This window comes from Hyperolius riggenbachi, chromosome 3 (genome assembly GCF_040937935.1).
Source record: "Hyperolius riggenbachi isolate aHypRig1 chromosome 3, aHypRig1.pri, whole genome shotgun sequence".
In the NCBI taxonomy this organism is placed as follows: domain Eukaryota; kingdom Metazoa; phylum Chordata; class Amphibia; order Anura; family Hyperoliidae; genus Hyperolius; species Hyperolius riggenbachi.
This window is the reverse complement of record NC_090648.1, coordinates 224881028-225025206: the sequence shown is the minus strand read 5'-3', so window position 1 is coordinate 225025206 and position 144179 is coordinate 224881028. Positions and strand designations below refer to the sequence as shown.

Sequence of the window (144179 nt, the reverse complement as noted above, 5' to 3'; positions counted from 1 at the left end):
ATCGGTGAAGACACGTGAGTTTTAACAACTATGCCCGCTCTCCCCAGCACTGCAGCCACCTTGCTATCTAACCTGTACTGCGGGGCATCTACCTATATAATCTATACTGCGGGGCATCTACCTATATAATCTATACTGCAGGCACCTATCTAATCTATACTGCAGGCTGGCACCTATCTAATCTATACTGCAGGCTGGCACCTATCTAACCTATACTGCAGGCTGGCACCTATCTAACCTATACTGCAGGCACCTATCTAATCTATACTGCAGGCACCTATCTAAGCTATACTGCAGGCTGGCACCAATCTAACCTATACTGCAGGCTGGCACCTATCTAACCTATACTGCAGGCTGGCAGCTATCTAATCTATACTGCAGGCTGGCACCTATCCAGGGGCGTAACAATAGGCCCTGCAGCGCCTGCGCCCGCGGGGGGGCCCGACCCCCCCCTGGGGCCCGCTCGGGGCCGTTTTTTGGGGGCTGGAGGGGTGGCAGCATGAGGGGAAAGCCTTGCCCACAGTCGGCGGGGAGAGGGGAAGTTCCCCCCTCTCCCTCACCTCGGGGCTCTCTACTCTGCGCCCCCCTCCAGCTAGTGAATGTGTGTGGGCAGCAGCGGCGGCGGGATACATACCTTCTTCCTTGTGTTCCATCACCGCCTTCTCGCTCTAGCGGCTGACGTCACTTCCGGAAGCGGAAGTGACGTCAGCCGCTAGAGCGAGAAGGCGGCGATGGAACACAAGGAAGAAGGTATGTATCCCGCCGCCGCTGCTGCTCGCTGCCCACACACATTCACTAGCTGGAGGGGGGCGCAGAGGGGAGAGCCCCGAGGTGAGGGAGAGGGGGGAACTTCCCCTCTCCCCGCCGACTGTGGGCAAGGCTTTCCCCTCATGCTGCCACCCCTCCAGCCCCCAAAAACCGGCCACGAGCGGGCCCCGGGGGGGGGGGGGGGGGGGGGGAGAGGGGCCCGCTCTGAAATTCTGCAGGGGGATTTTCAGGTGTCTGCTGCCCACATTACGATTTTCAGGTGTCTGCTGCCCACATTACGATTTTCAGGTGTCTGCTGCCCACTTTACGATTTTCTGGTGACTGCTGCCCATATTACGATTTTCTGGTGTCTGCTGCCCACATATTACGATTTTCAGGTGTCTGCTGCCCACATTACGATTTTCAGGTGCCTGCTGCCCACATTACGATTTTCTGGTGACTGCTGCCCATATTACGATTTTCTGGTGTCTGCTGCCCACATTACGATTTTCTGGTGTCTGCTGCCCACATATTACGATTTTCTGGTGTCTGCTGCCCACATTACGATTTTCTGGTGTCTGCTGCCCACATTACGATTTTCTAGTGTCTGCTGCCCACATTGCGATTTTCAGGTGTCTGCTGCCCACATTACGATTTTCAGGTGTCTGCTGCCCACATTACGATTTTCTGGTCACTGCTGCCCACATTACGATTTTCTGGTGTCTGCTGCCCACATTACGATTTTCAGGTGTCTGCTGCCCACATTACGATTTTCTGGTGTCTGCTGCCCACATTACGATTTTCAGGTGTCTGCTGCCCATATTATGATTTTCTGGTGTCTGCTGCCCACATTGCGATTTTCTGGTGTCTGCTGCCCACATTACGATTTTCAGGTGCCTGCTGCCCACATTACGATTTTCAGGTGTCTGCTGCCCACATTACGATTTTCAGGTGTCTGCTGCCCACATTACGATTTTCAGGTGTCTGCTGCCCATATTACGATTTTCTGGTGTCTGCTGCCCACATTACGATTTTCAGGTGCCTGCTGCCCACATTACGATTTTCTGGTGACTGCTGCCCATATTACGATTTTCTGGTGTCTGCTGCCCACATTACGATTTTCTGGTGTCTGCTGCCCACATATTACGATTTTCTGGTGTCTGCTGCCCACATTACGATTTTCTGGTGTCTGCTGCCCACATTACGATTTTCTGGTGTCTGCTGCCCACATTGCGATTTTCAGGTGTCTCCTGCCCACATTACGATTTTCAGGTGTCTGCTGCCCACATTACGATTTTCTGGTCACTGCTGCCCACATTACGATTTTCTGGTGTCTGCTGCCCACATTACGATTTTCAGGTGTCTGCTGCCCACATTACGATTTTCTGGTGTCTGCTGCCCACATTACGATTTTCAGGTGTCTGCTGCCCATATTATGATTTTCTGGTGTCTGCTGCCCACATTGCGATTTTCTGGTGTCTGCTGCCCACATTACGATTTTCAGGTGCCTGCTGCCCACATTACGATTTTCAGGTGTCTGCTGCCCACATTACGATTTTCAAGTGTCTGCTGCCCACATTACGATTTTCAGGTGTCTGCTGCCCATATTACGATTTTCTGGTGTCTGCTGCCCACATTACGATTTTCAGGTGTCTGCTGCCCACATTGCGATTTTCTGGTGTCTGCTGCCCACATTACGATTTTCTGGTGTCTGCTGCCCACATTACGATTTTCTGGTGTATGCTGCCCACATTAGGATTTTCTGGTGACTGCTGCCCACATTGCGATTTTCTGGTGACTGTTGCCCACATTGCGATTTTCTGGTGACTGCTGCCCACATTGCGATTTTCTGGTGACTGCTGCCCACATAAGGATTTTCTGGTGACTGCTGCCCACATTATGATATTCTGGTGACTGACTGCTGCCCACATTGCGATTTTCTGGTGAACTCTGCCCACATTACGATTTTCTGGCCCACATTACGATTTTCTGGTGAACACTGCCCACGTTACGATTGTCTGGTGAATGCTGTCCACGTTACGATTTTCTGGTGAACGCTGCCAAAATTACGATTTTCTGGCCCACATTACGATTTTCTGGTGAACACTGCCCACGTTACGATTGTCTGGTGAATGCTGTCCATGTTACAATTTTCTGGTGAACGCTGCCCACATTACGATTTTCTGGTGAACTCTGCCCACATTACGATTTTCTGTCCCACATTACGATTGTAATGATCGCTGCTGCAGCAGGCATTGCTGGAAGTAGTAGTGCTGCAGCTTAGGTAGTTCTGATCTCTTTTCATGCAAGCTGCATAGCTTTGTCGGCCTTTCCCTGCTGTCAGCTTGTGACTGATTATCATTCACCTGTGTGGGAATCTGCATGTCTGCTCCCATTGGATGACCTCAGTATAAAGATCTGCTTCCTGCAGGGTTTCCTTGGGTTTTCATAGCTTCAGTGTAAGCTAGTCTTGCTGTCGCTTCAGCCCCGATCGTGTTTCTTGTTCTAAAAGATACTTTGCTGGTTTTGCATCATATATTGGTTCATTGCCCATATATATGCATACCAGCACGTTTATTATTTTCCTTGTATTCGTGTTACGTTGATACATCAGTGTCGCTGATGTATACGTACACGAACTGTTTATATCCTGTGTGCAGTTAGTCAGCTTTCCAGCACGTTTTGGTAGTTTGCGCGTATCGTGAGCACCCGTGCTGAGCTAGTATCCTGCTCCTGGTCCTGTTCGTGGATTGCGTTCATCTCTGCGAGGAGATAACGAATCCTTCTGAATCCTGTCCTGTTACCGTTTGTGGATTGCGTTCATCTCTGCGAAGAGATAACGAATCATTCTGAATCCTGTTCTGTTACTGTTTGTGGATTGCGTTCATCTCTGCGAAGAGATAACGAATCCTTCTGAATCCTGTTCTGTTACCGTTTGTGGATTGCGTTCATCTCTGCGAAGAGATAGCGAATCCTTCTGAGTCCTGTTCCCTGTATTACTCCAGTCCTAGTCAGCGTTCCTGCTTATGTCATATATCGGTTCATTGCCGATATATACATATGTTAGTCAGACGTTACAAATAGTTTCATTGATAGCTGTAATTGTAATACGCTAGGAATACATACTTATTGTATATTTGTCTGTGTTACGTTCATCTATCTTGATCCTGCTATTTCCTGACTATCCTGTCCTGTCTTTGTGAGGCACGCCATCGCCGCAACGCATTGGCTGCCTCATTCCAGTCTGTGTTATTGTGGACGCTTGCTGTCACTAAGTAGTGGCTAGTTAAGCAAGCGTTCATTCTGTTTACCTGTCCTGATCTCCTCAGTTCTGGTTTATGCGCTCAGCGCTACTTTGCGCTGAGACGTTATAACGAAAGCATTGTTTGTGGCTGTCAGATCTGCACCGGCTCTGTGCGCCACAATCTCCTATTGGAGTCAGTCCTCCCCTCCACTATACTAGGGATAGCCTGTTTCCTTGTGCTAGTGTGTGCACCTCCTCCACGTCAGCTCATGCGTTGCATGCTGACTGTGGAGAATACACCACCAAGCCTCACAACGATATTCTGGTGAACGCTGCCCACATTACGATTGTCTGATGAATGCTGTCCACGTTACAATTTTCTGGTGACTGGTGCCCACATTACGATTTTCTGGTGAACTCTGCCCACATTATGATTTTCTGGTGAACTCTGCCCACATTATGATTTTCTGGTGAACGCTGCCCACATTACGATTGTCTGGTGAATGCTGTCCACGTTACAATTTTCTGGTGACTGGTGCCCACATTACGATTTTCTGGTGAACTCTGCCCACATTACGATTTTCTGGTGAACTCTGCCCACATTACGATTTTCTGGCCCACATTACGATTGTCTGGTAAAATGCTGCCCACTTTACAATTAATTTACAGTGAAACGCTGCCCCATTACGATTATTTGGCACCTATGGGGGGGGGGGGGCCCATCCAAATATTCGCAGGGGGGCCCAGTGATTTCTAGTTACGCCCCTGCACCTATCTAATCTATACTGCAGGCTGGCACCTATCTAACCTATACTGCAGGCTGGCACCTATCTAATCTATACTGCAGGCTGGCACCTATCTAACCTATACTGCAGGCTGGCACCTATCTAATCTATACTGCAGGCTGGCACCTATCTAATCTATACTGCAGGCTGGCACCTATCTAACCTATACTGCAGGCTGGCACCTATCTAACCTATACTGCAGGCACCTATCTAACCTATACTGCAGGCACTGAGGCACCTATCTAACCTATACTGCAGGCTGGCACCTATCTAACCTATACTGCAGGCACCTATCTAACCTTTACTGCAGGCACCTATCTAATCTATACTGCAGGCTGGCACCTATCTATCTAATCTATACTGCAGGCTGGCACCTATCTATCTAATCTATACTGCAGGCTGGCACCTATCTAACCTATACTGCAGGCTGGCACCTATCTAATCTATACTGCAGGCTGGCACCTATCTAACCTATACTGCAGGCACCTATCTAACATATACTGCAGGCTGGCACCTATCTAACCTATACTGCAGGCACCTATCTAATCTATACTGCAGGCTGGCACCTATCTATCTAATCTATACTGCAAGCTGGCACCTATCTATCTAATCTATACTGCAGGCTGGCACCTATCTAACCTATACTGCAGGCTGGCACCTATCTAATCTATACTGCAGGCTGGCACCTATCTAACCTATACTGCAGGCACCTATCTAACATATACTGCAGGCTGGCACCTATCTAACCTATACTGCAGGCACCTATCTAATCTATACTGCAGGCTGGCACCTATCTAATCTATACTGCAGGCTGGCACCTATCTATCTAATCTATACTGCAGGCTGGCACCTATCTAACCTATACTGCAGGCTGGCACCTAATTAATCTATACTTCAGGCACCTATCTAATCTATACTGCAGGGTACCTAATTACCTATCTAATCTGTACTGCGGGGCACCTACCTGTCTAATCTATACTGCAGGCACCTATCTAATCTATACGGCAGGCACCTATCTAATCTATACTGCGGGGCACCTACCTATCTAACCTATACTGGAGGCACCTACCTATCTAACCTATACAGAGTGTGTGCTTCCACAACGTGTGTATCCACAGCATATGTCTCTAGGCCCCGCATATGACACTCGCCCCAGGCCCCGCGTACTCTAAGGCCACCTCTGACTGAGAGGGAGCCAAAACCCCTTTCCCGGGGGCGCCGGCGGTCCCCAGTCGGGTTCGTCGGCACCAAGAAAAAACGGCGCATGCTGGCTTTACAATAATGGCGCATGCAAATGGGGCACCAGCTGCCGCTATAAGCACGAGTGTTCGGCCTGTGGCGGACTCAACCATACATGGGAAAAGTGCTTCAAAAGAATTAAAACAGCGCAGCGAATGCACGGGCATGAAGGAAAAGGGGAGGTCGCCGGTGAACATCGTAGAGATGCAACCGTGGCTAGGTAAATACCCGAATAGGGAACAAGCAGATCTCTTGATACATGGTTTCACTAATGGCTTTCCTATACCCTCACAAACCTCGTCTCCAACGACACATTGTAAAAATTTAAAATCAGCCCTGGAATTCCCACACATTGTACAGCAAAAATTAGCCAAGGAAGTAAAGTTGGGACGCATGATTGGTCCTTTCCGGACCCCTCCTATCCCCAACCTACACATTTCTCCCCTGGGAGTTGTACCAAAAAGGGAACCCGGTAAATTTTGCATGATTCACCACCTCTCCCACCCAAAGGGGGAGTCGGTGAATGATGGAATAAGCGCCGACCTGGCATCAGTAACTTACACAACTTTTGACCACGCGGCGGGCCTGGTCAGGGACATGGGAAAAGGGGCTCTTATGGCAAAGGTTGACATCGAATCAGCTTTCCGGCTGCTGCCTGTACACCAAGATAGCCTGCATCTCTTGGGCTGCAAATGGGATGGGTCATACTACATAGACTGCTGTCTCCCAATGGGGTGTGCCATATCCTGCGCTTATTTTGAGGCCTTTAGCACATTTCTAGAATAGGTGGTACGAAAGAGGTCCGGCCTAAAAGGTCTGGTGCACTATCTAGACGATTTCTTGTGCGTTGGCCCCGCAGGTTCAGATGACTGTAGAACAGTGCTGGGAACCTTGGTCACTTCCTTTCAGAGTTTCGGAGTACCATTGGCGCCAGAAAAGACAGAAGGCCCCACTGAAATTATAAAGTTCCTGGGCATCGAAATTGATTCAATGGCCATGGAGTGCAGGCTCCCGCAGGACAAGCTGACCGATTTAACCTCCTTGGCGGTATGAAAAATACCGCCAGGAGGGAGCGCAGCAGTTTTAAAAAAATTTTTTTTTTTTAATCATGTAGCGAGCCGAGGGCTCGCTACATGATAGCCGCTGCTGAGCGGCATCCCCCCGCCCGCTTCGATCGCCTTCGGCGATCTCCGATCAGGAAATCCCGTTCATAGAACGGGATTTCCTGGAGGGCTTCCCCCGTCGCCATGGCGACGGGGCGGGATGACGTCACCGACGTCACTGACGTCGGGACGTCATTGGGAGTCCCGGGCCACCCCTCGGCGCTGCCTGCCACTGATTGGCCAGGCAGCGCTGGGGTCTGGAGGGGGGGGGGGGCCCGCGCCGCAGCAGATAGCGGCGATCGGGCAGGGGCCGGCGGCGATCAGAGTGCTGGCGCAGCTAGCAAAGTGCTAGCTGCGTCCAGCAAAGCAAAAATTATGAAAATCGGCCCAGCAGGGCCTGAGCGGCACCCTCCGGCGGCTTACCCCGTGTCACACACGGGGTTACCGCCAAGGAGGTTAAAGAGACACTGAGGCGAAAAAAAATATATGATATAGTGAATTGGTTGTGTACTATGAATAATTATTAGAAGATTAGCAGCAAAGAAAATATTCTCATATTTTTATTTTCAGGTATATAGTGTTTTTTCTAACATTGCATCATCCTATAATATGTGCAGATTACACAACACTCAGCATTCAAAATTAGTCTTTCAGAGCAGTCTGTGAAGTAATGAACTCTCCTCTAGCAGAGGAAAAGTAAACAGTTCAATTACAGTTGAGATAATAAAAGTCAGATAACAGCCCTCCCCATGACTAAGTTAGTCGGAGAGCTTAATAGCTTTTTTGCATAGAGATAACAACTGGAGTTTCTCAACTCTTCCTGTACTGGAAACAATTAGACTGATGTATCTGATCTTAATGTTTTTTTTCTTAGCTGTACTACACATACAAATCATAATATCATCATTTTTTTTTCCGCTTCAGTGTCTCTTTAAGGGGGGAGATCGATAGGGCAATATCTGCAAGAAAATTAACTCTGAGGGCCCTACAATCTTTGTTAGGCAAATTGAATTTTGCGTGTAATGTCATGCCAATGGGCAGGATTTTCTGTAGAAGATTAGCCTTCCTGACAGCTGGGATCTCAAACCCGCAGCACCATATTAGGATAAAGGCGGAGGGAAAGCAGGACCTAAGGGTGTGGAAAAATTTCCTAGATGAGTACAACGGCAGAACGCTGTGGATGGAGAAGCCATTGCCCAGCAATCAAATAGAGCTTTTCACTGACGCCTCAGGCAGTGTCGGGTTCGGAGCATATTTCCAGGGACAATGGAGCCAGGGCAGGTGGCCGCCCACCTGGCGCAGATCGCCTTTCATACGTAACTTAGCCTTATTAGAATTCTTCCCACTAGTGGTCGCGACAGAGATTTGGGGCCCAGCCCTAGCCAACAAATCGGTTATATTCAACACCGACAATATGGCGGTGATGGCCGTAGTGAACAAGTTGACATCCAGCTCAGAGCCAGTGGTCAAGCTGGTCAAGCACTTTGTACTGCGATGCTTAAGACACAATATTAAATTCAGGGGTGTTCACCTACCGGGAACATCTAACGGTATAGCAGGTGCTTTATCTCGTTTTCAGCTGGAACGCTTCCGAGAGCTGGCCCCACACGCAAGTGCCCTACCAGTGCAGGTACCACATCATCTTTGGGACATCATATCACCTTAATGGCAAACTGGGTTAAACATTCATTAGCGGAAACCACGTGGGGGGCCTATTCATGGGTATGGAGACAATGGGGAGGGTTCCAAACTAGATTAGGACCCGGGCACGCGGGATAGAACACAGACAGGGAACGCCTGCTAACATTTTTAGGGGAAATGTTTCAAAAGGGCTGTTCGCCAGCAGTAATAGATAGGAGCATGGCGGCCTTAGCCTTCATGTTTAAGCTATATGGAGGGAGGGATGTGACAAAGGACTTCCTTATACGTCAGGCAATAAAGGGTTATCACAGGCGCCCAAAAACAGCAGATAAAAGACGCCCCATCACCCTCCCGTTACTACGGGGGATTCTGGTCAGCATTGACAAAGTATGCCTAACCGACTATGAAAGACAGTTATTCAAATTGGCTTTTTCCTTAGCGTTCCATGGGGCACTACGCCTGGGCGAATTGGTTAGTAAGCGTAAAGACGACCAGGGGGGATTGCAGGTCACAGATGTTTCACTAAAAAAGGGTACCTTATTCATCCGGATACCAAAGTCAAAGACAGACCAGAGGGGGAGAGGGATTATTTTAGCGCTGAGCGCGGTTCCAAGTTCCCCCGCATGCCCTCTCAGCCTATCTGAGCAGTTCATACAGAGACACACTGCGCGGGGCGGCCCATTGCTCCAGCATGAAGATGGGTCGTCCTTGTCTCGCTACCAATTCATTGCAGTTCTAAAACGATGTCTAACTGAGGTGGGTTGCAAGGCGGGTGACTATGGGTCCCATTCATTTAGGATCGGAGCAGCCACAGAGGGGGCGGCCAGGGGAATGAGCGAGCAGACCCTTTGCAAACTGGGTAGATGGAAGTCGGGCAGGTTCAAGCTATACATACGGCCTCACCTCGTGGAGCACTATTAAAAAATGTGGGTGTGTGTGGGGGGGGGGGGGGGGCTTACAAAGGAGGAATTACCATTTTCCTGTTATGTTATTCAGTTGTTGCCGTTGCAGGTACATCCAAACCCAGATGCAGAGTATGGATATTGGGGCACTCCTACGTGGTGTGGGCAGAGCGAAGGGCAGCACAACGCAACGGGGGGAGGAACTTGAGTTTGGGTACCGAGGACGTGGAGGCGCACTGGTTTGGGTATCCTGGCCTCACCATAGAACGAATGAAACTAAAATTCTTCAGGTTGACGCGTCTATGGGGCCCCCCAGACGTAGTGATACTGCATATAGGGGGGAATGATTTAGGCTGGCTCTCCACGTACCGTTTGATAACAGATATAAAATACTTTATGGTGCGGGTGCGGGAGCTCTTCCCCAGGGTGCTAGTGGTCTGGTCTGAGATGATACCTAGAATGCGTTGGCACCCCCCAGTCCCTTACGCAAAAATTAACAGAGCCCGCTGGAAGGTGAACAAAGCCATTGCTAAGTTCGTGTGCAAGAGAGGTGGGGTGTCCGTCCGACACAAATTACTGGAAAAGGACTCTTCTTTCTTCAGGCACGATGGTGTCCATCTGAATGACATTGGTAATGACGTATTCCTTTTCGGGCTGAGGGAGGCTACGGAAGCTGCCCTCAGCGTATGGCGGGTCATTCGGGGTTGAGGCTTCAACTCCCAGAATGCTGTGGCGGGTCCTTTGCAAGGCCTACTTGGAGGCATAAGTACAACAAGGGCTGAATGAAGTTACCCGCAGAGCTGAGATGTACCATGGCTTGCGGCTACTTGGTGATGCCGGCCTTGTCAGGGGACTCTTCAACGATATGAGTAATGTTGCCGAGATAAGAAGAAAAGGAAGCTGGTTATGTAAAAGAAATTGTTGTTGTTTTAGAAAAATAGTTATTGTATACTAACACTTTTTTAGTATGGAATGTAATCAGAGTATAATGTTTAATAAAAGCTGTGGCCTTGGTATTCCAGGCAATTGTCGCAGGCTCATGTATTCAGGGGAAAGGGGTTACCTATGGGACCTATCCGGGTCAAGAGAGCTCCAGAGCTGGGCAGGGATAAGCGACAGGAGCACATGACCTGGACGGGCGAAAGGTGACCCCAGGCATTTTTGATAGGTTAACTGGGGTCAAGGTGACAAACAAAGGCGGGCAGAAATCTGCTAGCCTTTGTTAATTACAATTGGGAGAACAAAGGGACTTCCTTTCACCTCAGGAGAACAACACCCACCCGCCCTCCCCTTTGGAGTGAGCTGGGATCCTGGGAAAAAATCAGCAGAGAGGTTAATTTAGTCACAGCAGCAGGCGGGTCCTTTGCAAGGCCTACTTGGAGGCATAAGTACAACAAGGACTGAAGGAAGTTACCCGCAGAGCTGAGATGTACCATGGCTTGCGGCTACTTGGTGATGCTGGCCTTGTCAGGGGACTCTTCAACGATATGAGTAATGTTGCCGAGATAAGAAGAAAAGGAAGCTGGTTATGTAAAAGAAATTGTTGTAGTTTTAGAAAAATAGTTATTGTATACTAACACTCTTTTAGTATGGAATGTAATCAGAGGATAATGTTTAATAAAAGCTGTGGCCTTGGTATTCCAGACAATTGTCGCAGCCTCATGTATTCAGGGGAAAGGGGTTACCTATGGGACCTATCCGGGTCATGCGAATGTGATGTGATTTTGCCTGATTGCAAAAGTCCTTCATGCTGCATATTTTCTGCATTCTCTCCTTGTGTTCCTAGCATCCAGTGAAAATCTTTGCAAAATCACATTGTAAAATCATGTGTTTTACACTGCCATTTGCAGTGTAAAAGAGCCCTTAGTCTAGTGGCAAAGTGCTGCAGGGGAAGGAACCACGAGGTTATAGACCTATTGCAGCTGTCCTGTTGATTAGACAGCATGTTTAGAAGGTGAGAGGCTGGTATAGGTGGATGACGGAAAAGTGGAGGGCAGTGCACGCCTAAAAGCCCCTTAGCACGCCTAAAGTCCTTTAAGACGCACAAAGTTTTGCGCTGCGTGTTGCGCGCGAAACGTCACACCGGGTGTGCCTAAAACGTTGCACTGGGTGTGCCCGAAACATTGCACCGGGTGCGCCCGAAACGTTGCACTGTGTGACATTTCGGGCGCAGCCGGTGTGACAGTTTCATTGCACCGGGTGTGACGTTTCACGTGCACGTTGCGCGCCATTAATAAAAGCTTTAGGCGTGCTAACTGCTTAGCACCTTAGTTAGCACGCCCATAGATTTTTTGTGAATTGAGCCCCATGTATTTTGTGCAGGCACATCCCACAAAGTTTGGCTTGTTGTCTGTGGCAGCAGAGACAGGGGTGAGGGTTATTGAAAAATCAGTATATGGTAAAGCAAGGTTTCAGATTTTGGCACTTATTATGTTTCTTGATAACTAAGTAACATTTATTTATAGAGTGTCGTGGACCAGATCATTTACCTTTAATCTGTCTTCTACTATTTGGTTATGAGGGTCTTGATTTACTGTGCCAGAGCATCACACGCAGTGCTGCTTTGGTTTAGCTCCCCCTGCTCCCACTAACCCTGGGTGGGGTGGGATACTATTGTATATAGCAGGAATAGAGTTTTTTTTAGTGTACAGAAACCAGTAATCAAAGATAACTTTTTCTTTTTATATGCAAAAAAGTGCAAAACATGTACTAGACATAATAATTCACCTCTGGTCCCTGGTTGTTCTGCTAACATGTGGCTCCTGTTTATGGCATTCTAGGGGTTGCATTTCCTGGCTTTGTAGTTGACCAGATGTCCTGTACTATTTGTTATCAGCTTTTGCAGTTCAGATGTACACTATGTGCCATATGTAATTCACTTTTTCACCTGAGTTTTCTCCTAGGAGAAAAAATTTAATATTTGATATACAATTACTTTTTAGCATTTTGCAATGGAAAAAAGTATCAATAAGTAGGTATAACGTACTATCACAATTATTTTGAGTATTTATTTGCTTGCTGGTAGTTCAAATGGCATTTTATTGACAAGTATTAAAATATCACCTAGGAGAAAACACAGGTGAAAAAGTAAATTGCATATGGCCCTATGTCTGTAAAGGCCTGAAGAAGGATTTCTACAATCCGAAACAAGTTGACATTGTCGCCTCTAAACCGCTTTCTGTATATGTTACGGCCAGTACCCGAAGTCTGGCCACTTCGGGTTCTGGACGGTCAAAACTAGAAGTCCGGCCAATGTGCAAAACATACTTTTATTGCGGACTTTGGCCGGACGGAACGCGTTGTGGCTAAATGTAGCTGGCCAAGTCCCGAAGTCCCGTTCACCTATCCTCTCCCAGCTGCCACTCTCCCCGCTGCCACAAGTCCTGCTTTCCCCGCTGAACTCTCCCCGCATGTCGCCCTGTCCGCGCTGAGCTCTCCCCGCAAGTCACACTGTCCCCTCTCTGCCAGCAGCCAGGTCCCGTGATCACAAGAGAAACGTGTAAGGAGGATCCGAAACTGCCTTTCATTCTGCCACTCTTGTGCAAGGACCCTGGGCTGCATAAAACCTGCCGGCTGCTTCTCATCCGGGGCTTCATGAGAGAGGTGACACACAGGATCCATGTTGCCGGCTGCTTTCTCCTCCAAGGCTGCAGGTGAAAGAGATGACACAGGACCCAGGGGCGGGGGGCGTGGCTTGCGCATGGCGGAGTGAGGAGGCATCTCAGCGAGGCTCCCGTTTCCCTACAGATTTAAAGCTAGTTAAAGCGTGATTACCAACTGTTTTCACCCACATGGGCTCTTCTAAGAAGAAGAAGAATAAGAAGACCCCTCCTAAAAGAAGTTCCGCGCACATCCTTCGCTTTCTCAGACCCCTAGAGCGGAGACTGGCAGAAGTGGAAGAAAGCAACATGGCGTCACCGCGTGATCAACAAGAAGCTCCGCCAGCTTCAAAGAGACGCATCAACTCACCCGGGCACTCCCCAAGATCTACCCAAGGAGAATCTCATCCTCCCAACCCCCAGGACAAGAGCTTCACGGGACACCAATCCCCTACTCCGGACCACGGAGGAATAGAGGTGGAGGTATTTACTGCTGCGTCACCACACAGACACCAGAAGCAGGCCTTCCTGGGCCCAGTCTCTCCTGCTCACTCATCGAGCTCAGCCCCGGACACCTGCCATCAGACAGCAGTTTTGGCTTCCCCAATTACCTCGGAAGGAGCAGATTCATACCTGGAGGTAGATCTCCATGACTATGTGAGATCCCTCCCGACGAAGCAAGACTTTGAGCGGCACATTATCCGCATGGAGGCAGCTTACAAGAGGGAAATGACAGACTTCAGACAAGAGGTAAGCCACATAGTCTCAAGGGTAGAAGCGGTGGAAAAGCGCCAGGACACATTTGAGGAAAGACTAGATAAACAACAAGAATCTATTGATGATAACTCACATCACATTTCGTCCATCTACCTTAAGATGGACGACATGGAAAATAGACATAGGCGCAACAACATTAGAGTACGGGGCATCCCCGAAGCTACAAAGCCTCCAGACATTATGGCAACGTTAGAAGGCCTATTCAGACAGATCCTAGGAGCGCCGCCCGATTACAAAATTGAAATCGATAGGGCTCATAGAGCTCTGGGCCCACCTAAGGCAGACCCCTCTAAACCTAGAGACATCATTTGCAGGGTACATTTCTATAAGGAGAAAGAAGCCTTTATGAAAGCAGCCCGATCCAAAGGGGACATTGATTTCGATGGCGCTAAAATTCAATTACTAGCTGACTTATCCAGCCTTACCCTCCAGCTCAGGAAAGCAATTAGGCCTCTATTAGAGGCGCTGCGCAATAAAGACATTCTCTATAGATGGGGATATCCATTTTCTCTAAATGTCCAGCATGAAGGCAAATCCTTCACATTTAGTTCTCCAGAAGATCTCCCTAAAATCCGATCTCTGTTTGATCTGACACTTATTAAAATCACTGAGTGGCCTTTATATCAACCTTCTGCCTCTCGGCCTTCAAGAGTCCACTGGGAACCGGTAACAAGAAGAAACGACAATAGAAGGTCACGACAAGAAGCTGATTAGGTTACTAGGCGATATCTTATGAAAAGCCTTGCTTAGAGTTATACCTGTTCTTCTCTCTTTCCACAAACTTGATCCACTTCAAGTGATTCCAGAAGACCCCTCATGCCTAGGAACACCCATAATCGTGTATTCTTGAACGGAAGATTGCACATCACGCGTTCTATCTCTCAGCGCAAGATTGGACTCCATTTCTACCTGTGAAGCGCAAGATTGCACATCAGATAAGCAACCCTTGTTCACTATTGATATTATGCTAACTGCAAATGCTTATTGATTTTCCCAATGCAGGTTCCTACTTCCTCTCTAGCCCTCAGAGGGCGCACCATCACCTCCCTTTTGCTGTCAGAGGAGAGGCGTCACTCTCTACTGCTTTAAGGGACCTGCTTAATAATTATTATACATGCCATACACATGTCTTTTCCACTATACAAATATGACAATGGTCTAGCTCAAATTTTTACAGGCTTTGTTAAGCATATCAGAATATCAGTCATGCCTCTGCCTGACTTAATTTAGTATTGCCGAGGGATACTGGGGAGGGCTAGAATCCTAGGCTATACAAAGGGGGGAGATAAATATGTAAGTTTTGTCATATTTCTACTCGAGTTTACGTTCCTTGTTTATGTTCATGTTATAGGTTGAATAAGCCCACATAAGGGAAAGTGTTCTAACACTAATTATACAGAAGGACAGGCTTGTTGCAACCAGGTATCCTTCCTTTACCTGAGCCCTATACTTATACTAATACTGGTAAAAGCTCCACAGATATATACATGTAGGGATGGACCACATCCCATGCGTCTCCACCCCTCGTTGATCAGAGCCACATTGAGAAGCGAAATGTATTTCGCTCCCTTGGTGGCAGAACAGACTACTGATCACCGACAAGGAGATAGGTGGATAGGTACGTTGATACCAAGTTCTTTACTGTTTTTATGGTTTATGTTATTATTATTTGTGTTTTCTTCTTTATCATTACTTCTCTTAAGCCCTTTGCTTCCAGCACGAATGACAGTCATGCACAGTAAAATCGCTAACTTAAAACATGCACATGTTATCCTGATATACATCATGGCTGATGGCTGACCTTACAATAACATCCTATAATGCCAACGGATTAAATGTCCCCCAGAAAAGATCACAGATTCTTTATCACTTCCATAAACAGAGGACCTCTGTCTTAGCATTGCAAGAGACTCATTTTCGTGCAGACTCTATACCTACTATGAAATCTAGATGGTTTAATAGATGGTTCCATAGTTCCAACCCAGATGGCAAATCCAAGGGGGTATCTATTGGCCTACATAAAAGCCTTAATGCTACATTGGTAGATGAACTTAAAGATACACATGGGAGATTCCTGTTTGTCAATCTACAAATAGGACTAAAGGTATATACGATTGGAAACATATACCTACCTAATCAAAACCAGACTCAGACACTATCATCCTATCTCAATAAATTACTCAACTTTGCTAAAGGCCACATTATCCTACGTGGGGACTTTAACTTTTGTATTATACCGTCCAAAGATTCCTCCTCTGGCAAAACCTCGGTCTCCATGGCCTCTCTCTCACGCATTCGCCTTAAACTCCAGTCAGCATCCTTAGTAGATTCTTGGAGGCAGGGCCGGGCCGAGGCATAGGCTGGAGAGGCTCAAGCCTCAGGGCGCAGTGTAGGAGGGGGCGCACAAATCATTACGCTGTCATTCCTAATTGTGTATGAAGCAGAAAGAAATAAGAAAAGGGGATACATAGCAGTGACTGCAAGCCAGATAACTAGATATTAAGGTGTTGGGGAGGTTGTGGGCCCTGTGGCCCTCTTAGTCTAACAGCAATCAGTGAGTGACAGCTGGGGTGGGAGGGGTGGAGGGGCGCACTTTGGTGTCTCAGCCTTGGGTGCTGGAGGACCTTGTCCCTGCTCTGCTTGGAGGGTAATGGAATCCAATTATACATTTTACTCTCACCTTCATAAATCCCATAGCCGCATAGACTACATTTTCCTATCTCAACCTTTACTAGATAGAGGACTTAAAACAACCATAGGTAATAGAATTTGGTCTGATCACGCCCCAGTTACTTGCTCCCTCTCATTAGACAAATTCCCCTATACAAACACATCCTGGAGATTAAACGATAATTTACTCAAAGATCCCTCTAGCTTCCAAGACTTAAAGCAAACCATAGACAATTTTATAATAAACCATGAACAGGACGAAACGGCACCCCCTATTAAATGGGAGATTCTCAAATGTGTACTTCGAGGGGTCCTAATATCTCATGGGACTAGATTAAAGAGAGAGAGAGGGACACAAATATCTCAACTGATAACTAAAATCTCTGAATTAGAAAACACCCTCAAACAAAAAACCCTCCCAGAAGTAGAACTGGAACTCTCGAATACACGACACAGACTACTATCTATACTAGACGAGAAATCCCTTTCTGATAGAACAAGACTTAGAGGAATTATCTATGAAAAAGGAGGAAAATGTGGCAGACTACTAGCTAGATATCTGAATCCGAGAATCCCTGCAGCATCTATCTCTTCAATTACTAAGCACGATGGATCTAAACTATTTAGAACGTCAGAAATAGCTGATGCCTTTAAGTCTTACTACCAGTCTCTATATACTGTAATATAAAAGGGAAATATGACGATATGCAGATCCCCACCCTAAGAAACAAAATTAAAGAATACTTAGAGACAAATAAAATCCCTCAGATATCCCAAACCACAATGGAGGAGCTAGACCAAGAATTTTCTTCTCACGAGCTTTTAACTAGCATTAAAGCCACCAAAACAGGAAAAAGCCCAGGCCCCGATGGTTTCACAGGGTCGTTTTATAAAAAATTAGGCTCTTACCTGATTCCTGTGATGCTACCAGCTTTTAACTCAATTTCCTCTGACTCATTCTTTACCCCCCAGGCACTTACCGCACACATCAAAATAATCCCAAAACCTGATAAAGACAATACACTCTGTGCTAACTACCGACCGATCTCTCTCATCAATCTGGACTTAAAGTTATATTCTAAGATGCTGGCTGAGAGACTAAAACCAATCTTGCCTGACATTATACATAATGACCAGACCGGGTTCGTGATCAAGAGAGAGGCCAGAGACAACACCTTAAAAACAGTGTCAATTATTCATAAAGCAAAGAAAATGAATTTGCCTTTGTGTGTGGTGTCGGTGGACGCGGAGAAGGCATTCGACAGGTTTCACTGGCTATTTTTGGAGGGCGCTCTTGCCCAGCTAGGCCTTGGACCTAAATTCATCTCCATAGTAATGGCCCTCTACAATAAACCTTCCGCTCGGGTTAAGGTTAATGGGGCCCTGTCGGATGCCTTCCCCGTCCGCAATGGAACCAGGCAGGGATGCCCCCTATCCCCATTATTATATGTCATCTGCATGGAACATCTGGCAGTAGCACTTCGTAATAACCACTCTATCCAAGGGTTCCAGTGGAGGGGCACCCATTCCAAATTAGCTCTCTTTGCAGACGATCTTCTGCTTTACATCTCTAATCCACGTATTGCATTCCCTAATATGATGTGGGAAATGGCAGAATATGGACATATGAGTAACTTTAAAATTAACCTATCTAAGACAGAGGTTCTCAATATCTCTATCCCAATGGATGTGGTACAGGAACTTTCCACTTCATTTCCATTTCGTTGGCAGAGGGACAAAATAAAATACTTAGGGGTTTACATATCCAACGACCTATCAAATCTCTTTAGCCTAAACTTTCCACCCCTGATCTCAAAAATTCTCAATGATTTAGTTAGGTGGAGCAACCTGTTCCTCTCTTGGTCAAGCAGAATATGTGTGGTTAAGATGGACATTATGCCCAAATTATTATATGTGATGCAGGCCTTGCCCATTTGCCTTTCCAATCCCTTTCTTAAAAAGATACATACCTCCTTCCTGCAATTCATCTAAAATAAAAAAACCACACAGAATTAACCATAAGCTATTAAACAGGACCCAGGGGCTACAGGTGACACATTCACAAAACTTCTCATAAATGAATTATCGCCTAATTGATAAAAAATACTCTTTCAGCACATTTACAAGCAAAAAAAATCACTCAAAGTAAGTTGTTCCTGATTAACTTCATGTCAATATTACTTTAAAATGTACCATAGATAAGGTGAAAACAGAGAAAAGCAAGTGAAAAAGCTTTGTGAATGTTCTGAAATTTCTGCATTTTGGACTTTGGCCAACTGACTTTGGCCATTTCGCAAACTGGCCGACCAATGTCAGAAATTCCCAGCATTTTGGACTTTGTCCGACGTCAAATCGGCCAGTTCTAGAAATGTCCCACTTTGGCCGATTTCTGGTTTTGGCCATAACATACATTCAATGATTATTCAATCTTTTCGGAGAATTTTTATGCCCATTACATGTTTTGCAATTTTTGCATATAAAAAGAAAACGTTAACTTTGGTTGCTAGTTTCTGGACAATAAACTCTTTTTCTACTATATATCCTTGTATTTATTAGTGTTCTCAATTTTTGGTGCAGTGGTATACCATTAAGGATATACACTCAATGTTCCCTTCCAATTATCGCAGTTAGGAGGATACAGTGTTGGGATGGTGATGTGCAGAGACCCACTGAGTACTAGGGTCTAACCCTTTTCCTAAACACTGGGTCAAGCTGGATTTACAAAGTAGAGGGTATGCCATCCCATCATTTCAAGGTACCAATTCCCCAACTGTTAAGAGGCCTGTGAGTTTGTATTGGTTAAAGAGTGACCCCATGCTTGCTAGCTTCACCTTCCTTGTCACCCATTCTGCATAGTGAAGTAAAAAGTTAATAAAGTTTTGAGAGGGAGTTACATTTTTTTCTATAAAAATAAAAAATAAAGAAAATACATTACTATAGTATTTATTAGTGTTTGACTGATATTTTATAAAAAATGTTATCAGAAAATAAAAAAGCATTGACGGCTGTTAGGCGGTGTGCATTTTGGTACTTGCCTGGAGCATAAGGCTGTGAATACTGTAAGAATGGTGTATGCTGGGTTGCCTTAACATACCTATTACACGTAAGATATAGACAATTAAATATTTTTTTCATAACTGTTAAATCTCTTGTGAAAAATGTAATGGAACATACGGTATGTGCATTTGGACATATGGAACATATATAATGGAAATAGTATTAGGCTACACTAATCAAAATGATTTAGAATAAAGGGCATACAACATCTACCCAAATAGTATCGTTATGCACACAAATGGTACCCATGATGTAAAATCTTTATTAAATTTGTATTAAATTGTAATGTGAATTAAATCCAGAACATCAGTCTCCAAACAAGAATGTGATCCACTTAGCTACAACACTTCTTGTTTTTATAATAAACATGTTATTGTGAATATACTTTATAACATACTTTGGATTATGTTGAAAGACCAGATATTTTCAACTGCAGGAATAATCTTCAATTCTAGCAGCACTGTCCTAGACTCATTTCCTGTGTAAGTTACACGTCATTTTCTAGTAAAGCGTTTTCATTAATTACATTATGTGCAATTTCCTCTTTCAGAATATTTCCTCTTTCAAACTTATCCATATAGCAGTGTTATTAAACAAATCACTTACACGACTAACCAATAGGAATAAAAGTGACATGAAATGTTCTCTTTCGCTTGAAATCCTTAGCATTTCCAGTTCCAGGTAAATTGTCTTATGTTAAGGGGATACTTAAGCCATGAATAAAAAATCAGATGTACTTACCTGGGGCTTCTACCAGCTTCCTGCAGCCGTCCCGTGCCCTCGCAGTCACTCGTGGATCCTCTGGTCCTTCACTGACAGCTAGTTTCGTTTTTGCTGAGAGGCCTGGCCACATGCAGCCTTCTTTGCATACTTGTCCGCAATAGCAGGACGCTATTGCGGGTAGGAACGCGAAGAAGACTACGCGTGGCCAAGCCTGTCAGCTAAAACTAAACTAGCCAGCGGCGGGGGACCGGAGGATCCATGAGTGACTTCGACGGCACGGGACGGCTGCAGGGGGCTGGTAGAAGCCCCAGGTAAGTACATCTGATTTTTTATTCATGGCTTAAGTATCCCTTTAAGTTGTATGCTGTTCTAACCCTCCTGCTCCTCCACTGGTAACTGTTCTTCTTGCCATCTATGTCACACTCTTTTTCTTGCAGTTACAATTGGAGGGGGTGATTTATACACCATGAGACTGCACATTGTGATCACTTGACTGAGTGTAGCAGCCCAGCAGTAGGCGAGCAGCAGTGGAAGCTAAGGGTGTGAGCCACTGTATTTTTGTTATAGTTAATAGGAAAATATTACACATGCATCCATGATTCCCTTAACATCGCAGACGAGAGCCAGCCAGTGCCATGGTTTCTGATCTCACAACACTGTTCACATGAGTGGGCCAATATGAATGTCCTGTTGTTAAATTCATATGTACAGCAGACATCTGAATTGTGGTGGCATGTAATGCGTATAAACAAAAAAAAACCCACACATACCTGGGGCTTCCTCCAGCCTGATCGCTCCCACCGATCCTCTTCTGACTCCCCATTTGCCTGCAATTGGCCCCGGAAAGTACTCTGGTCCGGGGGCCAACTGTGCATGCATGACCTGACCGTGCGTTCACGTTTCCGGGAGTGTTCTGCACCTGTGCAGTACTACTGTGCAGGCACAGACTATTCCTGGCAACGGGAGCGAGATGGGGACTGCGTCTGGCCTGACTGCACCTGCCCCGACTGGTCCTGACTTGAGAACTTTCCAGGGCCAGTTGTGGGAAACAGCGAGTCAGAAGAGGACGGCGTGGGAGCGATCAGGCCAGAGAGGGCTGGAGGAAACCCCAGGTTTGTGTTTTTTTGTTGTGGCCCCATCTCAGGTACACTTAAAGGTAGACGAAAACAATAAAACAAGACAGAAAAAATAAGGTTTACAGAATATTCAAAGTAAAAGAAAGAAGTATGCACTATGCAGTATATTGTAAATAAAAAGATAACCATGGCATATTCAAAGTAAAAGGCAGACAAAGTTATCCAAAATGTCAGCCAATAATTTATTAGGGATGTATCTCTGCATAAATACAATTAAAAACAAATCGGCAGAGCGGTGGACAATGCAAGCCAGAAAGTGGCAATCACAATCAGTCCACATAAGAATAATAATGTAATTGGGTAAGATGGATAAGAAATATCAGTATGACAGACCTCAGATAGCAGACCCTACTATTCACATGTCAATTGGGCTGCAGCACTGTCTGCATATGAGGAAATGAGCATAATACCATACCATTTTTATTATGGTATGTATGGATGAAAAACAGAAAATATTTTTTATGTATCTTTTTTTAAAGAATTTTTTATAATATAACATGTATTTCAAACAAACATATTTTTTTACTTAACACTAGATTATAACTAGGTATAGGATCAAAATATTATTATTTAAAGGGGACTTCAACATTCCACTACAAGTCCTCCCCAGGGCCTAGTTAGTTACTCCCACCTTTTCCTTGGCACCAAGGAGAGAATAGGCCCTTGTCCTTAACACTGGTCAATTGTGCTTTTTTAGAATACCTTCTAATGTTATGGACCACGGCATTGCTCAGAAGGTGGAATACCGGTTCTAGGGATTAATAAGCCTTGGGAGGCAGAGCTCAATGATTTTTATGATTTTAATAAAACGTAAACATTTTTAAAATATTAAAAACAAAAACTGTAAAGTGTACCCATTGTGAAATTCTTTTTTGATATACACTTATCTCAGTGTTCTAGAGAATCTTCAGCCCCCTACAGGCTACTTCATTAGTACTGGCTCCCATCTGTCTTTCCACTGTATGCCTTATTCCTGCCTGTGGCCAATAGGAGCAGGTCTCACGCACATTACACATGGTACACCCCTCTGTATCCTGCTCCTGAATGGCTGTGCACAACATTCATGGACTAGAGCATCCTGGGGATGCACAGTTCGTACAAATAGGAACTGTGCAAGCCCAGCCCAGGATACTCCCAGCTGTGCTTCAGCGAGTAAAGAGGGTGCACGACTGGAGTTCCAAACCCCAAAAATTCAACTGCTGAACAGAGAGATTGCTGGATGAAAGAAGTAGCCTGACAGGGTCTGAAGAGTCTCTGGAAGAGATTTGCATACTGTGGTGTGAATCGCGAACCCATTGCCACGCCCATCTGCTGTAAATAGAGGTCCTGTCCAAAAGAGAAATAATTATGAGTGCCCTGAAGGGTGACTTCAAAACGTCAAATGATCGATTAATAGCAGAAACAAAATTTATAAATTTCTATGCAGAACGGTTTGAATAAGGACAACAACTTTTTGTATTGGTATGGGGCTGATGATATTTGAACTTTCTCAGCCATTCTAGCTGAACTTGTGAACTATGAATTTACGATACCTCTGGGTCAATCCTAATCCCAGGTCTGTGAGCATCGAGTAAACAAGGATCCTTATCTTACCTAACAACCTCTAACCCCATTGAGATGGTCTGTTTGAATTAAGGCATCTTAATGACATGTATTTATGCTTGAAATAAGATCTGTTTTCCCTATTGATGTTGCATGTATAAAGCTGTCTGTACCATCAGCTTGCAAACTAACAGGATACAAGCCAGACCAAGGCTGCTAGGCCGAAAGCTTGCTTATTTTTATTCATTTTTAGTTAGCCAATAAATGGTATCATCCTGATTTAAAACTTCTTATCTATAGGAAATTTTTTCATTTTACTTTTTGGCCACTAGATGGCACTATCCTGTGTTACCAGGAAGTGTTTGGTCACTGTTTTACTTCACTTTTTACTTTCATTTTTATGAATAAACATTGGCTTCTGCTTGAAGTGATGATCATTAACACACAAGCCCTTTGATTGGCTCATGGAACACATGTTCCTGTTCATTAATCACCATGAATAAGTCCCCCATGAATGAGCAGCAGGAGCGTGCATGCAGGAGGCGCATGTACATCCTGTTTTAGCTAGTGTGGCGAAAACTGGATGCGTATATATGCCCAGTTTATTTATGTTAACTGATTAAACATGATGGCATGGGTATGCAACTCTCACAGGGCCTAAAGTACACACTCAAAAACCAGGGTTTGTGGAAAATGATGTAATAATAAAGTAAGCCTGCTTCAATAGCTTACAATGAGGCATTTTGTGCCCAACACCATATTAAGTGAGTCTGCACTGATGCACGGGAAGATCATATCACCTGTATACATTTGGAAACCTTAACAGACAATGAAGAAATCTGATTATTGCATGAGTTACTCTAATTTTAGCAACTACTTATGCCTCAGTGAGTGCATAGAAGATGCAAAAAATGCATTAAGTGTGTGGTGAATTTTATAATAAGGTTAATGATTTGTAATGTTTAGGATAACAAAAGAACTGTAAATAATATATTGGCAGCACGCAGCAGTCTGGCCAGTTAGACTGTGGTGAGATTAAATTGTGCAGAATTGTAAAGAAAGATCTTTAAAATTGTGCATACGGTAATTGTATTAAATCAACCATGTTGTTAGAAACCTACCCACAAGCTTTTAATACTTAAAACTCCAGAGAGACAGAAAGAAACTCAAGAAGAAGGAAACAATTACTGCAATATCAATATCTTTAACACTTATAGGCAATATATGTAAAATACTGTCATTTTTAAATGTAGCACTTAATATACTGCACCTTCGCTAATGTATATGCCGGGCAGTTTGCTTGACTGCACTTCTACGTTAAATCATGATCCCATCTCAGAAACAGGAAACTACTGCTTTCATTGTGGTTACACTGAAATTTTATAAACCTATTCAGGTTAGAAATGTTTTTTAATAGATCTTGGACTTGTCCACAATCTGCTATATCCAGTCGGTCTTGTCCTAATTGTTGTTTGAAGTGTTTACACAAGCCCATGTGGTGTAGATTTACTAGTTACTTAGAGGGCAGTGGAGAACACTGTAGAAAACAAATGATCCAGTAAACCTGAACTGGACTAGGGAGCTCTCGGGGCCCAAGAAGTGATTATGGGGTCCAGGGGGAACAGGGAGAGGTATGGAAAATGCACAGAGGTATATGAATCTCACATAAACATACCTCTGTGCTTACTTTAGGTAGCTTTGTTTTAGGCCAGGTATCCTTTAAGTCTTTCCAACCCTGTCCTCAAGTACCACCAACAATACATGTTTTTTTAAAAAAAACGCAAACATTCACAGGTGAAGTAATTAGTGTCTCAGCAGAGCTGATTAACTACCTGTGTGGATTTCCACAATATATACTGCTGGTGGGCCTTGATGACTGGGTTGGGAAGACCTGCTTTAAGTTGTTCTTTATTGTGTTATGGAAGGTGGAAGTAGGTATATTGACGATGCTCACTGTTTCACTTCATTTAGGGATGGCCTTCTATTCAAGAAGACATGAAAAAAGATTGATACCAAAATCTCTAGGAAATTAGTTATAAACATTTGTCAGACCAGCTGGGTAGAAGCCAGTTGGGTCATCTACTGTTACTATTTCAGGAAGTCTACTAAAAAGGTATATTACATATTTAAGACATACTTTTAAAATCTGGATTAACGGTTTATCCTTTTGTCCCAAATGGGAAAAAGGTCTTCATATTGCAGTGGGAGACACAATGGCAAAAAATATTATTCTTCTGTTTCCTCTGAGTAAAATAAATTAAATATAAAATACTATTTCAATAGTATATGACTCCCTATCATATAGAGAAACATTTCCCAAACATGTAGTCTGTTCTTCAGATGTGGAACCATATTAAAGCACAATGAAACTCTATATATAATGATTTAAAAAACATTTACTTGACATCCTCACAATAAGCATACTGTACCTGTATCACCCTTTCCTGTGTCAAAGGCCTGGCACCATAGTAAATATTTTATTTTCTTTATATTCATCCTGCGTGAGCGTCCATCTTAAGAAAGGACTGTAAGGCCACAGTGTGACCTCACTTCTGCCCTTCCTTCAGCAAAGTACTGGAATGTATTCTGTATATTCTAGTAAAGAAAAATGTTAGACACTTTCCAAGCTCAAAAAAATCGCAATTGCAGAAAAATAACAATTGCAGAAAAATCGTATAAAAATTTCTAATTGTCTTACATGTTACCTATAAGAGATCAGTCCTGCAGCACCTCATAAATGCAGCAAAAATGGTCATCATAGTTACATAGTTATTTGGGTTGAAAAAAGACATACGTCCATCGAGTTCAACTAGACTGTGACATTTTTAGAGGTCTCCTTCTCTAGTACACTGGTTTGAGGATTTCATTTCATTAGAGAAATGGAGGAGCTTACATTAGTGTCATAACTCAAATTCATGAGACCCTTCAGCTAAACTTTGACTTTCTCCCCTTTTACCCCAAAGTCTGGTAGCCCACCTGCCACACCCCATAACAGGCATGGCCACCATGATCCGCCACCCAAAACAAGTGTGGCCACAACAACAGCTGACCTTAACGATGGACTCCTGTATTGGCAGGACGCAGTGTGAGTAGTTGGAAGTGTAAGTAGTGCAGTCCAATGAGTTTAAGTCTACCGTAGACTGTGGATAACAGTCAGCTGAGTGTATGCTTTCGGTTGCCTGCATGTCTGTGGTTGAATGAGGAGAGCTCTGTTAAAAAACGTGTTGGTTTTAATATAGGATTTTGCTGGGATATGTGTTGTGAGATGTCACGTGCTAAATAAAGTTTTTCTATTTTGCTAAAATCATAGATATGACGCCGGGCGACGCCCAGTCGGCCAAAAGGCGATTGCGGTCAGTTAGCGACGCAGATCGTTAAACCAAGATTGGATGTGTATTATCCCTCTGCCTAGGAACAGCTGGGGGATTTGTCTTGGCTGAGTGAAAGCCTGGGGGGAGGTGTTAATTAGCTTGGACATATTCCCTGTGGAAGGCAGAATAACCTGGAGGCATTAACTCCCCTTTCTGTTCTGGGAACCAGGTGACACCTAGATGTTAATTAGCCAGCAAAGAGCCCACTCTGCCTTTTGGGAAAAGACAGGATGAGCTCACAGCAGGGGGCTATTCAAAAACCTGCTTTGCCCTAGACTGGCCGGAGCCATATAGGCAGAATAAGAAAGCATGGAGTTTAGGATTTTGAGCATGTTTAAGCAATACCGTTCAGGTGAGAAATGTGAAAGTTATATCATTCTGCTGGTCCGGATCTTGTGAGTATTTTGATATTAAATTTGGGCCACTGGCATAACCAGAACTCTGGGAATTCCACCGGTTTTTAACCGGGCATGCAAACATGCCCAAGTTTGATATCATATTAATCGGTAGGTTCTGGGGATCGAGAATATGTAATTATTATTTGTGTGCCGGCCGCGCAGGTCTGTCTAGAGAAGTGTCAGAGTTAGGAGGGCTTGTGGAGGCCCCTGCCCTAGATGTGATTACCATAGTCCGGCCTGGGGGCCGACTCTGGAAGCCCGCCCCTGAACTCAGCTCCATTAAAAGTGAATGAGCTGCCCGGGCAAATTATTCCTCCATTTTCCATCTTCATGAACACACGGCCACCGTGAGGAACAAGTGGTGGCCATCTTGCCGGAACTGAACAAAGGACATCCTCCATGTTGTGTGGATTTTAAATCTTGCTGAACTTTGAGTTCATCTCTGGAACAAAGAACTTTGCGAACTTGGAACCGTTTTGCTTGGACTTGATGATTTTCCCACAAAATGACATATTTCCACAAACCCTAAGTATTTTCTCCCTTTTGTTTTTCATACTGGCTATTACTGTTTTAATAATTGTTGATTTTAATAATTGTCTGTATATATTAATTATTTATATTGCTTTCAATAAACCGACGCTATCGTCAGTTGTTGTTCTAGCTACCCTACTATTCAGCACGCACACAACTGAACCAGACCTCTGAAGAGACGTTACTATTGTTTGTTGTTGGCTAGACAGAATACAGCGTGTTTTAACCGTTTTTATTCGCAGGACCAGTCAGTCAGTAAATCGGGTCCACTGGCCCATACCAGTGGTGGTGGCAGATACCCTGGAATCGTGTGTAGGTTGGAATTACCCATATCTCACAGGCTCCCTTCTGGTTTGTCTGTGGGTTGTCCCAACGGTTCCTGCGCATTGACTGCGACCAGAGTTCGCACGATCCGTGCGCTGGCACCGTTTGGGAGGCCATTTGCGGTCTGACCACCAGGGCTCCTGTGACAATAGAGCAGCAGATATTTTGTGTAAATAGATTTTTACTTTTGCATTAGACAACCAGGCTTTCCCTTATATCGCTTAATTGGGCTGAGGTTGATTGAGCAATAAAGTAGAATGTTCATTGGAACTGAATTGAAGCGTAAGTAGTTGGGCCTCCACATGGCCCTGAACCACCAGTGATAGCATGAACAGCTCCCCTTATGGTTAAGTCACTGACTTCCACACAAACAAATAAAAAACTTTATTTATGCCTACTCATACTTTTTAAAAATGTTCTTGTGCAAAAATAATTATCCTAAAAACAAACCCAAAAATGTATAGGGTTCCCCTTTTTATACTACTTAGCCTCTGTAACAGAAAACATACAGCCTTTCAATAAATAAAACACAAACATAATTAACTGTTTTGAAAAAATCGTACAGTCTTCAGAATTACCAACCAAGTTGAAATCCAGTGCCAAATTACACATTTGTTTTCTTACCCTAACCCTGGTAACCAGGATACGGATATGGAGGCTGATATATGTATTTTCTTTTGACAATGCAAATTGCCTGGCTGTCCTGCTGATTATCGGCCCCTATTATTTTTTGCCATAGATATTGAACAAGCATGCCATTTAGGTGTTTCTGACTGAAGTCTGACTGGATTAGCCACATGCCTAAAAGATCAGGACTGCGAGGCAGCTGTTATTGTTTAAAATGAAATAAATATGGCAGCCTTCATATCCCTCTCAGTTCAGGTGTCCTTTAAGACTACTGACAAGAATGATAAAGAACAAATCATTATATTTTAGCAGAGTACTTTTTATAGTATTTTCATCTCTCATATTCACTGATTAAAAAAAGTCTTGTTCTCCTTTAACCACTTGCCGACCGCACGCTTATACCGTGCGTCGGCAAAGTGGCAGCTGCAGGACCAGCGACGCAGTACTGCGTCGCCAGCTGCAGGCTGATTAATTAGGAAGCAGCCGCTCGCGCGAGCGGCTGCTTCCTGTCAAATCACGGCGGGGGGCTCCGTGAATAGCCTGCGGGCCGCCGATGGCGGCTCGCAGGCTAAATGTAAACACAAGCGGAAGTAATCCGCTTTGTTTACATTGTACGGCGCTGCTGCTGTAAGGCAGATCGGCGATCCCCGGCCAATCAGCGGCCGGGGATCGCCTCCATGTGACAGGGGACGTCCTGTCACTGGCTGCACAGGACGGATAGCGTCCTGTGCAGCCCGGATCACCGGGAGGGAGAGGTAGGAGAGGGAGGGGGGTGAATGTCGCCGCGGAGGGGGGCTTTGAGGTGCCCCCCCCCGCAACTAGCCTGCACGCAGGAGCGATCAGACCCCCCCTGCACATCATCCCCATAGGGGGGAAAAAAGGGGGGCGATCTGATCGCTCTGCGTGCCCTCTGATCTGTGCTGGGGGCTGTAGAGCCCACCCAGCACAGATCCCTTCAAACAGCGCTGGTCCTTAAGGGGGGGTAAAGGGGGGGTCCTCAAGTGGTTAAAGGACACTTGAACTGAGAGGGATATGGAGGCTGCTATATTTATTTCCTTTTTCCATATCCCTCTCAGTTCAAGTGTCCTTTAACCACTTTAGGTTCCTGGACATGAGTCTGACATCCAAACGAGCTACTCTAAAAGGTTCCTGGATGTGAGACTCACTACAGCACTAAATGCTGCCGTCGTGATCATGTTTTTTAATTAAAGTGACAGTGTCACATTAAAAAATAAAGTTTTTTTTTTTTTTTGGTGTGTGAAGTGTTTACCCTGTCAGACTAATTAACCCCTTGTGTCACCTATACTTGGCCTTAAAGTAAACCAGAGACCTGGAAACTAAAGATTTGATACTTACCCAGGGCTTTCTCTCGCCCATAAACATCCTTGACATCCTCCCGCGATCTGCTGTTCAGCTGCGATCAGTCCTGGTAACATGCTCACTCACGTCAGTCCGGGTGTACTGCACATGCACGGGAGGTCCGTGCATGCACAGAAGACCCAGACTGGACCTGACTGAGCCTGTCACCGTGGCTGATCGTGGCTGAACGGCAAACCGCGGGAGGACAGTGTGAGACTCAGACGTGTTTATGGGGTAGGAGGAAGCCCCAGGTAAGTATCAAATCTTTTGTTTCAGAGGTCTCTGGTATACTTTAAGGATTTATGGACACCTGTAATGGCTGCGGCCCATAGTGATCAGATGCGATCACTAGGGAGACAGCTCGGGGACCCAACACTGCATAGATGCATTGAAATGTTGTTGCCTAGCAATGCATTTATACAGTACTGGGGTCCCCAAACTGTGCGGCGTGCGCCCTAGTGATTGCATACAATCTCTGCAGATGCACAGGCTGTAGGTAATAATACATGCCCACCAATGATGAAACATGGCATATATAGTATAGTTTTAACCAGGACGAGCTAAGTAATTTATTTTGAGGTGTTTTAAAACTGTGACACTCGTCATGCAAAAATTAGGAAGGGTGAAACATGAAAAATGTGTTATTTTTGTGTTTTACACCTAATTTTCCTTGATAAAATGCCTGTGAAATTAAATAAATACTTGGAAAAAATATTACCCAAAGAAAGCCTAGATTGTCCTGAAAAAAAAAAAACAATACGGTAGGTGTATCACTTTGATGGCATAGGTAATTAAAAGTTATTGCTGTATAAATAGTGACACAGGTGAAAAGCCAAATTTGTCAGAAACCTTAAAGGGAACCTGAAGTGAGAAGTACATGGAGGCTGCCATATGCATTTAAACAATACTAGTTGCCTGGCAGCCCTGCTGATCTATTTGGCTGCAGTAGTGACTGAATAACACCATAAACTATCATGCAGCTAATCTTGTAAGATCTGACAATAATGTTAGAAACACCTGATCTGCATATTTGCATAGCTTTTTAAGGGTCTATGGGTAAAGGTACTAGAGGCAGAGGATCAGCAGGATAGCCAGGCAACTGGTACTGCTTAAAACAAAATAAATATGGCAGCCACTGTATCCCTCTCACTCCAGGTGTCCTTTAACCTCCTTGCCGGTTATCCCGAGCTGAGCTCAGGGTAACCTGCGCAGGAGGATTGCCCAGGCCCCGCTGGGCCGATTTTCACAATTTTTTTTATTGCACGCAGCTAGCACTTTGCTAGCTGCGTGCATAACTCGATCGCCGCCGATTCGCCGCTACCCGCCGCGCCCCCCCCCCCCCGACCCTTTGCGCAGCTTGGCCAATCAGTGCCAGGCAGTGCTGAGGGGTGGATCGGGACTTCCTCTGACGTCCCGACGTCTATGACGTCATCCCGCCCCGTCGCCATGGCGACGGGGGAAGTCATGCAGGAAACCCGTTCTGAACGGGATTTCCTGCTTGCGCAGATCGCCGGAGGCGATCGGAGTGGGTGGGGGGATGCCGCTGCTCTGCGGCTATCATGTAGCTAGCGCTAGGCTAGCTACATGATTTAAAAAAAAAATAAAGTGCTGCGCGGCCCCTTGCCGCAATAATTGGAACAGCAAGGGGGTTAAGGAGTAAAAACCCCAGAACCTGAAGTGGTTAAGGAACACACTGAGGAGGTATAAAGTAATAGATAAAAACAAATGATTCGGTCCCTTTAAATATTTTTATTTTATTATTGTCGTATTTAAAAATGATAAATGAGTAACATCTGTATCAGTTCATACTGCTATGTGAGGTCACAGCCTGCTGTGAAGAGTACTGAGTTCATGTCTACTGTAACACTTGCTTCTCCAGCCCATTAGACCTCATGAACAAAATGCAAAAGTCTTCTATTTTACTATAATGCACTTTTTTGCACTTACATTATGCAAAAAAATGTGATTCTGAAATTATGTTATTGAGATTATCATAGTTTATTATTAAAAAAAAGTTGATAGTGGCTAAGTGCATAGCATGTTCCGACATTCTAAAATAAACTGTAAGGAAATCAGTTTCAAAATCTTTCTATAAATGTATCTAAAAAATCTGTTTTCCTTTGGGCTTCAGAGAAGATACAAATTAGGAAGCATTGTCATTATTACAGTAATGTTCTGTAGCTTTCTTTCCCTAATGAGTTCCAGATGGAATGTGGTTTTGTAGTAGTGGCTGCATGAAAAGTCCAACCGTTCCCGAAACACAAACAATGATAAATATCCAAAGAAAGAGTCTATCCACCACCATGGCAACATACTTCCAGTCTTCAATTATCTGAAGAAAGCAAAGAAATGTATGTTAATATTAACAATCACAGTGCATCGTTTCATAAATATATCATTGCTCATTATAGATTCTATCTTCAGCAGGAAAAACGTGATCCTTTCTATATTTCTCCCATTACTATATATTAATAAGATAGTAATCGGCTTCAGGGTTTTTTTTCCAGCTTAAAGGGATACTGTAGGGGGTCGGGGGAAAATGAGCTGAACTTACCCGGGGCTTCTAATGGTCCCCCGCAGACATCCTGTGCCCGCGCAGCCGCTCACCGATGCTCCGGCCCCGCCTCCGGTTCACTTCTGGAATTTCTGACTTTAAAGTCAGAAAACCACTGTGCCTGCGTTGCTGTGTCCTCGATCCCGCTGATGATGTCATCAAGAGCGCACAGCGCAGGCCCAGTATGGTCTGTGTCTGCGCAGTACACTCCCTGTGACATCAGCGGGAGCAAGGACACGGCAACGCAGGCGCAGTGGTTTTCTGACTTTAAAGTCAGAAATTCCAGAAGTGAACTGGAGGCGGGGCCGGAGCATTGGGGAGTGGCTGCGCCAACACAGGATGTCTGCGGGGGACCATTAGAAGCCCCGGGTAAGTTCAGCTCATTTTCCCCCGACCCCCCTACAGTATCCCTTTAAGGGCTAGTTCACAGTGCTCACTTGCGTTGCTGAATAATTCTGCATGTCAGCTCACTGCCCATACAGTTCTATGGGCCTGATCACAGTGCTGCACTGTAACTGATAGCTTTATTCTAACTTGCTGCATGCAGGCTTTTTATTAAAGTCTATCTCCAGTCTCCATTCCAGTTCACACTCATAACACATTATAACGTGTGCGTTATGCAACTGACCACTGTGAACCTAGCCTAAAGAATGCAACTTTATAGCTATGTATTAACTTAATAACCTATAACCTGTTGTTGGCCATTTTAACTGCATATATAAAATCTAAAGGTCTAGTTTACACAAGCAAATGGTTCTTCTGAGTTTTCTCACAGATGTTTTTAGACTTTATCATTTAAATACCTGCGGAGGATCCAGTGGTTTTCCTCTCCTGAGGTAAGTTGGGAAATTACAATTTTCTAATACACTCCTGGGAATTTTTTGAAAATCTGATCTTTTTTTCATAGTGTGGTGATCTTTTTACAGGAGTTTTCCCCCATTTTGTGGCACTTAGTATGTTGTATGTATGCTACCTCCCCACTTCATTGGTACCCAATGTGCACCAGATATTCCTGGTTTTTTTTCCTCAGTTTTTTTTTTTCTAATACTCAAAATTAGATTTTAATAAATGTAACAAATAAGTATTTACTATTTGTTTAGAGTCCCACCTACTGCTCTGTTTCTATAGTTTTGTAAGAAATACCTTATTCCGTTGCAAGGTGCTAAAGGCAAGATGAGGTCAATATAGGGAAACAAACAGAGTCTAGTCACTACTCCTCACACAAATGTACAAGGACTCTATCCTTGCAGGGATCTGGACACGATCTCTCTGGTGACAGCACAGGGCTGTGGCTGTACAGACACATCACCAGCCTCTTGGTTAGCAACATTTTCTGCTGCTATGCAGGGGGAAGGAGGGCTGACACAACAGTGCACAATGGAGGAGGTGGAATGAGTAGAAGAACAGTGCAGTATAGTATAGTTGGGATTTCTTCCTTTTAATTAGCAAAAAAAACCCTCTTAATCCTTTTCTGGAGTCATCCACTTGACCCACCAAAATACTTTTTATATATAGAAAGGACCATAAAGAGTTTATGCAGAGTCTTTATAGGACAAAATTATCAAAAATACTTTATTGACACAAATTCATAAAAAATCCAGGAATTCTCTCAATAAAAGGGCTCCTTATGCGTATATAAAGTCTTCCAAAACAGGAATATAACAACTTAGTGCATACAGAACAGGCAACGACACGCTCGTTTCGGGGACAAAGCCCTTCGTCAGGCCCAATGCACAAAGCACTATCTATTAATCCTGAGAAGAGTGTATGACAGGAGCATCACGGAATAAAGAGAACATCTGAGGCAACCAGATGTATATAACACGATCCTGAAGGCTGGTAGGAAGTCAGCTGCTAGATCAGGAGCACTCCTGATCTAGCAGCTGACTTCCTACCAGCCTTCAGGATCGTGTTATATACATCTGGTTGCCTCAGATGTTCTCTTTATTCCGTGATGCTCCTGTCATACACTCTTCTCAGGATTAATAGATAGTGCTTTGTGCATTGGGCCTGACAAAGGGCTTTGTGCCCGAAACGAGCGTGTCGTTGCCTTTTCTGTATTGCACTAAGTTGTTATATTCCTGTTTTGGAAGACTTTATATACGCATAAGGAGCCCTTTTATTGAGAGTATTCCTGGATTTTTTATGAATTTGTGTCAATAATGTATTTTTGATAATTTTGTCCTATAAAGACTCTGCATGAACTCTTTATGGTCCTTTCTATATATAAAAAGTAGAAGAACAGTGCACTCGGGCCGATTGTTAGCTGGGGAGCACCAGGGGCTTATGTGTTTATTGCTAGATTCTAGGATGCCACCGCAACAATTGGCTGTCACTGCCCAAAAACCATCTAGCTTATTTATAAAGCATAAGTCGCTGAGTCCGGGACTCTGGGTTCCTGGTTCGAATTCCAGCCAGGGCACTATCTGCAAGGAGTTTGTATGTTCTCCCATTGTCTGTGTGGGTTTCCTCTGGACCCTCCGGTTTCCTCACACATCCCCAAAACATACAGATAAGTTAATTGGCTTCCTCCTAAATTGGCCCTAGACTACAATACATACACGATACATACATAGACATATGACTATGGTAGGGATTAGATTGTGAGCTCCTCTGAGGGACAGTTTAATGACAATAAAGACAAATAGCACGCCTTCTCAAAGTTAACACGCCTTATCAGAGTAGCATAGCGAGCGCTACGAACCCGCAGGGGCTCAGTGCAGGACGAGTGGAGCTCTCGTCATTGCCATAAGTTCGTAGCGCTCGCTATGCTACTCTGATAATTTGCTATAGGCAGCACTGAAGGCACACTGGCTCACCCACTAATCCTGGTGTTTCCTTCCCCTTTGTTTCCTCCCCACTACCCTCTAGATTGTAAGCTCGCAAGGGCAGGGACCTCCTCCTAGTGTTTCTCATACTGCTGTAATTTTAACATATGCATATGTACCAACTACATATCAACTATGTATGTATCTGTATTTATTCTATTCAATGTCATGACTGTACAGTGTCTTGTATTTCTTATGTATATTTGTTCCCCATTATTTGTTTGTACTATGTACAGCGCTACGGAAGATGTTGGCGCTATATAAATAAAAAATAATAATAATAATAAAAATAATAATCTGATAAGGCATGTTAACTTTGATAAGGCGTGTTATCTCTGATAAGGCCTGCTATTTGTCTTAGGGTATCAAGCCCATTATACTCTGTACAGCACTGCGGAAGATGTCGGCGCTATATAAATAATAATTTACTGCAACAGAAAAGTAACAATCTCTTCTGTTTACCAATTGCTAACCAAACATAATAAATACATTAATATACATAAAACACCACTGTATACATTCCAGTTAATAAATTATGCGTGCTAACATTTAAGGAAGGTAACATTTCTAATCTCATTACTGTATTTATATTTCTCAGTTTTGAAGAAGACTGGGAATTATCTAATAAGAATTTTACCAAAGACATTTGCTAAACCATTTAAGGGCTTGCTCACTGTTTAACGGTAATGGCCTCCTTATGCAAAGTAAATAAAAAACTTGGCATCAACTGCTGAAGCAATTTACAATGCCTCACTGGATACAGAATATATGTGTGCATATAGGCAAAAACATAGGCCAATAAAATGAATGTCAGTGCCTCACAGGGAGTAATAACAGTAGCATCTGCTTGACAGAGCAGGTGAAGGAATTTTATGTTTCCATGTGAGTCAGTTTACATGTATGCATTTTCACTTAAGGTTTTTGACAATGCAAAACTGTAAGCATTTTTTTGTGCGTTGTGGACCCAATACATACTAACGCTCATTAAAATGCAGAACAACTGAATGAGAAAATGCAGAACAGCTGATTAGTTAAAATGTCAGTGTAAACCTGGCCTAAAGCCTCATACACAGATATGAGGCATGTCACCCATCAAGAATAGGTACCCAATCCTTCGGATGACATGGCTGGGCTGAGGCTGATAGAGGCATTGTTAGCCTGCAGGCTAGCAACATGTTTTGTTCCCATGTTGGGAGGTGGAGCGGCGCAGATGTGACTAAATGGGGTAAGTGGGTGGTGGGAGGTGGAGCGGCGCAGATGTGACTAAATGGGGTAAGTGGGTGGATCACTGGCTGAGCAGCCAACATGCTGTATTCTCAGCCGAGTCAGTCATTATTGAATACCTCAGCTGAGTTTCTCCTAGCATGTGTACAGGGCTTTCCTAAGCTGGTTTGCTCAGTAAATCAAGTAAAGGTAACTATAGCAGTGTACAGTTGATTGACTATATGGATTTGAAGGTGTGTGTGCAATAGCTGGGGCACTGTCTTTTCAATCTCTTGGATTCAGCATTGCCCATCTAAGAAGGGAGTATGCATCACAAATCCTCATACTCAAAATATGCTGGGTGTAGTTATAGTTTACAGTGCAGCCTTAGGGGTTGATGTACACACACTGGATTCTGGACAGAGGGGGTTGCTATCGGCCACCTTGGCTGAGTTTTATTTTATGTATGTACAGGGCTTTAGGTAAGGCACGCTCATTGAAATGCACAAGCTGAAATGTACAGTGTTTTAAGGCACTTTAATAATACATCACAGGAGCTTATAGCCACGCCACAGATGTCCTGGCACCCTACACTTCGTGCTCCATGAACCTGCAAACCCCGGTCGAACCTCACCGCAAGTGTTCTGGCTGTCCCAACTGTCAGTCTTCTCCCTTACTTTCCTTGTCCCTTGCCCGTCATAGGTAGCTGCAGGTGCTCCTTACTATTAGGTAGCCAGAAGTACCCTCAGTATTAAGAAGCTAGAGGTGCCCCCATGTATTACGTAGCTAGAGGTGTCCCCAATTGACGGAAGATCTGGTCAGTGGAATGCCGATAGCTGGGTGAGTAACCTCTCATTTATACTCAGCTCAGGACTCTGCATAGGTAAGGTAGGAGGGAGGCACTTGAGGAGGGGGGTGAGCTGCCTTTCTATCAACAGGCACCTGTAGGCACATGCCTACAGTGCCTTATGGTAAATCCGGCCCTGGGCATAACAAAGCATATACACAAAACAAAACTGAAAAAAAGCTTAATTTCTGAAACCAGTGGTCTTACACTTTGGTCGTCATCATCACTTTTCATGTGGTCCGCTATAAAGCTTACACCCTCCATAGCTTCTTGAACTTGTGGAGAGAACTTTTTGGAGTGTCTATATCGGACGTCTTGGTTCCTAGTATGTTCTGGCTGGTCGTTAAGTCTCTGATCGCATGTTTTTGCACTTGCAGCATTTACAAAATAGCTAGAGTTCCTACACGAGTCCAGCTGCATGTTCCTCCGGCAACTTCGTGTTTTCTGACTGGATGGGTTTTGTTCTGGTCGCCTCATAAAAAGGAAAATGGGGAGTTTTTCCAAGAAACAGTTTTTTACCCAAGGTGGCATTGAGTGTGTACTAGGGGATCTGTGGTGGACATTAAGGACACACACACTAGTGACAATAGAAAATGTCACCAGCACCATAGTGAACATCAGGTACTTCCCAATAAGTGGCACATCAAGAGAAGTTGGTGGGACAATCTTGGAGATTAAAAGCAGAAATACAGTCAAGGCTAATAAAACCGATATACACAAGGTCATCTTCTGTCCACAGTCAGACGGAAGGTAAAATACCAGGATGGCCAGTGAAGTAATAAGAATGCAAGGTATGATCAAATTAATTGTATAGAAAAGAGGCTTTCTTTTGATGATGAAGTCATACGTTATATCAACATATTTTGGGTCAAGTGGATTGACAGTTTTCCTTGCTGGCAGCTGTATGATATCCCATTCACCACTATGTGTGAAATCATCCATACTGGCTGAATCATCTCTGAAATCCAGGTCAATTTCTGTGTAATCATAAGTCCAGGAACGAAACTTCAGCGTGCAGTTCTGTTGGTCAAAGGGAAAATGCTTGACTTCTATCTTACATGCACTCTTGTAAATGGCTGGAGGGAGCCAGGCGATGCTGCCGTTGTTCTGTACAATTGCGTTGGTGAACAGGGAGACCTCATACGTTCCGTCAGCACTGGTAAAACAAACAGCACTTTTCAGAGAAAAAGGACACAAAACACGGCATATACAATTTCAAGGCGAACTAGAGCACAAATTCAAATCAACAGAATATGGACAGAAATGCTGCAAATATGATAAAAGACTGCAGTCACTGTCATTAGTTTAAAAGGGTCATTTGGAGTATAGGAGGCCATAATGAGGCACTATATAGCAAGAGATATAGGCGTTGATTCACTATATCAAATAGCATTCCTTATCAGAGTTATCACACCCTATCAGTGTTAACACACCTTATCAGAGTTAATATGCCTTATCAGAGTAGCATGGGGTGCGCTACGAACGTATGCCTGATAACTGGCAATGACAAGAGCTCCACTCGTCCTGCCCTGAGCACCTGCATGTCCAATCACTTTAAAGGACATTATCCCCACACTTTGATTAGTCCAATAGGCTGCCTGTCAAGTTTCCTGTCAAGTGACAGGCAGCCTATTGGGCCAATCAAAGTGCGGGGATCATTTCCTTTAAAGTGATTGGACCTGCAGGGGCTCATGGCAGGATAAGTGGAGCTCTCGTCATTGCCAATTAGCGGGCATAAGTTTGTAGCGCTCGCTATGCTACTCTGATAAGGCATGTTAACTCTGATAAGGCAACTTAACTCTGATAAGGCATGCCATTTGTCTTAGTGAATCAAGCCCATAATGTGTAACCTTTCTATATCCAACAATCAGTGCTCCATTTGTGAGGTGCTATGTGTTCTGCTCTATAGTCTACATGAGAATCATCATTCAGTATTTACAAGCCGAAGCCAAATCACTAAACAAAATGTGTCAAGCCCCCTATGTTGGGTAAAAGATTTACATTTGTCCCTTAATCTGTTACTCTATTATCATATAAGCAGTGATGAGCAAAATGTTTTCATAACCTACAAATCTTACAACGGAAGGGAATTAAATTCAGGCTATATATCTAGCTGTGACGTAAAGCCCTAGCTCAGCCTTCCATTTTTTAATGCTAGTGTATTTGTATTAATTAGCATTGCACATCTTTATATTATGCAGTAATTTGGGATCACAGTGCAATTTTACTGGACAGAAAGCTTTCCGGACTCCTTCCCCATCCCATCATCATCCACATCAGGCAGACAGGGAAAAGCTGGGACACAATCCAGTATTTCACTTGACCTAGCCCATCTCCTCACTGTGCTAGTTAGAGCATAACTATGTGTGGCTTGCACTGTCACTCTGTAGGGTCTCATAATGATAAGAGTCTGCTTTGGCTGCAGTGCTGACCACAAAGAGTTCATCTCTTAGCCACTGAGGCCTAGTGCACACCAGAGCGGTTCGGCAGCGTTTTGCGATCCGCTTGCGGCTGCGGATACGCTTGGGTAATGTATTTCAATGGGCTGGTGCACACCAGAGCGGGAGGCGTTTTGCAGAAACGCATACTCCCGGGCTGCTGCAGATTTTAGATTGCGGAGGCGTTTTTGCCTCTTTGTAAAGTATATGAAAAACGCAAACCGCTCTGAAAAACGCTAGATTAGAGCGGTTTGCCAGGCGTTTTTGTTACAGAAGCTGTTCAGTAACAGCTTTACTGTAACAATATATGTAATCTGCTGTACCAAAAACCGCAGCACAAAACCGCAAAACGCTAGCAAAACGCTTCAAAATAAGAAGAAAAAACGCAGCTAAAAACACTAGCATTTTGCGGATCTGCTTGCGGTTTTTGGTGTGCACCAGGCCAGAGTGAGGAGCCTCTCTATGAGAGCTAGGAAACAGGCTCTCTGCTGCCAGCTTCAAGATTGCTGGAATGATTTTTGGGTCAAAAAGTGGCATAGTGAATGAGGGCTTTAACTAACTAGTTACATGCTAATTATTCACAAGTTACTGGTTTATATAAGCTTTATTTCTTTGTTTAACTGTCTTAGAGTAATTTGCATATTTGCATGTTAGGAGAATGGTTTGCTATTTTTAATCACGCTATAAAAGAAAGCATGATGGGGAGATATTTCAATACCATAAAAATAATATAAGCAAAAGGCAGATATTACCAATGAGAGGCAAATAATAAACACAGATCTGAATAACTACTGACAGATATCAATGACATGCAGATATTACTGGTGATAGATATCATCAAGGGACAGATTTAACTAAAAAGTGTATTCTCCAGAGATTGCACCAAAAAGAGGTACCCTTATAATACCCATGTCCCACAAATAGCATAATTAGGTAGCATGCCCACCAAATAACTCAGTTAACATCTCCCAATTAGCATAAATAGGCAGGAATACCCTCTAAGTAACATAAGTAAGTAGATGCAAAAATAGCATCATTAGGCAGCTATTTCACACAGTCAAAGTAACAAGGCAAATATATATTATATATATAGCAAACGTATTCGGCCCCCTTGATGTTTTTTGATGTTTTCCACATTTTGTCATATTACTGCCACAAACATGAATCAATTTTATTGGAATTCCATATGAAAGACCAACACAAAGTGGTGTACACATGAGAAGTGGAAAGAAAATCATACATGATTCCAAACATTTTTTACAAATAAATAACTGCAAAGTGGTGTGTGCATAATTATTCGGCCCCCTTTGATCTGAGTGCAGTCAGTTGCCTATAGATATTGCCTGATGAGTGCTAATGACTAAATAGAGTGCACCTGTGTGTAATCTCATGTCAGTACAAATACAGCTGCTCTGTGAAGGCCTCAGAGGTTGTCTAAGAGAATATTGGGAGCAACAACACCATGAAGTTCAAAGAACACACCAGACAGGTCAGGGATCAAGTTATTGAGAAATTTAAAGCAGGCTTAGGCTACAAAAAGATTTCCAAAGCCATGAACATCCCACGGAGCACTGTTCAAGCGATCATTCAAAAATGGAAGGAGTATGGCACAACTATAAACCTACCAAGACAAGGCCATCCACCTAAACTCATAGGCCGAACAAGGAGAGCGCTGATCAGAAATGCAGTCAAGAGGTCCATGATGACTCTGGACAAGCTGCAGAGATCTACAGCTCAGGTGGGAGACTCTGTCCATAGGACAACTCTTAGTCATGCACTGTACAAAGTTGGCCTTTATGGGAGAGTGGCAAGAAGAGAGGCATGGTTAACAGAAAGCATAAGAAATCCCGTTTGCAGTTTGCCACAAGCCATGTGGTGGACACAGCGACCATGTGGAAGAAAGTGCTCTGGTCAGATGAGACCAAAATTGAACTTTTTGGCCAAAATGCAAAACGCTATGTGTGGCGGAAAACTAACACTGCACATCACTCTGAACACACCATCCCCACTGTCAAATATGGTGGTGGCAGCATCATGCTCTGGGGGTGCTTCTCTTCAGCAGGGACAGGGAAGCTGGTCAGAGTTGATGGGAAGATGGATGGAGCCAAATACAGGGCAAAGTTGGAAGAAAACCTCTTGGAGACTGCAAAAGACTTGAGACTGGGGCGGAGGTTCACCTTCCAGCAGGACAATGACCCTAAACATAAAGCCAGGGCAACAATGGAATGGTTTAAAACAAAACATATCCATGTGCTAGAATGGCCCAGTCAAAGTCCAGATCTAAATCCAATCGAGAATCTGTGGCAAGATCTGAAAACTGCTGTTCACAAACGCTGTCCATCTAATCTGACTGAGCTGGAGCTGTTTTACAAAGAAGAATGGGCAAGGATTTCAGTCTCTAGATGTGCAAAGCTGGTAGAGACATACCCTAAAAGACTGGCAGCTGTAATTGCAGCAAAAGGTGGTTCTACAAAGTATTGACCCAGGGGGGCGAATAATTACGCACACCCCACTTTGCAGTTATTTATTTGTAAAAAATGTTTGGAATCATGTATGATTTTCGATCCACTTCTCAGGTGTGCACCACTTTGTATTGGTCTTTCACATGGAATTCCAATAAAATTGATGCATGTTTGTAGCAGTAATGTGACAAAATGTGGAAAACTTCAAGGGGGCCGAATACTTTTGCAACCCACTGTATATATATATTTATTAGTAAAGACAGTTATTGGGAAGAGATCATCTGGAAAACTATAAGCATACAACCAAAAGGAATTGAGGCTGGGTTGTGTCAGGTGGTAGGGCATTGTGGGGCTTTTGCATCTACATGATTATAAGTCAATCTTTGTTCCAATGCAGATCAGGTGGTAAAGTCATGTTGTGGCCCATACCAGGAAGAGCAGGAGGGGAATACAAAGTGATAGATCACTACAGTGTCATTTTTCAAAAGCAGGCAGGTAAGGTACAGTAAAGAAGTCAAATTACTAACTGAACCTCAGAGTGAGACTACCATAATTCGCATTAGTTGTAGCATGGCCTTCTATGAGCTCTGATATGAAACCTATAGATCATCTACTATCTAAAGAGTAAGTTGGAGAAATTCCCTAACACATCTCTGAATGCAGGGCACGATTGCTGTACTGCAAAGTTGCATTGTTCCAAGCATTTTATTATATCTTTGAAATTCGTCACAAATGCATTACAAATGGTGATTTTACAGAGTCCATTTCAACTACCTTGATATCTACCCTTTCTGTAAATTGTATTTAAGAGTACATTCTATTAAAGTTGGAGTGTGGTTAATAGTGGTGGTCTATAGTGTAGTGTGAGAGTTGCAAACTGAATTCTGTTCAAATTTGTTAGCCTAATAATTTATTACGCAATGAGCTAACATTTGTTTATGTAATATTTAAACAAGTATTCTGAATGCTAATTATAATGTTACTTTCAGGCAGAAAAAAAGGTCAAAAATATATCAATTACTTATTATAGAGCACAATGTCAGGAAGCCAAATCTGTTTTGATGGAATCCGAAGTTTCCTTATACCATCATATTCTGCTGGGTCCCAGGTCAGTCGATAGTCCGCCCATTCCTACAAACGAGACAAATATCACTGATAAAGTCTAGTATATCACATGGTCCATGTCGTAGTCTGCATCATCATATGTCATATCCATTCATATCCATATCCAATGTGATATACCATATATGTTACATATGATAATACTTAAATCAAAATTGACGGTGGCCTAGCAAACACTGACTTAACTTGAGGCTATGTTCACAGTGAGGCGTGGCATATCCAGCAAAAGCAGGATTGCAACATGATGGAAAAGTTCCCTTGCACATTATATGTGTGGTGTGATGCATACAGTGAAGTATATAGTACATACTCTACAAAGTATGCTTCACTACAATGGCTAATATGGTACTGCAATGCATGCACCGTGGTATGCTCACATGACGTGGTGCATGCTAACAGGCCGATGTGAAAAAACAATTATAATATAATTGCATCATGTTAGCAATGTGATTATATTGTCCGACCCAAGGCACTGCACTGCACCATTGTGAATGTAGCCTTACAGTTCATTAATTCCCATATTAAAATCAGATGCTAACAGAAATTCTGGTTTCATAATATGAATAGCCTAGATCATTGGCGTCGCTAGGGCATTTGATCTGGGGCACCGGCCTGGAACCTGTTGCCATGGTGCCCCGGATCGATTTAGTGGCAGGAGGGGGCACTGGGTGGAGCGGGCAGTTACAAACTCACCTCCGATTGCCGCAGACACAGCCTCCAACTCCTTCCGACTTCCTCCTCCGGTGTCTGTCGCCTTGGTTACAGCGCCCCCTGTGATGACGCACAAGGGGCACAGTAACCAAGGCGAGGGACGCCGGAGGAGGAAGTCGGAAAGAGCTGGAGGCTGTGTCTGCGGCAAATACTGGGGGAAGCTGCCTATCTAATCTATACTAGGGGAAGCTGCCCATCTAATCTATACTGGGGGAAGCTGCCTATCTAATCTATACTGGGGGAAGCTGCCTATCTAAGCTATACTGGGGGAAGCGGCCTATCTAAGCTATACTGGGGGAAGCTGCCTATCTAAGCTATACTGGGGGAAGCTGCCTATCTAATCTATACTAGGGGAAGCTGCCTATCTAATCTATAGTGGGAGAAGCTACCTATCTAATCTATACAGGGGGAAGCTATCTATCTAACCTATAGTGGGGGAACCTACCTATCTAACCTACGCTGGGGGCAGCTTTCTATCTAACCTACGCAGGGGGAAGCTACCTATCTAATCTACACTGGGGGAAGCTACCTATCTAACCTACGCTGGGGGAAGCTACCCATCTAACCTACGCTGTGGGAAGCTACCTATCTAACCTATACCAGCCAGCCTAAGACAAGACAGAAGCCAGGTGAGGGGCTTATACCGTATATGTGAAATGCTGCATATTGAATATGTTTAAGTTACGCCACTGCTATGTTCATGCACATTTGGCCCCACCTTTGACCACGCCCACTTTACACGGCATAACCACGCCCATTTTTCACAGCGGTACGCGCACACTCATTCCCTCTTGTTGCCCAGGGGTGCCCTGGATCTCACAGGAACCTAGAAATGCCCCTGGCCTAGATTTCTGTGAACACTTGTCATGAGCTAGAGTAGAATCAGCCCTCTCCCAGCATATCACATCGAGGACAACACAGAAAGCACAGACTTGCATTGGTTGTTTATGGGATGAGATTTTTGTAACCATTTTTTAATTATGCTATGAACACTGAAACTTTAAAATCAAACAAATTCAAACCCTGTAAATAAGGAAGAGCCATCTACACTATTATTACAACTGAAACAAGAAATGCACAAATTTCAAGTAGTTCTAAAACAGTTCCTCATCACATGTAAAAGTTCCTATACAGAATCCTTCCTCCTCTCCGTTGTGCCCCAGTCCACAAAACATAATGGCCTCAATTCTGGTAGCTATGTGAGGTAAATATTTTTTGTAGGTAAAATACCTCATGCAGTATTTACCCTTTTTTTTAGCAATTCTGAAACATTTTTCAGCATTTCCGAATATGTGGTAAAACATGCGGTAAAATGTGCGGTAAATGAATAAAGTGCGGCAAAATGTGCAGTATTTCAGTGGTAAGCATTCAGTAAATAAATAATAGTAGTCTTTAATTGTCTTCCATAAGTTAGGATAGTTTTTGGAAGATGTTTTTTTTTTTTTTTTTTGGGAGGAGGGGAAGGAGTATTTCATTATGTAGCAAACTATGAAACGTATATTTATAGGCATCCCCTGTAAAAAAAAATAAAAATATTTCTACTATTCTTTTCTATTACACAGCCTGAATAGGAACTCCACTAAAACAGCAATGGGAACTCCACTAAAAACTGTAAAATGCATACAGATTAACTTTACCTCCAGGTACAGGCAGGTCATAAACTGATGGGTAAATTATGTGCTAACATGCCTCCAAGAGAATAGCTATTTTCAGTAAAATGAATGCAAATTACCTCACGAATTACCTCATAATTTACTGCATGAGGTAAACATGACTAAAACCCACCACAATTGCTAAATATCATTACCTCATGAGATAAATTACCGTACATGAGGCAATTTGTTTGAAAACCCTACCAGAATTGAGACTGTGTTTCTCCAGTCTTCTAACCCCACCTGCCCCACCCTCCCACACACAGACAGACACACACACATACATGAACACACCAGCTACCTCAACCCCCCCCCCCCCACTCAAAGACATACACACACATACATGCACACACTAGACACTCCAACCACCAACCCTCATGCACAGACAGAAACACATGTACATTTATACACCAGCCCCCCCCCCCCTCAAGAAAATGCACAGACACAAATATATAGACACCTGCCCCCCCCCCACCCCCCCACCTCCACTGCTGGCACTGCCTCCAAGTCATATGCTGTGTTGTTAAGGCTTTACATTCTACATCACAAAGATACCGGTACATTAAAGGATAAATCTATGTAAAACAGCACACCTGTAATTCTAATGTTATATTGAATCAATTTACAGCAGAAGGTGTCCCTGTCTGTTCAAGCAGATACCAATAGAGGTAAACAAAATAACTAATTTAGCAAATCCAGAAAAATAGGTCACTGAATTAAAAATGTAAATGTTAACATTAGCTAAAAATAAATATTAATTTATATTAAAAAATGCACTGAACTTGCCTGATTAAGCCATACATTTGTTGTCATGATTTGCTCTCGTTCATTCTACAATAAAAAAGGGAAAACAATATAATTAGCATTCATTTTAGTACTATCTGACACTATTATGGTAATTACACGGTGCTCACAGTATTGGAAGATCCAGTAATGTACAATAGTTATTAGTGTTAATGTGCTAAACAGTGGGCTGAAGAACATTTTGCATATCTAAAATGACCATAAAGTAATCACTGGGAAAAAGCTGGTCACAGGATCAATTTTCATCGATTTAATGTATCTGACTGGATGAAAAATCTAGGCAGCAGATCGATGGCCCATAAAGTTGCATTGGATCTAATGGTCCAATAATGCATTTTTCAATAGATTTCAGAATGAAATCTATTGGAAATCTGTTCCTAGTGTGTGGCACACATCAGATAGATTCCTGTCAGATTCAACTGGACAGGCATCTGACAGAAATCAATCTGATGGTCGAATCTGCAGCAAATCTGTAAGTGTATGGCCACCTTTACCTGAACAACATTACAGATTGAATGACATCAAAATGGTTGCACCCAGAAATACTGCCCCATAACTGTTGTACCACTTTTGACAATATAATGGCTACCAACCTTTAAGATTTAAAATCCCAATAAATTGGGACATACAACCATCATCTCCATCACCACTCCAGGCATACGATAGCTGGAATGCCTTTTGCCCAATATTTAACCATTTGTATAGTCCTTGGGCCATATGCAATTCACCTTTTCTCCCGAGGTTTCTCCTAATACATAATTATTTATCTTTGATTTAAAATAACTTTTTAGCACTCTGCAATGGAGAAAGTACCGAAAAGTAAGTAAAAAAGTACTAACAAAATTATTTTGAGTACTTGTTTGCTTATTGGTGGTTTATTTACAAGTTGTGAAAATATCACCTAGGAGAAAGCTTAGGTGTAAATTAGTAAAAAAAAGTGGATTGCATTATGGCCCCTTGTAAGAGAAATAGCTAGCTAAAAAATATCAGCGTTATTTAGCTTCTAAACAACATGTAGCCAGAGACAGAGAACACATCTTGTGGTCAAATGCAATAATGACTGTAATGGACACAAAATCAAATAGACCTCATAATTGCATTTCAAAGCACGTCATTATTTTTATGAAGTGCACATTTCCAGACTACCATGTAAATCTCTGCATTATACTAACAGTGTGCTCTCCGCTCTCTTGCTATTACCGGCAGTGGGAACAGTGGTTAATATTGCAGCAGCTACATTATAACGCTTTTTGCAAATAATAGGGACAAAAGATTGTAATATGTATTTGTAAGAATTTAAATGAAGGGGTGTGCTGCGATAAATCAATCCGATATGGCCTTCTTATGGCTCTTTTCCAGTAGGAAATGTGATCGCAATCGCGTTTCAATTTCCACCATGCGATTGCGATTGAGCTACTATACACAGTATAGTAAAGCTCAATCGCATCCAAAATGCGGTAGGACGACGATTGCGTTTTGACCAAAATCGCATCGCAATCGGATCGCAGTAATAGAAATTGCTGCTGCAGTTTCCATTAGTTTAATGTACCTTGTGATTTGCGATCAGAATCAAATCGCAAATCGCAGGGTAGTGGAAAAAGGCCCTATTTGTCCTTCTGATGTGTGTGGATATTATGTATGTCATATTCCAAACTCATATTGTGTCATTGGTAACCTAATTTGTACAGCTTTTCAGCACACCAATCCCTGTTTGTGTGAAAAAAGTAATTTACAGAAGAATTACTGAGGATGTCTAGTTTTACATTACAGATATAAGATATACAGTCTCAGCAGAAATTAGTAAAGCGCCAAACCTGAAGTGAAAATATAACTGTAACAGAATTAATTGCATGTGTTTAACTAATGGAAAACATAGAACAGTCTCATATTTTATTTTCAGTTCAGGCTTCATTTTTAAAGTGAACCTGAACTAAGAAAAAATATTTAAAATAAACACATGATGTCCCTGCAAATGAATATTACATACTGTACTTACCTCGCTGTCAATTCCTCTTTGAAGCTTACTATTTCTTCTAACAATGATACCTTCCAGTTCTGACAAATCTTGTCAGACTTTTCTCTCAGGAAGCTGAAAGCCTCACTATATCAGTTGCTGTCAGTTATAACAGAAAGGACAACTGATGTGCAAGGTAATGTCAATGTTTCCCTATGGCTCAAGCAATATTACTGGTTAATGGGCTCCTGACCCGGAAGCTAATATGGGGTCATCGCCAAAAAGAGGACCGAGAATAACATTGATCACAGTGGTTAAACAGGATGTGGGAGAGAAGAAAGAGATTGGTGAGCAGACTAGGGGGAGTAAGTATGACGTGTGTATGTTTATTCTGACTTTCATTTTTAAGCTCCGGTTTGCTTTAAGATTGTATTCTAAACAGCAGCCCTGACAAATCTGCTTTGTTGAGCAGCAAAACAACCAGTAGTAATGACTCTTTAAACGTTTTAGTTTTACATAGAGAGTTGGTGAATCCTGTAAATAAGCCTAGTTTCAGCTGTCCTGCCTCTGTGATTATTGATGCCTCCATGACTATTGAGCACAACAGAGGGTTAGTGTGAGAAATAGGTTAGTGAATAGTGAGGCTGAAAGTTGGATATCAGTAACATAACTGATATTCTATTGTCAATCATTTTACATTTTCTCCGGCACCATAATTACTAGAGCGCATTTAAAGTGGACCTGAACTCTTGCACAGGACAGAAAGAAAACAGAGAGAAACATACTGTATGTATTTAGAGCGTTTAGCCTGTCTAATGCCCCCTCATCTGTGACTAATCACCACTGTGATTTGATCTCTCAGCTGTGTCAGCTGGCTGTCTTGGCAGAGCAGCTAATTTGTAAACAAAGGATGTTAACCCTATGTCTGTCATGAAAGCAGGAAGTAGATACGATTTGTATCAGCTGTAGCAAAGAAATTTTTTACTTTAAAGGTTATTATGCTGTTGCTTATTTTTTTAGAGCAGAGAGGAAGTTCTGAGTTCAGGTCCAAGTTACATTGATCCCTCCAGACAAATCACTATCTAGACACTTTCTATTTCTGGCCAGAACTATCAGGAATAAATGCTTCAGCTAGCAAATATTCAGGTACACATATTTAGTCTATAATGATAATGATAACACAACTGAAATGATAAGGTAATTTTAAACATTAATGGCATGAGTACAAAATATGTTAATAACAAACTTTGAATGGTATTCACAAACTTTGTGGTTTGATGATGTTTCAGTCACAACGTAAACATGTTTTTGTTTTTTTTAGATTGATATACATTTACGTTGTGACCAGGGCCGGATTTACCATAAGAAAAAGATCGCGCAAACTGGCAGGGAATGATCGCGCATGCGTTCCCTGCCAAACTGCAGCTCCAGGACTTGACGCCAATTGGCGTTAGGCGGTCATGGGGCTGCTGCGGTCACGTCTATCGGCGTGACATGGTCGTTAGGTAGTTAAAGGAAACCTAAACTGAGAGGGAAATGAATATTTCCTTCTAAACAATACCAGTTGCCTGGCAGTCCTGCTAATCTCTTTTGCTGCAGTAGTGGCTGAATCACACATCTGAAACAAGCATGCAGCTAATCCAGTTTGACTTCAGTCAGAGCACCTGATCTGCATGCTTGTTCAGGGGCTGTGGCTGAAAGTATTAGAGACACAGGATCAGCAGGAGAGTCAGGCAACTGGTATTGTTTTAAGAGGAAAAATCTGTATCCTTCTCAGTTTAGGTTCCCTTTAAGAATTTGTATGCCATTACCAAATGATTCCTGTCACTTCCACAGCAATGAATGTAACAGTCAATGATAATAGACAGAGAACAGCAGAACACAAACCATGATGGTAAACAGATACAGTCTGTAACAGAGAGGAGCTTTTACTAGAAGCCAGCCTAACCAGGTTAACCCACAATCACATTATAATATCAGATCACGCCTCCCACATAACATAATAATAATGCTTTTCAAGGACACAAGTCCTGCAAAAACAAGAGATCACAGGCAGAGGTACATGGATTTAAATACCCAACCCCTTAGCTTCTCAATACAGGTATCCACTTAAGGGAGTACAGCACCTATAATGAGCTCGGGGGTACTTAAACATTTTGCATTCAATTCAATATACCGTAGTAAGATTTGAGATATAGTAAATAATATGTAAAAATGTGTATTCTTATTTATGTAAAAGTATAAGGGAAGGTTTAGAAAGCATTTATGAAAGTTCTCCTAACAAACATAAATGTGTCAGGGGGGTACTCCAGATAATGTTACCCAGTGTGGGATCTACTTGGAAAAACATTGTTATTCATAAAGGAATACATGCTGTAGTAATGATGGGCGCCACTGTACTAAACAACAAAATCCCTTATATGTCTCATATTCTTATTTTAACTTTTAGAAGTATAAACTGATCTTTGAAATTTGCATTGCAGCCATTTCAGTGATCTGGTTCAGTCAGATTGCCACAAACATTAATTTGTTTAGATTTTTTTCAATAGTCCTGTATTATGTTACCGGGAATGTTTGCTCAGCCTGATAAAAGTGTTTGCATTTATTTATTTCGCCATGTCACATATCAGTTCAGGTAATGCAACTTTATAAATAAGTCTTTAAAATGTACCCGAGGTGATGTGATATGATGAGATAAATATGTGTATGTTGAGTGCATAACATGTTAATAACCAGGCTGTTTTTCTACCTGAAAGTGTTAATTTTCAGGCATGCAAATGACAGCTTCTGTCTTGTTGGTACCTTGTCGAGAATATAGTAAACCTCACTGATAAGCAAATTACAGCCATAAAAGTGTTCCTGGCAGAATACAACTTCTGAGGGTAGGGGAGAGATAGAAAAAGCTCAATCGTTCATGTATTTTAACTCTAGAATAATCAATAGACTGCAATTGAGCAGAGACAATAAAACATTCAATCTACTTTGTAAATGTTTAAATATAAAATAAATCCATGGAATATCTACAAAAACAAAACAAAACACATTTTTAGGCGTAGGGGGACAGATACAATTGTTTATCTCATCAGTTTATTTTCACCCAGGGTTCACTTTAAGTCTGTATATAACCCTGTGGCATAGTCCTTTGCTGAAAGATAGGATTTGACCATGTTAGCCATCTCTACACCCGTCTCTCACTGACTGTGCTGAGATAACACACTGAAAGACCTTATTGCATTGGGTCATATGTTAAAGTGTTACTATATTTAGAGGTTCTCCTTGGCTTCAACTGCTTCATACTGTACATGCAATTACTGCTGCCTGGCAGATATTGGGAATCAATCCCTCTGGCAATAGTTCCGGTCCCAATGCTGTACAGACGCATCACTAACATCCGGGCTAGCAACATGTTCATGTTCTAAGAAAGGAGGGGGGGGGGGGAGGGGGATGACAAGCAGTACACGATGGAGAGGGAAGGGTAATCTAGAGGTAATCTAGTGTGTACGGACCTTAAAGCGGAATATAACCCTGCATTTCAACTTTGCTCTAAAACATTATTTACAGCATATTATATGCAACTATGCAACCAGCATTTTTTTTTTTACTAGACCAGCATTGGAAGGGTTACACACACAGCTTTAAAGTTTCTGGAGAGAACTGCACCCCGCAGCCGAAGTTTAGATAGATACATTCTGTTTACTTAAATGTAACAATTGTGAAATGTGACTGACTCTCTCTGACTGTGCAGGAGTTGGAGGACAGCCAAAGAGTGTGTAACATTCCTCACTTGTTACATTATGTTTACTGAAATGTATCTATTTGCGTCTGCATTTCTATCCATGGAACTTTAAAGCTCTGTGTGTAACCCTTCCGATGCTGCTCTAGTAAAAAAAAATGCTGGTTGCATATATTATGCTGTAAATAATGTTTTAGAGCAAAGTTGAAATGCAGGGTTATATTCCGCTTTAAGTTCTATGAACAAACTCTTGTTTTCATAGAAAGTGCCTTAAAAGGTTAATAGTTTTAGTTTCATTTTCTCCTGCACTGAGCTGTGTGGGCCTGAGCCATAGAACCAGGCTCTTCAGGCTGCTATTTTCTTATTCTGTGTGAAAGCTACAACAAGTGAAACTGGCCTTACATTACTTTTGGGTCAACGGCAAATTAGATAATTGTATAGTTAATTAGTAGTTGGAAGACAGGTTTTTATTTGTATGTTATGATAGACTGTTGTTCCGCTTAAATACAGTTGGAGCCTTTTATACTTCAAATCGCAAGCGCACACAAGAGAAAGCAATCGGTTTCCCTCTGTACTTTGGACTGCAATATTTGGTTAGATTGTGGTGAAATTGAGAATTCCCATTCAATTGCACTGAATAACAATCTCACAGAAAACACAGCTGGATGGGCATTGGCGATTCAACGAGAATTGCATCACATTGCAATGCAAAAATGTGAAAAGGGAGCAATGTGATTTACTGACAAAGCAAGACTCCTTGGGATCAGCAAATCGCCAGAGCTGGGACAAGGTCCTTCAGCACCCAAGGCTGAGACATCAAAGTGCGCCCCTCCATCCCTCCCACTCCAGCCGTCACATACTGATTGATATTAGAATAAGTATCGCCCCATGGCCGCCAACCTCCCCCCCCCCCCCCCCAACACCTTAATCGCTAGTTATCTGGCTTGCAGTCACTGCCATTTATCCCCTTTTTGTATTTCTCTCTGCTTCAAACACAATAGGAGAATGATAGCTGAGTGAGTTGTGCGCCCCCTCCTACACTGCGCCCTGAGGCTGGAGCCTCTCTCACCTCTGCCTCGGTCCGGCAAATCGTATACGTTTTAAAAATGAGATGAAAGCAGGGGCAATGGAAAAAGAACTCAAATCTTACCATACTACTTATCCAGAACAGAATGAAACCCATTTACATGAAAAAACATGTAAATTACTTTTAGTGGTTCTTTGTAATGCATCTTACCACACTAATTAATTGAGCCAGAGACAATTGGAGACGAATAGCAACCAGCTGCGTACTGTTGTAAGCAGGACGGATGAGATTATTGTATCTGTGTTTATCCAAAAGCGTGTTCATTAGTCTTTCTTCTGAATCTGCTGCTCTGCTATCTAGACAACAACAAAAAACATACCACAAACATGAAATCAGTCATTATAGCAGTCAGAAAATAAAAGCAAAAGCAGGCTCTTGCCGGCACATTTTACACATCATTATTTATTTTCAATTAATATTTTAACAAGTACCAGCAAAGAAACCAACAAACCAGAACAGGCATATTTACCAGTTGCTGAAGTAAACTGAAACAGCCAAAATGCCAAATCTAGCTACCATATTACAGCTGTACACTGGCACCCACCAAACTCTGAACTGCCTGTGAACATATTACAGCTGTACACTGGCACCCACCAAACTCTGAACTGGCTGTGAACATATTACAGCTGTACACTGGCACCCACCAAACTCTGAACTGGCTGTGAACATATTACAGCTGTACACTGGCACCCACCAAACTCTGAACTGCCTGTGAACATATTACAGCTGTACACTGGCACCCACCAAACTCTGAACTGCCTGTGAACATATTACAGCTGTACACTGGCACCCACCAAACTCTGAACTGGCTGTGAACATATTACAGCTGTACACTGGCACCCACCAAACTCTGAACTGCCTGTGAACATATTACAGCTGTACACTGGCACCCACCAAACTCTGAACTGCCTGTGAACATATTACAGCTGTACACTGGCACCCACCAAACTCTGAACTGGCTGTGAACATATTACAGCTGTACACTGGCAACCACCAAACTCTGAACTGGCTGTGAACATATTACAGCTGTACACTGGCACCCACCAAACTCTGAACTGGCTGTGAACATATTACAGCTGTACACTGGCACCCACCAAACTCTGAACTGGCTGTGAACATATTACAGCTGTACACTGGCACCCACCAAACTCTGAACTGCCTGTGAACATATTACAGCTGTACACTGGCACCCACCAAACTCTGAACTGGCTGTGAACATATTACAGCTGTACACTGGCACCCACCAAACTCTGAACTGGCTGTGAACATATTACAGCTGTACACTGGCACCCACCAAACTCTGAACTGGCTGTGAACATATTACAGCTGTACACTGGCACCCACCAAACTCTGAACTGGCTGTGAACATATTACAGCTGTACACTGGCACCCACCAAACTCTGAACTGGCTGTGAACATATTACAGCTGTACACTGGCACCCACCAAACTCTGAACTGGCTGTGAACATATTACAGCTGTACACTGGCACCCACCAAACTCTGAACTGGCTGGGAATAACGGTGTGTACAAACCTTCATTACGTTAGTATCAATCTTGGTCCTGCAGACGACACTGCATGGTCCAAGTGCTTAACCCTTCTTGCTGGTTAATTGCGACTATTTTCTCACTGAATATTCCATTGGTGAGTTTCAATTTTCGGATTTGTTCACTTATACTCGGAGTCGGCGGGCCGCCTTGCGTACCTTTGCAGCATTCCTGCTGGTGCAGGAAGCTATTGCAGACGTTAACACGTACATTTTGTAAAAGTTTAAAATGTACGCGTTAATGTCTGCGATAGCTTCCTGCACCAGCGAGAATGCGTGCAAAGGTACGCGTGGTGGCCCTCTGACTCAGAGTCGGCAAAACCGAAACTAGCTAGCATTGGGGGAGCGGAGGAGCCATGAGTGACTGCGAGGGCACAGGATGGCTGCAGAAAAAAACTTCACAGGACCTCAGTGAAAGAGCCAGCTGAGGGCCCATCTAAGAAGAGCTCCACAAAGTCTAACAGGAACAGCAGTACCATTGGATCTAACTTTCAAAATGCTTCTAGCAGGAAAATGGTAAAAGCACCCATTTTGGCCCATTTAAGCTCATCTAAGTCGATTAGCAAAAGTGCAGAACCATCTAAGCAAGAGCCTCTGCATTAAAACCCACCAAGAGTTACTCCAAAAGGATCCTGTCCTGAAAGAAAAGCTTTAAAAGGCTGGAAGCGGCCATCTGCTCCTCAAAAACATGCTGAACAGCACAGAAAAGAAGAATAACCTCAAGGCTTAGTAGGACCTTCTCCTATAGTGTCAGCAAAGATAGAAGATGTGTGTAGAAAGGCACTATTGGATACTGGTGCACAAATCATGATCCTGTTCAGAGACTTATGTCAGAAATATTTAAAGCAGCATACAAAAGTCCTTGAGTGGGCACACCTCTAGTCGCTGGGTGCTTGATATGGTGGCATAGGCAGTGTCACCTCAGTAGATCAACAACCAAACAATATCAGCACACCAATCCTTTTCAGATTAAATAGCACGCTTTATTGTGCTTCCATTGTACAATCTGTACAAATTGACAATTGTTTCGGGGGCCACACAGGATCCCCCTTTATCAAGGGGCATTTGCCCCTTTTGAAGTAAGAAGACTTGCAGATCTGGGGTCTGAGTGACACTGAGTTTCCCTATGATGGCTATGCCTCACTGAAGCTAGAATTCCCCAGCTCTGTTGTGGGGTCAACAGAAGTTTTTGAAACTTGTGCTGCTGTGTGTCCAAGGCTGAAAGAAAAAGGTGTGGCTTCTATTATAGTGGCAACCAACACTGACCTTATCAGGAGAATGTTGAAGCCTCAGCTAACTCAAGAACATCCAATGCTACCTCCACTTCTAAGACCAGTATTTTGCGGCCTTCAGAAGGAAAAGGACAGCAAGAGAGAGGAAATCTTGTCTGTTGGCAAAATGAAATATTCCAATGATACTGTGACTGTGGGAGGTGGCCTGATGTCTCCTGAATGGGTAGCCAGAGTTTAAAAAGATGTGTGCGGCATGCGTCTTGCGAGATGCGATGCCGGCACAGCTGCCCGCCTCTCGCAGCCGAATCCCTCTAGCCACGCTATGCGCGGCTATGGGATTCAGACAGTCACGCACAGAATTATGCTGCAGGGCCTCAGATTTTTCCTCGCCATGAATTTGGATGCCTTACATAGACTTCTATAGGCTGCTAAAATCGGCCCAGAATTGCAGCAATGGAAACCTAACCCAAGTCTTCAGCTTCAGAGCAATGCAACACATAAGTATGAAAGTACTCTCAATGGCAAAACAGATGTGAGGAGTAATAGTGTTAGTGTGTGTATACTTTTACATATACTCATAATATATGTAGTATATTGTAATATATAATATAATATATGTAATATAATGTGCAATATTGTGTATAACTAATTTTAGCAACACTGTGCAAACACAGAACTGCCTGTTACTTCTCACATTCAGGTGTCCACTTATTTGTAATTTTGTTTTTTACACAACATATCCAAAACCAGCCTTTAATGGCAGTAACTAATGGCAGGAATGTTCAGACAGAAGAAGGTATGTTGTGATAGAGGTAAATAGACCCCACATTCATGCTTTTATAGACACTGTAGTCTAACATACCACTAGAGGTCAGCATTGTGATGAATATGTTATACCTACTTAATTTAACTGTCATAATGTGCATGTTGACTAAGTGTATGAATCTTGCTTCCCTTACATTTTCTGTTAAAGGTAATTTATTACAGATCATTGCTAACACTGCAACCAAACATTGTATGAACAAAAAAAAAATACAGTTTGTCTGCAGAACTGCAGCAACCATGAAACAGTGATTCTTAAAGGCAACCTTAGTGACAGAAAAGTTTTCTGGTAGTCATTTTGACATCTAGAATGCCTACGCAGATCAGGTGTTCTGTCTTCATTGGCTGCATGCTTGTTCCATGCTTGTTCCAAGGATCCTTCCCACCAAGACAGCAAGGGAAGGCATAGCAAAATGCAATTTTTTTTCTGAGAAATTGGTATTGTTTAAAATGAAATAAATATGGCAGCCTCCATATTCTGCTCACTTCATTTGTCCTTCAATACTTAGGAGAATTTTATTCTGTTATATGCAGCAACGTGAAGCTGGTCTCCATCACTATAACTTAGTGGAACCTTTTCCACTAGTGCAGCCATTGGCCAACTTAAAGCCCAAGTCCAATTTATTTTCTTTTTCTTTACCTCTTCCTCCTGACATCTTACCTAACACAAGTCAAACCTAAATCTCCTTCATTCTCACCAAAACAGTGGCATAACCCCCATCTTAGCAGACTGTGCTTCTACTTCTCATAGAAGTCGAGCTTCATGTGTCTGGACCCCCCCCCCCCCCCCCCTCCCCACAGGCCAGACCTTCTTTCTGTAGGGGATGATGGGAGCAGGACTGATTAACAGGCTTGCCCCGCTGCCTTCCGCAAACCCCCATTGACATTCCACAATTCTCATGTTTCACATCCCACATCACCTAGTGTCAGAGCTCTCTCCCCCTAACCCCCCCCCCTCCACACACACACACACACACACACACACACACCCCGCCACCACCACCAACACTATAGTACAGGATAGGAGGCAAGTAGCTCATGTAACCAGCCCTTCCCTAGATAACAGTGGAAGAATCGGTAATTGTTACCATGCTCAAACACGGAAGACAGCATGGATGAGGTTGGACGACACCACCTGGCTTCATCATTGGATCTTTCCCATGTATGTGGGAGATGTATGTGGGAGTGAGATGCATCTAGAGATTGAGGAACAGCACCGCCAGGAGATGGACAAAAAGTAAGAACCACCTGCCTTACCGTGCGCAATACAAAATTGTTCATGTGTAAATTGCCACCTCTCTTGTAGGGCTGGTGCACACCAAAACCCGCTAGCAGATCCGCAAAATGCTAGCAGATTTTTAAACGCTTTTTTTTATTTTTATGAGGCGTTTTGCTAGCGTTTTGCGGATTGCTGCTGCGGTTTTCAGTATAGTAGATTTCATATATTGTTACAGTAAAGCTGTTACTGAACAGCTTCTGTAACAAAAACGCCTGCAAAACCGCTCTGAAGTGCCGTTTTTCAGAGCGGTTTGCGTTTTTCCTATACTTAACATTGAGGCAGAAACGCATCCGCAATCCAAAAAATGCCTCACCCAGGCATTTTTCGTTTCTGCAAAACGCCTGCCGCTCTGGTGTGCACCACCCCATTGAGATACATTGACCAAGCAGATCCGCAGCCGCAAGCGGATCTGAAAACGCCCAAAAAGCCGCTCGGTGTGCACCAGCCCGTAAGGAGAAGCAGAACTCACAGATTGGTGACTCCAAGACATTGGTGACTCCTGACATTCCAAGCACAAGGCTGTTCTTTTCTGCTTCTGTGGCTATAGGCAGGATCTAATGCTGACCCATCTGTTCTAGAGTAAAAAGAAATCTGCAGTGTTGAGCTATTCTATTTAAAGTGTAACTGCAGCTGCATTTATCATCTAATGAAATTGGTTGTAGTTGATTTCTGATCAATAATGCAATATATTTGAATTACTGGTCTCTGCCTCATCTTAAGATACCAATAGAACAGTACCATACCTCCCAGTATTCAGTGATAAGACAGAGGAACATTGTAAAGGTAAAAAAAAATATTTAAAATGGAACTGAACATACATTTATTAGAATTTCAGAATTGGGTATGTTATAAAATGCATATAAAATGTTCCTCTCTTCTAGGCACCACTGTTGTGAAATACCACAAATCAATCCCTTGGAAGTAAAGCATTGATTTATTTACTGTACAGGAGACATTCACCAAATCATAGCAAGTGTCTGAACTAGGAAAGCTTGAACCAGATGGATATACACATTGGAATAAATTACAGATTATAATTATTCCTCCTACTGTGACCATTGATTGGTCCTAATATGTGAGTAATCCAACTTATTGGATGATACAAAAAGCACAAATGAATACATGAATACTTATGAATATTTAAGTAGATAAGCACATTAGACATTCATTGGCTGAAAGATATGCTGTTGGACAATAGATCTATGTATCCCAAGGTTATAGCTAGTGGGATACACTGCATTGTCTTATTGTCTTATCTGCAACGATAGCAACCCAAAATCCCACAGCTGCACATTCCAATCCCATGAAGCTGTGAGAAAGTGGGTTTTCTTGCTGAGAATGAATAAAGGAAATGTACAGCATGGCTATCAGGCGGCCATTTTGTTATAATACACAATTTTACTTCACCACTACCTCCTATATTCTGCCACGGCCACAGCAGGAGTGGCTGTCCATCCCTGTGGAGGGGCGCAGAAAATTAAGAGTGATAACAGTCAGGTCCCTTAACCTCCTGCCGACCGCGTCACGCCGACGGGCGTGGCCGCGGCGGCAGCCCCAGGACCACCTAACGCCGATTGGCGTAAAGTCCTGGGGCCAGCTAATGCAGGAGATCACGCGCAGGCTGCCCGCGCATCTCCTGCTCGGGGGGCGGAGCTCCGCCCCGCCTTCAGTCTCCGAGTGGCTATTGCCGCTCGGGAGACTGTTAGACGGCGTGATTGCCGTCTATTTACATTGTACAGCGCTGCGATCAGCAGCAGCGCTGTACTGGGGACAGCTGTGTGACACGGCTGTCCCCCTGGGACACTGGAGAGCGATCGTCTCTCATAGGCAGAAGCCTATGACAGCCGATCGCCATAATTGGCTGGCTGTGGGGAGGGAGGGAGGGAGGGAGGGAGGGAAGATAGTTAAAGAAACAGACTTTTTTTAATTAAAAACACAAACAATAATATTTGTACACAAAAAAATAAACATGGGGAGCGATCAGACCCCACCAACAGAGAGCTCTGTTGGTGGGGAGAAATGGGGGGGGGGAAATCACTTGTGTGCTGTGTTGTGCGGCCCTGCAGCTTAGCCTTTAAGCTGCAGTGGCCTATTTTACTAGAAATGTCCTGGTCACTAGGGGGGTTTAGCACTGCGGTCCTCAAGAGGTTAACATCCACAGGGTCTTGGGCACTTGCCTGCTTTGCCTGTGGCCGATCCAGCATTGACCCTGTGTACCTCGATGTAAGACAAACTTATTGACTACCTGAGCTGTAAATTTTGGTAGCATGGATCAATTTTTTAAGGAATAATGCCTGCCAATTACATACCAGACCATTTATCTTCCTTAAAGTGAACCTTCAGACTAAAAATCGACTCAGCAGCACTGAAAAGACTTTGTGTTTCCTTAACAGTTTCACAGCATCAGAACTTTGTTTCTCTTATACAAGCCTCATTTTTAGCTGCACAGAAGAAAACTGCCCGGGCTTTTTTCCTCTGATGCTGTGCAAAGCATGATGGGATTTCTGATTTTGTTGTTCTCGTTCTGTTGTTTTTGTGCAATTTTTTTTTTTCATTTTGAATTTGACATTTGAAGCTTAGTGTGTGCAGCTGGGAGGGGTTATAGGACACAGGACAGTTGGAACTGTGTCTCCTGCTCCTTGTCACCTCCTTTCAACCAAAAAGATGGCTGCCCCCATGACAAAGATGGCAGCCCCCATGAATCACAAACATTTGCCTGTTCTTTTAAAACAGGGTGGGTAAGAGATTATATTACCTATCTTTTCTAATTAACATAACTAATGTAACTTGATGACAGTATGTTTGTTTAGGCTGAAGTTCCCCTTTAAAGAGAACCTGAACTGAAAATAAAAAGTCAAAATAAACGTACACAGGTCATACTTACCTCCTGTGTAATCTACTCCTCAATCTCTTTCTTCTCTCCTGCGTCCTGTTTGTCCACTGTGATCAATGGAATCCTCTGTCCTCCATTTTAAAAATGGCCGTTACCCCATAACAGCTTCCTGGTCAGCACACTGTTAAACTGTAATATCACCCACTTGAGCCATAGGGAAACATGGACATTACCTTGCACATTCAGTTGTAAATGACAGCAGCTGATATATAACTGACAGCAACTGGTATATTTCAGTTCTGACAAAATATTGTCAGAACTGGAAGGTATCACTGTAAGAAGAAAATGGTGAGCTTCTGAGAGGAACTGACAGTGAGGTTAGTATGCAATATTCATTTGCAGCTACATCATGTGTTTATTTTAAAATTATTTTACTCACTTCAGGTTCCCTTTAAAGGACAACTATCAAAGTTAACTAAAATTCTAAATGCCACAGTAATTACTAGCAAATAGCAATATAAAGGCATTTTTCATCTTTTCATGTTTTATATGAAGAAAATGACATTTACAGAGAACAGTTCTTACTGTGGGCATTACTATAGAGGACTGTGCCCTGCACATCCAGCATGCAGATAAAATCTTCACTGGCTCTAATACTGTGACTAGATATAATCATTAGCTACAGATCTGTCTGTTTGTTCTTTTCTCTTTCTCTCTCACTCTCTCTCTCTGCCTTGCAGTGCATGGTAAACAGTTTACAGCCGGGTTACAGTTTAGCTCTGCCTCCCCCTCCCTGATGCCGACACACAATTATTACAAAACAGCTGGTAAACAAATCCTTTTTTTTCCCACAGGCTGTGCTGAGAGACCTCTGAAAAGCATTTTAGTGTTGTTGGGTAAACGCTCTATAGGTATGTGAGGTTTACAGAAGAACCGTTTCTTTGATAGTTGTTCTTTAAATAGGTCCTACCTGCCTTATATGACATCCATGAATTATGTCTATCTGACCAGGGCCAATGTTCCTCCTCCATCTAGCCAGGTTATTTCCTGGCAAAAAGGCCTCATGCCAGCAGCTCAGAAATTAGATTTTGTGGACTGTGGTGGCATACTACAGCAAGAGAGCTTCACACAGTAAGGTAGTTCTATTCCAGATTGACTTTAGTAATATAGAGCAAAATTGAAATAACTGTGAAGTAAATGTGGACAAAATAAACTGATCATATATTGATCAACTTCATAAACAGGGTTTACTTTTAGTGAAAGCTGTAGACTTACAGTAACAGTCACATGACTGTGGCATAGAGAACAGACTGGCAGGCCCTTCCTCCACAGACTACAGAGAGTCTGCTTTCCAAACCACACCTCCCCTGAAATGAAATGCACAACACTTACCTCTATTCAACTCTACAGAAGGTAGCAGGTATAGTTGTCAGCAGCTCACTGTAACGTTAGTAATGAGCGCAAATTTTGCAAAACCGTAATTTTGCATCGTAAGTCACAATTACATTGCAAAATCGTAATGTGAAATTTTGGGAAGTATCGTTAATAATTTTGCATGTAAACGTAATCAGGAATCGTAATTTTGCAATTTCACATATATTACGAATAATTTATTTTTTGAAAAACTTGATTTTAAAAAGGTGAAGAAAACATGGTTTTTAAACTGTAATTTTTCTGAGTTTAAAAGACATGTTTCCTTTGCATTTTAAAATCTATTTACTCAAAAACTACAAGGTGTTTTTGTGAAATTATTTTTTTGACTTATTCCTACAATTCACATACCTAGTGACGATAGCATGCATGGGGCTGTGCTATAAATACCTAAAGTCAGCACAAAATTATGTGAAAATTACGCTACGTGGATTACACAAAATCAATTGAACATCAAATTTACGCTAAATTTCACATAATCATAATAAGCAGATTACGCTCATCACTAGGTGCGATCAAAGTAATTTCACGCGGGATAGTGGAGGTAATTGGGGGTATGGTCAGTACCTGGCTGTAGCTAGTGCTGACAAGGGAATTTGGTTGCTGGAGTTTGAATATTACAGGTGAACTCCATTGGAACTGCAACAGTGACTATGGTTAGTGTTAGGATTGAGTGGAGGGAGGTTAGTGTTATGCATGGCTCTGTATTTGGCAAAGCATTCCCCTCTTCCCAAAAGCTCTTGTCCAATCCAAAGGTAAATATTTATGGTAATTAAGAACATTAACCCCCCTCGGCGTTCAGGTTTTCCTGGATTTCTGCGCAAAAAGTAAGCCAATTAATTTTCATAACCTTTTTTCCTGTAGCCAGCTATAGGTGTAACTTACCAAAATGTGTCAATCAAGGGTCTAGTGTACATTTTGAGTATAATGAAAGCTTGAAAACACAAAATCAAATCAAAACTAAAATTGAAAAGTACTCCCAAAAATCTCTGATCATTTACATTTGCGAGCGGCAGCTGCTCTATCTGCACTAATACAAATGTAAAGGTTGCAGAACATCTAGCGATGATGGGAAGATTTGACCAAGAGACAAATCTCTCTAATCAAATCTGATTAGAGAAAGGTCTGTCAGCTGTCCATACACCGCAGGCCGTTTCCATAACGATTTTGGCATGAAATCTCTTGGGAATTGGCTGCGTCTGCTGCCTTGCCACTGCCCCCTAGTGTATAAATGTACCCCCGTGTGTGCATTTATACATTAACTGTCCTGTGTCACCCACCACGTTGTGCCCTTCTGTTCTCTGAATTCCCTGCAGGTTATTGTATTCAATACAAAAAAATAAATAGATTAGTTTGCAGCCAGATGTTGATGACACTGCATAACCCTGGCATCATCAACACTGGTCGCCGGGGGACATGTCACTATCGGAGGAACAATGCAATGGATCAGCACGCCAATGGTGAGTATAAGTGTCCCCAGTATAGGTAGCCAAGTATAGGTGTCCCCAGTATAATTTAGCCAGCTATAGGTGCTCCAGTATAGGTAAGCCAGCTATAGGTGGCCCAGTACAGATTAGCCAGCTATAGGTGTCCCAGTAAAGGTTAGCCAGCTATAGGTGCCCCCAGTTTAGGTAGCCAAGTATATGTGCACCCAATATAAGTAGCCAGGTATAGGTGCCACAGTAAAGGTAGCCATGTATGGGTGCTCCAGTATAGGTAGCTAAGTATAGGTAACCAGGCATATGTGCCACCAATAAAAGTATCCAGGTATAGGTCCCCCAGTATAGGTAGCCAGGTATATGTGCCACAGTAAAGGTAGCCATGTATAGGTGCTTCAGTATAGGCAGCTAAGTATAGGGGCCACCAATAAAGGTATTTAGGTATAGCCCCCACCCCCGTATAGGTAGCTAGGTATATGTGCCACCAATGTAGGTAGCCAGATATAGGTTAGCAGGGTATAGGTGTCCCCAGCCTAAGTTAGCAATCTATAGCTGTCCCTGCTAAAGGTATCTATCTATAGATACTATGGTACAGGTTCCCCCCAGGCCCTGAACCACCCCGCTGCAGAAATCCCCAGCGCAATTACTCACTAAGCCTCTCACCCACGGCGATCGCAGCTGCTCCAATCGCTGCATCCCCACCGTACACAGCCCAGGTCTTCACTGTATGAGCATTAGGAGCTGGCGTCATGAGGTCATCAACGTCATGACACTAGACGCTCCGTACAGAGAAGATCGGGGCTGTGTGCGGCGGGGATGCAACAATTGGAGCTGCTGCGATCGCCGCAGGTGAGCGGCTTGGTGAGTAATTGCGCTGGGGATTTCTGCAGGGGGGTTCAGGGCCTGGGGGGAACCTGTACCATAGTATCTATAGATAGATACCTTTAGCAGGGGTAGTTATAGATTGCTAACTTAGGCTGGGGGGAGAAAAAGCTACAGAAATTCTCATTAGTGGCATGCCCAACACTGTGTCGGGCATATAGCTTTTAGCTTTTTTTTTCCTTGCCCGACAAAGTGTCAGGGATACTGGTAAAGAGGCTAAAGGACTATTTTCCTTGTTGTTTTTTTATTTCATTTTAACTCTTTGTGGAAATTGGTAAGGGGTTTATTAGTATCCCTATAATTATTTCACCTGGGGAGGGGGCAGGCATCCAGGTGGGACCCCGAGATCCCAACATGACCCCCCCAGGGCATACACCCCCAAATCCTCCTGCGCACTGAAGGTGGGGAAGAGCCTCTTGACCATGGATTGGAAAAGGGATCTAGAGGGGAGGGGGAGGCTTTGCTGCACCTCTCTTCCAGAGTTCCCCCATACCATGGACCATTTGGGTTGATATAGATCAGGCTGTGGAGCCCCACGTGGCCCACACTCTGCATTCTGGCGATCCCAGCCTGCATGAGTGACAAGGGGTTAAAGCGGCTTTGGAGGGGGAACACCATTAACAAAAAAAAACTGTTGATAGTCCAAACAATAGGTATAGTTTCCAGGGATCCTCATACAGCAATATTGTGGTTGTACATCGATCCCTTGCAAAAGCATTGCCGAATTCCACCGGGTTTCCAGGTGGTCGTTACACACTGTATATTAACCATCTGGATACCCCGGCATTAAATTCACCGCTCTTTGTTTTGATATACCGTATTTTTCAGAATATAAGACGCACTTTTTCTTCCCCAAAAATGAGGGGGAAAAGTGGGTGCGTCTTATATTACAAAGATGCGGTAAATGTGGCCCCGGAATATACTTACCGGATCCTGTTGCCGCGATCCTCTCCTCCTCTTCTGGCTCTCTTCATCCCAGGACGTCTTGTCATGCATTGTGAACGTCTTCAGAGCCCCAGCTGGACGCGCTCCTCTTCACTGCAGTCTTCGTATAGACTGCTGCCTTTTGGTATACATGTGCTGCCGCCGCCATCCTTGCTAGTTACAGCGTCCTTCCTAGACGTCCTCCCTAGTTACAGCGTCCTCCCCGACGTCCTCCCTAGTTACAGCGTCCTCCCCTGACGTCCTTCCTAGTTACAGTGCCTCTGACGTCACGCGCACATGTGCGCCGCAGATCAACCAGCAGAGGGCACTGTAACTAGGGAGGACGTCGGGGAAGGACGCTGTAACTATCGAGGACGTCAGGGAAGGACGCTGTAACTAGGGAGGGCGTCGGGTGAGTACGCCGTAACTAGGAAAGATGGCGGCGGCAGCACATGTATATCGCAAGGCTGCAGTCTATACTAAGACTGCAGCGAAGAGGACCGCTGGCAGCTGGGGCTCTGAAGACGTTCACAATGCATGACAAGACGTCCTGGGATGAAGAGAGGAGACTGCAGCTGAAGAGGAGCGCCGCAGCTTGGACCCTGAAGACTTGCATCCTGAATGACGAGCGCCCTCTGATGAAGAAAGCCAGATGGGTGAGCAGAGGATCGTGGCGACAGGATCAGGTGAGATGTTTCATCAGGGTTTAGCTAGTGTAGTGTATTTGGTGGTGGCAGAAGGGGTTGGTTAGTGTAGTGTAGTGTAGTGTAGTGTAGTCAGTGGCGTTCCTACCGTCAAGCGGCAGGGGCGGCCCGCACCGGGTGTCTTGATGCTTAGGGGGTGACACCGGGAGTCCTGTGTTGCCGCCCCTGCCGCTGCAGTCAGTGCACATGTTGTGCAAATTTGGGATTTTACACCCCCCCCGTGGCCGTCCCCGCTGACAACCTATGTGTGTCGTCCCCCCCCCCCGGGGCCTTCCCCGGTGACAGGCAGGACTCAGGAGCAGCCCAGCTTCAGACCTCCGACCAGCCGGCGACCAGTATGCGGGCGCTAGGACCCAGCGGACACCGCACTGATATGCGGAAGTGACATCACTTCCGCATATACGGCTTGGTGTTCACTGAGTTCGGTGCGCCCGCATACTGGTCGCCGGCTGATACTGAGGTCTGAAGCTGGGCTGCTCCTGCCTGTCACCGGGGAAGGCCTGTGAGGTGAGGTGAGGTGAGGGGGGGGGGGGGTAGGTTGTCAGCGGGGACGGCCACGGGGGGTGTAAAATCCCAAATTTGCACAATGAGTGAAGGGCACCTGTCACTATCTAACCTGGGGGGGATCCCTATTACTATCTAACCTAGGGGGTCCCTGTCACTAACTGGGGGTCGCTGTCACTATCTTACCTGGGGCAGTGGGGGGTCCCTGTCACTATCTAACCTGGGGTGTCCCTGTCACTATCTAACCTGGGGTGTCCCTGTCACTATCTAACCTGGGGTGTCCCTGTCACTATCTAACCTGGGGGGTCCCTGTCACTATCTAACCTGGGGGGTCCCTGTCACTAACCTGGGTGTCGCTGTCACTATCTAACCTGGGGGGGTCCCTGTCACTATCTAACCTGGGGGGGTCCCTGTCACTATCTAACCTGGGGGGGTCCCAGTCACTAACTAACCTGGGGGTCGCTGTCACTATCTAACCTGGGGGTCGCTGTCACTATCTAACCTGGGGGTCGCTGTCACTATCTAACCTGGGGGGGTCCCTGTCACTATCTAACTGGGGGTCGCAGTCACTAACTAACCTGGGGGTCGCTGTCACTATCTAACCTGGGGGGTCCCTGTCACTATCTAACTGGGGGTCGCTGTCACTAACTAACCTGGGGGTCGCTGTCACTATCTAACCTGGGGGGTCGCTGTCACTATCTAACCTGGGGGGTCGCTGTCACTATCTAACCTGGGGGGTCGCTGTCACTATCTAACCTGGGGGGTCCCTGTCACTATCTAACCTGGGGGGTCGCTGTCACTATCTAACCTGGGGGGTCGCTGTCACTATCTAACCTGGGGGGTCCCTGTCACTATCTAAACGGGGGTCGCTGTCACTAACCTGGGGGTCGCTGTCACTAACCTGGGGGGTCCCTGTCACTGCCTAACCTGGGGGGTCCCTGTCACTGCCTAACCTGGGGGGTCCCTGTCACTGCCTAACCTGGGGTTTCCTGTCACTATCTAACCTGGGGGTCGCTGTCACTATCTAACCTGGGGGTCACTGTCACTATCTAACCTGGGGGTCACTGTCACTATCTAACCTGGGGGTCACTGTCACTATCTAACCTGGGGGGGTCGCTGTCTAACCTGGGGGGGTCGCTGTCTAACCTGGGGGGGTCGCTGTCTAACCTGGGGGGGTCGCTGTCTAACCTGGGGGGGGGGTCGCTGTCTAACCTGGGGGGGGGTCGCTGTCTAACCTGGGGGGTCGCTGTCGCTATCTAAACTGGGGGTCCCTGTCACTATCTAGAATTCAAATATACCAGCACTCCAGCTTTCTCAAAGAATCACGCTCTTTTATTGATATTGGTAACCACACACGCCTTGAGAAAGGGGGACCCTGCGAGGCCCCGAAACAATTGTCGGTCATTTCTGTGGATATGTTAGCTCAATAAAAGAGCGTGATTCTTTGAGAACGCTGGAGTGCTGGTATATTTGAATTCTGGACTTATACTTTGGTGGTTTGCCTATACCACAATACCAAGCACCCTACCTAAGATGGTGTGCCCAGTCACAACTTTTCCTGTTCCTGTCACTATCTAAACTGGGGGTTCATGTCACTACACAAACTGGGGGGCACCAGTCACTAGCTGAACTGGGGGGCACCAGTCACTAGCTAAACTGGGGGGCACCTGTCACTAGCTGAACTGGGGGGCACCTGTCACTACCTAAACTGGGGGGCACCTGTCACTACCTAAACTGGGGGGTACCTGTCACTACCTAAACTGGGGGGTACCTGTCACTAACTGAACTGGGGGGCTCCAGTCACTAATTGAGCTGGGGGGCTCCTGTAACTACTTAAACTGGGGGGCTCCTGGCACTACCTAAACTGTGGGGCACCTCTCACTACCTAAACTATCTATGCCAGCCAGCCCAACATAACCACCAGCCAACCAGCCCAGAATCACTGGCAAAAAGGCCACAGCATCACCACCAGTCAGGCCAGCATTTACTTCAACCAGCCAGTCCAGCCACAGCATCACCGCCAGCCAGCCCAGCCACAGCATCACCGCCAGTCAGGCCACAGCATCACTGCCAGGCCTTTCAGCTCACACATCATCGCCAATCCAGACAAAAATAGTATTGCCAGCCAGGCACAGCAGCCAGTAGAGGAGAATTCAGAAGCCAGGTGAGAGGTGTCTACCATATTAATGGGGCATTTTGCCTATTATTTGAAATGCTGTCTATTTATGTGCCTCATGACTGCTGAATTTGTCTTGTTGGTGGCCTCATGGTTACTGGATTTGTCTTTTTGGGGGCCTCATGATTTGTTGTGGGCCTCAAGATTGCTGAATTTGTCTTGCTGGGGGCCTCATGATTGCTGAATTTGTCTTGTTGGGGGACTCATAATTTATTGGGGGCCTCATGATTGCTGAATTTGACTTGTTGGGGGCCTCAAGATTGCTGAATTTGTCTTGTTGGGGGCCTCATGATTTGTTGGGGGCCTCAAGATTGCTGAATTTGTCTTGTTGGGGGCCTCATGATTGCTAACTGCGAGACTATGGGAAAAGCGGAATCAACCTCATATGAGACAATAGCATTGAGGCCTGGAACCCACTGAAAACCGCAAACGCAAAACGCAACCGCTAGCGTTTTGTCTGAGCGGTTTGCAAGCGGATTCATGCGCGTTTTTGGTCGTGTTTTGCAACATTGTATTTTTTTCCCCAGCGGGTGCCTAGCGTTTTGCGTTTTGCGTTTTTATCCTGATTGGTCCTGTGAATTATTTTTCATTTTGTTACAGTGTGCTGAACCGCAAAACGCTAGCAAAACCGCTCAGTTTAGGTTTTGCTGAGCGTTTCCGCTAGCGGTTCAATACTTTACATTGAAGCGCTAACGCTCCCAAAATGCTGCATGTCCTGCGTTTGCGTTTCTGAGAAACGCAAACGCTCCTGTGGAAGTTACCCCATCCATTAACATTAGCCCAGCGTTTTGGCAAACTGCTAGCGTATCGCAGTGCTGCCAAAACGCTGCCAAAAGCGCTCCTGTGGGTTCCAGCCCTAAAGGAGTTATCCGGGCAGTTTTAATAAAATTAACCGGGGGCTTCCTCCAGCCCCAAGCTCCCAGGACCTCCCTCGCCGCATCTCTGCTCTCAGCCGTTCGCCGGAGCTCCGACCCGGTCCCCGGCGATGATGTCAGAGCGACCTGGAGGTTGCTCTGTACTGCGCCTGCGCGATCGGCGCTGTCAATCACCGCCACGTGGGCCGGAGCGGACTGCGCAGGTGGTAGTAGTTCTTAGCCTCCGGCGAACGGCTGAGAGCAGAGATGCGGCGAGGGAGGTCCTGGGAGCTTGGGGCGTTCATTTTATTAAAACTGCCCGGATAACTCCTTTAAACCTACTTTTTTTTTTTTTTTTTTTTTAGCTTTTTAAAACAGAAAATAAAACTGGGGGGGGTTTTAAAAAAAAAAAAAAAATACATTTTTCAGGAGTAGGATGGATGAAATTGTTTATCTTCACAGTTTATTTTCAACTTGGATTTTCCATAATGTTCATGTATGAGTTAAAATGTTTGTATTTAGTTTAAATTGCTGTTGGCACTTTGCGATAGATAAGTGACTTTTCGCCACCACTGTCCTAATCTAATGTCCCACCATTCCTAAGTTCATGTAAACTAGTCTCCACCCGTGACCACACCCACATTTTGGTCTATGACCACACACATTTTTTGCGCAACGTAGCCCCAATTACGGGGGGGGGGGCAGGGCTGTGGAGTCTGAGTCGAAGAGTCGGAGTCTGGGCAATTTTGGGCACCTGGAGTTGGAGTTGGAGTCGGAGTCGTTGATTTCATAAACTGAGGAGTCGGGTGATTTTGGTACAAAATCCACAGCCCTGTTAAGTATTAAGACTAAGGAGTCGGAGTTGAAGCTATTTTGGGTACCCGGAGTCGGAGTTGGAGTCGTGGTTTCATAAACTGAGGAGTCGGAAGATTTTTGTACCGACTCCACAGCCCGGGGGGGGGGGGGGGGGGGGGTGACTGTGGATAACCAGCACCGGGTGCCAAATACCCTAGGTACGCCACTGAGTGTAGTGTAGTGTAGTGTAGTAGGTGGTTACAGCAGGAGGGGTTAGTTAGTGAAGTGTAGTGTAGTGGGGGCAGCAGGGGTAAGTGAAGTGAAGTGTAGTGTGATGTAGATGGGCAGTGTAGCTTAGGTCAGTGTGGTGTAGATGGGCAGTGTAGTTTAGGGAGAAAAGGTCCATAAGACGCCCCTGCACCATAGACGCACCTAGGATTCGTTTTTTTTTTCCTCTGATTTTTGCCCCCTAAACCTAGGTGCGTCTTATATGCCGGAGCGTCTTATATTCCGAAAAATACGGGTATGTAAATTTACACTACCGATGGGTTGATATATTATATGTCATTTAACTAAATTTAATGGATGTAACTTGAAAATCAATTTTCTCCAAAACAACAATGTCTCTTTGAAAGATTCCCTTGTCCCCACTGTTCTCCTTAACATACCCTGCAAATGTGGTGATTTTAGCATATATGGGGGGCTTTGCTATTAAAGTCGGCGGCCATTGGCATCAATGTTGAAGGCAACACAAACTTTTGGGAATAATTGCTCTCTAATATATGAATGGCGAATGAACGTTTGTTCACCACAAACTGTCCACCACTAAACAGCACTAAATGGGGTAGCAGAAGGCAGAGCTGCTACTGCTGTTATCAGCAGCCTCCAGATCCCCATTACCTACTCAAGGGTGACTACAGATGCATTTTCCACATTACCAGTCAAAATAAATAATGTGAGACATATTGCCAATCTAAGCAGGGCCGACCGGGGATAAAATGATTGGATGCATAGAGGAGCTGCACAGAGGCATAGCCTGTTTCAATTCAGCCATGCATAGCACAAGATTTCAGGTTGCACAATTTCATCAGGTGCGTGTGTGTGTGTGTGTGGGGGGGGGGGGGTGCAAAGCTTGTAGAGTTGCATAAAATACTTAGCTCCCCTCTTTGCCCCCTCCCCAGGGGCGTAGCAATAAGGGTTGCAGAGGTAGCGACCGCATCGGGGCCCTTGGGTCATAGGGGCCCTGAGGAGGCCCTCCCTCAAGCAAAATATTAGCTCTCTATTGGTCCTGTGCTGGTAATAATCACTTGTATCGGTGCTTTAAATAGTAGTAATCATTAACAAACTGCTCCCCATCCCCTACTTGCACCTCTGACACTGTAGTTGTCCTTGGCAGGTTTTGGTGCACCATATTAATTGTTATATATAGAGTGCTTGGGGGGTCCCATGTAAAACTTGCACCGGGGCCCATAGCTCCTTAGCTACACCACTGCCCCTCCCCCTCCCCTTCATCCATGTGCTATTCACTGGCAGCTGCCTGGGACACATGGACTACAGCGTGCATGACCCCCGTGACATCACGGACAGATGTCACTCGCAAGGGGAAAATATGGCGGCCACGCTGAGCATCCTTACAGTGCTACACCCGGGTACGTATGTCCCCCCTTGCTCCTCATAGCTACACCTCTGCAAACATATGGCCTTTGAGGACTGGATTTGGACATGCCTGATTTACACCCTTCCAAATACTATCTATCGCTAACCTTACTTCTCTGTATCCCTACCTGTCCTGCTATCATGCTGATACTTTCAGGCTTGCTGTAATATGAAAATACACGTTGTGCTCCCAAAAGTAACAGTGCTCCCAAAAATGAAAAGATTCTAAATCAATTAGTGCAGATTTTTAATGCTACATAAGGGCATTTCGTCCATAATTATAATTTCAGCGTTATAGCCCTGGGTCCGACTATTCACAATTACTATTTGTAGTTGTGCCTACTGTTACACACACACACACACACACACACACACACACACACACACACACACACACACACACACACACACACACACACACACACACACACACACACACACACACACACACTAAAGATAATGTAACTATAATCCATGGAAAACTGAAAGCAAATACAGAAGCTGGCATGAGTGTGCTACTGTAGCAATCTGAAACAATACAATACAATAGTAAAAAAACATCTTTACTTAACCTCTAACAGGACAGCCATCCACATAAATATAAAGGCCAGTGTGGATTTTTTTTTTTTTTTTTTTTACAATTAATAGATCGGTTTAATTAAATCATTGCAGGATGTGGAGCGTTCCTAATTGTATTTACATATTCACAAGAGCACAATGCTAATTTTCCTGGCATAATTTTAGGAAGGTATTGGACTGAAATGACCTTCTTAACTATACAGCACAGCACAAAACAATCCCTGCAATGCACTTTTCTGCTTCAGTGAACTTCAGCCAGTCTCTTATTCCCAGTTATGTGGCAATACTATTCTCTCTCGAATTATGAACGTGGATGCTTTTAACACGATCATATGTCTTTAGTGCTGCCATGATAACAAAACAATAGATACACTAATAGTAAGACATCATATACAAGTACTAGAGAGAAAAAGCCCTCTATGCATTTGGAGATACTGTGTGTATCTACTCGTATTGCAGACTGCTGCACAAAGTTTAATCCTCCTCATACCGTACATAGCGCTGGCAGGATGGTCCTCAGCAGAAAGACTTGAGCTTTATCCCTCTGCATTGATGTAATATAGGAGAAATTACTCACAGTCACACAGGAGGAGAGCGGAGAGCAGCAGAAGTCGGCTCACATTCCCCATGGTATGTGCAGCTGCTGGAGCGTCCTGTAGTCTGGCTGTGGGCTGGGTGGCCGTGTGATGATCAGGCTGCTGGAGGAGGGAGGGCAGGAAGAGGACAGGTCAGGTACCACCAGGGCAGGCAGGTGGACAGTCAGGGATGCAGGCAGCGCCGAGGATCATACAGCAGATGCTAAAGTTTGCTTAGTGCGGGAATGGAGCACACAGGAGCAGGGAGGGGAGAGCTGACTGGAGGAGGAATGTCAGCCACGTGCAGGTAAGTTGTTTCTTACAAGAAAGTTGTGGCTTAGTGGCTACTTGTGAGGCAGATAGGATAGGAAGACTTGTGGGGCAGATGGGATGAAGTGGACGAGCAGCAATGTGGAGAAGCGATGAAGCAGGAAAGAGAAGCAGCACAAGTTGGAGGAACACAAGAGGGCTATGCAGTAATAACTCTCTTTATATTCTATAGGTATATGGTCAAACAATAGTGCATACAGTGTGTGTGGCCATAATGGTCTATTGGGACAGCAGAGCAATTTAGCACTATATTTTAATGGTCTGGAGGCTGCACGGTCCTCCATGTCTGCTGCACATTATTAGCTGTAAAACATGTAATGGTAAAAGGCAGGCTGCCTGTGAGCAATCTTATCAAGGTTTAATAGTGCATAGCTACCAGCATTTAAAAAAGCATTTTCTTGGACTCATTACTGGTGGGTTGGATAACATATGAACAAGTATAGAGTGTTCTCTTTATGCTAATGGAATACATCCACATAATGAACATATAAATTGTGTTGATAGATAGATACACACATACTGATAGACATACAGACAGACACATACTTATATGGTATGGTTTATGGAGGGTTCTATTAGCGTGCAAGCAGTAGAACACTCACAACAGGGATTAACCTTGCCATGCTATTACTGTGCCAGGTTTTCATTTGTAGTCCTTGGCTCCTTGGCCCCTGTAAAATGAAGGTTGTAAGAATACTTTATGTTTGCGTTTATAATGCTGAGCTGAACACTAGTCTTATCTGAACTCCAGAGGAATCCTCTCTGTTGCCAGGTACTGTCCACATGACATGATCCTCCTAGACCCATGTGCAGATCACTAATATTTGGGCTCAGGGGGGTCGGTTACAATGGTACCATGGTCCTCCTCTAGAATTACCTCCTCACATTCACGTTTACAAGATTTTGCAGGTGTTTCACCCCTCCTCTGGAATGCCCTCCCCCATCACATCTGTCACTCGCCAACCTTTGTTACCTTTAAATTAAATGCTCTCTAAAAACTCATTTGTTCCGACAAGCATATGTGCTACCTTAGGCCACTTCCCTTTGTCCTAAGACCAAATTGCACTCCTACTATGTATCCTAAATCACACTGCCTCTATATATTTGTTGTATACTACCCCTCCTCTTGTCCCCCCCCCCCCCCCCTTCACATTCCCTTTAGATTGTAAGCCCTCAAGAGCAGGGCTCTCTCCCCCTTTTGTGTCTTGAAAATTATTATACATTTTATTTATCATGTTACTTTTATCACTGTCATTACCAATTCTGTATTCTGTATTTTGTATCATTTTTGTATTTTGTCACTATGTTTCTTGTGTATGTACACCATTGTCTGTATTATGTACCCCATGTTCGTTTCTTACTTTGTACAGCGTCACAGAATATGGCCCGGTGCACACCAAACCCCGCTAGCAGATCCGCAAAATGCTAGCAGATTTTGAAACGCTTTTTCTTATTTTTCTATGGCGTTTTGCTAGCGTTTTGCGGATTGCTGCAGCGGATTTCAGTATAGTAGATTTCATATATTGTTACAGTAAAGCTGTTACTGAACAGCTTCTGTAACAAAAACGCTGGCAAAACCGCTCTGAACAGGCGTTTTTCAGAGCGGTTTGCGTTTTTCCTATACTTAACATTGAGGCAGAAACGCATCCACAATCCAAAAAATGCCTCACCCCGGCATTTTTCGTTTCTGCAAAACGCCTCCTGCTCTGGTGTGCACCACCCCATTGAGATACATTGACCAAGCGGATCCGCAGCCGCAAGCGGCTGCAGAAACGCTGAAAAAGCCGCTCGGTGTGCACCAGCCCTATGTTGGTGCTTTATAAATCAATAATAATAATACCAGCATGTGACATCACATCATACCACATTCGCATCTAAAAAATAGGATGTGGTGTGTAAAATGTAAAAACAAAACATATATAAATATACTGTATATACCCTGTATTTAACTGAAAACAGTATAAAGATAACATAAATTGTGTTGAAGCTGAGTAAGTTCATTCCTATTTTAAATTTAATGCCAGCAACAAAAAAAGTTGGGACAGGAGGAACTGAGCAGAGCAATCTCTGTCATTTTGAAAGTGAAATATTGCCCCATTTTTGTCTTATGTGGGATTTCACTTTTTCAACAGTTCAGGTGAAGCAGATAATATTTGCGTTAGTAAATTTGAGTGTGGCTATATCATATATTCATTTACCAGTTGCAGATTATCGTAGGCGCTGGCTGCTAAATTTGGCTTGATGCTATATCGATAATCACTGATTACATTAACAGTAATGATTGCAGTGGTTTTAGTGTCAGGTGTACATAGGGTGGGGGTTAGTGTTAGGCATAGCTAGGAGGGAGGTTAGTATTAGACATAGGTAGTAGTAAGATTAGTGTTACGTGTAGGTAGGGGAGAGGTTAGTGTTAGGGGTAGGTAGGGGGAGGTTACTGTTAGACGTAGGTGGGGGGAGGTTAGTGTTAGGCATAGGTAGGAGGGAGGTTAGTATTAGGCGTAGGTAGTGGTGAGATTAGTGTTACGTGTAGGTAGGGGAGAGGTTAGTGTTAGGGGTAGGTACGGGGAGGTTACTGTTAGACGTAGGTGGGGGGAGGTTAGTGTTAGGCATAGGTAGGAGGGAGGTTAGTATTAGGCGTAGGTAGTGGTGAGATTAGTGTTACGTGTAGGTAGGGGAGAGGTTAGTGTTAGGGGTAGGTACGGGGAGGTTACTGTTATACGTAGGTGGGGGGAGGTTAGTGTTAGGCATAGGTAGGAGGGAGGTTAGTATTAGGCGTAGGTAGGGGGGAGGCTAGTGTTATGCATAGCTTGGAGGGAGGTTAGTATTAGACATAGGTAGTGGTGAGATTAGTGTTACGTGTAGGTAGGGGAGAGGTTAGTGTTAGGGGAAGGTAGCGGGAGGTTACTGTTAGACGTGGGTGGGGGGAGGTTAGTGTTAGGCATAGGTAGGAGGGAGGTTAGTATTAGGCGTAGGTAGGGGGGAGGCTAGTGTTAAGTGTAGAAAGGGGAGAAGTTAGTGTTAGGCATAAGTAGGGGGAGGGTAGCATTGGGCATAGATGCAGGGAAGGTTAGAGTAAGAATAAGAAAATAAACGACGATAGTAAAATATAAGTAATACTACTGATGTTCTACTATGCATAGCAGAAGACAGTAGAATATCAGTAAAATTACCCATATTCTACTGTTGGTAATATTTCATGCCCATTATATTATTATATTATATTATCATGCCCATAATATTTCATGCACATCACAGAGTTTTTAAAGACATGCCAGTTCATGGTTTCTTCCATATCATGTTTAGTTTAATAGGGCCTAACATAGTAAAGCTAACTCTTTTACCACAGAGCTGTGCTGTAATGTATACAGAATTTAGTTTGCCAGCATATACTGCTTCAAAACCTTTGTATACTGTTCTGCACTAATAGTGCACCCCCACAACATTATGGATGCTGGCTTTTGAATTGTGCACTGATAACAAGCTGGATGGTCCCGGAGAGCATGGTTTCCTTGATTTCCCAGAAGGAATTCAAAATTTGATTTGTCAGAACACAAGACAGTTCTCCTCTTTGACTCAGTGCTTCTTAAAGCACAACTGCAGCAGGAGGTATGTGAAGGCTGCCATATGTGAAGGCTGCCATATGTGTTTCCTTTTAAACAATTCCAGTTGCCTGACGGCTTTGCTGATCTATTTGGCTGCAGTAGCAGAAACATGAAATTATATCATCATGCATATCCAGGATCACCAGGATAGACAGGCAACTGGCATTGCTTAAAAGGAAATAAATATGGCAACCTCCCTGTACCTCTTGTTACAGATGTCCTTTAAAGTAAACCTGTGAGTTTATTTTGGAGCACAAACAGATACTTACCTCAGCAGGGGGAAGCCTCTGGAGGCTTCCCCCATCTTCCTCCACCAAGCTGTTCAAGAGCAGGGACCCTAGCCCTAGTGAGTCCGTGTTACTTCGCATGTGCAAGCCATCAACAAGCAGCTTTTTGGGGGTCCCAGCATGGAATGGGCTAGTGAAAGGAGGAAGGGGAAGCCTCTGGAGGGCACTTTTTTCCCTACAGGTACACTTTAAATTAACTTAGATTCAGAGAAGGCAGTAGTATTCCTGGGTCATATTTACACATGTTTTTTGTTTGCATGATAGAGCTTTAACATGGCTTTGTGGATGAATTAACAAACTGTGTATTACAAACAGTGGATTTAAAAAGTGTTTCTGAGCTCATGCAGTGATTTCCCTTATAAAATCTTGCTGTTTTTAATGCAGCGCCGTCTGTGGGCTTGAAGGTCATGACCATCCAATACTGGCTTTTGGCCTTTTCCCTTGCATACAGAGATTTCTTTGGTTATTCGGCTTCTTTGAAACTATTAATGATATTATGTACTTTAGATCAGTGTTTCTCTTTAGGTAAATTATGGCACCATCACATTTTGTCACCCCCACCCCACATATAGCTGTATTAGGGTAGCCTTTGTCCCTTCCCATTAGAAGCAGCATTTGTTCTCACCCAGCCCTCGGATAGCAGCATTGGGTGACCTTTGACTCCTCCCCCCATAGCAGTGTTAGGGTAGCCTTTGTCTTCCCCATCACTGTATACAGCAAGCAGCAGTACGGTAGCCTTTTCCAACCCCCCCTTCCCAGCAGGGTAGTCTTTGTCACTCATAGTCCTTACTTAACGTATCCTTTTCCTCTCCCAGGTAGCGAGAGACACCTCTGTGGGGAGCCGCAGGGCAATATACCAATACAAATATACAGCTATATGTAGATATAGGAAGTATTTCGAATGTTGAAACTTGGATAATTACTGTAAAAGTGGGTATCCTGAATAATGTACTGCATTCTGCTATATGTCACTGCAGTGCCTCTTTAAGTTACTCTCTGACTGAGCCTGACTAAGACTAGTGCCCTAGGCAGAGTAAGGGATTTAGGCCATTCTTACCTTCTAATTTATCTATTGACAAGGTGATCAGGCATGCTGAAAAATCTTCAGTGCATTATACTGCCACAGAAACAGTTTTGGCTTCTATATGTGAAAGATCACCCCCTTCCCCCATATCAAAAATAAGCAGACTGTGTGTGTCCTTCCAGAAACCAGAATTAAGCGGGCCATTTTCCAGGTGTCACAAGCTGCAAAGCAGCATCACTACGCTTGTGGCAGCCACGCTTAGATGTGACACAAGGTTGTTTTTTTACCACGCTGACATGTGCGTGGTTGCGAATGCTGACATTTGGCTACCATAAATTACAGCTGAAAGCTGCTAGGTGGTCGGAGATCAAGGCTGAACTGCATGGCAAGCAGACATTTCAGTTGTCCATGTGAAACAGGCCTTACCGCCTTCAGTAACAACAATCTGTATCAGCAGCAGCAGATCAAATGAGTATGTATGTCACAGATGTGGCACCTACTGTATGTAGCTGCAAGCTCTGCAAGAGCAACACTAATTCAGAACGGTGACCTCTAGCTTCAGAAGTCCTGACACCATTATGATAATTCCTTATCACAGCAATTATGTTTGTAATAATTAGAAAAAAAAAAACTTAAAAAAAGATGCTTCCTTTCAATGAGACTGTGCTCTTTCCGAGACTCATGCATCAGGAGAGTGCAGTCTTACACCACCCACGTGTATCATATCTAGACTGATTCTCATCTGTGTCTTTCCAAGTCTAAATAGGAATCTAGGTCACTCCCAGTAGTGCTGCCCAAAGATCACTGAACGTGTAATGCTCATGCAGGGAAGGTTCACACGGCCTGAATTTCTTGGTATCGGACGTCATCATTTGCACATGCTAGTATAGGGCATAATTGGCTTTAAAGTGAACCTGGGTCCAAATGATGAGAAGTAAATCAAACCCATGAGAACATTATACAGGTTTCTTGTGACTTAGGGCCCTTTTCCACTGTAAAACGCAAAACAAGCGTGATGCAATTTTTTAAAAGAGTTTTCACTTGTGATTCAGGAATCAGCAGGTTTAGCACAAGCAAAATCATTATCAGAATCCGGCAAGTATGTGATTGCATTTCTAACAAAATCGAAATGCCTTAATGGAAATGGTATTACGCTATTCCTATTTTACAATGCCTACTTATGCAATTGGCAAATCACATGTGTTTTGCTATTCTGATTGGATCGCTGCTGGTGGATAAGGGCCCTTATAAGGGATTTTTTTGTCCTCTTTTGGGACAAAATCCCCTTCCCTAATTCCTCTTCTTATGTCTTCCTTTTTGGCCTAATGTTTACATCTGTTTAAAGATATGTACTTAATAGTGTTGGGTATAATGACTCGTAATGTATGAGTAATCGTAATTATGAGCTATAATTACACACTACTCCATTGTGGTTGAAGTTCGTAATACCTGCAATTACAAATTATGTCTACGAGTGCACTTGCAATTTCACTCATAATTAGGGGTATGAGTCATAATTACGATTACGAGTACATTACAGGGCATTTAAATAAAAAAATTTGGACTAATCAGAATGTCCATAGCAACCAATAGGAATGAGCTGAGCTCCGCGCCTTAGGGGAGAGCTTCCCTATATAAGGAAGGCGCCATTTTGGATTAACTCCTTACTGTGTAGAGAGGCTGTGTTGGAGAGAGCAGTGCTGTGTATTTGCAATTTACTATTGATTTGTGCTAATTTGAGACTAATTGTACCTGCAGTCATTAGCTAGTTGCTAACTTTTGGCAGCTGAGTCTACTGTTTTCCTCCTTATGCCTCCTACTGTAAATGTTTGTGTGCCATGTGCTTGCCCCCTCCCCCCTCCTAACTGTCTCCTGAGGGAACAGGAAGCCCTGTTTCCTTCAGGCAATGAGCATTGTGAGTTTACACACCTCTGTTTATGTCTTATTAAAGAGGAACTTTACCAAAAGATAGTAGTGGGGAGAAAAAATAAATCAATACATTGCAAAAAGGGACGTTAAAAATATAAGGTAGATCAAGAAATTATTGATACTCACCATGTCATTTGTTGATGTTTTTTGATCTACTGTGAGTCTGCAGGTTATCATATTTATTATTGGCAGATATGGAAAACAACAGACAGCACCAACTGCCATTATCTATAAACATACCCATTAACGATGCTAAAAGGTTGTGTTTTTTTATATATTCATATGCAAGAAGGGAGATACTTCTTGCCATGGCCTTGACATCATGTGCGAGGAGTTTGCCTACAATATCAGCTAATCAGCTATACAGATATCCCTGATTATCTATTTGAGAAAAGTTAAAGATTTCTTGTGGGAAAGAGGGTATCAACTACTGTTTGGGATGAATGAAGTTCAATCCTCGGCCTCAAGTTTCTCTTTAAATCTATACATGCATTTAACTTTTAAAAACATCTTCCAAGCAGGTTTGCTTTAAGGATAAGCAATTGTTAAGGTGCCCATACACCCATCGATTTCCCCATTCGATTTTGACAATAAAATTGATTGAAAGTGAAGCTCAGAGAGGATGGAAAATGTAGGTCGATTGGGGTCGGGGTGAGAACATTGCTAAATCGATGGTCCATAGCGTTGCACTGCGTCAGACAGTGCAAAGTTGCAGTTCGATTAATTTTCAATAAATTCCCCACTGATTTCTATTGGAAATTGATGTGCAGTATGTGGTAGGAATCAATTCCTTCGAAATCGTTTATTTTCAGAAAATAATGGATTGTTTCAGAACATTTGGCGCAAATCTATTACTGTATGGCCAGCTTAAAGGGACACTGGAAAGTAGGGTCCGCACCAATGTCTCCACAATCGATAAATCGATAAATTTATTCAGGACATATCCAGATACAAAAGGAAAAGCACTTGACTGTCTTGACGTATTGGACCTGGCTGCCTGTGTTCCTGCACTGTCTCGCATGGTACAGTGAAGCGGTATCCCCTGCTTGTCTTTTTAAAGGGACACTGTTGGGGGGTCGGGGGAAAAATGAGTTGAACTTACCCGGGGCTTCTAATGGTCCCCCGCAGACATCCTGTGCCCGTGCAGCCACTCACCGATGCTCCGGCCCCGCCTCCGGTTCATTTCTGGAATTTCAGACTTTAAAGTCTGAAAACCACTGCGCCTGCGTTGCCGTGTCCTCGATCCCGCTGATGTCACCAGGAGCATACTGCGCAGGCCCAGGGGGGCGGGGCCGTAGCATCGGTGAGTGGCTGCGCGGGTACAGGATGTCTGCGGGGGACCGTTAGAAGCCCTGGGTAAGTTCAACTCATTTTCCCCTGACCCCCCTACAGTATCCCTTCAAGGCTGTTCATTCAACAGTATGGGCAGTGGAGGAGCTAAGGAGCTATGGGCCACAGGGCAAGTTTTACATTCCGCCCCCCTTCCAAGCACTCTTTACATAACAATTGATACAGTGCACCAAAACCTGCAAAGGACAACCACAGTGTCAGAGGTGCAAGAGGGGGACAGTTTATTAGTGATCACTACTATTTAATAGAGTTGTCTCGAACCTCCGACTTTAGGTTCGCAAACCTCGAACACGAACATGCAAAAAAAGTTTGCGAACCAGCGAACTTTGCGAACCGCCATAGACTTCAATGGGCAGGCAAACTTTCAAAACTACAAACACTAATTATGGCCACAAAAGTGATGGAAAAGATGTTTCAAGGGGTCTAACACCTGGAGGGGGGCATGGCGGAGTGGGATACATATATAAAACTGTGTGCTATTACACAGGTGCAGTGAAAGGTATGCAGTGACTGGTATTACAAATGTGCAGCTGTCACACACACAGGTACAGTGAACAGGTATGCAGTGACTGCTATATAAAACTGCGTGCTGTCACACAGGTGCAGTGAAAGGTATGCACGGCATAGACTGGTATTACAAATGTGCAGCTGTCACACACACAGGTACAGTGAACAGGTATGCAGTGACTGCTATATAAAACTGCGTGCTGTCACACAGGTGTAGTGAAAGGTATGCACAGCACGGACTGGTATTACAAATGTGCAGCTGTCACACACACAGGTGCAGTGAAAAGGTAGGCACTGAATGTGCTGGGCCTGGCACAGTATAGCAATTAGCAAGGGCCAGCTGCGACAGACAGGGCTGTATATGCAAGTCAGTGGGCCACACAAAAAAAACAAAAACACATCACAAGAACATTAGCTCTCAAAAGAGCTGTTTTGGGGTGCTTTTTTAGCAATAAGTATTTTGCAAGGAGTAAGCTAACAAGCCTAACAAGAGCCTAACTAAGCTTTCCCTATGTCTCTGCAGCAACCTCTCCCTTCTCTCACTACTACAGCAGCAGACAGAGTGAGCAAGCTAACAAGCCTAACAAGAGCCTAACTAAGCTTTCCCTATGTCTCTGCAGCAATCTCTCCCTTCTCTCACTACTACAGCAGCAGACAGAGTGAGATCATGGCCGACGCTGCTGCCTTATATGGGGGGGGGGGGGCTCCAGGAGCCTGATTGGCTGCCATGTGTCTGCTGACGGTGATGTAGAGGGTCAAAGTTTAGCCAAATGATGTAGTATTGGGGCGGGTCGAACTTGCCATAAAGTTCGTGTTTTGACACGAACGTGAACCATCGATGTTCGCGCGAATACGTTCACGGCCGAACCGTTCGGGACAACTCTACTATTTAACCACTGCGGTTACAGACGGTATGTATACCTCCCGCAAGTCCTGCCCAGGGACGTAGATACTCGTCTATTGGGGCGAATGGCTGTCACGCAATCTGGTGCTTGCTCCCGCGCGTGTTCTCACCCGCCCATTAGTGGAGAGATCAATTAATGGGAGTTCCCATTCATTGATCTAAGTCCCAGTGTCAGTCATCACTGGCATCAATGAGATGCCTGCGGTCATTGTAACTAACACAGTAACACATATACGCGTTAGTTATAGCACACGGAAGAAAATGTGTGGGGACATCTTGTGGGCAAATAGTAAAATCACACCTATATACATTTAGTTTAGTAAAAAGACCTACACATACATTTAAAATTAACCGCTTACCTCCCACACTCTCCCATAGTTACCCTAATAAAACTATTAGGGTATATTACTGTTAATTTTGGAAATATGGGCTTGTAATTAGAGATGTTACGAACGGTTCCTGAACCGTTCGCCGGCGAACATCTCAAAATCTGTGGGCCTTCTACTACTTCCGGGTCGCAATGACCCGGAGTGGTACGCCTGCACTGCCCGGCGGAGCGCGTCCTAGATCGCACTCCTGTTGCCGGGCAATTTCTGCGCATGTACGTCATGAGTGACGTCACGCACATGCGCAGAAAGTGCCCAGCAACAGGAGCGCGATCTAGGACGCGCTTCGCCGGGCAGCACAGGCGTACTACTCCGGGTCATTGCGGCCCGGAAGTAGTAGAAGGCCCAGAGAGATTCGCCCGGCCAACGGTTCGGGCCATCTCTACTTGTAATTAGTGATGGACACAAAACTGAAAAAAAAAAAAAACACCTTTATTTCCAAATAAAATATTGGTACTTGGAAACTATTTTAAATCTTGCAATAACCGGGACAAATGTGCAAATAAAATGTGTGGGTTTTTATTACGGTAGCATGTATTATTTTAAAACTATAAAGGCCGAAAACTGAGAAATAATGAATTTTTTTCTATTTTTTTTCTTATATTTCCAGTTAAAATGCATATAAAATAAAATAATTCTTAGCAAAATGTACCACCCAAAGAAAGCCTAATTGGTGGCAAAAAAAAACAAGATATAGATAATTTCATTGTGATAAGTAGTAATAAAGTTATAGGCGAATTAATGGAAGGAGTGTTGAAAGATGAAAATTACTGTGGTACAGAAGGGGAAAAAACCCTTAGTAGTGTAGTGGTTAAAGCATCTATAGGCATGATTATTACCAGCACAGGACCAATAGAGAGCTAATACAGGCATTGAGGGAGGTCCCCTCTGGTCCAAGGGCCCCGATGCAGTCGCAATCCCTGCTTCTCCTATTGCTACACCACTGAGTATGGGTATTCAGGGCTGTTGTAAGTTCCAGAGATTGCTAGGACTACATCAGATAAGATACAAAGCAGTAGCAAAGTCTGATTTAACAATGAGTACAGTATATGCAAGAGATGTCAGAAGTACTTTACCACTGTATGTACTACACTTTCTGGCATCAGTTAATATTTATAGTCTTTAAAACGGGAAAAGATTTCACACTGGGAATTAAGTGCTACAAAAAGCCAGCATGAGTTCTAAATCACATTATGCCTTCAAACGTTACCAATTTTGCTATTTTCATTTTATATTAAACAAATGTGACCTACAATGTGACTCGGATTATTTGATGTGAACCTCCAATTATGATCTACACATTTTCCTAGTTTTCTTAAATAAAGGAGAAGGGTTCGATAAGCCCTGTAGAGGAATGCACTAGCATCTAACAAGTTATAATATAAAATATAGTTAGTGGACAAATCATGTCACATTAATTATCCATCCAAACTTCACTGTACGTCTGTGCTCAGGCTAAGTGTATTCCTTTATTGACAGTGAATCTGGGACACTCATGTCTCTCTTACGTCTCCTATACTAAAGGAGAGTCTCATTCATCCGGAACAGGTGGGGATTGCCTGATGTGTATTCTTGCCGGTTGCTTGAGAAGTGAAGCAGCCTTGGTTGAATATAACACTAACCTTGCCCCCCACCCCCCCACCCCGGATAAAAGGCAGAGTGGGTGTGCAGCACAATCACTTACTAATCGTCCCAACGCCAGTCTTCTTCACCCCTGTAGCTCCCAGTGGCTTTGTGTCGTCTTCCGTGCGCGTCTACGACGCATCACGTGACCCAACACGGGTCAGGTGATACACCGGGGAGACGTACCGGATGCTGCAAAGCCGCTGGAAGCTGCAGCAGTGAAGAAATGAAGACCAATGAATCACCTGGTTGATTTGTAAGTCACTTCCGTTGCACACTACTCTTCAAAGTGCTATAGGAATGCCCCCATTCTCTTTCACCAGAGGATGCTAGTTAGTTGAGACTGCCGGATGCCTGAGTTCTGGTTAACCGGGAGTCTAATGTATTGGAGAAGGAGAGACGTGAAGTTGTGGCAAATCTAGCAGTGGGTTATGCTCATCCTATACAATAAAACCTAACTGTCCCTGCGTCATCCGCTTTCCCTGTCTGTGTGTCCGTGTTTTTTTGTACTGCGCATGTGGGCAGTACAGTCAACCGTTGGGACAGGAGGACGGGCCAGGGACAGGAGGACGGGCCAGGGAACAAGGCGGACAGGCGGGTGTGCGCACGCACTGACTGGCGGTGGAGGAGCGTGAAGAGACCTAGAGCACATTTTTAAACGGGCTTAGGTCAACCTAGTAGTGTATAAAAGCTGTAAATAAGTCTGTTGACCATAGTGACCAGTAAACCCACAGCTGTCATAGCTGCTCTTTGAACATACATTGTGTGTATAGCAGGGGCGTAATTAGAGGGGAGCAGTCCTTGCGACCACACTGGGGCCCAAAGCTGTAAGGGGGCCACAATTACTGCTTAACTTGCTCTGATAAAAGGGTCTATCCTTTTTATCATATGTTTTTGTAACTACACTTGTTATGGATGTGAAGATTATGATACTTGTTTTAGGACCCTTGTAAGATGGGCTCCGAGGCTGTGAGTTTCACAAGGGGTAGTAGGCAAGGAAAGGGCGTGAATATTGCGGGGCCCCATTAAAGTTTCGCTGGGGGGCCCCATGATTTGTAATGACGCCTCTGGTGTATACTCTGGTTTGTTGTAATACAGTTTACTGCCTGATACAGACATTTCTTTTTGGATGCCCCAAGTTGGTGAAGCATAAAACCCTGCAAAGATACACTTTTGCTGATTGAAAAAATAATTCATGATCATTTTAGGTGACAGTGTGCAGGTCTTGTTTAGCCAAGATGCATGTACTTTCCTGTGAAGAGGGGAGGAGGAGAAACAGGGCCAGATTTATCAAAGCATTACTGTTTTTTTCTCTCAAACAGTTCTATCCAGCAGGGGGAACAGTTCTGCATACTAATAAGAAAATTCTTAAATTCTACTTAAAAGCGGCAGTTTAGAGTGAATTTCTAGAACTGCACTACAGCCAAGAAAAGTGCAAATCCATTCCTAAACTGCTGTAGATTAACCTCTTGCCGACCGCGTCACGCCGATAGGCATGGCCGCGGCGGCAGCCCCAGGACCGCCTAACGCCGATTGGTGTAAAGTCCTGGGGCTCTGTTTTGCAGGAGATCGCGCGCAGGCTGCGCGCGCATCTCCTGCTTGGGGGGCGGAGCTCCACCCCACCTTCAGTCTCAGAGCGGCTATTGCTGCTCGGAAACTGTTAGACGGCGTAATCGCCGTCTATTTACATGGTGCAGCACTGCGATCAGCAGCATCGCTGCACTGGGGACAGCCGTGTGACACGGCTGTCCCCCTGGGGGAAAAGAGAGCGATCGGCTTTCATAGGGTGAAGCCTTTGAGAGCTGATCGCCATGATTGGCTGGCTGGGGGGAGGGAGGGAGGGAGGGAATGGGTTTAAAGAAACATTTTTTTTTTTTTTTAAAACACAAACAAAAATATTTATAAAAAAAAAATAAACATGGGGGGAGCGATCAGACCCCACCAACAGAGAGCTCTGTTGGTGGGGAGAAAAGGGGGGGGGATCACTTGTGTGCTGTGTTGTGCGGCCCTGCAGCTTGGCCTTAAAGCTGCATTGGCCTTTCTTTCTAAAAATGGCCTGGTCACTAGGGGGGTTTAGCCCTGCAGTCCTCAAGAGGTTAAAAAGTGCTTAATAGCACTTCTACAGATTGTGCAGTGTAGACTAGACATGATTTGTGAAGTGCTCCTCCTCACTGCTGAATCCCTCAGAGCCTGCTGGTATTATTACAGCAGATGTATTGGTTACCTCAGCAACAGCAATTTCCCTCACACACTACACTGTCTGAGACACCTTCCTAACGCCTCCTATTTTAGAACAGTTTAAGAAGGAAACTGCACTATCTACTGATTTCTTAAGATGTATGAGACAGTTCTGCACGGATTTCTAAAAACCTACCAATATTTTGTCTTGGACACTCTTGTGAAGCTACCCCACAGAATGCTTCCTGCACTTTGGGGGCAATACAACTGGTCGAATAAATTCCACCATAACCAATTGTTTGTCACCATTGGTGTGAGGGGCATGTCTACAGAGTACACAGATGGCGAACCAGAACCAAAAGGATTTTTATAAAAGACTAAATATATTTTAGAGCAGCAAAGGTATAGTCAGCACAGCTGTTATAGTAAGGGTCTTTTAGGTTCATTTTAGTAAAAATTGTAAATGCATAAAGCATTACTTTAGCATGGCGTTTTAAAGAGAATGGGGAAAGGGTTTTTTCTAGTTTCTTACAAAAATCCTGGATGCTCTGTAAAAGTTTCTAGTTTTTTAACTGCTCTTTTTTCTTTTCTTTTTTTTAGAGAAACCACATAGGACTGTATGATCTAGTAATAATTTATGACTTGAATCTCATGCCTGAGCTGAGTCATCTATCTTCTTCTACTGTAAATTATGATGGATTTAGAAAATACTGGAAGGGTCCCTTACAATGTAAATATAAAAGCTGTCCATCTTTGATAGGTGGGAAGACACAAACTAATGGGCATTTATGGACAGTGCCTTAAATATGTTAACCCTCCTGGCGGTCTATTAGAAACCGCCAGGGGGCAGCGCAGTAGCTTCTTTAAAAATTGTTTTTTGTTAAATCATGTAGCGAGCCTATGGCGTCGTCGACGTCGTGACGTCAAATGGAGTCCCGATCCACCCCTCAGCACTGCCTGGCACTGATTGGCCAGGCAGCGCACGGGGTCTGGGGGAGGGGGGGGGCGGCGATCGCCTGCTAATCGGCGGGCAGCGGCGGCGATCGGAATGCACATGCAGCTAGCAAAGTTCTAGCTGCGTGTTGCAAAAAAAAAATTATGCGAATCGGCCCAGCAGGGCCTGAGAAATCCTCCTGCACGGCATAGCTCGGGCTTACCGCCAGGAAGGTTAACAGGCCCATAATGAATGACAGCAATAAGTAGATCAAAGGGGATCTCCAGTAGGTAATTCAAGATACAAAATAAATTTTTCTGCAGATGACATTTTACTTATTTTAGGAAAACCTCCCAGGAATCTACATAAAGAAATTGTATTATTTGATTAAATAATGAGATATAAATCAAGTGAAGGTAAGTTGGAAGCCGGTCCTCCCAACTTACCTCCAAATAAAGAAAAACTATTAAAAAGAAACCCCTCTTCACTGGGAGTCTGTGAGGTTCAAACTCTTGAGAATATACTTGAGAATGTACATTTCTCCCAGATTATGATTTACCGTACTATAAATTACTTTTTTTCCTGTGTTGCAGTCACTTACAGTAGGTAGTGATAATCTGACAAATCTGACAGGTTTTGGACTAGCCCATCTCCTCTGTTATTTCTTTTTTTTTCTTTTTTACAAAAGCACTTACAGAACAGCAGTTGCTCAGGAACTTTACTAGGAACTTTCCCTATATATTTTACACCATGAATTACGTAAATCAAAAAATCATTTAAAGTGACACTGAAACAAAAAACAATTATGATATAATGAATTGGTTGTGTAGTATGGATGATTAATAGTACATTATTAGCAAAGAAAATAGTCTCATATTTTTATTTTCAGTTATATAGTTTTTTTCTTATAACATTGCATCATTCTCTAATACTTGCAATGTACACACTACACTCAGCATTCTAAATGATTTCACAGAGCAGGCTAGTGAACTTTTGAACTGTCCTCTGCAGAAAAAACTAAATACTGTACAGTGAAAGACACTTGAGATAATAAGCTTCAGAAGACAGAGCTCTCTGCAACTTTGAAAGTTCTGGAGCTCAGATAAGCTCGTTTGCATAGATAACAACAGGAGTTTCTTAACTCTTCCTGTACTGGAAACAATATTAGACTAATATCTATGCAGCTAATGGTTTATTTCTTAGATTTATTACACATACAAATCATTGTATCATATGTTTATTTTCACTTCAGATTCCCTTTAAACACCTTTCCCTTTTGACACCCAACCTTTGGCATAAGGCCTTGTTCAGACTATGCGCGCTGCCAAAATGCTCACGGCAGCGGGCATAGTCTGAACAAGTGTGCGACACGCAAGAACGGTAGAAGGGCATAGACAGCCCTGTCACAGACCGCTAGGCTGGTCTGCGGATGGGGTAAATCGATCAGCGTCAGAAATCCTCTTACACGGTCATTTGTTCATCACGAAGGGTAACCCGCATTCGCAATTTGATGAACTGACTCGCGAAGGGAGCGTTCTGATACCAACCGAATCACTCCACACACATACAATTCAAAGATCTGCCACCAAGCGAGTTACACAGCCCGCTACTGTAATTATACTAGGATTTGGAGAACGCTCTATTAACCCTTAGCAGTATGCAAGAATCTGGGTCAGATCGTTATATCTGGGCCGGGTTCCCGCATACGGGTTATAAATGTATACTTCTATTAAACACAGGGTAGCGAGTTCAGGAGAATAGGTACGATTGTGTATGTTCAGCAACAGGTCATAACCGCTAAACGATTTTTAAACGTTTAATAACACAAATGCATTACATACAGTTATATACACCTATTAACATATAAAACACAGAGCTTAAAAATAAAAAGGAATAAAATCAGAAAGTTCTTACTTAGTTAGCTGAGCAGTCCATTTGAAGGATGAAGAAAATAGTCCAGTTTAAAGTAGGCATTCAGGTTAAAGTCTTTGTACACAACATGCGCCCGGTTCTCCTTGAGCACATGTCTAGACCTTCCTGGTAGATGGAAATTGAAGAACTGGGAGGAGTTCCTTGCAAACGCTTTTTACTGACCAGAGTTTTGGGGCGGTCACTACCTGGAAAGTAGGTGTGTTTGAGGCAGGGTTACCTCCTGGCAGGCAAGTTACCACCCACAGACTTGGAGCAAGGAATGTACCAATTATTAATAATTTGTGTAATTCCGCCCCAGATGGGTGCAACGCAAATCCGAGACCATATTCATAAGCAGCACGCGACTCTGTATTAAATGAGTCTATACACGCCTAGTCTGTCGAATTTGCTCTACGCAGGCTGGATCAAGTGGATTCTCTATTGTTTCCTGATAGCTAGAGAATGATAATTCATGTGAATTATAGACCTGTTTCCTAGGTATCAGGAAATGTAATTTTGGTCTTGCTGTGCCAAACCTATTTTGAATTATTAATAAGTTAACGTTCCCTTTGTGTGAAGCTATACGCTTGGAGGGAAATTTTGAATCTCAACCAGTTTGAGCTGGGTTTCCTTTTGGGGAAAGATGAGCTATGTACCAAATGGCTTCTCGGCAGGGGAGCTAGCCACGTGTGAATTCTTTCCTGACCTGAACAGGATGTGGGGGAGGGCTGTCCTCTCTCAGTAAGAGAGAGGGAAATTGACATCTATTGTGCATTTACCCAAGACTGACAGGAACTGTGCACGACATGCGAAAGTCGATGGCGCTAGTGCACGAGTTTTCCGTAATGTTCGTCACATCTCCCCCCTACCAGCCGGACGCACAGAGTGGGTCTGCATGACCCGCTCTACGCGCCGCTTAGCTACTGAACGGGTTCTCGACTTCTTATCTGACTGCCCTTTAGACAACTCACCAGAAGCATAAGGCCTCATGGTCCGGTGTGTCCCAGTGTCCGCTTTGCGGACGGTGCGATGCACACCAACAGGCTTACCTCTAAAGGCCTGGCTGGGTTTGCGTAGCGCTTCCTGTAAGGGAGAGAGTCGTTGGCTGACATCCGGGTCACTTCCTGACTCTCGGGTGTCAGCCTGCGAATCTGGAAGCAGCGTGGCATACCCCTGCTCTAACTGACTACACCTTGGCACAACATTTTGGTCAGCACAACCTAGGTGGACATTAGAGCACATTTTAAAAAACGAATCAGCCTTTACCGGGGTGGCGAGGCTTGCCCCTTCTCCAGGAAGGATAGAGGGTGGACCTCTGGGCAGTTTTGCACTGGGTTGCTTCTGCAAGGGGAAAACATGCAAGGGTGAGACAGGGAAGGTGCGGCCTGTCTCCACCAGCTGTTTGTTAACAGCAGGCAATGGTGGAGCACTCTGGCTGTCATAGCAGGAGGGGAGGTCTAGGCCCCCTGCTGCCTGCTCTGACACCTGGCCTGCTTCCACTGCCAAGCACGGATATGACCTAGGCAACACAAGACTGTTACCTCTTAGGTTAGAGGCAATCACACTTAAACATAAATCATTTTTAGTAATAGGAGATTCAGCATGAAATCTATTAGCAACATCTGGTACAACATTAACATCACAGTTACGTTCATTTTTCACATCATGTACACAGGTATCTGGAACAACAGTGACAGGTCTAGAATCAGACAAACCGTGATTAGACAGCTGTCCATTAGAAGCAGGTACCGCTTCCTGGCCTCCTTTCCTAGGAGGGCTAGGTACCATTACCCTTGCTGCCTCCCTCTGTCCCACCCCAAGCTTGTACAGTACCTGAGTGGGTCCAGACTGGCAATCCGGGGTGTTGATCACAGGTTCATAAAAGGATCGTAGGGTGCCAAGATCGGTGCCCAACAGCACAGGCATTGGGATGTCATCTGTCACCCCCACAACTTTTGACTGGCGGCCCCTTCCCCAATCGAGAACAACACGAGCTTTGGCGATGCGTGCGTGTGCGCCACCAACTCCCAAAAGTGTGACACGCTCATTAGGCAGGAAATTCTCCCTGGCTACAAGATGAGAGCGAACCAAGGTAAGCTCTGCGCCTGTGTCACGGAAACCAACAGCGATCTGGTCGTTAACTTCCACGACTTGATGATTTCCGGAAAGTCGAGGATTTGCTGCTCCCATGACGAGGTAAGCATGTGCAGTAGAGGATGCGCTAGCCACTTCTGCGCTAGGCTCTGGAGACGGCGTCCTCACCTCGGGGCAGGCAGACTTGAGGTGTCCTCGCTGTCCACAGTGGTAACACTTCGGAACATATGTGGCATCAGGCGGATGAGTAGCAGGCACAGCATCCGGCCTCTGTGGCTGTGGGACCCGATTCCCACAGTTAGCAGGGGGAGGAGAGCTGGGTTGCATAGGTCTCCCCCCTCTCCAGCTCTGGGCTGGAGGTTTGCGGCTGTCCGGCACACGGGTGGCCACAAAAGTGTCTGCAAGTTCTGCGGCAGCTTTGGCGGATTCAGGCTTCCGCTCCAAGACAAACTGCCGGACATCTGGAGTGCAGCAGTTCAGCAACTGCTCCTGCACGATGAGGTCCTCCAGACCTTGGTGAGAGTCTTTTTTGAGGCCCCGTGACCACTGCCTGAACACAGTCAGCAGGCGACTCTCCAGGTCGGTGTAAGAGTCGGTGTGGCCTTTCTGCAGGGAGCGAAACTTTTTGCGATAGACCTCTGGGGTCAACTGGTATTTGGCGATAATTGCAGCTTTTATCGCCTCATAGTCATTGTCTTTCTCAGCGGGTAAGTCCACAAACGCCTCAAGCGCTTTGTCCCGCAAGTTGGGTGTCAGATATCTCGCCCACTGCTCCTGGGGCAGATGATGCTGACGACAAGTCTTTTCAAAGGAGTGTAAATAAGTGTCCGGGTCGGTTCCCTTCTCCATTTCTGGGAATTTAAACTTTGGAGTCCCAAACGGGCCTGCTGTGGGCCGGGGTTCCGGAGCACTTTGCGAGGGATTTTGGCCTTGCCCTCGCAGTTTGGCCATTTCCAGGTCGTGTCGGCGGGCGGATTCTCTCTCTGCCGCCTCCTTCTCAGCAAGCCACCGGCGTTCAGAGGCTTCCCGTTCCGCCTGGCGTTCTGAGGCTTCCCGTTCCGCCTGGCGTTCTGAACGGTCAGCGTCTCGTTCTGCTCTGTCAGCGTTTTCTCTGACAATCTGCATGTACAGCTCAGGATTTGTCTCCAACAGCCTTTGTAATCCAGGTTGCATTCCAGCATCAGGAACACAGAACAGGTTGGCATGGGCGGGCTCCTGCCGGCCACCATGCTCCTCAGCAGTTACAGCGACCGGTTCAGATGCGGTACCGTTTTCCTCTGGGTCTGGAAGTGGGTTGCTTTGCTCCAACCGCTCACTTTCCTCTGCCCCAGTTACAGCACCGTCTGAACCAGGAGTGTGCTCTCCCAGCATCTGCTCCGGCTGGGTATTCAGTCGCAACAAGTCCTCGATCAATTGCGATTTCTTTTTTCTATAAGTCACAATGCCTTTTTCCTCACACAAGTTTACTAGGTCTGCCACTGACATTTTCTTGTATCTTGCTGCAGCCATTTTTGCCAAATAAAAGATAGGATAGGAAAAGAGATTGGGGGGGGGGAACTCTGTGCTACACGTTTAGTCTATATAAATGGTAATGCACCGGTTATTGACCACAGATTTTTGATCTGTTCTGGCAGGTTAATCAAATAACGTTGCCGTTGATGTTCTGAACATACACAAATCCCAAAAAGCTGCCAAACAATGTCACAGACCGCTAGGCCGGTCTGCGGATGGGGTAAATCGATCAGCGTCAGAAATCCTCTTACACGGTCATTTGTTCATCACGAAGGGTAACCCGCATTCGCAATTTGATTAACTGACTCGCGAAGGGAGCGTTCTGATACCAACCGAATCACTCCACACACATACAATTCAAAGATCTGCCACCAAGCGAGTTACACAGCCCGCTACTGTAATTATACTAGGATTTGGAGAACGCTCTATTAACCCTTAGCAGTATGCAAGAATCTGGGTCAGATCGTTATATCTGGGCCGGGTTCCCGCATACGGGTTATAAATGTATACTTCTATTAAACACAGGGTAGCGAGTTCAGGAGAATAGGTACGATTGTGTATGTTCAGCAACAGGTCATAACCGCTAAACGATTTTTAAACGTTTAATAACACAAATGCATTACATACAGTTATATACACCTATTAACATATAAAACACAGAGCTTAAAAATAAAAAGGAATAAAATCAGAAAGTTCTTACTTAGTTAGCTGAGCAGTCCATTTGAAGGATGAAGAAAATAGTCCAGTTTAAAGTAGGCATTCAGGTTAAAGTCTTTGTACACAACATGCGCCCGGTTCTCCTTGAGCACATGTCTAGACCTTCCTGGTAGATGGAAATTGAAGAACTGGGAGGAGTTCCTTGCAAACGCTTTTTACTGACCAGAGTTTTGGGGCGGTCACTACCTGGAAAGTAGGTGTGTTTGAGGCAGGGTTACCTCCTGGCAGGCAAGTTACCACCCACAGACTTGGAGCAAGGAATGTACCAATTATTAATAATTTGTGTAATTCCGCCCCAGATGGGTGCAACGCAAATCCGAGACCATATTCATAAGCAGCACGCGACTCTGTATTAAATGAGTCTATACACGCCTAGTCTGTCGAATTTGCTCTACGCAGGCTGGATCAAGTGGATTCTCTATTGTTTCCTGATAGCTAGAGAATGATAATTCATGTGAATTATAGACCTGTTTCCTAGGTATCAGGAAATGTAATTTTGGTCTTGCTGTGCCAAACCTATTTTGAATTATTAATAAGTTAACGTTCCCTTTGTGTGAAGCTATACGCTTGGAGGGAAATTTTGAATCTCAACCAGTTTGAGCTGGGTTTCCTTTTGGGGAAAGATGAGCTATGTACCAAATGGCTTCTCGGCAGGGGAGCTAGCCACGTGTGAATTCTTTCCTGACCTGAACAGGATGTGGGGGAGGGCTGTCCTCTCTCAGTAAGAGAGAGGGAAATTGACATCTATTGTGCATTTACCCAAGACTGACAGGAACTGTGCACGACATGCGAAAGTCGATGGCGCTAGCGCACGACTTTTCCGTAATGTTCGTCACAAGCCCTTCTACCGTTCCCATCATATGCGCTGCACAACAGCGCGATTGCGCTATCGTGCTGCTGCATGCATTTTTGGGAATCTCAGCACAGATCCCTTTCACTGTAGTGAATGTGATCTGTAGCGCAGATGGCATGCGATTGTACGCGTTGCGTTCCGATCAAACAGCCATCTGCACTGAATGATCTGAACGAGCCCTTAGGCCTGCTGAGATGAGCGTATTTTCTGGGCACTATATTATATAGCAAATGAAAGAGTAACACATCCCTTAACATATTGTATAGGCTTTAGCAGCATGTGTTGCACACCTACCTGTTATTTTTTTTTCTTTACGTTCAAATTGACTGTTTTGCTCCCTTGTATCTTGATTTAACTGGAAGTCTAACATAAATTTGGGCGCCAGGTATTTCAGATTATTTTTGCAATATTTTTAATATTAGTAATATTACAATTATGCTACTATTATATATTACAGATGGTAGAATATTGGTAATTTTACCAATTCTCTACTATCGCCTTCTATAACTTTACTCTCACACTAACCCTATGCTATATACACTTTACACTTACCCCTTACCTACTCCTAACACTAACCTCCTCCTACCTACGCCTAACACTAACCTCCCCCTACCTACACCTAACACTAACTTACCCCTACCTACGCCTAACACTATCCTCCCCCTACCTACTCCTAGCACTAACCTCTCCTAAATATGCCTAACACTAACCTCCCCCCTACCTACGCCTAACACTCAACTCCCCCTACCTATGCCTAAAACTATCCTCCCCTACCTACGCCTAACACTAACCTCCCCCTACCTACACCTAACACTAACTTACCCCTACCTATGCCTAAAACTATCCTCCCCCTACCTACTCCTAGCACTAACCTCTCCTAAATATGCCTAACACTAACCTCCCCCCTACCTACGCCTAACACTCAACTCCCCCTACCTATGCCTAAAACTATCCTCCCCTACCTACGCCTAACACTAACCTCCCCCTACCTACACCTAACACTAACTTACCCCTACCTATGCCTAAAACTATCCTCCCCCTATCTACTCCTAACACTAACCTCTCCTACCTATGCCTAACACTAACCTCCCCCCTACCTACGCCTAACGCTCTACTCCCCCTACTTATGCCTAAAACTATCCTCCCCTACCTACGCCTAACACTAATCTCCCCCTACCTACTCCTAACACTAACCTCTCCTACTTACATCTTACCCTAACCTCCTCCTACCTGTGCCTAACACTAACCTCCCCCTACCTATGCCTAACACTAACCTCCCCCTACCTACACCTAACACTAACTTACCCCTACCTACACCTAACACTAACCTCTCCTACCTAAGCCTAACACTGAACCCCATGCCACCCAATCACTTGCCCCTGTGTTGCCCCCACCAATACTTGGAAGCACCACCTCTATTGCTGCTGCTTTTTGGAGTTGTAGACAAAATTTGTGCAAATTCCACTGCTTTTTAAAAGCACTGCCATTATCTCCATGGCTATTTAGAGTTAAAATTGTCCACTCTGCATCAATTTAGCTGCAATTTACAAACATACAGAGAAGAGGATCAGCACACATGTAATCACTGAAGTAGACTGGAGTACCCAAGTCCTGCTGTACATAAGTACCTTTCAGACAGCCAGTATCAATGTCGAGAAGTGGGTCAGCACCTCCTAGGTTGAAATGTATTCAAGCTCTTTAATAAAACATAGCTCTTTATTTAGTTCCCTTAAAATAAGGTTAAAAGGACAAGTAGGGCTGTTGTACAGTGACAGCCCTGATGTTTCAGGTAATAACAAACTTAGGAGCCCCTATCCTTATGCGGCGGTATTATTATGCTGCCAGAGTAGCACAGTTTCTAAAGTGGCTTCTTCTAGAGATGTGGTTCGTTGGGTGGACCTAAAGGCGGAGTTGATTTACCCCTTCTCTATTTAGAATTAATTGTGGACCAGTCGCCCAGCTATCCAGATCCCACCTGCAACCCACACCATACATGAGACTTTATGTACCTGGAAGTCCCTTCTTAAAAATTCTCTAGTTTAAGCTTACGATTGGGTAGAGAATCTCTTTTTTACAATCTGGTGTTTTCCCCTGGATGCAAGGCATCTTTCTGGGTATCTTGGCTATCCTCTGGGGTCAGATATGTACGAGATCTACTATCAGATGGCAAATTTCTCTCATGGCCTGAGATTAGAGATAAATATAACTCCCTGCCAGAGAAATTTTTAAATTATCTTCAATTCAGGGGTTTTGTTTTTCAGTCTGTAAAGAGTCCATTATCTGGTGTTATTGCTCAGAGAGGGATTGAATTCTCCTCGGGCTCTCTTAGATCAGGTCTGATTGCCATTATTTAATCATTAATGTGGTATCAGCAATTACCAGATGTTATCCCTCCCATGTTGAAATGGCAAGACATGCTATCAGATACACTTGACCCAGAGTATTAGCAAGATATTTTTGATGGAATGGTCAGAGCCTCCATTAATTGTATTATCAAAGAAATACCCTATAAGATTTGATTGGTTAGAACACCCAGGCAGTTGTTTAAATGGGGACTGCTTGCTAATGATATATGGTATGTTTTCAGCTTTGTTCAGCCCCGACTGACCAGATGCACTCATGGTGGTCCTGTCCAGTAGTCTCAGATTTCTGGAATATATGTTTTGATATAAAATCTGAAGTTTTACAGGTCACAGTGGTTAAGGACCTGTGGGTCACTTTAATCTTTTACTGCCTGCAGTAGTTCACAGAATATTTTTGTCTCCCAGGTCTGTAACGCCACCATGGCCCTTTTGACCTATCATTGGAAATCTCCACCCCCTCCCCATGCCTTTGTATTAAGAAAAATACATTTTATTGATATGATGGAAAAACTCACATTTTCCTTAAACTGTGACACTAGGAGGTTTCATGATGTATGAGACACTTGGTCTGCCTGGGCCTCGGTCAACCTGTAATTTGTAAAGGATCTGTCTCCCATGGCTCTCCAGAAACAAATTATGTTAGCACCTCTGTTTTAGTAGGAAGAAGATGGAGGCTGTGCCTGCGTCGATCGAAAGGTGAGTTTTTAACTACATTATGCCAGCCGCTCCGCCCAGCGTCCCGCCTCCTTACTCGGTGCACCTTCCTATCTAACCTATACTGGGGGAAGCTACCTATCTAACCTATACTGGTGGCACCTACCTATCTAACCTATACTGGGGGCATCTATCTATCTAACCTATACTAGGGGCATCTATCTAACCTATACTGGGGGCAGCTATCTATCTATCTAACCTATACTGAGGGGTACCTACCTATCTATCCTATACTAGGGGCATCTATCTATCTAAACCTATACTGGGGACATCTATCTATCTAACCTATACTGGGGACATCTATCTATATAACCTATACTGAGGTGTACCTACCTATCTAACCTATACTGGGGGCATCTATCTATCTAACCTATACTGGGGGCACCTACCTATCCAACCTACCCTGGAGTCACCTACCTATCTGACCTATACTGGGGGCATCTTTCTATCTAACCCCTACTGGGGGCATCTATCTATCTAACCTATACTGGGGGCACCTACCTATCTAACCTACACTGGAGTCACCTACCTATCTAACCTATACTGGGGGAACCTACCTATCTCACCTACACTGGAGTCACCTACCTATCTAACCTATACTGGGGGAACCTACCTATCTAACCTACACTGGAGTCACCTACCTATCTAACCTACACTGGGGGAACCTAGCTATCTAACCTACACTGGAGGCACCTACCTATGTGGGAACCTACCTATCTAACCTACACTAGCGGTACCTACCTATCTAACCTATACTGGGGGAACATACCTATCTAACCTATACTGGGTCCATCTATCTATCTATCTATCTATCTATCTATCTATCTATCTAACCTATACTGGGGGGAACCTAACTATGTAACCTATACTGGATGCACCTACCTATCTAACCTATACTGGAGGCACCTACCTATCTAACCTATACTGGGGCACCTACCTATCTAACCTATACTGGGGCACCTTCCTATCTAACCTATACTGGAGGCACCTACCTATCTAACCTATACTGGGGGAACCAACCTATCTAACCTATATTGGAGGCACCTACCTATCTTTCCTATACTGGGGGCACCTACCTATCTAGAGCCAAGCAAAGCCCCAGGGCCCCAGCCCAGCAAAGCACAGCCCCCAGCAAAGCAAACCCCCCAGCCTAGCAAAGCCTCCTGGTCCCAGCCCAGCAAAGCATACAGCAAGCAAAGCCTAGTAAAGCCCCCAGCCCAGCAAAGCCCCCCAAAATGACCCCAGCAAATTGCCCAGCAAAGCCCCCAGCAAATCACCTAGCAAAGCCAGGCCGGCTCAACATCACCGCCAGCCAAGCTGGCACAGCATCACTGTCAGGCAGGCCGGCACAGCACACAGGCCAGCCAGCCAAAGACAAGACGGAAGTCAGGTGAGGGGCTTATTTATGTAAGATACTGCCTATTGAATATAGTTACGCCACTGCTATGTTCATGTACATTTGGCCCCACCTATGACCATGCCCACACCTATGACCATGCCCACTTTCTGCGGCATGACCACGCCCATTTTTTGCCAGGACACACTCATTCCCTCTTGGTGCCCAGGGGTGTCCTGGATCTCCCAGGAACCTAGAAACACCCCTGGGTGGCGATTGCACCAATCTCAAAATATGTTACATTCAGTGGCGTAGCAATAGAGGGTGCAGAGGTAGCAACTGCATCAGGGCCCTTGGGCCGGAAGGGGCCCCAAGGAGCCCTCTCTCAAGCACAATATTAGCTCTCTGTTGGTCCTGTACTGACAATAATCATTTCTATAGATGCTTGAAATAGTAGTAATCATTAACAAACTGTTTCCCATCCCCTTCTTGCACATCTGACACTGTGGAAATCCTTGGCAGGTTTTGGTGCGCCATATCAATTGCTATTTATATAGCACTTGGGGGGCCCCATGTAAAACTTGCACCAGGGCCTATAGCTCCTTAGCTACGCCACTGGTTACATTTATTTTCACGTTCTCCTCTTAGATCATCCAGTAATTTATTTTTATAATTTTTGCAGATGTTGCAATCTCCTGTGGTCATGGTAGATTCTAAGAAGAAATGTTAGCCAGACATAAATCCTGTGTGCAAGTTATGCTAAGGCCAACCATTATTTGAGTTGGTTTAAAGTGTACCCGAGGCGGTTTTTTCTATAAAATAAAGGGACACAGAGGCATGTTCCCATCTATAGGACATGGCTCCGTGTGCCCTCCGAACCCCTGAGAGCCCCCTTGTGCTGCACTATGATCTGAATACTTATTGCGGTGGGTACAAATGTAGAAAATAAAAAAAGGAAACTGTTTATTGTTAAAAAAAAAGAAAAGAAAACTGACCCACCTTCATCTATCTGCAACCTTTATTTACTTTGTTTTAAGGTTTAAAGTGACCATAATAAGAGGGAGGTCAAGAATAAGGGATTTTGTAGAAGGATGGCGGGGCTGTTTTTAGGCACAAGCTGTCCAGGCAAAGGCTTGGGGAGTCCTGTAGTGTCGATGGTGTCAAAGGTGTGACATTGCACCTTCTGTTTCACCATCCCCAGAACAGAAGTTAGTTTAGTTAACTAAGGAATGCAGTCCATAACAGTATACTTACTTACAGCTTTCTGCTCTCCTCTGCATGGAAGGAGTGAGCAAACCTGCTGCTTTCTTTGAGTCTGCCCCTGTCATGTGATGGCGCCATCCAATATGGTGCTGTATGTCAAATGTCCCCTTTGAGCCTGCATGTAAGATACAGTATTTAGAAAATTCATCATATGTAGGCATCTCGGACCAGAAGAGGAACCAGCAGTGTCGCACTGGGGGGTGCCAAAGCTGAGGAAATCCACTTGCTGGCCAAGCAGCAATAATCATGTATTGCTGCTCACTGTGAAGACTTGCTATATGTTGCTATTAGGAGTGATAACACATGGTTTCTGCTACTTGGCCAGCAGGTGGATTTCCTTTGCTTTTCCACCTTCCAATCCGATATTGGAAACTAGCACTGTCTACACTCAACTGTCACATTAGACTGCTGTGCTGAAGATGAGTTGGCAGTTAATGGGACCAGACTGGTAGTACTCACTCTCATTGGAGGAGTGCAGGTGAACCATCTGCTACCTTCTGCTGTGTGCTTTTACCTACATCCAAGCACTGTTCTGCACAATGCGATACTGTCCCCTTCTGCATACTGTCCTCTCTGCCCTAATCCCCACTGCATCCACACTATTAAATTATACAAATGTATATTAAAAACATGTGCTGTTGTTGATTGATTTAGGATAGTGTTGCAAACTCAGCTTCCAATTTTTGGTCAGGGGAACACCAATCATTTACCTAACTGTGTAAACTTTTCATGGGGTATGACCAGCTAAGAATCCTTGAATTACCTTTCTGCTAAACATACATTCATACTGTGTGTGTAGTATTGCGTTATAGCTTGTTTTATCATTTTAAATGGGGACATTCTCATACAAATGCTGTACTGCAGTATGTCATAGGAACACAATAAGTGCTGTCACAGATGATTGCACTGTTTTAGCAGCCCTTTCTCTGTGTGCATGAAGTGGTGGTAGCTTAGGTGTGTGTGTGTCGGGGGGGGGGGGGGGGGGAGGAAGAGAGAGGGTGGCAGGAGGGTAACACAGGTCTGTTTAAGGGTTCATTAAAAACATCCAAAATTCTTGAAATATGAATGACTGAAAAAACAAACAAGTGTAGTGTGTGATGTTAAATCCATGAAACCTTGATTGCTTATTTTCCTTTACCTTCATGTGTTTTCTGTGCTGGGCCCTGTCCACACTTGACTTGATCTTTTAAATACTAATGGAGTTCCAAGGAACCATGACTATAATTGGTTCAATAGGCTAAAAGCCTCTCCCATGATTTGCTATGATGAAAGGTCATCCAAAGGGCATGACCTTAAGTGGGCTTATTTACTCAGTATAGTAAATATCAGTATATCTTGTATACATCAATAAGTCTGCATTACTGGGAGCAGAGGATGTGTATGGTAGGTCTGTTGACAAACAGAAATTAGAAGAGGCGTTTTGTGGAGTGAATGACCTGCTCTCTGCTAATGATATACGTGTCATTAACTGAAAACTGCAATTTCTGGAAAAAGAAGGTTAATTATTTTGCTGTGTCTAAATTGCGGTTTCTGCTCTTGTAGCACAGCATTACTGGTCTTGCCATGCACAAGCACCTTATGTTAAAGAGGAACTATAGCGAAAAGGGGAAAAAATAAATCAATACATTACTAAGTGAGAAGTTAAAAAATAGAAGAGAGATCAAGAAATGATTGATATTCACCATGTAATTTGTTCAAATTGTTTGATCCACAATCAGCTTGCATGTAATCATCTTTACTACTGGCAGACATGAAAAAAAACAGACAGCACTAACTGCCATTATCTATAACCACACCCCCTAACAATGCGATAGGCTCAAGGGTTTTTCTTTTATAGATATACAATGCTTGGCAGTTGGAAACGGCTGTTATTTCCCACAATGCAACAAGGCTTACAGACAGGAAACTGTCAGAACCTAGGTCCTGAGATCACACTGTAGGAGGGGTTTCAGCCATACAGACCCCCCTGATGATCTATTCCAGAAACGGTAAAGATTTCTCTTGGGTAAGGGTGCATAAGCTACTCATAGGGATGAAGTTCAATCCTTGGTTACAGTTCCTCTTTAAATATAAGAGAATTACCATTTCTGGTAATAGCTGTTCTACTCTGCAGGCTCTGATACCAAATAAACGATTACATTATTACCAGCATCACAATCAAGGAATCCACTCTAGGGTTCTCATCATGAAGGATAAAAATCGTAACCCACACATGAGACATCTGCTCAATAAATGCACAACTGCTACAAAGCTTTAAAAAATGTAGGGCTTTGAAAGCTCACTATTTCAGTCTGAGTTAGCCAGTAAATGTTATTACCTATACTCCAAAGTGCTTGATTTAACTAATGGTGTATATGTTACAGTACAACATTGCCACTGTCATGTATTCACCTGTCTTCTGTGCTGACGGTGTTTATTTATTATTATATATTTATCATTGGTACGTACCCCCCTCTGTCCCTTTACCTTCCTAACTATTATTTGCTGCAAGGCGAGAACGCTAACCACTACTCCACCATGCTGCCCATGTTCCTGGCACGACTCACAATCAAGCACTTGCTTGTGATGACGATGCTAGAGGTGAGTGCTCTGGCTGTAGCAGGGGGCGCGCATGCTTTTTCATGCATCCTTTATACGGCCTCAGGCACTGGCGAACGTAGGTCAGCTGACATTTGGTGCTTGAGTGCTGTGATTGGTGGATTAAAGGGATACTTAAGTCAAAAATAAAAAATGATTTTTACTCACCTGGGGCATCCCTCAGCCCCCTGAAGCTGTATGGTGCCCTTGCAGCTTCGTTCCGATCCTCCTGTCCCCGCCGGCGGCTACTTCCGAGTTCGGCGACAGCCGCTGACAGGCTGGGAGCGCGAGTGATTCTCCGCGTTCCCAGCCGCTATATCACCCTCTATGCTGCTATATCGTATAACATATACGTTATAGCAGCATAGAAGGTGATATAGCGGCTAGGAACGCGGAGAATCACTCGTGCTCCCAACCTGTCGGCAGCTGTCGCCGAACTCGAAGGTAGCCGCCGGTTGGGACAGGAGGATCGGAGCGAGGCTATGAGGGCACCATACAGCTTCAGGGGACTGAGGGATGCCCTAGGTGAGTAAAAATCATTTTTTATTTTTGACTTAAGTATCCCTTTAAGTGTGTGGCCGGCCACTAATTTGTAAGCACATGGTATTTAAACTTGTCATACCATCTGGTTATTGCCCGTGTTAGCGTTTGCTTCTGTTACTCGCTGGGTGTGCGCTTTTGCTTGCTGTGAATTACCTGTTATTGACCTCTTGCTTGGACCTGTTTACCCTCTGGATTGCTGCCTGAGCTTACCTCTGCTTGGAACCTGACTAACCCTTGGATTACCACCTGGACTCTGCCTGTTTTGACTACTCTGTGGATTTCTGCCTGGACCGACCCTTCCCTGACTGACCGTTCTTATGCCTACCCCTTGTCTGTGGCGAACCATAAGTAACTCATGTATATGACCCTGGCTAATCTGATCAAGTTATTGGTTGCATGTATTGATCTTTGAGATTGGTGGTACTCTGGTGTTTCCGGCCACAACCTCTATACCTTGCATGTTAAAATCCTGCAGGGCAACTGTAGTCGGGTAGACATTAGCTGTCTCCTGTTCACACAGGGGAATAGAGGTTGAAGGAAGGCTGGAGATACCCCAGTCCTTACAGCCACCATCTACAGTAGATGTAGCCTCCTCTGGACCTGCACTTGAAAAAATTACGGCTTGCAAAGTACCCTTAGGCACCTTCCCCGCTTCAGCGCATTGGAAAACAGAAGTGCCAACGCAATGCACAGCACTTCCATCCCGCCACGGTTTTCAGCTAAGTAATTGGGATTCCATTCATTTAATAAATAGAAATCACAATGCGGTTGCGTATTTTTGTTGGTAGCTGTGTGTTGCGATTCTGTGGTGAATCTCAAAGCATGCATACGGACATCAGACAGTGCAGTCTATGCACTTCTGATGTCCCCACAGATCGCATTGCATTGGAGTTCAGAAAACGTGACTAAAATCCCTGGTATGTGGGTAGGGGCCTTAAGGTGTCCATCAATTATACCATTTTGATTGTACAATCTTACCAGATCTATTCAGTAGAAGGGTAAACTAACTGAATATACTTTGAATGGATACTTTAGGTAGTCCTTCATGTTACATAGGAGTGGTGAGGTCGTACAATGAAGATATTATCATTGATGGCCAGCTTTAGGTAAACTGCTCACATTTTGTCCACTTCCATGCCCTGTAGGAAATGATCTAGGTTTATAAAAGATAATCATTTCTATAAGATGATTTGACCTCTGTAGGCCAGGTTCATGTTATGAATATGTAAGTACAAATTGGTTTATTTATGTCATGAGTTATACTGTCAGTGCTGATATGATCTCAGTACATTTTCAGGTAAATATGTTTCCTATTGGCAGGACCATGTAATGAAATCTCACAGAAGCACTACCAGAAGAAAACCCCACTTAATCTAATGAAGATCCAATCAGTGCTCCTAAGTATTAGATTTATCCGAGCACAGACCACATGGTATCTCTGAAAGCCATGCTATAAAACAGACCTTTTAAAGCTCACAGAGGCAGAACTCATTATTGGAAGTTAGCTATCTCTAAGGGACTCAGTAAAACCTGACGGAGACTAAAGTATACTATACACATACTTGTGTCCGGGCTGTTTCTAGACTTTTTGTCACCCCAGGCAAGAAATGCCTATTCCCACCACAAAACAAAAAAACACAGACCCTATAAAACACATCCTATATGATATAAACCATGTGCCATATGCTGCCGCCATGCACCTCAAATAAAAACAACAGATATATAGTAATTCACACTACAAGTTGCAACATCATATCCCACAGAACAATTTCAGGCATCATGTCCTTCACATTGCAGGATCAGATCATCAAGCAAGACAGTCTTCAAGTTCACTTCAGATTACTTTTTCACAAACATTATAAGATATGCAAATATGTTACTGCATGTTAGGATAGATGTGGAGTGGAGTGGGTATATTATGACATTGGAACGCTGATATGGTGAAATAGTACAATAGTACTAGTTCATAACCCCTTCTGGAGATAAGTACAGTGTGTTGGTAGTATAAGTGAGACAAGATAAGACAATTAGAATGGCGGAAGGAAGGGTAGTAGAGGCTCAGAATTGATGACATGGATGAGTGGATGGATATGAACAGAATAGAGGCTTAGTGGATAGCACTATTGTATATAGTGCACATTTGAATGCATTTTTCCTAAGCAGAAAAAAACTGCATGCAGAGAAGCACTGCGTGCAGTTTCTCTATCAATTACTTCTGTGATAAACTGGTTGTTTTCACATATACAGACACACATGATCGGCAGAAAACGCGTACAGAAACGCACCTAGAAAATGGACAGCCACTGTTCTTCCACTGAATCTGTCCTCCTCCGATAGAGCAGTTGTCATTCAAGCTCCTCCAGCATCACTAAAGTACATAACACTTGGGAGGGAGTGGAGAGGTTGGGGGCAGGCCAGTTGTAAACAAGACCTTCTGAGTAGGGATAGTCAACAAATCCCAACTCTCAATAATTCCTTATCAGTGGCTGTGCAGATGCAGTCATTAGAACAACTGTGAAGAGAGCAGAAAGCTTTTTCTCTCTGGACCCTTACCACTATCTCACAGGACAGGGAAAATATGTTTTCCCTGTATTGACAGTAATTTACTGTGCCTTTTCCCCACACTGCGCTCCAGGCCACCACCTGGTTGTCTGTGGGTTTAAACAGAGCTGTACATACTGTGATTTCTAAAACCTTAACTGCATTAACTGCAGTGTTCTAGCTGAATATAAACTGAGGGCAGGTACTAGTCCTAGATTAAATGGGTTGTGCCAGGTAAAATCCACACTTTTTCATTGTGATTTTGTCAGACAGTAAAATCTCTGCAGAATTTAAAGGAAACCAGAGACCAGATCATATAAAAGTTTTATACATACCTGGGGCTTCCTTTAGCCCCATCCACACGGATCACTCCCACGCCGCCATCCTCAAACTTCTCCAGCTCCGGGTCCCATAATTTCAGCCAGTCGGGCCAGTCTGATGCAAGAGAAGTGCACTCTCTACGTATTTCTCTTAACTGGAGAAGGCTGAAGACAGCGGCGTGGGAGCGATCTGTGCGGATGGGGCTGGAGGAAGGCCCAGGTGTGTATAAATCTTGTATATAATCTAGCCTCTGGTACACTTTAAGGCTAGCTTCTAGATCTTCGTAATTCAACTTCAAAGAGTAATAGGAATAAGTTCACAATGGTCTTGATTCACAAAGCGGTGCTAACCTACTTAGCACGTCTAAAGTCTTAAGGCGCGCTAACCAGGGTGCTAAGTAGGTTAGCACCGGTTTTCTCAATCAGATCGCGTGCTAAGTACCGTGCACAAAGTTTTGCGTGCGCAAAGTCCTATGCACGCGCTAAGTCCCATAGGCTTTAATGGGCACTTCGCGCGGTGCGCTCTGCGCTCTGTGCAGTGCGCGCGTTAAGTTTTGCGCACGTAAAGTTTTACGTGCAAAAAGCTCGTTTAGACGTGCTAAGGGGGTTTTCACAGGCGTGCTAACAGTTAGCACCGCTTTGTGAATCAAGCCCAATGTGTTCAAAATTATAAACACTGAAAAGTCTGATTTGAATTTTAGAGGGCAGATTTGTGGTGTGCCTCTCGTTGATGTATATGGAGAATGATGCCAGCAACCCCTTCCTCCTGGCCAAATGTCAGTCTGCGCTAATTGGAAAATCAGTGCATTTTTATGCCCCAATTTAGCTTTGACCAATCAGCACATTTGTTTACATCCCTAGTGGTCAATCAGACAAATGAATGGGATTCCTAGGTATAAACTGTAGCTTATTATTCAATTACTCTTGCCAACTTTGAGCCAGAAGATGGGCAGCTGCTATCATTTTTATAGCAGCAACTTAGCTAGTGCCAAGATATTTGGTCATTGTGGTGTATCAGAGACCCCTTTAGACAAGCAGTTTGAAACCTAAAGTTTTATACTTTATTTTGTTTTCACAATCCAGCCCTTATACATTGATTCTGAAGAATCCCACCCCCCATCCACACCAGTCATTGGCCTCAATTCACTAAGATCATGCTGGAGATAATAAGGCAAGAGAAAACTTACCTCCACACAGTGAGAGAGTTATCTTATCTCTTCATTCCTTAAGTCACCTCCTCTGTAGTTAATTTACCTCCTCTGTAGTTATTTTCACCCACAGTTAATAAACAGCCTGTCTTTAACTCTGGAGTTATTTTAAGGATTGAAGAGTTAACTTAAAGACAGAAGAGTTAACTTCAGGTTTGCCAGAGGTAAAATTTTTCCTGAATACGACATGCCTCATCACCATGGTGACCACTCTAGAAACGTTATTAAAGACAGGAGATAAGCTTAGTGAATTGAGGCCAATATGTGGTATATACAGTACATGGGAAAATGCTTGTCTTAAAGGATACCACAACTGAAATGTGACATAATGAGATAGACATGTGTATGTACAGTGCCTAGCACACAGATAACTATGCTGTGTTCCTTTTTTTCTTTTTCTGCCTGAAAGAGTTAAATATCAGGTATGTAAGTGGCTGACTCAGTCCTGACTCAGACAGGAAGTGACTACAGTGTGACCCTCACTGATAAGAAATTCCAACTATAAACCACTTTCCTAGCTGAAAATGGCTTCTGAGAGCAAGAAAGAGGTAAAAAAGGGAAATTTCTTATCAGTGAGGGTCACACTGTAGTCACTTCCTGTCTGAGTCAGGACTGAGTCAGCCACTTACATACCTGATATTTAACGCTTTCAGGCAGAGAAAGAAAAAAAGGAACACAGCATAGTTATCTGTGTGCTAGGCACTGTACATACACATGTCTATCTCATTATGTCACATTTCAGTTGTGGTATCCTTTAACCACTTCCCGACCGCCGTATATACAATTGGCGGCCGGGAAGTGGACGCCGCAAGGACCGCCGTATTGACAAAATGCAGCGGTCCTTGTATGGGCATGGGCGGAGCGATCGCGTCATCCGTGACGCGATCCTCCGCCTCCGCCTGGCGCCGCTCACCCGCCGCAACATCCCGCCGGCCATACGGAAGCGCCGGCGGGATGTTAACCCGACGATCGGCGCATACAAAGTGTATAATACACTTTGTAATGTTTACAAAGTGTATTATACAGGCTGCCTCCTGCCCTGGTGGTCCCAATGTCCGAGGGACCACCAGGGCAGGCTGCAGCCACCCTAGTCTGCACCAAGCACACTGATTTCCCCCCCCCCCTGCCCCAGATCGCCCACAGCACCCATCAGACCCCCCCCTGCCCACCCCCCAGACCCCTGTTTGCACCCAATCACCCCCCTAATCACCCATCAATCACTCCCTGTCACTATCTGTCAACGCTATTTTTTTTTATTCCCCCCCCCCTGCCCCCCGCTCCCTCCTGATCACCCCCACCCCTCAGATTCTCCCCAGACCCCCCCCCCCCCAGACCCCCCCATGTACTGTATGCATCTATCCCCCCTGATCACCTGTCAATCACCTGTCCATCACCTGTCAATCACCCGTCAATCACCCGTCAATCACCCCCTGTCACTGCCACCCATCAATCAGCCCCTAACCTGCCCCTTGCGGGCAATCTGATCACCCCCCCACACCAATAGATCGCCCGCAGATCCGACATCAGATCACCTCCCAAATCCATTGTTTACATCTATTCTCTCCTCTAAACACCCACTAATTACCCATCAATCACCCATCAATCACCCCCTATCACCACCTGTCACTTTTACCTATCAGATCAGACCCTAATCTGCCCCTTGCCGGCACCCAATCACCCGCCCACACGCTCAGATTGCCCTCTGACCCCCCCTTATCAATTCACCAGTGCATTAATTACATCTGTTCTTCCCTGTAATAACCCACTGATCACCTGTCAATCACCTGCCAATCACCTATCACCCATCAATCACCCCCTGTCACCCCCTGTCACTGCCACCCATCAATCAGCCCCTAACCTGCCCCTTGCGGGCAATCTGATCACCCACCCACACCATTAGATCGCCCGCAAACCCGCCGTCAGATTACCTCCCAAATGTATTGTTTACATCTGTTATCTTCTCTAAACACCCACTAATTACCCATCAATCACCCATCAATCACCCCCTATCACCAACCGTCACTGTTACCTATCAGATCAGACCCTAATCTGCCCCTTGCGGGCACCCAATCACCCGCCCACACGCTCAGATTGCCCTCAGACCCCCCCCCCCTTATCAATTTGCCAGTGCATTAATTACATCTGGCCTTCCCTGTAATAACCCACTGATCACCTGTCAATCACCTGCCAATCACCTATCACCCATCAATCACCCCCTGTCACTGCCACCCAACAATCAGCCCCTAACCTGCCCCTTGCGGGCAAACTGATCACCCACCCACACCAATAGATCGCCCGCAGATCCGACATCAGATCACCACCCAAGCGCAGTGTTTCCATCTATTCTCTCCTCTAAACACCCAGTAATTACCCATCAATCACCCATCAATCACCCCCTATCACCACCTGTCACTGTTACCCATCAGATCAGACCCTAATCTGCCCCTTGCGGGCACCCAATCGCCCGCCTACACGCTCAGATTGCCCTCAGACCCCCCCTTATCAATTCGCCAGTGCAATATTTACATCTGTTCTCCCCTGTAATAACCCACTGATTACCTGTCAATCACCTATCAATCACCCATCAATCACCCCCTGTCACTGCCGCCCATCAATCACCCGCTGTCACTGCCACCCATCAATCAGCCCCTAACCTGCCCCTTGCGGGCAATCTGATCACCCACCCACACCAATAGATCGCCCGCAGATCCGACGTCCGATCACCTCCCAAGTGCAGTGTTTACATCTGTTCTCTACCCTAAACACCCACTAATTACCCATCAATAACCCCCTGTCACTGCTACCTATCAGATTAGACCCCTATCTGCCCCTAGGGCACTCAATCACCCGCCCACACCCTCAGAATGCCCTCAGACCCCAGCCCTGATCACCTCGCCAGTGCATTGCTTGCATCTATTCCCCCCTCTAATCACACCTTGAGACACCCATCAATCACCTCCTGTCACCCCCTAGCACACCTACCCATCAGATCAGGCCCCAATTTGCCCCGTGTGGGCTCCTGATCACTCGGCCAAACCCTCAGATCCCCCTCAGACCCCCTTCCGATCACCTCCCCAGTGCATTGATTGCATCTATTTTCCCCTCTAACCACCCCCTGAGACACCCATCAATCACCTCCTGTCACCCCCCTAGCACTCCTATCCATCAGATCAGGCCCAATACAACCTGTCATCTAAAAGGCCACCCTGCTTATGACCGGTTCCACAAAATTCGCCCCCTCATAGACCACCTGTCATCAAAATTTGCAGATGCTTATACCCCTGAACAGTCATTTTGAGACATTTGGTTTCCAGACTACTCACGGTTTTGGGCCTGTAAAATGCCAGGGCGGTATAGGAACCCCACAAGTGACCCCATTTTAGAAAAAAAGACAGCCCAAGGTATTCTGTTAGGTGTATGACGAGTTCATAGAAGATTTTATTTTTTGTCAAAAGTTAGCGGAAATTGATTTTTATTGGGTTTTTTTTCACAAAGTGTCATTTTTCACTAACTTGTGACAAAAAATAAAATCTTCTATGAACTCGCCATACACCTAACGGAATACCTTGGGGTGTCTTCTTTCTAAAATGGGGTCACTTGTGGGGTTCCTATACTGCCCTTGCATTTTAGGGGCCCTAAACCGCGAGGAGTAGTCTAGAAAACAAATGCCTCAAAATGACCTGTGAATAGGACGTTGGGCCCCTTAGCGCACCTAGGCTGCAAAAAAGTGTCACACATGTGGTACCGCCGTACTCAGGAAAAGTAGTATAATGTGTTTTGGGGTGTATTTTTACACATACCCATGCTGGGTGGGAGAAATTTCTATGTAAATGGACAATTGTGTGTAAAAAAAATCAAACAATTGTCATTTACAGAGATATTTCTCCCACTTAGCATGGGTATGTGTAAAAATACACCCCAAAACGCATTATACTACTTCTCCTGAGTACGGCGGTACCACATGTGTGGCACTTTTTTTTACACCCTAAGTACGCTAAGGGGCCCAAAGTCCAATGAGTACCTTTAGGATTTCGCAGGTCATTTTGCGACATTTGGTTTCAAGACTACTCCTCACGGTTTAGGGCCCCTAAAATGCCAGGGCAGTATAGGAACCCCACAAATGACCCCATTCTAGAAAGAAGACACCCAAAGGTATTCCGTACGGAGTATGGTGAGTTCATAGAAGATTTTATTTTTTGTCACAAGTTAGCGGAAAATGACACTTTGTGAAAAAAAACAATTAAAATCAATTTCCGCTAACTTGTGACAAAAAAATAAAAACTTCTATGAACTCACCATACTCCTAACGGAATACCTTGGGGTGTCTTCTTTCTAAAATGGGTTCCTATACTGCCCTGGCATTTTAGGGGCCCTAAACCGTGAGGAGTAGTCTTGAAACAAAAATGACCTGTGAAATCCTAAAGGTACTCATTGGACTTTGGGCCCCTTAGTGCAGTTAGGGTGCAAAAAAGTGCCACACATGTGGTATCGCCGTACTCGGGAGAAGTAGTATAATGTGTTTTGGGGTGTATTTTTACACATACCCATGCTGGGTGGGAGAAATATTTCTGTAAATGACAATCTTTTGATTTTTTTTACACACAATTGTCCATTTACAGAGGTATTTCTCCCCCCCCAGCATGGGTATGTGTAAAAATACACCCCAAAACACATTGTACTACTTCTCCCGAGTATGGCGATACCACATGTGTGGCACTTTTTTGCACCCTAACTGCGCTAAAGGGCCCAAAGTCCAATGAGTACCTTTAGGATTTCACAGGTCATTTTGAGAAATTTCGTTTCAAGACTACTCCTCACGGTTTAGGGCCCCTAAAATGCCAGGGCAGTATAGGAACCCCACAAATGACCCCATTTTAGAAAGAAGACACCCCAAGGTATTCCGTTAGTAGTATGGCGAGTTTATAGAAGATTTTATTTCTTGTCACAAGTTAGCGGAAATTGATTTTAATTGTGTTTTTTCACAAAGTGTCATTTTCCGCTAACTTTTGACAAAAAATAAAATCTTCTATGAACTTACCATACTCCTAACGGAATACCTTGGGGTGTCTTCTTTCTAAAATGGGGTCATTTGTGGGGTTCCTATACTGCCCTGGCATTTTAGGGGCCCTAAACCGTGAGGAGTAGTCTTGAAACGAAATTTCTCAAAATGACCTGTGAAATCCTAAAGGTACTCATTGGACTTTGGGCCCTTTAGCGCAGTTAGGGTGCAAAAAAGTGCCACACATGTGGTATCGCCGTACTCAGGAGAAGTAGTATAATGTGTTTTGTGGTGTATTTTTACACATACCCATGCTGAGTGGGAGAAAGATCTCTGTAAATGGACAATTGTGTGTAAAAAAAATTAACAAATTGTCATTTACAGAGATATTTCTCCCACCCAGCATGGGTATGTGTAAAAATACACCCCAAAGCACATTATACTACTTCTCTTGAATACGGCAATACCACATGTGTGGCACTTTTTTGCAGCCTAACTGCGCTAAGGGGTCCAAAGTCCAATGAGCACCTTTAGGCTTTACAGGGGTGCTTACAATTTAGCACCCCCCAAAATGTCAGGACAGTAAACACACCCCACAAATGACCCCATTTTGGAAAGTAGACCCTTCAAGGTATTCAGAGAGGGGCATGGTGAGTCCGTGGCAGATTTCATTTTTTTTTTGTCGCAAGTTAGAAGAAATGGAAACTTTTTTTTTTTTTTTCCTCACAAAGTGTCATTTTCCGCTTACTTGTGACAAAAAATAATATCTTCTATGAACTCACTATGCCTCTCAGTGAATACTTTGGGATGTCTTCTTTCCAAAATGGGGTAATTTGGGGGGTATTTATACTATCCTGGAATTCTAGCCCCTCATGAAACATGACAGGGGGTCAGAAAAGTCATAGATGCTTGAAAATGAGAAAATTCACTTTTTGCACCATAGTTTGTAAACGCTATAACTTTTACCCAAACCAATAAATATACACTGAATGGGGTTTTTTTTTAATCAAAAACATGTTTGTCCACATTTTTCGCGCTGCATGTATACAGAAATTTTACTTTATTTGAAAAATGTCAGCACAGAAAGTTAAAAAAATCATTTTTTTGCCAAAATTCATGTCTTTTTTTAAGAATATAATAAAAAGTAAAAATCGCAGGAGCAATCAAATAGCACCAAAAGAAAGCTTTATTAGTGACAAGAAAAGGAGCCAAAATTCATTTAGGTGGTAGGTTGTATGAGCGAGCAATAAACTGTGAAAGCTGCAGTGGTCTGAATGGAAAAAAGTGGCCGGTCCTTAAGGGGTAGAAAGCCCTAGGTCCTCAAGTGGTTAAGATCCCATGTAATGGTAATAAAGTTCTCGCTTATTTTTGCCACATATCAGATAGATTCCATATCAACAATCAGCTCTTGATGCTTGATAATGTAAGTGTAATGATTGTGGAACTTTCTCCGTGATCAGCGCACAACGCTTGCGCTGACACGACGGAAACCCTCCACAAGCGTATATTTGAGGACACCCAGGCTAGGTGCTATGCACCCGCAGAGGGCAATTCCCTCTGGCAGATGGCGCTGTGGAGTGCAGGCGAACACAGTCGCTGCACAGCCACAGATGCCAGACGGGAATTGTACAGATCCAGGACAAGGTACGATCAGGCAGGGCTGGATAGCCCACAAGAAACAGAGCAAAGGGACAGAACCAATGTGTGTCCACCAAACTAGTCGCCACCCAGCGATGGTGAACACACAACGGCGGAAACGAAGTGGGAATGCAATCGCAAGAATGGCGATTGCCGACAGAGACACAAGACTGAGCAAAACAGGGCACGAGGGTAGCAAAGGCACAGCAAATAATACAATGAGGAGATACGGAAAATAACAAATGCTAGCTAACCGCGAACACCGCACTCATTTGCAACAGTGCACGCAGTTATGCGCGGTCTCCACGTGATAAGCACAATAGAGACAAGCACGCCTAACTAACCATTAACAGACAAACATGAAACAGAGGACGCGAGCGCTTGCTTAACGGTTACCTCACCGAGCCTCCAGCAAGCGTAGCAGACAAGACAGACACACGAAAACAGGGACAAGCGAGAGATAGGATCCACAGTACTAGCGAAAAGTGGCTAGCGCGATCCCAGGAGACAGAACAGAAGGATCCACAGCGCTAGCGAAAAGTGGCTAGCGCGATCCCAGGAGACAGAACAGAAGGATCCACAGCGCTAGCAAAAAGTGGCTAGCGCGATCCAAAGAGACAGATCAGAAGAGATAGCTGGTAGCAACCGCTGCACCAGCTATACTCCAAGAACAGAGATCAGAACCATTTCCTGTCGACCGCCGTTGGGACAGGACAATGGCAACAGAACAAACAAACAGATAATACAACCTGACTGGGCTAGAAGGGGAGCCTAAAGCAACCCCCAGGAATTAACTATACTAGATAGCAATGGCTGACACTCCAGCAGTGTCCATCAGGAACAGACCATGGAAGGGAAATGACCAGCAAAGCCTTCTGGGAAACATAAAGCTCTTATAGTGCCAGTCATCAAAGAAGGCAGGTAGGGGATTTGCATAACAAATGTATGCAAATTCCCCAGCAAGAGAACAGACCAGAAACTTGAAATGGAAAGACAGGTCTCTGTTCCAGAGACCTGCAGCCCACAGACTAGAGGAATGGACAAACAGCTGTCTGCCTGTGCAGCCAGCTGAGCGGATCATCACAGTAAGTTGTAACTACAATACATCGGAGGCCTTCATTTTCAGGGGTTCATTAATGAACTACATAACTCCTTATATAATGCCTGCTATACTCATTTTGTAATTACTACTTTTATTTCTAATACCATCTAGATTTGAAAGGACTAAATCATGGAGTCCAGAATGAAAACTCAGGGATAATCCCATATATCAAGGTATCCTTATTTTGGTAAACAAGATCATAGTTAAAGTGAACCTCCAGACTAAAAATCTACTCAGCAGCACTGAAAAGGTTTTGTGTTTCTTTAACAGTTTCACAGCATTAGAACCTTGTTTTTCTTACATAAGCCTTATTTTTAGCTGCACAAAAGCTTAGCTCCGCCCCATCAAAGAAAACTGCCTGGGCATTTTTCCCCTAATGATGTGCAAAGCATGATGGGATTTCCTATGTTGTTATTCACATTGCCTAGCAACTGGGAGGGGTGATTAGCTCACAGGACAGTTGGAACTGTGTCTCATGCTCCCTGTCACCTCCTTTCAACCTAAAACATGTCTGCCCTCATGAAATCAAACATTTGCCTGTTATTTTAAAACAGGGTGGGTAAGAGATTATATTACCTAACTATTTTAACCAACATAACTAATGTAACTTAATGACAGTATGTTTGTTTAGGCTGAAGGTCCTCTTTAAACTCTATAAAAAATCCAAAAAACACACTTTTGCCAATACAAATTACTTATTATGCCACAGATATATATGTAAATTCCCCTAATCCCAAGGTATTGGAAAAACCAAAAGGTACTTTCTCCAACTAGGGCGTGTGTGTGTGTGTGTATATATATATATATATATATATATATATATATAGGTTTTACAACTCATAATTTGAAGAAATTGTCTCAAATTTGTGCAGGTATCAATTTAATTATGCAAAGCCAAGCTAGAAAGATTCAACATATTTTGTGAACCACAGAGTTGTTCACTTCTTCAGGAGAAAATCCTGGCTAAGGAGTTCTTGGATGTAATCTTGGATGTAGGACCAGAATAGAGGTCACATGAGTACCACATACATTCCAGGGGAAACTGCAGACAGAAGAAAAAAAAAGGGGGGGGGGGGACAATTGAAAATATACGTTAATAGGGGATGTATGAATGGTAAGAAAATAAAAAAAAGAGGGGGCAAGGGGGATAAGATATTGTATATACATACATTCTTAATTAGATGTTTGGTTAACAAGTGCATGCGAGTAAAAGCCAGTGCTGAAAGTGTAAAGTGCATGTTACTTTTCATAGCATGAGTGCTGAAAGTGTAAAGTGCATGTTACTTTTCATAGCATGAAAATTGCTATGGTAACATATTGCTGATACACACATGGTTCGCTACAACAATGCTCACATGTGAACATGCCCATACAATTGTATGAGCAGTGAGTTCACGTGCAGCAACACAGCATGCAGAAAAACACCATGCAGCAACCTATATAGTGTAAACATATGCTTTCTGACTCTATCTTTTATTTTCTCCTCTCGTTCTACCCATATTCAGTGCTATTTTCTACTTCTTGTGCTTAATCTTCCCACTCTGTACTCTTGTAGTCTTGGATACATTGTTTGCTCTTTGTTCTGGCTTATTGCAAGAGCTGCTTCATTGAAATCTATGGTGTGTGCTATGCAGAGTCAACACAGAACCGCTATGGGATGCTTAGAATGCATACTACAGTGACTCATTGCATCAAAGGATTAGAGTAAAAAAAGGGGTTAACAAAGCCTCCTATTTCAGCTTACTCAGCCCTAATGGTTAAGGTATTTTAACTCTTTTTAATTACCGCTAGTGATATACAGGGCATTGATGTTAGTGATAACACAGCACACGTTACATTTTACAAATATATACATACAGTATATATATATATATATATATATATATATATATATATATATATATATATACAATGGTCTCGTTTACCATTTGTCAGTACAGCATTAAAGTAATCACATTTGCTGTCACATCGTCACGTCGCTGAGTGCTTTATGTAAGAATAAAAAAGACAAAAGCCATTTCATTTGCATTTCTATTTATTTTGCCATCTGCTTCCACGAAGGATGCTGAACATATCTACACTACACTGACTCAGGATGGGCAGTTTTATGCCTGTAAAATACGATGCATTCTAAGGGATGATATAAGAGGTGTTATGTGTGATTACTAGAGCATGCTGAATGCATTTCACTGCAGGACCAGAGTCCAGGAATAAAGACAAAAGGACTGGCTGAAAGTGACTGACACACAGGAATTTAACTCATACATTTATGAGAACTTCTTAATGATTGCTTCCTTATTGTTGTCAACTCAAACGCAGTTTCAACCTTTTTCAAAGAAGCTAAGAGATTCTCTGCATTTTAGCCATCACTGGACACCTTTCACTGCTTTGTCATGGTTACCGAGTCATTTCTTCAGTTCTGCTAAGGTTGAGGCCTTGTTCACAGTGGTGCGTTACGGTGTGGTGTAACAGACGCTCTGTTATGCGGCTTACTGCATTGCAGTGCGTGGCCTATGTGATGTTCACAGTGCGGCAGGTGAGTTGCGGTATAACGGGTTGCGGTACAGTAACGCACTGCATGCATTGCGTTACTGGTAAATGCGCACAGTAACAGTAGGGGTGAAGCATACTTTTCATTGACTGTATGCTTCACTGTACCTGATGCAACATGGCTGTAATGTGCGGTGCTACTGTTTTGTTCCGCTACTACTACTACCTTTTCTGGTAACCGCCTGTCACAAAGACAGTAAGTTAATCATTTCTAGCAATAAACACCCATCAGATGTTTTAACTGCTGTTTTCCCTGTCCAGAACTACAAAAATAAGATTGATAAGACAGTCACTTGAAGTTTGACTTTTAAGTATAGTAAATTAAAACCATAGCAATGAATATACAGTATACAGTTTACAGTATAGTATATGGGAGACAATACAGCTTTCAACCTTTCAGTGTGCACTGTATAAGAAAATATAATAATATAGACTCATAATGATAGTATAGCTGATATAGTAAAGTCAGTGTCTTGACTCCAGTCCAGGATAGGGATAGTAATATTTTAACTTTGCAAACCAGGATTCCAACAACAAAGATCCATCCCTTGAGCTGAGATTTAATGTTTTTTTGTATTAGTTGTAAAAATCCTTTAAAGTGACACTGAAGCAAAAAAAAAAAAATATGATCCAATGATAGAGCATTAGTAGCAATGAAAAGAGTCTCATATTTTTATTTTCAGTTATATAGCTGTTTTTCTTTAACATTGCATCATTCTCTAATATTTGCAGTTTACAAACTACACTCTGTATTTGAAATTCCTGGCAGAAACAGCTTAAACAAACAAGAAACAGTAAGAGACAGGCCGAGATAAGTGCTTCAGAAAATAGCATTGCTCTCTGACTAAATTAGTCGGGGAGCTCAGAGAAGCTCTTTTGCATAGATAAAAACTGAAGTTTCTTAACTCTTCCTGTACTGGAATGAGACTCATATCTATGCTACTAATGTTCTATTTCTTAGCTGTACTACACATACAAATCATTATATCATAAGTGTATTTCCACTTCAGATTCTCTTTCATCTCTGACATTGCACAACAACTCTGAGCCAAACAAATCACTGATAGCTGTACAGTGTAAAGGAGATGCTCTGATGTGTGATGAAGTGCCGTCTCATGTCAGCCTAAGGCTTGGTTGACACCAATGTCCTTACAGTGTAGTATTCATGTGCTGTAAAATCATTCTGCAGCTTCTCTTCACAAGAATTTCTTACTGACTTAAAATAGCACTCTTTCTTGTCACAGGAAATGTGCCATGTCGTCTGAATCATGGTTGGCCAAGCACAGTGCGGACATGATTGTTTTTCCTATGACAGCAACTATGAGAACAATTTTATTTTGCTGATTCCTAGTTTGATTTCCATGGATACAATATTTTACTTTCCCTGTTTCCCCTTACACCATGTTTAGTCCCCTCTTCCCTTTGATTCTCTTTCACTTTTCCTTTGATTTATATGTATATATACTATTATTTATGGTATTTATATATCATAATCCAAAGTTAAGAGAAAAATAAGACAAAGATGTGTTATCCTTTTTATCCTTTCTCTATAGCATTTTACAGAGGATTCTGCATCCTTAATACAGCTTCCCAAGGACATTTGGAAAAGCATCAAGGCAAAAAGGGAAAGCATCTTCCTGGTCTTATGAAAAGCTCACAAGCAGAACAATCCTGAATTAACATATTGAAGATGTCTAACCTTAGCACCAACTCTTCTGCTGGATCTCCATAAATAAAGAACCATTCTCACTTTATGCCTTCCTTAAAGAGGAGCTGTCAACTATACTATCTAAAAAAAAAACAACAACACATAAAGAGTGGTGTTTAAGTTTTGATTGCCTGGTTAGCATCTTTATTAGTTGTTTACCAAATAAAAATAAAGAATTGATTTTTGATTTTATGCCTGACAGTTACGCTTCAACAAGCTTATCTCCTTCATGTGGCCTAAACAACATCCAGCATTATTTAAAGTGAATGTTTACCATTTTGAAAATAAAAAAGTCAGATACTCACCTAAGGAGAGGGAAGGCTCGGTCCTAATGAGCCTTCCCTCAGTGTGACAATCCAGCCCCGCGATCCCGTTGAGAACTGTTCCCGTTAGCGTACGCAGGAAGTACGGGCGCAGACGGACAACGAGACCGATTGCAGGATCGGCAGAGGGAAGAAGAAAGAAAAGGCGACAGAGCGTGCCAATCCTGTCTAATCTGCTCCTGTTAGCATACGCAGGAAGTACGGTGAACAGACTGACAAAGATTGGTCGCGCAGCTGCCGACAATATGTAATGGGACAAACATCCACCAATCCCGTATTACTAGGCCACTGTTGCCATGCAGGTCTCATGCACTAGAGACTGCTGGAGGCAAATTCACTGTGTGCGTAGTAAACGGTTAAGATCGGTTAAAGGTGCCCATACATGTAAAATTCTGATTGTAAATACAATCTGTAAACTAAAAATATCGATTTCGCGCTGGAAATCGGGTAAATACACTGCCACCACTCTTCCAGTTCAGGGAGGAAAGAGACTCCCGCAGTCACAATACGGTAGCCAGCCCAATCACGTTCAACACGCTCCAGTCACCGTTCGGGGGAATAGTCACTTCCGACGGTTTAAAGACTGTGAGCAATGTGACGTTAAAGAAAGGTTACTGGGTCCCTATATGATGCAATCTCGAACTGTGTTTACAATCGAGAAACGAAAGTTATCGATTTCACACAGGAAATCTGGTACTAGCTACTCCTAGAAGTAAGAAACGGTTATTTACAACCTAGCCAGCAAATCAACAATTTATAAGCAAATCATAAAACAATGCGGTAGTATGACTGACTCTTCAGAGGGCAGATTCGTTATAGCAGCAATCAGATGACCAGAAAAGGCACAAGACTGAACGATAAAATCGTTAGTTTATTTCTAAACTACATACACACAGCTTATTTTAGAACAGATTGATTTGACAGAGGGGAGAGAGGAAAAGAAACAGAATGTCCAATTATATACAGTTCAAATACCGTTATTAGTAGTCCATGCGGCAATCGCAAGTCTTTGGCGAAAGTCCCAAAATGGCGGTTGCCATGCGGCCAACAGGCCTTTGTTAGAAATAGTTCCAAGATGGAGGTTTTAGCCCGTGTCCTTGCGGGCTGCCAGGATGTTACTAGGCTTCAGATGGAAGGTAAAGGACTCAGAGCTTTCTGGGCTCTCTGTGGTTATAGCCCCCACTCCAGCAAGGAGGGGTTAGGGGCATGGATCACACACCTCTTTGCAGCAGGAGGTCTCTGCCCCTCTCATAGAAACAAGAATTTACCTGAATCATGATAAGTGTGCTCATCTGCAAACCGTACAAGTTATGTTAAATCTAATAACATTTTTAGGTTTGTCAGAATTGATCAAGAACGTTGATACCAAACTTGGGGGGTTTAGAGTGAACTGTGACCCCAAAATGCATATCTCTGCTTTGGCAGGGCTTACCTTGAATTCAGAAACATCCAATCGTGTGGTTGGTTCCGAATTTCAGAATAAGCGGGTTCTAAAGGCTGTTGCCTATTTGGGAAGTCATCTTTATGATAAAAGATGGATTTCATATTTGTAAGGTCACAGATAGGTTTCCTACTAGTCACTGAGAAAACCAGCTGTAGTCTCTAAGTGGCTTCTGCAGGACATTAGCAGGACCTCCTGTGGCTGCTCTTTTCATGTATGGAGCTGAGAAGCCACCAAGTCTGGGTTAGGCAGTGGAGGTGTGAGATTTCCCTCTTTCTGCCTGGTTGGGGGTCCCTGAATGCCCAGGACCCTTGGTCACATGGAGGTGCGGAAAAACTAGGTAACAAGAGCATTTGCTACAGTTGACCAGGGAGAGGAACTGTTAACCCCAGGCTTCCCTGGTCTTTTTATAAACCAAGCCTTTCCCTATCTGCTGTCATTTTTTGTTTAATAGTGGCAACAGGGAATATTTTATAAGGCTCTAACTACTTTTTTAGGACGAATAAACGTTGATTCGTCACACCTCCCCCTTTTAAGAGATTTGCTGGGGAGGAGTTAACAAGACTCTGAGTAAAGCAATCCACTGTCTGATGGATCTGGTCTGCCACATCCGGAAAGGCTGGGTTGCGCCTGACCTTGGGGGGTTGCCTTTGACCCAGTGCATCGGTCAGTGGGTTAGTCAGGAGGCTATGGGGCTTAGCAAACGTCCTGTAGTATCCCGCTGTTCCCAGAGAGGCCTGTACCTCTGTCATGACAATCTGATCTGCATCTGATTCAACGGTCAGATTGTCAGCTGACAGCTGTCCTAGTACCAGGGACGAGTGATCGCAGTGTTGCTCCCATGTCGGGCGGAACACAGGGATTTCATCCGGGTACGTGACGGTACAACCGTGCTTGCCCTTCAACAGGTCGTTCCAGGCCTGTTAGAAGGTGGCTGGGACATTCATCCTACCAAAAGACATCCGCATCGAGGCGTTTTAGTCCAAGGGCAGGGTGAATGTGGATTCCAGGCGCGCCTCAGGCACGGTTGGAACCTGCCAGTATCCGAAGCTCCGATCCATGATTGTTAGGTAGTTGGCAGATGCCCGCCAATCCAACAGATCACCGAGAGGAGTCATGGGATACGCAACGGTTATTGGGATGTCGTCCAGCATCCTATAGGCCTCACAGAACCTGGTGGTCGGTAAGCTCGAGGATTTGCGAAGGACAGGCATCTGTAACATCTCCTCATACTTCATCTTTACTTTTGCTTGCACCTCCGGAGAGGCGCTGTAGGGGACCTGCCATAAGGGCTTGGGAGTCCCCGGGTCCCCTCTGTGAACTGCCGTATCCTACCCAGGGTTTTTGCGAAGATTTCGCTGTGGGGCCGCAGTGCGCTTCAGCGAGGCCTTCTGGGAGTACGAGAGGTGGGGACTGACTTTTACATCATTCGCCAATTCTCGTGTGGGAGCTATCAAGCCTGACAGGGGACCTGTGTCTTCCTGCTCTAAGTGGCCGTACTCTCCTAGAACTAACTGCGTCCTGTCTGACTGGGCTTCTAACAGATCCACATGGACCGTGCTTCCACCTGGGGTGTCAGTTACATGGGGAATGGGTTCACTGGAGTAGTTACCATTCTCCCTGTACACCTGTAGTGGAGCTTCCACTGCTGGCGGCTTAGTGGGCTGGCCACTAAGTACACGCAGGTCGGAGTCGCTCTGTAGTATCCTCATGGATGTGGGACTACAAATCTCAGCCAGCTGCCTAGTGTGATCTGCTGCTGAAAATCAAACTCTCTGGGGTCAGAGCTGACAGGAATGCCTGCAGGCTCTGAGCTCAGGTTACCAACAGTACTGTGTGTGTCTGTCTGCACAGGTACACCACCAGCGGCGTCGCTAGCACAAAAGGTCTGAAGCACGTGCCACGGACCTTTTGTGGGGTGCCCCGAACGTCCTACGGAAAAATTGCACAGTTACTCACCTCCTCCGAGCCCAGCCGCCTGGTTTCCGGAACCTGCAGACATCTTCTCCTCCAGGCTTCTCCCCCTAGCGTCGGAGAATGAATCAGACATTGCAGGGAGGAGTCCAGAGGGGAAGATGACTGCAGGCTCAAAGCGTGGATGTAGGAGGAAAGTTTTAGAACAGGTGATGTCTCTCTCAGCTAGGTTGTTTTAGAATCTGTGCGGGAACAGAGAGAGCAAAAGAGGAGTTTGACAGCCGCTGCCTGTGAGTTACGTTGTGCAGTCTGTGTGACAGATACTGTCTGCCTTAGCCAGAGAGGGAGAGATCTGGACTGCGTCTGGAGCCAGGACAGCGTAAAGGGATTGCCAGACCACTGTGCTACTGTGCAAGGGCTGGGGAGCCATCAAACGTCACTCACTCACTGTGACTGCACACGGAGGAGACAGTGAAAGGTACTAAACACTTGGGCTGGAGTGCAGTCGAACAGCGGGCATGGGACCAGGCTGTCTGAAAAGAGACTGACAAACTGTCAGTCAAGACACACACTATGATAATGTCCTGAGAGGATCTTACAATCTAATCCTACCTACTGATAGTCTAATGTCTAATAGTCTAATGTCCTATCATCTTGATATGTCAGGATTTAGCACTAACATTTTCTGCAGCACATTACATAATATATAGTTATGTTACTGACTGTCCTCAGAGGAGCTCACAATCTAATCCTACTGTAGTCATAGTGTAATGTCCTACCATATTATTATTATGTATTTATATAGCACTGACATCTTCTGCAGCACATTACAGAGTACATAGTCATGTCACTGACTGTCCTCAGAGGAGCTCACACTCTAATCCTCCCATAGTCATAGTCTAATGTCCTACCATATTATTGTTATGTATTTATATAGCACTGACATCTTCTGCAGCACATCACAGAGTACATAGTCATGTCACTGACTGTCCCCAGAGGAGCTCACACTCTAATCCTACCATAGTCATAGTCTAATGCCCTACCATATTATTATTATGTATTTATATAGCACTGACATCTTCTGCAGCACTTTACAGAGTGCATAGTTATTGGGGTCGCTGTTCATGTAAATTTGGCTCCACCCATGACCACACCCATTTTTCAGTGCACTGCGTACAGCGTGCCACTGGAGTGACCATAAGTGCCCCTGATCTTTTAGGAACCTAGCAACGCCCCTGTACACCACAATAAACATCACCTTTTGGGTAAATCAAAATAACGTCAATATTGACCTTGGTCTGGGGGTCAGAGATATCAGGGGAAGTCGAGACTCCTCCAGATAGTCCTGAGTCCGGACTACCGGTGACACTGAAAGCATCATCCAGCGTACTCTCACAAACATGCACAACATTATCAAAAGCATTTGCATAACATGACATGTCATTTTTAGCATGAGTGTCACCCGCCTGAAAGTCAGAATTGTCAGAGGGAATCCCGGCTGTCAGCTCTGAGTTCATGCGGCTGGCCATAGGGCATGTAATGGCCAAAAAATGTACAGCGTTTCTATCACAATTATCACTGACACATGCAATTTTATTAGTAATAACCGGTGCAGAAAGAGATAAAAGACAGTCAGTTGCTGGTACATGTAAATCTGAGGGTACCTCCCGCCCAGCGGCGTTAGGTACAGTAGCAATAGCAGGTAAGGGTTTGACATCTCCCTGTTTTCCCAAAGGCTTGTACAGTACCTGGTGGTCAGGGAGTCCTGCTGGGAACTCCTGCATATCAGCAGAAAATTCAGAAGGGCACACAAGCATGCCTAGATCAGTGCCAAGCACAGGAGGAGAGGGAATCTCAGCACCGGCCCGCTCTGGAAAACCCACCCCCCATCCGGCCTTCTTGAGGTCTGGAATAACGGTTGTGTCGGTTGGGCCTGACTCCAGTCAGGGTGAGGAGCTTTTGTGGGAGAATATCTTCCTCTGTGGCAAGGTCGGAACAGACCAAGGAAACATCTGCTTCTGGAGCACTGGAGCAAAAGATGATCTGGTCGTCCACTGGAGCACTGTGACAATTTCCGGAACCGTAGAGCATCTCTGACACGCTGACAGGCAGTGCAGAGGGTGATGCAGAGGACGGATCAGGGTTGCTAGCCATCTTCGGGCTAGGGACGGTCGTTCTATTCCTCTTGGGACAGAAGAACTGTATGTGGTCAGTCAAGCCCCAAAGATTACACGTGCGAATAGCAGGTGTGTCAGACTGGGATGCAACAATAGCAGAAGCTGCAGGTCTCGGTGGCGCAACACTCACCGGACCAGGAGGGGCGAATGCAGTAGGCTTACCTCCTTCCACGTTTTGGGACAGGGTTATGTGACTGTCCAGCACCAGGGTTCTCTGGCTGTCAGGTACAGGAACCTGATGGTACGCCCTCTCGGAGGTGCATACAGGAAAGTCTCGTTCCGTGCCATGGCAGGAAGTTTTGCTGTGGGGGTCACGGGTAGATGATCGCTGCTCTCCACCGAAACACATAGTGAAGAGTGCTGATTCGATTGGGTCAGCTGGGCCAACTCCAATTCATGTGGGAGCCGTAGCTCTTCGGTCTGGAGCTTGATCTGGCGAAGTCGCTCTTTGTGCTCTGCCTCTAGCCGGAGCTCCTCCGCCTCCAGGAATATGCGCAGATCCTGGCCGGTCAGGTTTGGCAACCACGACGGGCGTATCAGGATTGCAGGGTATAAAGGCATTAAGCAAGGTGGCGACAAGGACTCCATCTCTGGGGTAATGCCACCAGCTCAGCCTTGTTTGTGCTGCAAGCAGCAATGCCGTGCGATTCGCAGAGGGCATGCAAGTTAGGAACTGACCAATTCTGGTTAAACCGAACTGAATCAGACATTCAGAAGAGAAGAGCACAAGAAAGAGTAGGATATAGCAAAGAAAAAGTTAGAAAGGTAGACCAATCTATTCGCTATCAATGTGTACCGTTTTGTGCCCAGAACTTCGGTTCTGCAAGACAGGATACTTAGTGACCACTGTCTTATTATTCTGGTTGCAAAGGCTGAGTTTGTCAGATCTTTGCACTCTGATTTCCCAAAATCTGGCTATGCCTGGTTTTGGGGTGTGCTATCACCACCACTGCCAACCAAATGTGACAATCCAGCCCCGCGATCCCGTTGAGATCTGTTCCCGTTAGCGTACGCAGGAAGTACGGGCACGGACGGACAACGAGACCGGTTGCTGGATCATCAGAGGGAAGAAGAAAGAAAAGGCGACAGAGCGTGCCAATCCCGTGTAATCTGCTCCCGTTAGCATACGCAGGAAGTACGGTGAACAGACTGACAAAGATTGGTCGCGCAGCTGCCGACAATATGTAATGGGACAAACATCCACCAATCCCGTATTACTAGGCCACTGTTGCCATGCAGGTCTCATGCACTAGAGACTGCTGGAGGCAAATTCACTGTGTGCGTAGTAAACGGTTAAGATCGGTTGGAGGTGCCCATACATGTACAATTCTGATTGTATATACAATCTGTAAACTAAAAATATCGATTTCGCACTGGAAATCGGGTAAATACACTGCCACCACTCTTCCAGTTCAGGGAGGAAAGAGACTCCCGCAGTCACAATACAGTAGGCAGCCCAATCACGTTCAACACGCTCCAGTCACCGTTCGGGGAATAGTCACTTCCGACGGTTTAAAGACTGTGAGCAATGTGACGTTAAAGAAAGGTTACTGGGTCCCTATATGATGCAATCTCGAATTGTGTTTACAATCGAGAAACGAAAGTTATCGATTTCGCACAGGAAATCTGATACTAGCTACTCCTAGAAGGAAGAAACGGTTATTTACAACCTAGCCAGCAAATCAACAATTTATAAGCAAATCATAAAACAATGCGGTAGTATGACTGACTCTTCAGAGGGCAGATTCGTTATAGCAGCAATCAGATGACCAGAACAGGCACAAGACTGAACGATAAAATCGTTAGTTTATTTCTAAACTACATACACACAGCTTATTTTAGAACAGATTGATTTGACAGAGGGGAGAGAGGAAAAGAAACAGAATGTCCGATTATATACAGTTCAAATACCGTTATTGGTAGTCCATGCGGCAATCGCAAGTCTTTGGCGAAAGTCCCAAAATGGCGGTTGCCATGCGGCCAACAGGCCTTTGTTAGAAATAGTTCCAAGATGGAGGTTTTAGCCCGTGTCCTTGCGGGCTGCCAGGATGTTACTAGGCTTCAGATGGAAGGTAAAGGACTCAGAGCTTTCTGGGCTCTCTGTGGTTATAGCCCCCACTCCAGCAAGGAGGGGTTAGGGGCATGGATCACACACCTCTTTGCAGCAGGAGGTCTCTGCCCCTCTCATAGAAACAAGAATTTACCTGAATCATGATAAGTGTGCTCATCTGCAAACCGTACAAGTTATGTTAAATCTAATAACATTTTTAGGTTTGTCAGAATTCATCAAGAACGTTGATACCAAACTTGGGGGGTTTAGAGTGAACGGTGACCCCAAAATACTTATCTCTGCTTTTGCAGGGCTTACCTTGAATTCAGAAACATCCAATCGTGTGGTTGGTTCCGAATTTCAGAATAAGCGGGTTCTAAAGGCCGTTGCCTATTTGGGAAGTCATCTTTATGATAAAAGATGGATTTCATATTTGTGAGGTCACAGATAGGTTTCCTACTAGTCACTGAGAAAGCCAGCTGTAGTCTCTAAGTGGCTTCTGCAGGACGTTAGCAGGACCTCCTGTGGCTGCTCTTTTCATGTATGGAGCTGAGAAGCCACCAAGTCTGGGTTAGGCAGTGGAGGTGTGAGATTTCCCTCTTTCTGCCTGGTTGGGGGTCCCTGAATGCCCAGGACCCTTGGTCACATGGAGGTGCGGAAAAACTAGGTAACAAGAGCATTTGCTACAGTTGACCAGGGAGAGGAACTGTTAACCCCAGGCTTCCCTGGTCTTTTTATAAACCAAGCCTTTCCCTATCTGCTGTCATTTTTTATTTAATAGTGGCAACAGGGAATATTTTATAAGGCTCTAACTACTTTTTTAGGACGAATAAATGTTGATTCGTCACACCTCTCCTCTCCCGGTGCCCGGTCCGGCGCAGGATCCCCTGTGGCAGTATTCGACCAGTTCGGTCAAATACTGCCACTTCCGCAGCCGAAGGGAGCTTTCGGAAGCCTTCGGGAGCACTCGGGCTCCCGAAGATGGGCTGCTCCATACTACGCATGCGCGAGCACCCTCGATGACGCACTCGCGCGTGCGTAGTATGGAGCGGCCCGTCTTCGGAAGCCCGAGTGCTCCCGAAGACCTCCGAAGTCCCTGCGGCGGCGGACGCGAACGGGGGAGCCAGCGCAGCACCGAGGGCACCAGGAGAGGAGAGGGAAGGCTCATTAGGACCGAGCCTTCCCTCTCCTTAGGTGAGTATCTGACTTTTTTATTTTTAAAGTAGTACCCACTGGCTTTAAAAGGTTCTGACCACCAAAGTGAAGCTTACCCTTTTTTTTTAAACATATTTTATTTGCATATTTTCATTTTCCACCACATCATAGATTAACCTATTTTGGTTTCTGGACGTAGAAACTACGTCCAGAAACCATGTGCGCTACCGCGCGCCCCCGCGGCCGATCGCGCGCGTGCACGCGCACTCCCGGCCGCGGATTCGGTAGTCAGGGAATCAATGTATCGGACTATGAAGTCCGATCACTGATTCCTCTCCCCCGCTGAAAAAGCGACAGCTTCTCTCGGAAGCTGCGCCTTTTCTGGCCATTCACTTCCTGATGCGCCACTCTAAGCGTGTGTTACGCTTAGAGTGACGTCATGTAAACAAACTCATGGCCGCCATCTTGTGGCCAAAAAGTAATACTACACCTGAAAATAAAAATGAATTAAAATCAACACACATTTACATTATAATTCTATTGTTTACCCCCCACCCTCCCAAAACTACCCAAATAAAATGTTTACTATAAATAAAAAAAACCATTACAATAAAAAAAAACAAAAACATGTAAATATTTACCTAAGGGTCTAAACTTTTTAAATATCAATGTAAAGATGAAATATTTCTATATTTTTTTTATTTTAAACTTGTTAATAATGATAGATGCAAAATGGAAAAAATGCACCTTTATTTCCAAATAAAATATTGTCGCCATACATTGTGATAGGGACATAATTTTAACGGTGTAATAACCGGGACATATGGGCATATACAATACGTGAGTTTTAATTATGGAGGCATGTATTATTTTAAAACTATTATGGCTGAAAACTGAGAAATAATGAATTTTTCCATTTTTTTCTTATTCTTCCTGTTAAAATGCGTTTACAGTAAAGTGGCTCTTAGCAAAATGTACCCCCCAAAGAAAGCCTAATTGGTGGCGGAAAAAACAAGATATAGATCAGTTCATTGTGATAAGTAGTGATAAAGTTATAGGCTAATGAATGGGAGGTGAACATTTCTCTCGTGAAAACGACGGAACCTGAATGGGTTAAAGTTATACTACATCATAACATTTGCATTTAACAATTATAATCAGAGATTACAACATTAAATTTGACAATACCCTTGATCTCATTAAATCCTAACCCTCCCCTTTCCCTAAACCTCTCCCCCTCCCTAAAAAGAAAAAGAAAACAAAAAAACCACCCTGTGTCTCAGCAAAATTCCCTGTAGAGTAGGCAACCAAGTATATTAAGGGTAGTTCAGTTGTTTGGTTTGTATCATTGTCCTTCAGCGATAGGATGGTATTTGTGTGTCCTTAACAAACTACTTAAATCTTCAAGGCAATACCAAGTAGTTAGTACAAAGTCTCTAATAAACGTGTTGATTTCAGAGGTAGTAAAGGTGTCCAAACTTTGAAAATTTTTTAGACCTTTTTTCTAGGCTTTGAGAAACCTGCAATTTTTCCAAGCTGAAGAGAGATAGTAGTTCCTTTCCAAAACATTTTCAATGTATGTGAGCATGGTTTGATCCAGACTTGGAAGATAACTCGCTTGGCCATTGCCAATATGATATGGAAAAGTTCAGATGGATTTTCATGACTATTCTCACTTTGTGTTTCATGGTGATTAAATAAACATAGTTAATAAGACTTTTTGACTTTTTTCTTGCACAATTTGTTTGCATAGTCAATTACCTTATCCCAGAAATGATCTATCTCATAACCTTCCCATATACAGTATGTCAAATTTGCATTTGGTACTGAAGCTTACCCTTGTTATTGTACAAAGACAGTGCTTCAGAATCCTCTAACGTCTGAAAATTGCTCATTTATGTCAAAAAAGTGCTGTCAGACGCTGGGCATATGTATAAAGCAATAATAGGATGATTGGAATCATAAAATACAGCCCAAACCCAAGAAAAGCAGAATAAATAAACAACACCTAAAGTATAACAATGTCAAGGCTCCCAGTATTCTGGATGAAGTCCTAGTCCTGCAATGGCAGGAAGACACATTTTCTCTGGGAATTGCTGAACATAATCATCAAATTGAAATTGTGTCATTAGCCAGATAAAACGCTAAACCTTGATAGTGTTTCCCTGTTACTCAGATTTGGTTCTTATGACACAGGAGCAGGAGGCATGTATTAAGATTGGGGAAGTCTCTGGACCGTCCAGAGGCATCTCCATACTGAGGTAAGTGTTTAACTTTTTTTTTGGAGGGGGGGGGGGAGACTACAGGTACCCTTTTACTTTACATTTAAATCATCTTGTAAACAGATTTTTGACCTTAATCAGTGTGAGATAACAAAATGTATGACTCTATGAACACATCGGAAGGAAGCAGTAAAACAAGGTATCTGGATTTTTTTTTTGTTTTTTTTTTACACTTATGCTTTATGCACAGAGTTTGTATGCTGTCCCCAGGGCTGGTTCTAGACTTTTTGATGCCTGAAGCAAACTTGTGAGGATGTGCCCCCCCAGTCAATATGGAATGATCACACAGCACCCGACAATTTACTCTCTTTCAATTAACGCTCTCACATGACGTGCTACAGCTCAACACAATAGCACACTGGCCGGCTGTGAGTCTGTGAGTCTTGTTCTCTTCCTTCTCTGACTATATGCTATTAGTGTAAACACAGTACAAAAATGCTGCCCCTGTAATCTCTGCCGCCTGATGCAAATGTTTCAGCTTGCCTCTTGAGAAAACTGTCCCTGAGTCTGTGTAGGTTTCATCCGGGCACTCTGGTTTCCTCCCACATCCCAGAAATATACAGATAAGTTAACTGGCTTCCCCCAAAATCCACCCTAGACTTTGATGGGCTATAATAGGCATTAGATTGCAAGTCCCAATGTCCCAATTATAGACAAGACTATTGATGCTCTGTAAAGCGCTGAGGAAGATGTCAGCACTATATAAATACTAAATAATAATGCTTGAACTGAAAACACTGTTCACAGCATTATTAAACAAACTATTACTTTTAGTTTCAGCAAACAGTTGGTAAATCACGCACCAACCAACAGAGGCTACAGTTTCTGAGTTATAGCATACCTAACAGAGATATACTCAGATGACAGTTACACAGGGGCTCTCTCAAAGAGATTTTCCCCAAGACCGAAACTCATCCATTTTCCCCTAGGAATGATACAAAGTCACTTGCAATGAACATCACTAAAGACAAGAAACTTCAGCAGAGCTGCAGGGGAATTACACAGTATGCAGCTAATCTTTTTTGACAAGTTTGGGTAAGGGCTAAAGATAAATGCTTAAAAAAATGAAGGTGTAGGCAGGAACGTTATGCTTAACATGTATCATTGTGGATTGTGCAACACAGATGAGAACCAAAATACACTTACTTTGACTTCACATGATCTGCTGCCACAGAACTGCAAGAGCAGTAATTATCTTGTTTCTGCTAAATTTACAGGGGGTCAAGGCACCAACCAATAGCCTCCATGACTGTGGGAGGTAGGGGCAACTCCTCTATTACCTCCCACAGTTTGCAGAGTAGGGCAGTAGAGCTCTACCTAGACCAGATAAGGGCAGTCCTCTTTTATCTGCGGCCATGTGATTTGTGCAGCATCATACCCCCACTCCTACGATTCCCAAAGCATGTCACATGACATATGCTGTTGCACATCACATGGCTGCAGAGACGAGAGGATTAAACAGTGATGGAAACAAGTAAAAGTTACACTGCTCAACAGTGTTACTGTACAATTTGTGGAGTGGTGTCTGGGGTGGGTCACTTTTTACTAGCCACACTTGTATAGCAAGTGGGGTGCAGGAGGGATGCTATGATGCCCACACTTGTATGAGGAGTGGAGGCAGAGTGCTCTACTGGCTACTAACACAGAGGGTATAAAGGTCTTGTGTGTCATAAACCAACAGGCATACGCAAATGTTTTGGCAGTGGCAAAAATATTTGATTTGACAAATTTAAGGCTTTAGATTTGTGGTGGCAGTTCACGTTGTTTTTGATTATTGTACAGAGCGGTCAGATGCATGTTAATTCTTACATCTTGAACATTTTTAGCATAAAAATGTTTATCACAAAAACACATTTCCACTATAATTTGGCTCTGGCACAAAATGATCAGCTAACTTAATTTTATGGTAGCCATGTCATCACCACAGGAGAAGATATGAACAGCTACAGCTGAAATCACTCTCTCACACTGATTGAATTATAAGGGTAGGCTGATGGCTGTAAAAGAAGGGTAGACATGCTTGAATTGAAATCATAACCTTCTTGGGTCACCAAAGGATACCTTCAAAGGAACACATGCAGGCATCATCACTATTTATCAAAATGGCCTCACATTCAAGGAAATTGGTGCAAAGGATATTACACCTGAAAGTAAAATTTTTCCAGATCATCCAGAACTTTAAGGTAAGAGGTTCAATTGCAGTGCAGAAGGCTTCAGGATGTCCAAGACTGTCCAGCAAGTGCCAGGACCATCTCCTTCTGAGAAATCAGGTCTGTGTCTTTTGTATTGGAGCGCAATCACTCCAAAAATGCTGCAGGAATCGTGGTTGCCATTTTCCTAATTGCAATCGCTCCTGTGGGCTCTCCTGCATTGACTTTCATTAGCCTAGCACTTTTGAAATTGCACTTAAGTGGGCCATAGCCCATATGTTACTTCTCATCCAAGGCAGAGAGCTCACTCACAATGTTTGGTTGACTGGAGGTGCTTGAGAGAAAAAAAGCTAGCAATGAATATATGTTCTAGTATATAAGGATAAGTAGGTCCTAACTACCTTCAAAAAGGAGACATGCGTACAGTTAAAAAAGAAAATTCTTATCTTTATTTTGCACTTTGGTGTTTTCCCAAGTGCAAAAAAATACACATTTTCTTTTTGAACTGTACCTCATGTCTCCTTCTTGAAGGTAGGACCCCCTAAAGGATTATTAGGAACACCATACTAATATGGTGTTTGACCTCTTTTCGCCTTCAGAATTGCCTTAATTCTATGTGGCATTGATTCAACAAGGTGCTGAAAGCATTCTTTAGAAACGTTGGCCCATATTGATTGGATAGCATTTTGCAGTTGATGCAGATTTGTGAGATGCACATCCAGGGCACGGAGCTCCCGTTCCATCACATCCCATAGATGCTCTATTGGGTTGAGATCTGGTGACTGTGGGGGCCATTTTAGTACAGTGAACTCATTGTCATGTTCAAGAAACGAATTTGAAATGATTCGAGCTTTGTGACATGGTGCATTATCCTGCTGTAAGTAGCCATCAGAGGATGGGTACATGGTGGTCATGAAGGGATGGACATGGTCAGAAACAATGCTCAGGTATCCCGTGGCATTTAAACGATGCCCAATTGGCACTAAGGGGCCTAAAGTGTGCCAAGAAAACATCCCCCACACCATTACACCACCACCAGTCTGCACAGTGGTAACAAGGCATGATGGATCCATGTTCTCATTCTGTTTACGCCAAATTCTGACTCTATCGAGACTCATCAGACCAGGCAACATTTTTCCAGTCTTCAACTGTCCAATTTTGGTGAGCTTGTGCAAATTGTAATTGTGACTTCACAAATGCTTTGCTGCATACCTCGGTTGCAACAAGTGGTTATTTCAGTAAACGTTGCTCTTCTATCAGCTTGAATCAGTCGGCCCATTTTCCTCTTACCTCTAGCATCAACAAGGAATTTTTGCCCACAGGACTGCTGCATAGTGGATGTTTTATCTCTTTTCACACCATTCTTTATAAACCCTAGAAATGGTTGTGCGTGAAAAATCCCAGTAACTGAGCAGATTGTGAAATACTCAGACCGGCCCGTTTGGCACCAACAACCATGCCACGCTCAAAATTGCTTAAATCACCTCTCTTTCCCATTCTGACATTCAATTTGGAGTTCATGAGATTGTCTTGACCAGGACCACACCCCTAAATGCATTGAAGCAACTGCCATGTGATTGGTTGATTAGATAATTGCATTAATGAGAAGTTGAACAGGTGTTCCTAATAATCCTCTAGGTGAACATGTATTTATTACTATTTTATTTCTCTTGGGTGCCGCTAGCCAACAAGTGATTGTTTATAGTGACCCTAGACAGTGTGCTCACTCTACGATTTATCCTAGAGTGAAATCTATGTGGGAGCTGTGACCAGCCTACATGACTATGACAAGGCCGAGTGGGGACGGTACTTCCCCACATACCTTAGCAACCCATGATTGTGAGTATACAGTATATATCCATAATATACATTGGGCTTGATTCACAAAGCGGTGCTAACCTACTTAGTCCCATAGGCTTTAATGGGCATTTCGCGCGGAGTGTCCTGCGCTCTGTGCAGTAAAGTTTTATGCGCGAAAAGCTTGTTTAGATGTGCTAAGGGGGTTTTCACAGGCGTGCTAACAGTTAGCACCGCTTTGTGAATCAAGCCCATTGTGCTTTACTGCCGTGTCATATAACACCAGATCAGGCTCCCGGTGTCCCTGTGGTCTTTCTCTCCACAAGTCCAGCACTCACAATTCTGTCCAAGAACACTGCCAAGAATAAGTGGTATCAAAATGTACTCTAAGAACAACTTCTCCCTATACTTCAGACACAGCTTGGTGAAGATCTGTGTATTTTCAAGCATGATGGAGCACAATGTCATAAAGAAAAAATGATAACAAAGTGTATCAAAAATTATAACTGCTGCATTAGTTGTTTGGGGGGTAATGATTGTACAGTTCTTATTCGTAGTGTAACAATAGGTTGCTGTGCTATTTGACGGGGTAACGATTTCTATATTTGTTATTGGAGGGTAATGATTTCTGAACGGTAGGGGAATATATGTTGGATAGACAGATCTTACTGATCACAGTGACATGGGTTGTAGATTAATAGCTATTACGCAGGGGCTCCCTAGGACCCAAACATTTTTGGAAGGGTTATATGCCCCCCCCCCCTTCCAAAAAAAAAATCAATACAATCATGTATGTTAAAATAACCTTCCACTAATGTTAAATATAAAACATAAACTATATATCCACAGTGCTGCCCATAAATATTCATACCCCTGGCAAATTTTGACTTAGTTACTTTTGTTCAACCAGCAAGTCATTTTTTGACGGGAAATGACATAGGTGTTTCCCAAAAGATAATAAAATGATGTACAAGAGGCATTAGTGTGGGGGGGAAAAAATTTCTCAGCTTTTATTTACATTTGAGCAAAAAGTGTTTAGTCCAAAATTATTCATACCTTTCTCAATAATCCATAGAAAAGCCTTTATTGGCTATTACAGCAATCAAACCAGCTTTTTGCATGTCTGTACAGGTATTTTTGCCCATTCATCTTTAGCAATGAACTCTAAATATTTCAGGTTGGAGGGACTTCTTGCCATCACCCTGAATATTTAGCTTCCTCCACAGATTCTCAATTGGATTCAAGTCAGGACTCTGGGTGGGCCACTCCAAAACTTTAATGTTGTTGTCTGCTAAACATTTCTTCACCACCTTTGCTGTTTGTTTTGGGTCATTGTCACACTGAAATGTCCACTGGTGTCCAAGGCCAAGTTTCTCTGCAGGCTGCCTGATGTTGTCATTGAGAATCCTCATGTATTGCTCTTTTTCAATGGTACCATTTACTGTGATTAGGTTCCCAGGTCCATTGGCTGAAAAAGACCCCCAAAGCATTAGGTTCCCACCACCATGTTTGACAGTGGGGATGGTGTTCTTTGGGTTGAAGGATTCTCCTTTTTTTACGCCAAACGAAGGAAACATCATTGTGACCAAACAATTCAATTTTTGTTTCATCTGACCAGAACACAGAAGACCAGAACTCTTCTTCTTTGTCCAGATGAGCATTTGCGAAGGCCAAGTGAGGTTTTGTGTGCCTTATCTGGAGAAGTGGTGCCCACCTTGGTCTATATCCTTGGAAAACCAAGAGGTGTACAGTGTCAGTTGGATTGTCTGCCTTGAGACGTTGCCACCAGTAGAGCCCAGATTCACCAGGATGGCCTTGGTGGTGATCCTTGGATTCTTTTTCACCTCTCTCACTATCCTCCTGGCCAGCACAGGTGTCACTATTGGCTTCCGACCACGTCTTCTCAGATTTTCCACAGTACTGAACATCTTTTAATAATACTTTACACTGTAGCTACTGGAACTTGAAAATATTTTGAAATGGCCTTGTAGCTCTTCCCTGACTTGTGAGCAGCCACAATGCGCAGCCACAGATCCTCACTGAGCTCCTTTGTCTTAGCCATGACTGTCAACAAACCAACTGCAGAGAGCTGCTGTTTTTCACCTGTTCAGTTGAATAAAACAGCTGTTCACAATTAATCATTGTAATTAGGATGCTTTAGAACAGCTTGGACTATTTGAAATGGTATAGAACTTTGTTTTTTCCCAAAGACTGTGACAATTTGTGAACGGTATGAATAATTTTGGACAGGACAATTTTTGCTCAAATGTAAATAAAAGCCGAGAAATGTTTTTTTTTTTCACAATAATGCCTCTTGTACATCGTTTTATTAGCTTTTGGGGGACATCTATGTCATTTCCTGTCAAAAAATTACTTGCTGGTTGAATGAAAGTAACTTTAAATCAAAATTTGCCAGGGGTATGAATAATTATGGGCAGCACTGTAAGTAAATACTTAAAAACAATTATGAATTGGTTATTTGAATGTTTTAACTTTAATATTTGGAAAGATTTGTCACTATAAGGGAATTTGACAATCATCAAAGGGAGGAAACAAATGCAAAGGCTATGCAATAAAATAGCTTGGGGAAATTGCTAAGAGCCCACTCAGTGAAATTAGTTTAAAAGTTTAGAAAAATAAAACTCCATGCAGAAATAGTAAAATACAACATTTCTTCAAGAGTCAACAGTCAATTAGTAGCTTCCTCTGAACCATTTATTGTAGCTGAGTAAATTAGAATCTGCAAATGGATCTAAATTAGTATTAATAATAAACGGTTAATAAACATACCTCTGTTTAAAAACCATTGGTTAGATCTCTAACGTAATAATTTAAATATAGAAGGGGATGTTAATAGTCAAGCTCAGTGCACTAATTTAAACCATCTGGGTGCAGAACGCCAAGTCTTTGTTTAACTCCCATAATGCATCACTTTAGGTCAAAAGACTATTCTAAGTCCAAATTTGCCTTCCCAAAAACAGAAGAAATTTGCTAGTATCCATCTCCACATTAACAAGAAGTCACTCCCATCACTTCAAGTTAGCAGTAAAAGGTTAAAGTGGTAATTGCCATTCGTTTTTAAGGTTAAGGTTTGATTAAGTTAAGGTTTACGATTAATGTTAATTATTTGGCATGTAAAGGTTAAAGGGAAATTCCACTTTTGTAGAGAAAGTATACATGTAAAATACATAGTGCTTCTTAGGCTAGGCTCACAGTGCTCATTTGCATAACGCACACATTATAATGAGTCTGAACTGCAATGGAGGCTGGGCATAGACTTTAATATAAAGCTTGCATACAGTTAGTTAGAATAGTGCGATCAGTTACAACGTAGTACTGTGAACAGCCTTATAGACAGCCTATTCAGCTTCACAAACCACAATAAGCCACTAAGGGTAGAAACAACAGTGAATTTGTTAACAGTTGTATTCGCTGAGGCCGGGTGCTTTAGCTCAGTGTGTTTGCAAGGAAGAAGGCGTGGTTATCTTCCTATCACTGGTATCTTTTTTCCTCCTTCTTTTTCCCTCTTCCTCCCTCACGCCTCTTTTTCTTCCCCCTCCCCTTTTCATTGTCTTTTCCTTTTACCCAGCTCATACCCCTTCCCTCCCTTCTCCCATCATCCCCACCTTCTCTACCCCTCCTCCTCTATGGGTTTTTTATTCCTATCTGCCACTCTCAAGTACTTCCATGCTCCAGTTGGTTACTGTAACACTTACATGTATGTTATCTTTCCCAGGAAAAAACTGCCCTATCTAGGGCCAAACACCTCCTGAGGAAGTAAAGGTTTCTTCACAAAACACATCAAGCTAAAGTGCTTTGCCTTGGCTTATACAACTGTTAACAAATTCTCTATTGTTTCTACCCTTCGTAGCTTATTGTGGGGGGTGGGTACCTTTATGCCGTTAAGAGTAACATCTTTTTCTTATCCTTTGTGAATTGTAAAGCTGAATATAATGTAATGGCAATTAATATATATTTCAGCCATAGCAATATGGCCTTTTTATGTGTGTATTTCATATATACAGTATGTTGTTCGTTTCACCATGTTGATTTAAGAATGAATATGAATAAAAATTTAAGTTTTTCTTTTTTGAATAACGTGAATCTCCATTAACTGAATTCACTATAATAAAGTCACCATTAAACTCTCATCCTATATAATAAGAGACAGCTGTCCCTGCATACACCTGTCTCTGTGTCCCTGGGTCCATGCGTTTGCGCTACTGCGCATGTGCGCATGGACAGCCGTTGGGATTGGAGAAGGATGGGCCAGAGGGCTGGGCGGACAGGTGCGCGCATGTGTGCCAGGCAGGCGCACTAACATGCGGCGGTGGGACGGGCTTAGGTCAACTAGTAGACCATATTATATACGGAATAATATTTCCAACTTTTCATCTGCACTCCATGATTCTTTCTCATTACCACCAAGGAACATGTGAGGAAGGAAGCAAAGCAGATTACCCTTGAAAGCAATTTGGTATGAATTTATTTAAATAAGAAATATGAAAGATGGGACATATGTAGAGGCAGTTAGTGTTAGCCTATAGTCGGCGGGATTCAACTGTTCTCTAGTACAGGAAAAGGAGCAATTAATCTAGGAGCAATAAATCTAGAACTGAGCAAAGTTTATTGTGAGGCAATGACAAGAAACAACAGGCAGAACACTCTGCCCTAGCAAACTCATACTCCATTAGTTAAAGTTAGGCATATCAATAGGTCAAGTTTAGAGTCTGGCAGGGCCGTTGCTTATACGGGGTAAAACCGGGCTATTGTCAAGGGCTGCAAGATCCTAAGGGGGCCTCACACCACAAGTCAGGCAATGTGGAGGACACAACTTTAATATGGAAATCATTGGGTTAGCAGCAACAAAAAACAAACTGCAGTGGAGCTTACAGAGACCAATTTACCATGCTGAAAGAAACTGTGATAAAGCACAGATACAAACTGAATTTACTCTGCAGAGCATGTCCATGCTACCTCCACTAAAAAAAACTATAACAAATGCTTAAACTTATACAGTTATTTCCCCTTGAAACATGTCCTATTTAATGCATAGAAGCCTCAGGAATGTCTGGAAGGCAGAAGTGGAGCTTTCAACCTCAGGTTTTAATGTCAGTTCCAATCCATTAAACAAACAAGCTGAAATGTAAGTTGCTTTTCATTCTATCAGGTATGTGGTTACAGTACATAATCTAGATCCAACAGTATTAGCTGTCTGAGAGCCCAGTCAGTTCACCTAAATCCAAGTTTTATATAGTTTTCTTCAGACGAAGCTTTTACAAGCCCTCTGGAAGGACTACAACAGATACGCAGGTGTGAGCATCTTTAATATCTCTTGTAATCAATGTGCCATTATGCCCAGGCAGTTCACCAATAATCCATATCTACAGTCATGCAACTTAACAATTATTAGTCTCAATGAGGTTTATATACGGTAAATATAAATGTCTAGATATTCTTTTACCTTATTTGAACTGAAAAGGGTGTTTGAATTAGCGACCTAACATTTTCTAAGACATGAAAAGAACACATTTAGTTTCGGATTGGAGGGTACATCATTCGCTTAAAGGGAAGGTCCAAGCAAAATAAAAAAATGAGTATCACTTACCTGGGGCTTCTACCAGCCCCATGCAGCCATCCTGTGCCCTCGTAGTCACTCACTGCTGCTCCAGTCCCCCGCTGGGAGCTTTCTGACCTCGTAAATGTTTACACATTAAACCAGTAATGCGTAAAAATGTATGTGTTAATGTTCCTGCACTAGCGGGAATGCGTAAAAATGTACGCAATTCGGCCCTGACCTCCGAGGTCAGAAAGCTGCCAGCGGGGGACTGGAGCAGCAGTGAGTGACTACGAGGGCACAGGATGGCTGCATGGGGCTGGCAGAAGCCCCAGGTAAGTGAAACTCATTTTTTTATTTTGCTTGGACCTTCCCTTTAAATTGTATCCTTAATGGGCACCTTTACACTCAAGTGAATATTATGGGTTTCCTTCAGGCACTCTGGTTTCCTCCTAAATCCCCAAAACATACAGATATGTTAATTTGCTTTCCCCTAAATTGGTCCTAGACTACAATACATACACTACATAATAAATACTGTACATAGACATATGACTACAGCAGTGATTAGATTGTGAGCCCCTCAGTGGGAAAGTTAAACGACAAGACAGGATACTCTGTACAGCACTGCGGAAGATTTTGGCACTATATAAATACTAAATAATAATAATCTAGTTGAAACTGCCTAATTTTCCTTTAGATTCTCCAGATCAGGGATCTCAGCATTATTATTATGAAATATACTGTTTTCCAAGTATCAAATGTACAGATAAAATTGAGGTGTATTCACTAAACTTTGGTAACATTTCTATGCATAGTGTGTGTTACACAAGCAATGCACATGGTGTGTGTGTTATGTGAGTTACACAAACTACGCAAAGTGCATTACATAGTTTGTTTAATGCCCGAGTTACATTGCTTTCTGCGCATGTAGGTTCACAGCCGGAGTTGCGTTGCGTTCCCTGCAACAGCTGGAATGCACCACAATTAGAAAGTGGTGCCACATATTATCCGAGTGTTGCATACCATACAGTCAATGAAAAGTATGCTTGATTGTCACAGTTATCGTGCACGTTTTGCATTACACTCTGTTGTAACGCACTGCACCAGCCACACTGTGAATGTCGCATAAGTGGTGCATCCCAGAATGCGGCTCTGCAACACACCATTGTGAACCTAGCCTTCTACTAATAGGTTACCAGCTGAGAATGCCAGGCTATGCTTGCATTTTTGTCCACCCTTTGTACAAATGAGAGGGCAATAATGTGACTACATGGTGTATGGGCCATTTGCCATTAATCAAGTGGAGATAGTGGAAGGGGACAGAGCAGCTGGTTCAAGACAAAGATGGCTCGAAACCACTGAGTAAGCATATTAAAGCTCTTTTATTGCTTCACATGATTGCAACAGTGACAGGGCACTGTTTCGGGCTGTATAACCCTTTCTCAAACTGCATCAGCCATAAAAACATAGATACACATGCACCTTTAAATATACCCACCCCCAGATGCGTAGCCAATAGGCATCCTTCTGCGCGGGACCAATAGCGGACCTGATGGGGAACTTGGCCATATAGTATGCAAATGTCAGGTAACAAAGTGACACAAAAATGCCATTTTACCTGTGACAAATAAACAGCAAAGACTCCTCACAGCATCCTCAAAAGGAAAGCACCCTAGTCCACTCAGCAGCATTGTTGTTCTTTTCAGTAAATTTCATGCTCTTGGTTCTGTTAATCCCTGTCACGATCTGTTCCTGCTGGTTACATTTGTGAACTGTTGCATGGACTTCCTCTGTTCACCAGCAGATGTCTCCCTCACATCAAGAACATTTTTGCAATCCTCCTAAAGTTCCCTCTGCCCACCAGCAGAGGTCTCTGTACTCAAGTACTGTGTTTCTGCAGCATTTGAAGATGTCACATGACCATCCTGCAGAGTATATAAGTCCAGCTCGAACAGAACACCTTTGCTAGTTCATTGATGCGGATAGCCCTAGAGCCTGTGTTCTGGTCACTACTTTGTTACTTGGTCCTTGATTTGTGTTATTTGATTCTCGATTCCTGTTACCTGTACCTGTTTGTATGTTTTCCTGATTACTGTTTGCTTGACTTCCCTGTGTATGATATTGGCTTTGTCTGACTATTCTTCTGCTTACCGATTGTATTGCTTGACGTCCTGGTATTTGATCTTGGCTTGTTGACTAACCTATTGCCTGCTGCATTTGTCCTGTGCTGGAATGTATATTATCCTGTGTATATATATATTAGTTAGTTAGCTTAGTTAGACAGGGTCCGGGGTTCACTGTGTGCACACTGTATATTTATATTCATTGAGTTAATATATGTCTGATCATAAGACATTCGCCTGCAATTGTATTACCAGTTGTTTGCAATCATATTGGTACTTGTACAGATCACTTGCATACGCTTGTATTTATGTTCATGCACCAACTGCATTTTCACCTGTATATATCCTGCTCTTTGTAAATAAACCTTTACTTTATTTCACCTTTATCTCTGGTTTGGTCTTCAGTATTTCCACATTAAGTGACAATTCGCATTCAGTGCAAATCTGCACGTTACAATCCCTCACAGTCTACACTACAACCTGGTTGCTATCTCGAAAGCTATATACACAAACTTGTTACCTTAATAATTCATGTTTATTCTTGGTGTCCATCTAGTGTGTACAAGATTCCCTCAGCATAAGCAGCCTCTTTTTCAGCGATCAGTCAAGTTGGATAATACTCGACCAAATCCTGTTATAGTTTCCACTCTGATGTACTTTTTCTCCTTGTTCTATATACTGATTGTCACAGGCGAACCATGAAGAAATGCGCAATCAATCGGTTTACTGAACCCAGATTGTATTTCACGTTTCAATCCAGATTGCATGTCTAGTAACAGCAGAGGGCAAAGCGTGGGGTCTGCC

General features: G+C 43.8%; 1 protein-coding gene across 3 annotated transcripts; it reads right to left on the bottom strand.

The window, feature by feature from the left end:
• Positions 1 to 31513: 31513 nt before the first annotated feature.
• On the bottom strand, positions 31514 to 102947 carry CHRNB4 (cholinergic receptor nicotinic beta 4 subunit). 3 transcript variants are annotated; one of them, XM_068272609.1, is made up of 7 exons: positions 102900 to 102947; positions 73403 to 73523; positions 53321 to 53466; positions 46379 to 46423; positions 43129 to 43238; positions 37415 to 38363; positions 31514 to 32107 (listed from the first exon to the last, which is right to left on the bottom strand). In XM_068272609.1, the coding sequence occupies exons 1-7, from the start codon at positions 102900 to 102902 to the stop codon at positions 31967 to 31969; spliced, it is 1515 nt and encodes a 504-aa protein (XP_068128710.1). In that variant the 5' UTR covers positions 102903 to 102947; the 3' UTR covers positions 31514 to 31966. The 3 variants fall into 3 exon arrangements, with proteins under 3 accessions (XP_068128710.1, XP_068128711.1, XP_068128712.1); XM_068272610.1 differs by lacking the exon at positions 102900 to 102947 and having other exon boundaries at positions 73403 to 73691; XM_068272611.1 differs by lacking the exons at positions 53321 to 53466; positions 102900 to 102947 and having other exon boundaries at positions 73403 to 73691.
• Positions 102948 to 144179: the final 41232 nt, after the last annotated feature.

Excerpts from the sequence above, each read along its gene's own strand:
- CHRNB4 (XM_068272609.1), bottom strand. Across the intron at positions 43,239-46,378 it reads CAAATGTATGGCTTAATCAG|GAATGGGCGGACTATCGACT; the intron begins GCAAGTTCAGTG and ends TCTCGTTTGTAG. Across the intron at positions 32,108-37,414 it reads GTGATGATGACGACCAAAGT|ATAATTGAAGACTGGAAGTA; the intron begins GTAAGACCACTG and ends TGCTTTCTTCAG.